Source organism: Sciurus vulgaris (assembly GCF_902686455.1).
Source record: "Sciurus vulgaris genome assembly, chromosome: 2".
In the NCBI taxonomy this organism is placed as follows: Eukaryota; Metazoa; Chordata; class Mammalia; order Rodentia; family Sciuridae; genus Sciurus; species Sciurus vulgaris.
In genome coordinates, this window is record NC_136462.1 from 190,978,067 (window position 1) to 191,118,941 (window position 140,875).

General features: G+C 53.5%; 4 protein-coding genes across 6 annotated transcripts; 1 reads left to right on the forward strand and 3 right to left on the reverse strand.

Moving 5' to 3' along the window:
- Positions 1 to 6,370: 6,370 nt before the first annotated feature.
- Positions 6,371 to 16,419, reverse strand: OCSTAMP (osteoclast stimulatory transmembrane protein). Its single transcript, XM_079127889.1, is given in 5 exon segments — positions 6,371 to 8,297; positions 8,299 to 8,370; positions 8,372 to 8,761; positions 12,570 to 13,572; positions 15,678 to 16,419. Coding segments are annotated over 5 exon segments (1,785 nt in total). The 5' UTR covers positions 15,878 to 16,419; the 3' UTR covers positions 6,371 to 8,177.
- A 4,012-nt stretch (positions 16,420 to 20,431) lies between these two features.
- On the reverse strand, positions 20,432 to 86,675 carry SLC13A3 (solute carrier family 13 member 3). Of its 3 annotated transcripts, none has more exons than XM_079127949.1 (13): positions 86,531 to 86,675; positions 62,031 to 62,296; positions 59,979 to 60,139; positions 51,482 to 51,548; positions 47,596 to 47,778; positions 44,065 to 44,190; positions 41,258 to 41,353; positions 40,327 to 40,431; positions 37,407 to 37,504; positions 33,218 to 33,330; positions 26,989 to 27,150; positions 24,436 to 24,573; positions 20,432 to 22,077 (listed from the first exon to the last, which is right to left on the reverse strand). In XM_079127949.1, the coding sequence occupies exons 1-13, from the start codon at positions 86,639 to 86,641 to the stop codon at positions 21,904 to 21,906; spliced, it is 1,800 nt and encodes a 599-aa protein (XP_078984075.1). In that variant the 5' UTR covers positions 86,642 to 86,675; the 3' UTR covers positions 20,432 to 21,903. The 3 variants fall into 3 exon arrangements, with proteins under 3 accessions (XP_078984075.1, XP_078984074.1, XP_078984076.1); XM_079127948.1 differs by having other exon boundaries at positions 47,596 to 47,781; XM_079127950.1 differs by lacking the exon at positions 51,482 to 51,548 and having other exon boundaries at positions 44,065 to 44,107; positions 47,596 to 47,781.
- Positions 86,676 to 105,416: 18,741 nt separating this feature from the next.
- On the reverse strand, positions 105,417 to 108,298 carry TP53RK (TP53 regulating kinase). Its single transcript, XM_079127958.1, has 2 exons — positions 107,467 to 108,298; positions 105,417 to 105,995 (listed from the first exon to the last, which is right to left on the reverse strand). The coding sequence occupies exons 1-2, from the start codon at positions 107,726 to 107,728 to the stop codon at positions 105,517 to 105,519; spliced, it is 741 nt and encodes a 246-aa protein (XP_078984084.1). The 5' UTR covers positions 107,729 to 108,298; the 3' UTR covers positions 105,417 to 105,516.
- A 10,290-nt stretch (positions 108,299 to 118,588) lies between these two features.
- Positions 118,589 to 134,431, forward strand: SLC2A10 (solute carrier family 2 member 10). Its single transcript, XM_079127947.1, is given in 8 exon segments — positions 118,589 to 118,978; positions 118,981 to 119,042; positions 119,045 to 119,126; positions 119,129 to 119,155; positions 126,680 to 127,963; positions 128,469 to 128,591; positions 130,061 to 130,196; positions 132,908 to 134,431. Coding segments are annotated over 8 exon segments (1,878 nt in total). The 5' UTR covers positions 118,589 to 118,893; the 3' UTR covers positions 132,987 to 134,431.
- Positions 134,432 to 140,875: the final 6,444 nt, after the last annotated feature.

Genomic DNA, 140,875 nt, shown 5'->3' on the forward strand with positions numbered 1-140,875 from the left:
TATTTGTTCCCATGGAGTAACTTAGTACTATGTGACAAGTCTGAGTGGTAGAAACTGTTGTTATTTCCATTCCTAAGACAAGAAGTGAGGCTCAGAGAAACAGAGTAACTTGTGTTCCTACTGATAATAAAAGTACTTAAAATAAATCCACAGTGATCATTACATGTGGTATGGACTGAGGGACAGAGAACTCCATCAATGGAATAGAACAGAGTCCAGAACGAAATCCTTATGTTTATGGCTAATTGACTTGAAACAAATCTGCAAAGGCAATTTAATGAGGTCCTTTCATAAAGCTGTGTTTGAGAATCAGGCAGTCACAGGCAAAAACAAGCAAACAAACAAACAAAACGTAGACTCATTCTACCATATGCAAGTTAACTCAAAATGAAGCATGAAATATGAGCTAAGATTAGAAGACTTACAGAAGATAATCTTCATGCCCTTGGCTTAGGCAAAGATTTCTTAGCTATGCACCAAAGGAGCAATCTAAAATAGGAAAAAAATAATAGACTGGACTTCTTTTACGTTAAAAAAAACTTCTGCTCTTTGAAAGACACCACTAAGAAATCAAAACAATAAGCCACAGACTAGGGGAAAATATTTGCAAATTATATATCTAATGAAGGACTTGTATCAAGAATATGTAGATAATACATGACTCAAAAATAAGACCAACAACCCATTAGAATTTGGGCAAATATTCAAGTATACATCTCACCAAAGAGCTACCAAGCACATGAAAAGATGCTCATATTATTTGTCACAAATGCAAATCAAAACATCCTGTAGAATGGCAGTAGTCCAAAAGACTGACCTCACCAAGCACTGTCAAAGCTGCAGAACAACTTTGGGTATTTTTGTTGTTGTTGTTGTTTTAAATCTTAATTGCAGTCTGCTGGTGCTCATGTAAAATGCAACAGCCCCTCGGGAAAACAGTTTGGCAGTATCTTAAAAAGTTAAACATATACCAGGTGCAGTGGTGCACACTTGTAATTCCAGCTGCTCAGGTGGCTGAGGCAGGAGGATCACAAGAGCGAGGCCAGCACCAGCAATTTAGTGAGGCCCAGAGCCACTGAGCAAGACCCTGTCTCAAAATATTAAATTTTATTTTTAAGGTTGAGATGTGGCTCAGTGCTTGAGCACTACTGGCTTCAGTCCCTGGTACAAAAAAAAAAAAAAAAAAAAGATTAAATGTACGTCTCTTATACCACTCCTGGTTTACCCAAAAGAAATGAAAACCCAAGTCACTCCAAGCCTTTTTCCGGATATTCACACAGCTTTATTCACAATACTCCCCAGGTGAACACAGTTTAAATGTCCCACAATCAGTGGCAGGCTGAACAAATTGTGGTGTGTCCGCCCAGTGGAACATGCTCAGCCCTGAAAGGCACCAGGCACTGCTCCAGGCCCTGAGGAGGAAATCTCAAAAATATGGTGCAAGACTGTAGACACAAAACTTCACCTATCGTATGATTCCACTGATAGGAAACGTCCAGAAAAGCCCATCTCTAGAGTGATTGCTTGGGCTGTGAGTGCGAGTGGAAACATGAGGCAGAAACCAAGGTGCTCCCCAGGGTGATGTGTGCGCTCTGGCCCGAGCGTTGGAACGTGGTCCTGGCTGCCCACCCTGCCCCTGACTAAAAAGAATGCAACTTTGCACTCGCGGTGGGCGGATTACACTGTACGTGAATTGTGTTTCAATAAAGCTTATAAACATACCTAGAAAATGTGCCAATAAATAAGAGCCGTTCTTTGCTATTCCATTCCAATGCTCAGTATCCCTATGTCCCCCCCGAACTGACTCTGAAGCCCCAGATCACACTGGGGAAAAGCAGAGGCCCAGAGCAGCTGAGGGACTTCCTGAGATTGTTGCTGCAGCAGCAAATGCTGGCATGGGGATGGGAACCCAGCCCAAGAGCCCATTTGCAGGTGGAGAGCCAGGTGGGGCTGCAGGGACCTGGTCCTCTCCTCACCTGATCCCCTTCCTTCTTGGTTCCTGTCCCTAGGAAGGTTCTGTGGCAGCCAGCAGAGGGCGACGGATGCGGCTGCATTTCCAACTCCTTGGTCACCCCAAGGTCTCCAGCTGGGGACCCCAGGGCTAGCGCTCCCACTCAGACAAGGGAAATGAGGACCCCTGACCCATCTTACTTCTTTGAAAGTCTGGGGGCCTTCCGTGGGTAGAAGAGAAGTTAACTTCACCACTATGACTCCGGGTAAGTCATATAATCCTCTCTGAACAATGGGCACAAGAACAACCTGAGCCTACCCCAGAGAGCTATTGAGAAAGCAGGGGGAAGCAGGTGGCCCCAAACAGGGGGTCCCGCCCCACATTCTCTGTCCCTAGACGGAGTGAGAAGATGCTGAAGCTAAGTGGGGGATCGTCAGCAGGGCTGGATCAGCCTTCAGCTTCCTCTGCCTGACACCCAGCAGGTAGGCTGTGCAGTGGCTCCTGAGAGGAGTCAAGGGCTTAGACAGCTGTCTACCTATGTCTGTCCTCTCTTCAGCCCTTTGGGAACATCAGTGTTGTCCCCAGCTTGGTGCCTTTGTGCTCTGAGTGTCTTCTGCCTGGAATGTTTTCTCTGCCTTGCTGTCCCCTGCTCATCTTTCAGGTCTCCATCCACATGACGTCACAACTCCTCAGAGAGCTCCTCGCCGGTCCTTCCCCACCTGAGGCTGCTCAGGGCCCCTTGGTGGCACCCCCCACATGCAGCCATCTCATTTATTTATTTATTTTTAAATATTTTTTAGTTGTAGATGGACACAGTACCTGTCCTTTATTGATTTACTTTTAGGTGGTGCTGAGGATCGAACCCAGGGCCTCACACATGCTGGGCAAGTGCTCTACCCCTGAGCCACAACCCCAGCCTCATCTCATTTATTTTCTGATGTGTTTGCTGCCCATCCTTTTCTATAAGGTGGCCCCCTGAGGAGTGTGTGTATCACAGATTCTAGCGCAGGGCTTGATGCATAGGTGGCGCTCAAGAAATGCCTGCTGAGTCAATGAGTCAGTGGTCACGGAAGCCGCGCGTGTGTGAGGGCTGGGGAGATGCTCTCCACACTGTCCCTCAGGTGGACAGGAGGGAAGCTCTGTTATGACCATGAGCATGGGGCTCTGGGAGACCATGATTTGTTCAATGTCATCTGACTAGAAAGTGGGGACCTGGACATAAGCACAGAACTTCCTATGCCCAACCTTACGATCTTTCTAGAGCACTGTGGGGAAGACGCTGGGGAGCCTCACCTGCCTCGACTTGGCACTTCTAGTCCCACACCGGCGGTGGGGACCCTGCTGTCAGCTCTTCTAGATGATCTGCACCCGAAGGCATTTTCTTTCTGTCCCCAGAAGTCCCTGGGAGGAAGATACATAGTGTAAGTGTGTGAAGTTATAGGATATGAATGTCTCTGCTCCCAAGTCCCGACTTAGAGCACTGAGACCCTTGTAGATCATGGTGCTGGGAGAATCTTTTGTTCCAGTGATGGGTCCTAGACCACGGTTCCTGACACAGCTCTCAAATCCTCTGGAATTTCCTGGGTGATGGTAGTGTCATCGGAAAGAGCAAGGCTGGTTAGGAGCTTGGAACGTTCAGCCCCACCATCCTCCAGCGAGGAGAGCGGGGCCGGAGACGGAGTTAGCAATCCATCGTGCCGACAGGATGAAGCCTCTGCAAAACTGCAGGGTTTAGAGGCTACAGGCTGCCGAACTGTGGGGTGCTGGGCAGGTGGTGCGACAGAGGACGTCCCTCTGTGGGTCTCACTGTGTGCATTCCCTCCACCTGGAATGTCACACAAGCCACGAGGAAAGCAAGAGGGAGCGTGATGGATGTTACGATTTTATTTAACCTAGTCACAGAAGTGACACCCCTTTTGCCATATTTGATTAGCCAGAACCAGGACCAGGTCTGCTCATGTTCAACAGAGCAGATCACACAGTTCTAGGCAGCGGGGACGACCAGGGCCACCTGAGACGTCTGTCTGCCACACCAGCTAACATACACCTGTGATCCGAAAGCTCAGAAGCCGCCCCTGTGTTGTGGTGCGTTTGAAGTACATCACAGTGTCCGTCTTGAAGCAGGACGTGAAACTGTATTCACCAGGGGGGTGGAGAGTCAAGGGACAGCCACCAGGTTGCCTTTGCACACCTTGACCTCTTGCAGAAGGTATGGTATCTCTTTTACAGCCCCAAACCGCAAACTACCAGTAAGTCAAAACCATAGGAAGTGGGTCAGAATGACTCAGTTCAGGGTACACGGCCCAAGAAACATGGGAACTAAAAGAGAACATCTTATAAATGTATTTCTTAATAGTACATTGTATAAGAATAGCAGAAACATTTTTAACCACCACGTGTTGCCAAACAGGGTGTGCTTAGCAGGAGGTGACAGAGGCGGAGTTTTCTCATGGGAGAAGCATTTAAAAATATATATTTTCAGTTGCAGATGGACATGGTATCATTATTTATTTTTTGTGTGGTGCTGAAAATAGAACCCAGTGCCTCTTACGTGCTAGGCCAGCGCTCTACCGCTGAGCCACAACCCCAGCCCCAGCATTTCTTATATGGAGTTTGTCTGGTCAAGGCACATACAGTTTGGCCCATAACCCCTGTAATTTGGAAGTTCTGCCTGCCTTCTAAGGAGAGCTTCTGATGTGATCCAGGAGGCACGGGCAAGATGTCTATCGCAGCATCGTGTACAAGAGTCAAACCTGGACCCCTCTCGCCACCTTCCAGCCAGGTAACTGCTAAATAACTAATGACATATCCATGCTCTTCAGTCACAAGACAGAATGTGAAGAAGGCTAAGAACTATTTTACAGTGAAAACCTAAGTTGTAGAACTGTACATGGAGGTAGCATGCCACTAAGGCTTAATGAACAATATCTGAAAGGTCCCCACGCTACAGGTAACAGTGGTTCCCTGGGGAGATGAAGGAGGCTAACAGGGGCATTGCCCTTATCGGAAAGGTTAGTCAACACCGTGGATTCTGGCAGACAGGCTGCCTGGGTTAAAGCCTGTCTCTGCAGCTTGTGGGCTGTGTGACATTGGGCAAAGTGCTCAGTCTCCTTGAACCTCAACTTCCTCACCTCTGAAAGGAGGATGATAATAATACCAAGCATCTTGGACACTTTTGGGCGCACAGGTTTTAGCAGAGCTTTGGCATGTTGGGCATCTTTTCCCCGCTCCAGGTCGGGAATGTCTGGTGGCGCCACAGCCCTGGTGGGCAGGGGCGGCAGGGGATCCAGCAGATGCTACAAACAAGGGCTCTTTCTTTCTTTCTTTCTTTCTTTCTTTCTTTCTTTCTTTCTTTCTTTCTTTCTTTCTTTCTTTCTTTTCTTTCTTTCTTTCTTTTTCTTTCTTTCCTTCCTTCCTTCCTTCCTTCCTTCCTTCCTTCCTTCCTTCCTTCCTTCCTTCCTTCCTCCCTCCCTCCCTCCTCCCTCCCTCCCTCCCTCCCTCCCTCCTCCCTCCCTCCCTCCCTCCCTCCTCCCTCCCTCCCTCCCTCCCTCCCTCCCTCCTTCCTTCCTTCCTTCCTTCCTCTCTCCCTCCCTCCCTTCTTTCCTTCCTTCTCTTTCCTTCCTTCCTTCCTTTCCCCTCTCTTTCTTTCCTTCTTCCTAGAATCCGTTTTTAAGTGCTTTCTAGTACACTCCCAGCACACCAATAAGCACCGCCACACACTCGCTCTTATTATCTGTAATGCTCTGGTTTTTATAAGGAGAAGGATTGATGTCTTTGTGCAGTTAACAACATGTGGCTGAGTCCCCACCTAAACAACAATGGGGCAGCCATGTGGAAGGCAGCCTTGGTGAGGGTGGGGAGGCGTGGGGGGCCCTATGACAGGAGCACAGCCTTTGGGAGTGGGAGGACAGTGGCCAGAGAGTGGCTCAGCTCCCGGCAGGTGGTGACTCACAGCCTAAAAATACCCCGAGGTTGGGGGGTGGGGTGCAAGGGGCTGAGAACCCTCCACCTAGATGTGCCTCTGGAGGTCAGCTTGGGTAAAGAGGCCAGGCTGGGAAGCTCCAGAAGAAGCCTGACCTGCATCCCTCTCCTGGGACCACAAGTGAGCCGTGTCAGCCGGGTTCATTTGGCAACAACACAACAGAAGGAAGTCCATTTTATTTTTACTGAAGTTTCTCAAGAAAATCCTAAGGTTTAAAAAATCCACAGTTCAAACTCCTCTCTCCCCATGTCTGTGTCACCGCACTGAACACCCCAGGCAGCTCGGCCACCAAGCCTCTTTCTCTGCTGTCTCTGCTGCTGTCCCTCATGTCCACGGACCCATCTCCAGGTCCAGTTTGATGCATGGTCCACCCTCCTTCTCAACAGAGCTTGCTATTTAGTGAGTCTTTACCCATAATTTTTAAAAGTAGACTAAGATAAGAACAGAAGAGAGTAATACATGATTAAATGGAATAGTTTAAAATAGGACAGGATTGAAAAGAGAGAAAATAGCAGACCGCATTGCACAACGAAGGAGAGATTGAACAAACTGTCAAGCGCATGTCTGAATACAGCACAATACATCCAACTATTATGTATAATTATAATACACCAATAAAAATTTAAGAATTAAGAAAAAAGAACAACTGTCTTTAATTAAACTTATTTCATGCGGGGTGGTTTGCAAAGGAAAAGATATTTTGAGGGGTGGTCAAAAATGTTTCAAAGTCATTATTTAAGTAGATCTTCCCAAATTATTGGGATTGGAAAATAAAAAGCATACTTCCCCAACTCCCTTACAGCTAGGGCTCCAGTGTCATTTAGGGTCCATCAATTAGATGTAACCATGTGATCTATGGAAGCTGGAAGGAAGCAGAGGCTTAATTTCTGCTGCTCCTATTTCTGCTGGGGAGTGGCATCCTGAGAGCCAGGCTACAGGGTGAGGCGTCCTGCACATCAGCTGGGGAGTGTCACTCATGTGGAGTGTGTGCGGAGGGCATGAGTCCTAGAGGTACGCAATGCAGCAGCCGGGCCAGAGCTGTGGGTGGGCTGTATGATCTGAGCTCGGTGCCTGGGCATGGGTTCTGCGGGAGTCCCAGGATTTTCGCATTTTGTAGGACAGACCTCCCATGTGCAGCGTGGTTCTTTGTCTCCCTCATGTGTGGTCTCAGCCAAGAGAGTGCACTTGGGCCAGCTTTCTGAGCTCTGGCTTCCTCATTTCATACCTTTCTGAGGATGGCAGAGGTGAGTGTCCTGGTAAGTCAGATCTGGGGTCCCCTCCTCCAGCCCCGTAAGGACCCAATTTCCTGTATTAAATCCTCCCTGCCTTAAGATAGCTACATGAATTTCTTTTACCTATAATTAACCTTCCAGTGGTCGGGCATTCAAATTGGCCCACATTCCTGTTCTTAAAATTTAGATCAACTCAGAGTTTCATAAATCTTCATTACCCATAACTCAGATTCTACACAAAGAAAGGCCAAGAAATTGATGTGGCAAGCAGGTGACGATGAAGAGATTGCAAATGCCTATTTTATTTTTTTTCATGTCCCTTTTGAGGGAAAAAGTCAACGCAGGTGTTTTATAACACTTATATAGGATTTATGGGCCAATCTGCTTCTTATTCTTTGTTCTTTCTTTTTCCAGTCCTTTTCTGTCTTTTAAACCTACCTCCTTTTTCCAATCCACAAAGCACTTATTCTGGAATGTGATGTTGCCTGATTCTAATATCTCAAATAAAAGCCAATCAAGAATACTATGTAATTGTACTATAATTTTGTGTGCTTGTGTGCACGTGTGTGTGTGTGTGTGTGGACAATGGGAAACTCAAGGTCACACAGTGCATCAGGGCCATACCCAGGGACCAGGGACATACCCAGGGATCATACTAAACAAATGTGTTGTTTGTGTGAAATTCAAATTGAATTGGACCTGGCATCCTGCTTGGGAAGCTCCTGAAGGAACTGGCAGTAGAGGAATAACATTTAATCTAGGATTTAATAAATACATTCATTTATAAAATCAAAATATTAGATTATTAAAAATAAGTTCAGAGGTGTCAGAGGCTTATAAATAAGTTGACCCTGGAGCATTCAGATAAATTTAAGGTGCAAAGTCCCCACTCGACAGGTAAGGCATTGGATGCAGAGGACACCCTTGGCCGGCCTCCACGGCCTGGAAGAACCTGAGCATCTCCTGCTTCCTCACTTCTCCTGTGCAGCCCTTGGCTAGTCATCTTTCATGCTCAATATTTCCCTGCACATTTCCACGTGGAAAGTAGGTCACCACAATTGTCATTATGCAGACGTAGAAGCCGAGGCTCAGGGAGGCTTGTCCAACCCAAGGTCACACAGGGAGGCAGCACGAGGGCCCAGGAACATATTCAGCTGTGTGCTACTCCAGGCCTCCTGCTCCTCTGACACACGCCCCTTGGTTCTTCAAAGGGTCCAGCGTTCCATCCATGAGGTCAGGAGAGGGAGGAGGCCCGGAGGGCGGCTGCTGGCCTTGGTGCCGGTGGTACCTACGCCGGAGCCGGGCATGCAGGTGGCGGATCCTCCTTGCCTCCTGTGCAGGGAAGAAGGAGGCGGCGATGGCATGTCGCAGGCGCCGGGCGTAGGTCTCCAGCAGCACCGTGGAGCAGGCCAGCAGCTGCAGGCTCCCGGCGGCCAGCGCAGTAGCGGCGTGGGGGCGCTGGGCTGGCAGCAGCGGGCAGCCGGGCGACGTGAAGCGTAGCTCCCAGTGGAAGTCCTGACGGGAAGAGAGGTAGGGGCTCTCGACAGGTGGCTGGTTGAAGAGGAAGGGAATAAAGTCCAGGACGGTGTATGTCGCCTGCAGAAGGGGAAAAGAGGCATAGTCAACCAAGGTCTCTCTGGGCACAGCCTGTCCCCGTTTCTGCAGAGGTTCGCAGGGACAGACGATCCAATGTTCCCTGCGCTCATCTGCAAAATGGGTGCAGAAGTAACCCCCACTTCCTGGCTTCCCGGGGCCCAAAGGTAACTGAGGCCGACAACAGGACTCTTTTGCCAGGTAAAAGCGTCTTCAGGAGCGGTTGCTATTGCTGTCTTTCAGCTGAATGCTTTAGCGAGAACCGTTCGCCCTTGGCGAAGCCCTGCCTGAACACTTCTGAGGCACCATCTCATCAAGTGTGTGTGATCCCACGAGGTGGAGGCCAACAGGAGCCTCATTTAGGAGATGGGGAACCCCAACCACTGATGGGTCAGTGCAGCCAACTCAGGGCCAGTCCCAGCCAAGGGGGCCCCAGTGTCCTGCTCATGAGCATGTCCACAGGTGTGTCAGAGGCGGGAGGAATGGTGGGGCGAGGCCAGCAGCCAAAGGTGAACCCCTGGAGCTTGGAGCAGACTGCTCCGAGTTGGCTGCTGGGTCTCTCAGAGAGAACCTCCCCAGGGGGCTTAGCAGGCAGGGTGTGGGGGCCTTGCACTGCAGTATTTTTAGGGACTCATGAAGATGTTTTCATTTTGCTTAAAGTTACAAGAAAAAAATGAACTTTTAAGTGAAACATTATTTTTCAATATATAATGTATTTGCCTTTATACCAATACACCCATTTATTTTTTTTAAATATTTTTTTCATGGTGAAAGAGGCCCTTGAGAGTAAGGAAGTTCCCACCTCTTTGAGCTGTGGTATCCTTCTCTGTAAATGTGGGTGATGATGATAATTCCTGTCTCACAGGATCATGGTGGCAATTAAAGAATTGCCAATTATTTCAACAGTTCTGAGATGCATGTTTTTTTTTTACTTTTTGTGTTGGGGTACCGAGGATTGAACTCAGTGGCACCCGGCCACCGAGCCACATCCCCAGCCCTATTTTGTATTTTATTTAGAGACAGGGCCTCACTGAGTTGCTTAGTACCTCACTAAGTTGCTGAGGCTGGCTTTGAACTCGCGAATCCCCTGCCTCAGCCGCCTGAACTGCCGGGATTACAGATGTGCGTCACTGCGCCTGGCAGTTTTCTAAAATTTCTTAAAGTCTTTGAAATCAGGTTGTGTCTTAAAATCAACCTGACTGGTGGTAATGGCTCTCAGCAGCCACAACAGGTCAAATTTTGCATACGGGTATCCACTTAGTCTGATTGCCCACGCCCTGGTTTCAGTAAGTGATGTGCATTGTTGGTCTGTGTAGAGTTTGATTGCCATTTCAAAATGTCTCCAAAAGAAATTCTGCTTCAGAAGTGAATGGTTGGGCATAACTTTCCTATGTTCATATGTGAATACACAGCCAGTGAAACTCCACCTCATGTACACACAAGGCCAGGGTCCTAATTAGAATAAGTTATACTCCATGTATGTATAATATGTCAAAATACACTCTACTATCATGTATGTCTGAAAAGAACAATAAATAAATAGATAAATAAATAAGTGAATATTTATGTCCACTGAAATGAAGGACCAGCAGCAAGCCACGAATGTGGTGAGGGATGAACTTTAACCCATATTTTCTTGCCAAGCAACAACCCACAGAAAGGAGGTCTGTGCAAGTCGATAGAGCTCAGTAAGAATGAGTCGCAAGCTGTGTGCAGATGACCTGAAACACCCCCAAAGCATTCAATGACAGTAGGAGAAACTCCAAAGGCCCTGGGAAGAGATGAGTGATGCAGAAGCCAGTGCTTCCCCAGAATATCAGAGCCCACCAGCGTCAACACTGGTGGAGCAGACAGCCCAGGCTTGGTAAACCATGCTGGAGACGATGGTGGGGCATGACCCAGGCTCCCGAAGACACAGAGATGTTGGGGAGAAGACTGGGATACTTGGTTACTTGGCCAGGGTCATGCAGAAGATTTGGACTTGGGTGGAAGGACATCTTAGGAAAACCAACAAAATTACTTTCCATTTTTATTTTATGTGTACGTGAAAAAGAGATGATCAAATAAATCTTTGTTATGTATAAGTGAACTATTCTGCATGAATATAATTGAGATTCTAAGTGAAAAGAAAGCATTGTGTCAAGGTTTAATTGACAGCATTTCCTCTCTTATTGATATGAACAACAAGAGTGTGACTTGGAATTGATAACATCTCAGATACGATGAATGAAATCTCAGTAATCACAGAACTCACTTAGACAGTTGGCTGTTTTCTTTCCTGTGACCGATGGTAGGAAATGCAGTTTACAGCATCTTCCAAGCACAGATTATACTATAATTGATTAAACGTTTCACAAAACAATACAAATCCTTATCACCTGCAATATACTCTGGTAATTTTCTAGTCTATTTTATTTTTAAAAAATACAATTTAGATCATGATTGCCTAAATTGATTTCTTGCAGTTTGAAAAATAATTTTATAGTGGCATATTATACAATTTAAAATTAGCGTAATTTTATAGTGTATAAATATTTGATAAATACAAGCTATTACCATTATTAGCTTAGGGTCTGACATTTGGGTATATGCAGTGGCTTTTGTGTGTGATCTCACTATTAAAAATAAAAAATACAAGCTGGGTGCAGTATAGCACATGCCTGTAATTCCAGTGGCTCAGCAGAAGGACTGCAAGTTCAAAATCAACCTCAGCAACTTAGTGAGGCCCTCAGCAACTCAGCAAGACCCTGTCTCAAAATAAAACATTAAAAAAGAACTGGGGATGTGGCTCAGTGGCAAAGCACCCCTGGGTTCAATCCCTAGTACAAAAAAAAAAAAAAAAAAAAAAAAAAAATATAAATATATATATATAAATATATAAATTAAAAAAATACAAAAAAAATATTGGAAACCACAAATCTTGATTCAATAGTAAGTATATCCAACAGTAAGGAAATAGAAAATATTTTATACATTGTTACTAAAATAGTAACTATTTTGGCTTTGCAGGCCCTGTGGTCTGTACTGCAGCTTTTCAATTATGCCTTTGCAGAGCAACCACGGATAACACCCAACAGATGGGAGGCTATGCTCCCCAATAAAACTTTATTGACAAAATCAGGAAGCCAGCAGGATTGACCCTGAGTCATGCTGGCTGCCTGATGGTCTGGACACTCCCATCCAGGTGTGAACTGAACTATTAGTAATAGTTACTATTTATTAAACATCTTTGTGTGGTGTGGAACTCACTACATACTGTTAGAGACATTCTAACATGTTAAGTCTCATGATAGTCTTGTAGGATAAGAGAATTGATCTAATTTTTACAAATGCAGGAAGTGAAAAGAGTGACTTTGGGTGGGGCAAGTTATTTTAAGATTTCTGGTCCTGGCATCTGCACCTACGCCTGTGGGTGAGAATAGAATCACTTCCCAGGTCTCACGGGGGGGATCCGATGAGCTCATCTGCCGATGCTCAGGCCCCACGGCTTAGCCAAGGTCTATGATTTGCAGGCAAGTAAATGTAATTGCATGTCAAGTGGTTTCTTCCTGTTTTTTTTTTTTTTTTCCAGTACTGGGGACTGAACCCTGGGACGCTCTACCACCGAGCCACATCCCCAGCCTTTTTATTTTGAGACAGGTCTTGCTAAGTTGTCCAGGCTGGCCTCGAGCTTGGGATCCTCCTGCCTCAGCCTCCCGAGTAGCTGGGATTACAGGCTTGGGCACCACCCAGCTCCGCAAGTCCAGGGATCAACAAGACTCCCCCTTCCTCTGGGAACTGACCTGCGTCCTCGTCCCCTCCCGGCACTTACATCGTACTTGACCATTAGCGTTACGGGCACAGCAGGCAATTTCTGCGCCCAGTCCACTGCCGCCTGGGCCAGGAGGAAGGCCATGTGGTCTGTGGCCACTATCACAGTTGTGGCCACCAGAAGCAGGGCGAGTAGCCCCAGTCTTAGAAGACAGCTCAGCAGCTCCTCCTGTGACAGCTTTGGTCGAGCTGTTCGGAGTAGCCAGGTGGGTGGAGGAGCCACTAGGTGTGTGGCTTGGGCCTGGGCCAGTTGCCGGGTCAGCTGCCGTGTCTCATAGATATTGTCAAACCGCAGGTCAGTCAGGTATCGATGGAGGTACCAGGCAGATTCCACCAGGAGGCCCAGCACAAACATCCCTGTGGCCACTCTCCGGGTCCCCAGTACTGCTGCCCGGGTCTGCCACTCCAGGGCAGAGAAGTCCTCCAGGACTCCCTGAGTGACCTTCAGCATGTGAAGCCGGAAGGCGGAGCCATTGCCCTGGGTCTCAAATGTCAGGCCCTGGTTGCCCCTGCGGCCTGTGGGGCCCAGTGCCCTGGATGCGGCATGCAGCTGGCGAGTCGTGTTGAGCAGACTCTCCAGGGAGCCCTCGGTGACACACCTCAGCACCTGGCCAGCTGCACCCATGTTGGCCAAGACATTTGGCACCACGGCAAAGGCCAGGGTGGCAGTACTGTAGGACAGGAGCAGCCGGCGTCCCTGCTCCGTGCCCAGGGTGGGCACGCTGAGTGTGAATAGGCAACGGAGTGGGGGTGCCAGGCCCAGGCCCAGGAAGACCAGGAGTCCACAGACAGTGGCTATGATGCCCGCGGGTCCCAAAGGATAAAGCCACGAAGAGACCAGCCAATGACAAACCAGTTCTGCAGCAGCAACAGCCAGGGAAGCACATAGGAGGAGCTGGGTCAGCAGCTGGCCACAGCTGGCTGGGACTGGCTGGGAGAAGACATCCCAGGCAGCCTGCAGAGGGTCAAGGGCCTTGCGGATCCCCAACTGCCAGAACCTCCACCTGCACACAAGGAAATAGGAGGACCCTCCATCAGGGGGCGGGCGGGTCTGTCACTGTCCCTGCCTCTCAATCCCAAGGCCGGCCAGCAGACTCCACCCTTTTTCTACAGAGGCGGGCACACTTTCCAGATGGACCAATCAGAGTTACCCACTCCTACCCTCGTGATAAGGATGAACCTATCACAGCCTTCCAGGCTTGTTCTCCCTGGAGTTGTCAGGAAACGCCCAGCTTCTGCGCAGCTCCTGAGGATGTGCGGGTGAATGTCTGGGCTGCCCGCGCCCACAATCACAGCCTTGGGAGGGCAACTGGCCAGAGAATGGGTCCGGGAGCAAGAAGCCCAGCCAAAGGGAGACTAATCAAGGAGCGGTGGGGGCCGACCAGAGACAGAGACAGAAGCCGTTTCGCTTGAGTTCATAGTCCTTGTGGCCCTTGGCGTCTCCTTTACAATTTAGGGGCAAGGAAGTTGGGTCAGTTAGCTGGAGGATAGGCAGAGGAAATGGGTAAATGATGGTAATAGACGGGCAAGGTGTGCGCACCTGTGAAAAATATCATCTGAAATACGGAGAGCGAGGATTGAGGGCACCATCTCTGGGCTGTTGGGATTCAAATCCCTGCCCCACCTCTCACCAGCTGTGTGGTATTGTTCCTTAACCTCTCTGTGCCTCAGTTTTCTCACCTGTAGAATAGTACCACAAAAGTATGTACCTCCTAGGTTCATTTTGGTCACATCATAAGCTCCACATGAGCTATTCTCTATCATTAGTGGGTCGATTCCTCCAGGGCTGGGACTTCATATCTTTCCTTCACTGATACATTCCAAGTGCCTAGAATCACATCAGATTTGTATGGGTGCTCAAAAATCTTCACGGAGTGTGGCATGATTGCTCCTGTTTGCTCAGGCTGGCAGGAGTCAAGGTCAGCAGTGCCGACAGGATGCTGGAGGAGGTGATGGACACTTGAAAGCAAAGAAGAGGTGAAATACAGTTGTCCATATTGTGAGCATCCAGGTGAATTAAGTCACTGGCCACACGCAGGGGGAGTTCACAGTCAAACTAGGGAGCTGTAAACACGACATTAGTGTGTAAGTCCACTGCAAAAGGACTCTGAGTAATGGCAAGCCTGGGTCTGCACTGGAGAAGGTGGAGGGTCATGTTTACCTGGGAGAGTCAGGAGGGCTTCCTGGAGGAGGTGCTATTTGAGCTGGGGCTGGAAGGACAAGTGTCATTTCTTAGGTGGGGAAAGGAGGTTGGGTGTCCCCAACAGCAGGAGCAGGGCATGCGGAGGTCCTGCACTCTGACTGCTCCCTTAGGAAATGGGGATGGGGGACTTGAACATGCTGTGACGCGTGAGGCCTGGGGGACTGGAGCAGAAGCCACATCCTAGGGTCCCAAGGGCTGAATCCAGTGTGCGAATTTGCTTCGTTTTGGTCCACGATGTGTGTGTGTGTGTGTGTGTGTGTGTGCACGCCTTCTTCTGGAAATAGGAAGTTTCACATTGAAATCGGGATTTCTCGCTTCTCTTGAGAAATGAGAGCATCTGAGTTAGGGTTCCTGCCTTTGCACCTGGCGGCCAGAGCTGAGGTCCCACTGCCACTTTGAGGGGGATGCACCCTTGCAGGCTGTGCCCACTCTTCAAGGTACAGGATGGCATGCAACACCCAGGGCCTTGCTCCCATTTGCTCCCATCCTGGCCTTTGAAGACATTTGGATTTGGGACTAAAAGCCCCTCCGACTGTCTCACTAGTATTTGGAACATGGTAGCTGTTGGAACACTACCTAATCATATAATCACACAAAAACCAGTCTAGGTCACATTGGGAACCAAGTCCATGCTGGGAATTATAAGTGACAAGGAAGCCAGCTGCCACCTACTAAGTGCTCTCTCGAGCCAAGCCCTATGCAGGCATTTCTCATTCAATTCTCACAACAGTTCCATAGACATTACTATCCTTCCCACTTTACAGATGGAAAAACTGAGGCTCAGAGAGGTGAGGAGATGCAAGGTCACACAGCCAGGGAATGGAAGAACTTGAGATTTGGGCTCATACTCCTCACACCAAATTGCGAGAGCCTGTGGCCCTCACTGTCCAAAGTCCCCAGACCTACCCAGTCGCGACGAGGTGCTCAGCAGCTCCACAGAGGCCCCTCATGTTCCCTGAATAGCAGTCTGTCTCTGGCGGCTGGGGCAGGTGGAGAGGCCACGGGGAAACCCTGTTGCTTCTGCTTTCCTCCCCTTTAAGCCCTCCTGGCTGCCTGTCCTGCCCTGCCCTGGACCCACCTCCCGGGGGTTGGGTGAGCTGTCTCATCCTCCCCCAGTAGACAGGGCCAGTGGAAAGTGTGGGAGGAAAGAAAGATGTTTTCCAAGAAATTGCTGTAATTCTGCTTGAAGAAAGGTAGACTTTGCTCCACTTTACAGAGGAGGAAACCGAGGTTCAGATAAACCATACAGCTCATTCACAGTAGTGCACGACAAAGAACTCTGCTCTGCTTCCCCTTTTCCCCTGTCCCTCGTTCCCCTTGTCTTTGCCCCAAGGTGGCCTGGTCCCTAACTCTTGAGGGGTGAGAACCCACAGGAGACAGTGGGAATCCCTGCTAAGACCAGAGCTCTGTGACGAGCCACTGTCCTACTGCCTTGGAGGGAACAATTCAGACCTGTGGTTACCTCGCTGTGTATCAGGCATTACAAACAGAAGGCACTCAATAAATGTAAATTCCCCGTAAGTCCCTTCTGCTTCAGTCACTTTCAGGCTGTTCCGAAAGCCAGTTCCCACCTGAGTAGAGACGTCTCCCCAGCATCTCTGTACCCTGCTGTCGACAGGATCTTCTCCCCAGGAGACCTCTCCTGAAGCCCAGTCCTCTACCCCGTGGGATGGACCCACTGGGGGCACAGCCAGGTGGTATTCCAGTTTCCCTTAAAAGGACATATTCCCTGGGCCACTTGCTTAGGTCTAAAGAGGAGCAACCTGCCTCTCAGATAAGGGAAGTGACATCTCACAGTCACTCAAGAGCTGACTGAGACGGCTGTGGCCAGACCCTAGAAGGCCTGAACCCTCCCGGGCCGTGAGCTCCTCCAGGAAGCCTGCAGCCTCCACATCTGCAAAAAACGGGCACATAGAGGTGCCAGGGACGGCAGGGCTGGTCAGGAAAGCTCATGCGCAAAGCAGGTCTCCCGGGAACAGGGCAAGCTGCGCGGCGTGGGCTCCTTTGGAAAAGGCAGCTGCTCCTCAGCGCCTCCTCGGCTCCAGCCCAGGGTCAAGGCCCCGCAGCACTAGCAGATTTTCCAGTTTTCCCAAAGATGCCAGTCATCGCCCTTTTATGTAAACATCTCCAAGTTTCAAAGACAGCAATTAAGAAGCATGTGAAACACTCCTGGACCGAGCCAGCCATCAGGCGCTTGGGCAAAGCCAGCAGGAGGCAGCAGTGAGGCCTGCTCACAGCTGTCCAGCGGCAGGGGTAGGGGTGTAGCTCTCCTGCTGAACCGCAGGTTTCCTGGGCTGCAGGCAGCAGACATGAACTCAAATGCCGGCTGTGCCAGTTACTGTGCTGTGTGACCTTGGGAAGTCCACGTTCCTTTCTGAACTTGCGCATCCTCTGCGACAGCAAGGAGACTGCATTACCTACTTCTTAGGCTTGTTATCCGTGAGGTGATGTGTGGAGTGTTCAGCAAGCAGTGGGTAAGTGCTCACGCCCTGCTCCCTCCCACCTGGCTGGGGGGTCTGCCTGATGAGCTCCAGGCTGCTTGGACTTGCTCATGCAGGTCTCCTCAGCTGCCCCCTCACCTGGATCCATCACCCAGGGGAAGTCAAGGCATTGCGCCGGTCAGAAGGGAATGGTCCCAGAAGACACCCGCCAATTTCCACAATGATGCCAGAGAACTGACTGGTTAAGAACCATTTAGTTGTTTCCAGAAGGACCATGGATTCGGGGACTGGGGACTTGGGAAAGCAAAGAGCAAATGTATTTTGAGCTTTTCTTGTCATATGTGGGCAGTCACCCCTGCCCACCTAAGGCTGGCCTGACCTCAGTCCCACCACACCCGGAATGGGCTTCTGAGTCATCAAAAGTAGAAGCAGCCTCGTGGAGGGGAATTCCTGGGTGAAGGACTCAGAGCCACGAGACCGAAGGGGAAGTGGCCGGCCTCCGGCTCTTGGGGGAGTTTGGTCCAGAATCACGAGCAGAGATCCCTAGACTATTAGTGTCCTGCAGTTTTTTAGCTTGTGGGTGTAGAATGTGGCCACCATCCAGATGCTGTGAGAATCGGAGAGAAGGTGAAGATCTTCCCGTGGACAGGGTTGCCTGACAGAAACCAGTGGGAGCCACCCATACGCGTCCTGTTATGTGACTCATAGCCACATAAAAATGCAGTTAATTTCAGTAGAACTATTTTATTCGACCTAATGTATCCAAAACATTATCCTTTCAATTGCTCAATATCCTTTCAAATATTATCCTCTCATATGTGAAGAATATAAAATATTATTAGTAGGACAGCTTGTGTTCCGTTTGTGTTCCTCATGCTAAGGCTTTGAAATCTGGTGGGCGTTTGACACAGCGACACATCTCAATTCAGACCTGCCACATTGTAAGTGTTTAATCGCCACACAGAGCAAGTGGCTTCTGGGTTGGACAGGGCAGATGCTGACCGCTGCCCTCATTATAGAAAGTCCCAGGGGCAGTGCTGCTCCAGGTCACGGCAACCAGTGACCACTGAGGCCAAGACGGACCTTCCAGATGGTCTACTTTAGGAGTCCGAGGTTCCAATGCCTTCCCAGGCCAGGAAGGTGGCAGAGCGGAAAGAGCCAGGGCGAGAGGACAGGCAGCTCCGGGGCCTGCGGTAGGTGAGAGTCCACCGTCCCCCATCCCCCAGCTGGGCTCCCACCACTGCCACCAGCTGGCAGTCAGGGCCCCACATTGCCAGATCTTGTCGTGTTTTCTTTCCCAAGAGCAGTGGAAATCCAGATTCCTAAGTGAAAGCTGAACTTTAAAGATGAGCAACCCAGCTGGGCACAGTGGCACACACCTGCAATCCCAGCGGCCCTAGAGGCTCAGGCAGGAGGATCACGAGTTCAAAGCCAGCCTCAGCAGCTTAGTGAGGCCCCAAGCAACTCAATGAGACCCTGCTCAAAATTTTAAAAATTAAAAAAAGAGAGACTGGGGGTGTGGCTCCATGGTTCAGTGGCCCTGGGTTCAAAAAAGTAAAACAAAACAACCCATTAATTGTTTAAAACTCACTGGGGAGGGCAAATAAGTGTGACTGAGGGCCGGTACAGAGCCTGGGACCGGCAGAGGGAGACCTCTGGTGAGATAAAGCCTTTCATGTTTTGTGATTCATTTCTCGGGACCTGCTCCTGGCTCCTCCCTTCCCTGGGTCCCGGAGGTGAACCCGGACAGGCTGCCCTGAAGACTCATGGCCTTCTGCCTTCCGTTGGTCCTCAGATATTTGGTCTGAGAATATTCTAGACACTTCCTTGAGGATGATTTTGATGCAATTTACAGCTAAAATAAATGGACTTTGAGTAAAGCAGATGGCCGTCCAGGGTGAGGGTGGGTCTTGCCCAATCAGTGGAAGGCCTGCATACAAGAAAACGTTGAGCCAGGAGTAGGGGCGGGGGGATTCTGCAGCAGATGGCCTTCCGAGGCCAGCTACAACTCCTTCTTGAGTCTCAGCCTCCCCTGCTAGATGTGGGACTCACTGAGACTCCACAAGTGTGAGCCAGTTGCTAGCATTCCCTCTACCTTCCTTCCAGGGAGAGACGGCAGCCCTTCCTGACCCACCGCTTCGCCTTGCTCTCCGGGTTTCCTCATCCACCGCAATTCACGGTCCAAAAATATTCAGTGGGAAGTCTCAGAAATAAACAGTTCACAAGCTTTAGATAATTTATATCTTAGTCATTATGTCAACCTCTTCCTGTGCCTGATTTGCAAACTCAGACTTGTCACAGACAGGTACAGAGGGGAGACGCGGTGGGGGGCTTGCCGTTCCCACTGTTGAAGGCGTCCGCTGGGGAGCTTGGAACCTACCCGTGCAGGTGGGTTACTCCCTAAGGGCTGCAGAGGGCTCCCCAACACACCCGCCCACCGCTTTCCCTCTGCCTCTGAGTGACTCCTTCCGGTCCCAGCCCCCGCTGCCTCCTCAGGGGAAGTCCCCCTGACCACCCGGCCTCTGCATCACCTCACCCCGCGGGGCGGTCTCATTTTCTTCTTAGCCCGAATCATGACTCAGAGTCATTTTTTCTATTTGTTTATCTTCCTGTTGTCTGTCCCTCCTGTTAGAATGCAAGTTCCACATAGGCGGGGACAGTGAACAGCACGTCACAGGTTCTAAATGAACACTTCTTGGATGAAAAAATGGGAGGCGTGAACCAGATCAAGACCCCACATGAGAGGCAAGATAACTTTCTCCTGGATCTGGTGTAGATCCACGGGTTGAATATTCACTGAACATGTGGTACGTGCCAGGGACTGGCCTGCATACCCGAGATGGAGCAGTGAGCCAAATAAAATCTGTATTTTCTGAAGTGTATATGCTAGAAGGACAGAAAGCAAATAAATGAGGAAGTAGGCGTTTTGGCATCCTGAGTGCTAAGAAGATGAACAGAGCAGAGTAAGAGGGCGGAGAGCAACAGGGTGACATCTGAACCAGGACTTGAATAAAGTGAGGGCAGGAGCCAGGCATCTATTTGGGTACAGAGTGTGCTGAGCAGAGGGAACAGTATGTGCAAAGGCCCTGAGGCAGGAGAGTGAGTGTGTGGAATAGAGAGGAGGGCAGAGGTAGCAAGCCAAGTCAGAGAGGTCCGTGAAGTCCAGGAGTTAGGGGTTTTGTGGCTCTCAGGTTCAGAAAGGCGAAGACTCTCCGGAGCCAGTGTTGATCAACATTCTTTATTTTGTAGCATTTTTGATCAGAAGTGTTTGGATCATGATGCCTCTGGTTACAAGTCCATGGGTCTCTCTGCTTGAGCCTCCCCGCCAACCCCAGCGGCTGATACTCAGTTAAATACTGACTGCTCCCCTGGGAAGGAAGCGGAACCCAGTTCCAGCTCAGGGGGGCCCCGCCCTGCTCTCAGGAGACACCTCTGACTCCCTCCAGCGTGTGGGAGCTTCTGTCCTGGGTGCTGGCAGCCCTCTCAGCCCTCAGGGAGCAGGAAGGGGAAGTGGGAGGTTCCGGCCCCCCACGGGTGCCTCTGTTGGTGCTGGCTATCACCACCCTCCTCCAGCACCTGCTGCTGTTCCCAGGCTGCCTCCACTGGACCCAGGAAGGCTGCCACCCTCCACCTCCCCAGCTCCGCCACCTGCGTAGGGAGGTCTCCGTTCCCCCCTGTGCCAGCCAGAGCCATTTTACCCTGGCCATCTACAAGGCCCTGGTTTATATTTTGACTTTTCTCTCCTGCCTGAAAAATGTGGTCTTTGCTGAATAAACATGCTTACCACCTGGGCGGGGGTGGGAAGATAACAGCCAGTTTCAGGGACAAGAAATGGGTGGTGACACCCAGCCAGAGGCCTGTGGGGGCCACATGCAGGAGGGTCTGGGCTGGCGGGGCAGTGGATCACCTGTGAGAGGGCAGTGCCCAGGCTTGGCCTGACCCCAGAATTATGGCCAAACTGAATCAGGTTAAAGAGGAGAGCGCGGGAGGCGGGGGGTAGAGATGCTGGGGCTTCACAAACTCCCTGGGGGAGTTCGGGAGCCTAGAGCAACATCAGGGGGCTCTGCACAGTCCCGATGGCCTCTGGAAGCCATCAGTTCCTCCCATCTCTAGGGATTGAAAACAACCTTTGCCTGTTGGGTTTTTCCAGGGGTGATAGCCAAACAGCTGCCCAGAATGGGCACCAGCCGAGCAGAACCCACCCAGTCGGGAACAGCGTCAGCATCTGGCCTGGGACTTGGCCGCCTCAAAGCCTCTCCAGCAGATGAGTCCTTAGAGATGAGATGGTCTCTCCAGAGACACCTACCGCAGTCCAGCGGGGACGCGGTTGGCTGTGCTCATGGGCTGGATGGCCTCTTGTCCCAGCGTATAAGACAAACCCCGTTCTAGAGTTGCTTAGTGGGGCTGAAGTCGGGCTCTCTTACGTCCCACCCGTGGAACAGCTCACAGATCCCGGAGCTTGTTCTCGGCAGCAGACCTGGGAGTTACCGGGCCTTGAACTGCATGAGGGAAGGGAAGGTATCATAGCCCACAGGACCTGTGGCCCAAGTGGACCCCGGGAGGTCACCCTTGCTCTGCTGCATCCTGGATTACAAAGAAGAATTGCTTGATCACCCTGTAGGGTCCTAGCAGCAAGTCATGGTGACAGTCCTCTGGGAGGGCTCAGCCCACAGGGGATCCCCCAGGAAGGCTCAGAGGGTCCGAAACGTGCTGTTGGTCAAGTTGAGTGGCAGTGAGATGTTGGCCGAGTGGGCGTTGGCCCAGTCCGGGAAGGTGCCCAGCTGGAAGATGCTCTGTGCCCAGGTGTTCATGGCCACGCTGAGCAGCAGGACGCCCATCACATTCATCAGGAGGCCTGTCCGTGCCTGAAATGGAGCCCAGACTGAGGGAGGGGTCAGCACAGACCCCCCATACAGATGAGAAAACCTAGACTCAGAGACAGGAAGTCATGCACCCAGGAGCCCAGAGAAGCTGGCTTCCCCAAGGTCACGCCACCGGAAAGCAATCTTGTTTGAGCTGAATCCCCCTCCCCACATTCAATTCTCACATGAAGACATATGCAACATGTGTACCTGCATGTGCATATACCTGCATGCGCACGCGCGCGCACACACACACACGCACACTCTGTAGGTCCAGGTAAGGCCGCACTTATCTACCGAGAAGACTTTTTCTCCTGGAGATTCTGCCTCTTGAAGGACTTGGACAGCACCTGCCTGTTTACTTCCTCCCCTGGAGTCGCCAGGACCACTGGGTCCCCTTGAGTTGTTTCCCTGATGGATTCTCTGCTTGCTTCACCTTAGTGTTACCCAGGCTTGGATCACGTGGGGACAAAGACATGCCCTTTTTAATGCTCTCGTGAGCCTCGGCTGGGTGCCTTCAGGCCCACCCCTAGCCACACCAGGGTCCTCTTCAGCAGAGGCCCAGAGCCTTCTGCAGGCCGCTGTTCTCAGGAACGGCACTACTTTGTTTTTATTTCTTTGCACCTATTTTTAGACCTACCTTCCACTGCATCTATACACATCCCATATATACATCTAGGTATATCCCATATAGACACGTGCTGGAAACGCCTTTTTAAATACTCTTATTTAAGTTTTAAAAAGACACATGAAGTCGACTTCATAAAATCGGTCAATGAAGGAGGCACGATGGTTCATGGGAGGGATGTGCCATCGTCCAGGGATGCCAGCTGAGGTCAGGGCAACGGTGGTGTGCTGTCCCTGTCCTGTCTCGTGCCAGAGGTCTGAGAGCCCTGGTAACTCTGGAGGACAGAGTGGCCGAAGCGTGGGTTCTGGGAGAAGGTTGGGTCTCCCAGGGTCCCAAATACCTGCTGGTCCCACACTGGTTCCCTCGATGAGCAACTGAACTGTTGTTCCCCAAGGCAAATCCCGTAGCTGGCAGCTGCAGACCAGTCTGCCTCGGCCTCTTGCTGGGGGTCTCTGTCCTTGCCCACCAGTCCCTGGGGTCTCTCCCTTCTCTTGCTGTCTCCTGGCGTGCCTGCCCCCTCGCCCTCTGCTCTATAAAGAGCCTCTGCCTCCACACTATCCCTGCCCGCCCTGACCATTCGCTCCACTCAGCAGCCAAGCCACCTCTGAAAGACAGAAGTCAATCAGTCACTGTCCTGCTTAAAACCCGCCAGAGCCTCCCGCAGTTCAAGCAGTGCAGGGTCCCAGGGCTGCGTCGCCCCCTCTGCCACCCCTCTCCCACCCGCTCCAGTCACGGCAGCCTCCTAGGTGCTTGGGGAGCACTTGGAGCTGCGCCCCACATCCAGGGCTTTGCACCTGGGGTGCCCTCTGCTTGGAAAACTGCTGCATCTCATGAGCAGGTGATCAGGTCTCAGCTAATGTCACCTGCTGGAGAGGCTCTCCCTCCCCGTTCTGTTTGAATTCCTCCTTCCATTCCCGATGTCCCGGGTTTTACTTCCTTAGTATTTAGCAATATTGACATTTACAGGATGTTTAAAATCTGCGGACCTCCTCTGCTGTCTGCCTCCGCCAACAGCGAGCGCCCTGCTTGGGGGCAGCTCCCGGCCCCCCCACACTGCTGCCCCCAGTGGTTGGAGCACAGAGTGCACCAGCCCCCCTCCTCTGTTTCTTCTTCCTGCTGCTCATTCTGGATCCCTCTCTCCATTTATCCCGCTGGGGTCTCATGCCTGGTTAAGCTGATCACCCTTCTCTGCTGTGTCAGCCCAGGATGCTGAACAAATGCTCCAGGCAGCCCCTGGGGAGGGAGGAGGCTACTGGAGGAGGGAGGGGGCGGGAGGGAGGGAGAGTGGGGAACTATGCTGGGGAGAGGGGACACGAAGCCCTGCTCAGAGCCGGGGGCCTCCCCAGCCCACCCACAGCCCTGCTCCCTTTGTCTCACTCCTGGGCACTGAAGCCCACCCCTAAGTCCCGGAGTTGTCTGCTGCCCCTCTCTCCTAAAGATTCTGGGCACGGAGCTGCTGGTCAAGCAACCAAGAAAAAAGAGCTGTGCCCAGAGAGAGGGGCAGGTCCCTTGTCCCTGAAGCACATTGTGGAAAACAGTCAGTAGGCAGTGCTCCCTGGAATGTCTGAGCATGAGCTTCACCCCCGAGTGTTTGCTGAAATCTGTTCCCAGCCCCATTCAGAGCAGCTGCTCAGAGACTGGGAGCGGGGTGGAGGACATGGGGTCCCTCTTTGCCCATTGCCTGGTGCCCGTCCCCTGCTCCCCAGGCTGCTGCTAGGAACGCCCAGACTCACCATGTCTTTGACCAGCAGGTGTCCAGAGGCGAAGGCGATTGAGTTGGGGGGCGTGGAGACCGGGAGCATGAAGGCGTAGGAGCAGCCGACGGTGGCCGGGATCATCAGGTACAGTGGGTGCACTCTCAGGCGGATGGCCTGGGCCAGGAGGGGCACCGAGGCACAGACAGACACAGAGCAACCACGCGAGGGACAGAGACAGGAAAGAGATTGGCAAAGTGACCGAGAGCCACAGGGACACACGAGAGACAGAGACGCAGTCAGAAGTATAGACAAACACACAGGCAGGAAGAGACAGGCGGACCAGAAGACAGGCGGACCAAGACAAGATGGAGAGAGATTCCCCAGGTCAGTGGCATCGCAGGGCCCCACGGCCATTTCATTAGGGAGTGGCTGGGGCAATTTAGCTAGGACCCTCCTTCTCAGGTAAGTGAGCGTCAGAACTGCCCAAAGGGCTCATGAAAACCCAGAGGGCTGCCTGCCTCACCCAGAGAAGCTGATCCAACAGGTCCGAGTGGAACCCACGACTGCATTTCTCACGATTTCCCCAATGCTGCTGCTGCGGTCACTGGTCCAGGGACCACACAGGGACTGAGAACCAGGCACTAACGTAACAGCTCCAAACCTGGTCCTACCCTCGGTCACACAATCCCAGCTGCTGCCTCTGGGCACAGCACAGTTGGGCTGGCTGTATTTCAGTAACAAGGAGAGCTCACTGGCAAGCTCGGCCACATTTCTAAGACTGGTGGAGGAAGTTGTCTGTGGGTGGCCTCCGGCAGCAGGCGCTGGCTTGTCACCTCTCCTACATGACATATTCACCTACAATTCGTGTTGATCATCTCTCTGCCATTTTATTTAAGATAGAACATTTGGGCTCCTCTAAGGAGTTTCTGCAACTGAAAGCACAGACATTTTCTCAAAAAGCTCTGACATCACCCTCTTTGGGTTTTGATGGGAAGCAACGCTGAAGAGAATGTATCCTTCGGGAGCCTTTTCCAGTAAGAGCAGGCTCCGCGCTCCCTCCCCTGCCCCTCCCACCCCAGAGCACCCGCCCTCCCTATTGCCAGGTCCCTCAGATCCTTGGAAAGGGTCTGACTGAATCCAGCTTCACTTACAAGGGTATGAGGGTCCCACCTCACACTGCTGGTAGGAGGGTAAACTGGGGAGTCGCTTTGAAGGGCAATTTGCTCAAATCCAACATTCTAAATGCACTTGCTCTTTGATCCAGGCAGCCCAGTTCCAGCCATTTCTCTAAAAATAATCAAGGATGCACGGGCCTGGCAAGATCAAGGCAGCCCTGTTGGATCATAGCCGTCTGGAGTCAGCCACGTGTCATGAGCACAGACTGCTCAAACAAATCAGCAACCATCCGTTTAGAGCACAATACTCGCCAGTGGTTGCAAGAGCATAGAGTGCATCTCTGGGCTGATACAGTGTGATCTCCTTTGCAAACTGATACATAAAATAAGCAAACTGAAACCCAACCCAGGGGCAGCGAGAGGGCTGGGGAGCCACCCTGCACACCAGGCAGTCACGCCATGTGTAATTGCAGGTTGATGCTGTCAGTTTGGGATCATATTAAAATAGTCATATGGCTTGGTCTTTCGTCTGTGTACATGTAAAGCAGCACGGGTAGTTTCCTAATGTGGATTCTTGTACAAATTCTTAATACCATCTATCTGATAGTGATTATTTATTTTCCGTGCATCTAATCCGGGATTCACTTCGCTTCGGTGTTTGCATTTTTGTTCACGTGTGAGATCGGACTCTCTCCCTCTCCTTGTGCTCTCTTTGGATTTGGAGTCAGGTTCTGCTCACCTCGTACATGGGCTGCATGGCCGTCTCTATCTTTCTGTGCTGGGGACCGGCTGGGTGAGGTGGGAACTCTCTGTTCCTTAGAGACTTGCCGGCTCTCATCCAGCAAAGGTGGGTTCTGGATAAATCACTCTCCAGCCCATCCCTGATGAAACCACCCAGGGCTGGTGATTTTAGAGCGAGGTTCTCAAACAGGTATGGTTCCCACCCCCCCACCCCCAGGGGATACTTGGCAACGTCCCGGGACATTTGGATTGTCACTATTTCGACTGGCCTCTGGTGGGTAGAAGCCAGGGATGACGCTCAACACCCCTACCCACACAGGACAGCCCTGCCCCCACCCCCAGAGAATTCTTGGCCCAAGTTTCCCACAGGCTGAAGCCCCTGCTTTGGGGGCTGGGGGTTGAGCTGTGCCTGCTCTTAGAACCTAGATTTTCCAGGAAATCCAAATTTGGAAATTTAGATCTTCCTGGAAAACTCTTCTGTCACCACGGGTTCCTTTTCCCCAATGAGGGTGTTCTTTGCACTTTGAAAATATTTACTCATCCTATGCACTTCTTAATGGAAAAACCCTCTTTTTAAAAATGACACCGTGGTTCTGACACTTCCAGTGTTTTGGAAGACAGAGGTGCCAACCACAGTCCCTGAGGAAGGTCCCGTGGCAGGGCAGAGACCTCCCAGCTTGCGCTGGGGAAGGGGCGCTCCTTCCCACCCGCCTCTTCCCACGAGGACCCTCACCAGCTCCGCCAGGACGGGCAGGAAGATGATGATGGTGGCCGTGTTGCTGGCGAACTCAGTGAAGAAGGCGACGACCACAGTGATGAGCAGCACAGCCAGCACCGGGGGCACACTCTCCAGGGGGTGCAGCCGCCCCCCGATCCACGCCGACAGCCCCGACTCCTGTGGACGGGCACAGCCTTCATGCCAGCGCCCCAGCCGCCCGGAGAGGGCCCCCTTCACAGACGGGAACGCCAGGGGCAGACAGGCAGGTGGCCTGGCTGGGGGCACCATCGGAGCCGGCCACGCTCCTCAACTTCACGCCACACTCTGCAAGCCAGGGGCCAGAACCCCTGGGTCCCCATAAAGTTCTGTCCCCCTTGGTTCTAGCACCGAGGGAGACAGGCCCCTCCTAACAACTCTTATTCCTCCAACAACGGCGATTAACTAACAAAATATCAACCATCGCTTATGCAAAACATTCATTAGTGTTATAACTATTATATAATAATATATTAAAATGTCATATATATGAAATGTGTAATATAAAACAGATAACTACATATATCTCAAAGGCAGCACAATCAATAGAATTATTAAGAATAAAGATATTTGTGATCAATAATAAGGATGCTTATTACAATGATAAAACAAATACTAACATTATTAACATTGTACTGCTATTTATTGTCAGAATTGTCATACCGAGGCTTTATGGGGCCAGGTACCTGCTACATCGTTACCTGTTGACTCCGCCCAACTGTCTTGAAAGGCAGATTTTATTGTCCCTGTCCTACAGGGAAGGGGGGGAATCTGAGCCTGGAAAAGTGTTTGTGGCTTGCTCGCGCTCTGCCCCCCAGTAGTGCCTGAGATTCACATCTGAATTCATAAGCTGACGTGCTTCTGCAAAGCTCCCCACGCCCCACCTTCCTCTGGACACACTAGTCTGTCACTTCACCTCTTAAATAAGAGCAATGCCCAGAGCTGACCACAGTCCTCCAGGCCCGGAAAGGAAAGGAAGAAAACCCCACAGTCCCCTTAACCGCCACACTACCAATGCTGAATTGTCGGGGTGCTTTCTGCTGACTTCTCTAGGAACCACCCCAGCCACCAGTATGCAATCTGCAGTGCCCCCCACTCTGCCCACCCACCTCAGCCACATCCTTGAATCGCCCTGCCCAGCCCTCTCCTGACCCAAAGCCAGGTCCAGCCTGCTCCACGCTGCCCCCTGGCGGTGCCCACCACACCACAACAAAGCTGCAAGCTCTCCCCTATAGCTTGTTTTCTTGTCAAGAATTAGAGGTGGAGGTTCAGGAACTGATCAAGGCAGAGTTGGATTAACTCTAGTTAATTAACTAGTTAATCTAGTTGGATTAACCCTAACCTTTAGAATCAGATGTATTTCTGCCGAAATCCTTTTACCAACTCAGTATCCTCAGGTACCAATTCACGTTTGCCAAAGAAACTTTGCCCATTTTCACTCATGTTTAATAGAAATCTCACTGCTGGTTCAGAACGTAAGACTTCATGATGGATTCTAGCACACAGCTTTGTGTTTATTTACATGAATAAAATAAGACACTTGGTTGTACAAGTGTACACTTGGTTGTGACTTTAAATTTACCTTCAATGCATGAATAATAAATGCTAAAAAAAGTGTATTCACGGTAGAGAGGTCCTTGTAAAATCAGGGTGCTTCTCGCCCCCCGCACCACAGGAACCCTGCAAGGAAAGAAGGGGCCGCGGGCTGTCCCACAGGTGCAGCTCCGGCAGACACCGCAGGCGGGTGCAGCTCAGAGGAGAGGGTGGAGAGGGGGCGCTAGGACCCTGGCTGAGGACGAAGCCTCCTGCCTCTTGGCCTCCGAGTGCCCGGCTTCCTGCCAGTGCCCCAGCAGCCACCCAGGTCCTGGGCTCAGCTCCTCGCAGGAGGGAGTTCTGGCAGCTTCCTGAGAGAGGAAAACCCCCAGCTCCCTGGGGTTCTGTTGGGGACACGTTAAAGGGACTTCACCTTCCCATTCCCATTCCTTTGGAATCGGAAGCTGTTTCCCAGGAAACGCACACACGAGTGTTCCCAGGGACGCCCGAAACCAGTGATAGCCAAGGTCAGAGGCAGCATGGCTGGGGGTGAGAGAAGGACAGGGTGCTTCTCAGTGGAATTCTTCCTGTGTCATCCTGGTCAAGTGGCTTGACCTCTCTGTGCCTGAGTCCCTTACCTGTAAACTGGGGACGACGGTGGCCGTCCTGGAGTTAATGCTGAGAGAAAGGAACCCGTGTATAAAGTGCCTGGAAAAGTGGCCAAGCACCTGGCGAGTGCCCAACGCAGAGGGAGTCGCCAGATGCCAGAAGTGGCGGGATTCAGAATCACCCAGTGCAGAGGTCAAACTGTGTTCCTTGGTGGCCCCAAGAAGACCTGGGCCCACCGTGCAGGGTGGGAGGAAGGGAGGCTGAGCTGGCATGATAAGGCCCCTCTTCCCCGCTCCCTACTTCAACCAGACCCGCTTCTCTATACAGCCCTGAACAGGACTCTCAGGCACAGAGACCAGTGGCTTAGATTAAGGGAAGGAAAGCAAAGAGTGCTGTATGCGCACGTGTGAACCCCAATTCATCGGCACATTTACCAGCTGGGTGATGTTGGGCGAGTTACTTAACATCTCTGTTCCTTGATTTCTTTAAGTGATTGTGGATTGAACGAGTACAGGTAAAACAGTCCCTGTACGTACCAAGACTGAGCTTGGTGTATGATCATCACTTATTGCACAATACAGTGCTTACTCAGTGCGGACACTCTTCTAAGTACCTTGCTAAGATCAACCCGAGCCTCGTCGCGACCCCCGACGTGGGTCATACACATCTCCACTTTATGGTTGAAGACACCGAAGCGCAAAGAGGGTACGTGATTTGCCAAATTAGCGAAGTGACTTGTCGGAGTGACTCTGATCGGAATCTGGATCTTAGCCATTCCGTGGGGCTCCTTCTCCCACACGGTGACCTGCAGTGGGACAGGGATGGGGGGACGCGTTCCTGCCCCCTTCGACTTGGCTTCAGGCTCCCGGAGCTGCGACCTGCTGGCCACAGTGATTCTACGTATCCGAAGGCCAAGAACAAGGCCAACCTTCCCCGAGAAGGCCAAACACGCACAGCAGTAGCAGCTGGTCTGTGCCTGGGCTCTGCTGGTTCTCTGTCAGGTACTTTCCCTGTCTTGTCATGAATTTTCAAAACCACCCGTCTTATAGATCCTAACAACCTGTTTGTTGAGCATCCCTTCTGGACGCCTGGACCAGGGGGGGTGGGACAGGCATGGTCCCTGTCCCCATGGAGCCTACATTCTCCTAAGACAGGTCACCAATAAGCAAACAAACACCCAGGATCGGTTAAAGGGTAGATGTGGTGCAACAGAAATATGCAGGGCGAAGAAATGAGAGAGAGGAATCAAGGTGGGGACCAATCTAGTCATGGTAGCCTGAGAGGTCATCTTGAGGGGTTGAGACATGGACATGGAAATCTCAGGAAGAATAATCAACAGAGAAAGGCTGGTGCAAAGGTCCTGGGGTGCGAGTGAGTCTGACATGGCTGAGGAACAGTAAGCCGTCAGAGGGAATGGAGAGGGGTGAAGAAGGGGGACAGGCGGGGGCCAGCAATCAGGGAGGCAGGCAGGCGCCCGGCCACCCGTGGCCTTGCGTGCAGGCCTGGGAAGTCTTCGGATTTGTGCGTACCTATGGGGGACGTACACCATTTTGCTGCAGACCCGAGCTCCGTGTGCACACTAGAATCTGCCTCCAGCTCGGGGACTCAGCCCTGGGGATGCCACAGGCCCAGCCTCACCTGGGCTCCATCCAAGAACCGCCAAGCCTCGGGTGGCCTGGCTGCGGCCCGGTAAGGCACTGGGCAGGGCCAGGACCCGGGGTGTGCCGTGCATTCCAGTCACTCCTGGGCTGGCCTTCAGCTGCCTGGGGACAGGATGGTACCAGCAGGGCTGGGGGAGGGGCAGCCACCACACAAAGGCCCTGTTGAACAGAAACCCCGGGTGGCTGCCCAGGCCCGGGCTGAGGGCCAGCCTGGCCTCCCTGGCAGCCTTGTCCCCATGGAGCAAGGACTCCACCACTGTCCCAGCCTGAGCCCAAAGCTCCAGGTGCAAGGTCACCCCTCCCTGTCCCCTGCCTCGGGCCAGGCTGGGCTCAGAACGCTGTGCTGAGTGACACCGTTTCCACTAACTGCTCCTGACTGCCAGCACAGCAGCGACGGTGTCTGGCTGTGCTCTAAGTGACCCCCACGGTGACTCATTTCGTGATCGCGATGGCTCTAACAGGTGGTGTCACCGTTATTCCCATTTTACAGGTGCAGAAACTGAGGCCCAAAGAGCTTTAGTAACTTGACAAAGAGCAAACGTTAAGAAGTGGAAGTTCTCAGCTTCCAGCCCAGATGATCTGGTTCCACTGCATTTCACACCAGACCTGAGAACAAGCAACTTCCTCCAGGAAGCCTTCCCTGATACGCCCCCAGTAGGAGGCAACAGCGAGAGAGGTCAGACAAATGCAAGTTCAAACCCAAGCCCTGCTCTCAGTGAGCCATGTTACCTGGGATCGGTCACTTAACCCTCTGGCTTCGTAATTCCTAAAATGAAGACCAAAAAAAGTACTTGTGCTCACGGTTATTTTGTTCTGTCTGGATTCTGCACCACTGTGCGTGTGCTTCTTTTTAAGGAATAAAACTTTGATTTCACGAAGGAGCTCGTGGTGGAGACCCCGCGTGGAGGCCTGGCTACTGCACCCCGGGTCCTGTCAGCTCATGTCCCAGATGATGGAGGCGGGGATACCAAGGCCTGGCCACGGCGGACCAATCAGGACGCCTCTGTGGGCGGGGCCTCCCCCAGCTCCACCTCTCTCCCTCCACACTGGTGACCCCGAGCGCACCAGCGAAGGACGTGCTCCTCGCCAATCAGTGTGGAATCCGCTTCGTTCTGACGCTGTGACCGAGGAGGGAGTGAGATGCTGGGATGTGGCCCTGCTTACTCTATGCCTGGGTTCATTATTCTCTTACTTTCCTTCCATTTCTTCTGTAGAAGAAGGAATTTGATCTATAATTTCTAGATGAGAAAACTGGAGCCCGCAGAGGTTAAGAAACCTGTCCAAAGCGCCCCAGTGAAGAGTGGGGCCCCCAAGCCTGGTCATCTGAACCACATATACTGTCAACAGGTGTCCTACGCGGGGACGCGACATGAAACTAAAGTTAAAATTGAACTGGACAGAGAAAGCACGATGAGAAGTATTCTCAGGTTTTCTCTGCCGTCGTTTCAGAAGAATCCCTAACTGCTTGTGGGTTTGAGCCGCCGGGGAGTAGGACGCGGCGAAGCCCAGCAGGGCAAGCTCTGGCGTCAAATCCGCGACCAGGTGAGCCTCCGGCCTCCCTTGTCTCTGCGGCACAGTGAGGAGGCAGGACCCAGGAATCAGAGGTGGACCCCGCTCCCACGCAGAACACTACTTTATGACCTTGGGGAGTTAGCTGCTTAATTGTCCCACATCTCAGTTTTCCGTCCTGTAAAATGGGGATGGAAGCATAACCTTCCTCTTGGGGTCAGCATGAGGATTAAATTAGATAATACAATAGAGAACCTAGAGGCTGCCCTGCCTCTGGACAGGGCCCACTGACCATGAAGCTGCATGGCACCTCCTGAACTGCGTGGTCTGTGCCCACTTGCCTGAGCCCCGTCCATCTCTGTGCTCACGGAACCCTCTGGAACAACACTGGTAAGAGCATTAATGAATTACTGTTAATATCTAACTGCACACCCCAGGGGCCAAGAGCATACACTTCTAGACTCCTTGGATTCCCATCCTGAGTCCCCAACTGTGTGACCTTAGGCAACTTGCTTGACCTCTCTGTGTCCTAGATTTCATGTCTACAGAATGGGATTCGTCCCTCTTCTGCCTCACAGCATCGTCGGGAGCTCCCATGAGTTAACCCTCGGTCGGCGTGTTGGAGGGCCTGCCGTCGCTCCTCTGCTCTCACAGTCCCTCTCGTCCGGACAGCCACCCAGGGCTCCTGGAAGCTCTGGATCTTACTTCATTCCTCTCTCTCTGCGGCACTGGGTACCGAGCGTGGACCCATGAGGTTGGGACCCAGATTGTCCCTGTTCCACAACAGGAAGCTGGCCATGCCTGCAGGGCCCATTCCATCCCCTGCCGTCTGGAGCTGCAGCGGGGACCTGCCCACACATCCAGGCCAGTGGCCCTGCGGCTCCCGTGGCTCTTACCTCACAGCCTTTGGCCATGGCGAAGCCCCCGCCCAGCAGAAGGATGATGTTCCAGGGCACCGTCTCCTGCGCCTTCTTCCAGGTCAGCAAGGGCTCCGTGTCCGTGTTGGGAGCTGGGCAGAGAGAGGGACCAGCACAGGCTCAGGTTGCTCGGCCTGAGGAGGGGGCCACCAGCCCTGCAGCCCCTTCTTTGTGGGGACACTTGGGGGCCCCCAGGAAGTCAAGGTCTTGCTCTGGAGAAGCCCCGTGAGCATCATCATGGGGGGTCAGAATGGAAGTAGCTCACAGGCTGCACAGCCTGAGAATGTTCTGGAACCAGCCAGTCCACAAGCCGGCCATCACTGAAATCTCCCAACTGCCCTTCGGGCTAGGTGCTGGTTTTACCCTCGTGTAAAGCGGGAAGGGCCTTCTTTGATTTGAACATGTACAGAAAGGGATGACAGAAGAAGGAACTTGGGAAAAATGAAGCCAGGAGTGGCTTTGGCCCATGGAATCATGACTTGGCTTTTATTTCCTCAAAAGTGCTGGCAAGTTGCAGTGGTTGGCGGCAAGCTCTCCTGACCATGGGTGGACAGCGGGCACCTCAGGCTTCCAGGCCATCCCTGTGCGGCAACTGCTCTGTCATTGTGGCCAGGCAAGACGCCGGGGACAGAAGGGGCGGGGACAACAGAGGCATATTCCAGCAATGCTGTTTACAGAAGCAGGTGGGGGCTGGACCTGGCGCGTGGGTCAATGTCCCATCCCCGCCGGCAGAGGCCTGGAGACAGGCGCTCCTGAGCCTTGGCTGACCCCCAGTCCCCGCAGACGCTGCCTGAGGCAGGGTGGAGCTGGAGACTAACAGGGGCATTTCCGTGAGGCTGACTGCTGCCTCCCCAGGGTCTAGAACAGAGTGACTGTGAATATTTGTCAAATAACCAGGCTGCACTGAGCCTGGCGCCTGGCGGGAGCAGACGCCCCTGGAGGGGAGGCGGCCAGCCGCCCGGGCCTGTCTGCTCAGGCAGCCGTCGATGTTTTCCTTCTCTCTCCAGATTTTCACAAACTACACAACCGTTTGCCTCAACAAGAGTTTACAGCCAGAAAATAAAAGCAATAAAAGCTGCTTAGTAAAATCCTCCACCAGGACAATCCTCCCTTGGGCGTCGCGGGCTGCCTGGAGATTCTTGGACCAAATGCAACACGCAGTTAATCCCAGAATTGGAAGAGGTGCCTGGAGGTGGCAGGAGGCCCAGCCCTCTACCCGGAGGTGAGAAAGTAGTATTAAGAAGCAAGCCCTGCCCGAGGTGGCAGGTGAGAGCAGGAGTTGGGAGGGGCGGGCCCGCCAGCGGCGCTTAGACCTCTGCCACCTGGTACGGCCACTGGCCTGAACTACTGCCCTTTTTATTATTTTCCCGTCCAGCCATGCCCGCCACTCTTCCCTATCAGCACAGGCTCCCGCCGCTGGCCCAGCTCCACCTGGCTGGTGTCTAGAGCTGCAAGTGCAGGTTCACCTGGGTGGGTGACTCCACCTCTCTGAGCCTCAGCCTCCTCCTCTGGAAGGTGGGGTGAGAGCACTTCCCGGAGACTCAGTGCTGAGGTGAAATGTGCCCAAGTGTGCAGAGGGCTGAGCCCCGGGGCAAGGCCCAGAGCGAGCCCTGGTCCTCCATTGGCAAATGTGCCCTGCGGGCCTGCGTGTGCCACCACTGCTCCGGACACTAGAGAGACAGAGGGCCGGCAAGGAGACAGCCCCTCTCCTGGAGAACTGCATTCCAGAAAATTCTGCAAGGGCTTCTCTGGGGAGCTGGCATTTGGGCAGAGCCCCAGCCGGCACGATGGAGCGAGCCAGGCGGCCGGCCCTCCGGAGGAAGAGCCGTTGGGAGCTTCCACCCTCTTGTCAGCCACAGCACAGGCACGTCAGCCGACCCGCACTGCGGGCGGACCAGAAAGCGGGAGAAGAAGAGCGGAAGAGCGGGAGATGGCGACTTGGGTACAAAAGGAAAACCAAAGTTGCCTGGCTCCACATCCTTTTTTAAGCTAATGGGTGACTTTGGTCAAGTCACTCTCTCCATGGACACTGACATTAGGCTGCTCTCAGGCACCACCCGAGTCCTGAGGGCTGAACACTGCGAAGTGTCACCTCAGCCAGTCTGCATGGGGCACCAGTGCCCAGGGGAGAGCAGCGCTCGGGGGCCCCCTCCCTGCCCACCAGGCAAGGCTGGCAACTCCAGCCCAGGGCCCTCGGTAAGGTGGCACGCTGGCACTCCACGGACCAGGCTCCACTCTGGGTGCCTCAGCACTACTGCCACTGGCCCACGTGGAGTTTGCTTTGTGATTTGAATTGGGAATCGACATTCCCGATCAGGGGGATTCCATAGACGAGCCCAGAATTTTTGCTTCTTTTGGAAATCTGACCAGATCATCCTGTTGTCTTGCATGCTGGCAGTTGGTGGAAACAGTAACATCTGCCTCTGTGAAGTGAGTCTGCACAGTCCTTACTTTGCCAGGATGCCAAGCTCCTGTCCCTTGTCAGCGTTCTCTGCTGCCATTTTCCTCAAGGGGCAGAAACTGTTCTCTGTATCCCAGATGTGACAGGAAAGGTGGCAGAGGAGAACCAGGTGCTTCCGGGGGCACATTTTCCTGCCCCGACTCTGCCGTGCAGGAGCGTCACCTCTGTGGGTCTTAGATCTGGCAGCCCTGATCTACAAAACCACTAAGAGGCAGAAGCAGATGGCTTCCAGGGGCTCCCTCCTTGGCAGAGAGGAATCAAGGGCAGGAGAGCACAGGAACTGAGCGGAGGACCCCCGGAAGACAGGACCGTGGGGACCAGCCATCTGCGTCATGACGCCTCCCGCGGCCCAGCCAGAGAGAGCACGGGGCACGGAGGAGTGTTCAGAGCCAGGACGGGCACCTGGCCGGGAGGTCATCCCAGTGTGGCCCGGAATCCAGGATGCCATCAGGTGGCCTCTGGGGGAAGATCCGCCCAATAACAGGGGGACCAACCAATTCTTACCCTCATTGTGAGAAGCAGAGCCCCCTGGGAGAGGAACCTGCTACTGCAGGCGGGGGAGCGAGGCGAGAGAGGTGCCCGCGGGCTGAGGTCCTGGAGGAAGCCGAAGCTGGGGAAGCAGATGTCCCAGGGGTGACCTGGCAGAAGCCAGGGGCACTGGTCCAGGGTGGGAGCAGGGCTAGGCAGGGCTGGGAGCTATAAACCAGCAGAACCCACAGCGGAGCAGAAGCCATACGCAAGCAAACACCAAGAAGCAGCAGAAACTCTGCCGAGGTCCAGCAGCCAAGGCCAGAAATGTTGCGTGAGCTAAGCAGGCCAGGGTCAGGCTGGCGTGGAGCCTCTCAGCTGGGCGTCCACAGGGTCCAGCCAGGCCACAGCTGCAGGGGGCCCTGAGGACGCCTTGCCTTCTGCTCAGTCTTCACACGAGCTGGGACTGGCCTGCATGACTGTCTTTCTTCCCCAACAACAGCAAACAGTTAGACCCTGACCCCTGACCCCTGGCCCAGAGCCCATTCTGCTGCCCGAAGCGGAGACCGGGCTTGTCATAGCCTCCATCCCAGGTGGCAGGTGTGGGTGCCGCCTTCTGGCAGACTTCTGCTGGACACCCAGTGGGGTCACGAGCCGGCATTTAGGCCAGCCTGTGGACTCCCAGTTAGGGGCACGTGGTGATTTTCCTAAAAATTGGATTTGAATGTTGTTTACTTTCTGGGCTGAGGGGTTGGACACGGTTTTCAGAAAGGGCCAGAAGGTAAATATGTTTGGCTCTGTGGGCCAGGAGGCAACATCAAGGCCGTGGTGTAGGTACTTACCTAACTAAAGGGAAAATAAATCTCCAAAGCCTCTCAACTCTCTTGAGGAAGTGCAAACCTTTCTTTACAGACACTGAAATTCGAATTTCTTGTTCACATGTCAAGAAATACTTTTCTTTTGATTTTTTTCAATCATTTGAAAACATGAACACCGTCCTTAGCTCACGGATTGTACAATAGCAGCCAGTTGCTGGGTCTGGCCCCAGGGCTACCGTTGCAAACGCCTGTCTTGGAATGCCACCTCGGGCAGTCCCAGGTCCCCAGACAGTGCTGTCACACTGCAAGGAGGACATGCAGGATCACTTGATCAGGACAGGGGCTGCTCCGGGTCACTGGTGCCATGTTCCATGCCACAGTCCTCGCAGAGCCCACAAGACCCCAGCCTTGCCCATCTTACCTTTGAGGTCAAACCACCACTTGAGAGAGGGCCTCTGGGACGGGAAGAAGAACAAGATGGTGACAATGGCCACACCGGTGACAGCATCAGAGACAAACCTGCAATGAAAAGCATGTGACCCTGGGCTTCTCAGCAGGCTTGGTTTGGCAGGCTTGCAAGTGAGGATTTGTGCAAGGGAATTAGCCCGCTGTGAAGGGGCATTGTTGGTGGCTGGGCCCTGGATGCCGCCTGCACTGCACCCAGCATGAGCCACCGCCATGGATGCAAAGGCCTTTATCCCCAGCTCCCTGGGGCATTGAGACTAGTTTGAGCCAAACGGATGCTTATCCTCCAGATTCAAGGACCCTAGGAGCAGGGACTTGGCCACAGAGGGAAGAATCTGAGAGTTGCAGAAAACTGGGGTCCGCGGAGCCCCACGACTGGCCCACCCTGGGCTCTGTGAGAACCCCCTACGTGTGTATCCAGCACAGGCTCGAGCTCCTCGGGAACGGGACGCTCCCCACCTTGCAGCCCAGAGTCACCCCCTCACCAACTGCCACCTTTCAAGCATCCATAGAGGGTCTGGGGGGGGGGATGGGCAGATGTGAGGCCCTCAGGACAGGCCTGGGCTTCAGAGGAGGAAGAGGGGCCGTCAGAGAGCAGACCAGCTTGCCCAAGGCCACACCCTGGCCCTGGAGGAGATGAGGCTGAGCTCAGTCACCAGCTCCAAATTCAGTGACCCCAGAGCCTGTTCCTAACGAGAGCTCTCTGGGCTCACATGTATAGAAAGAAGAGTATTCAGATGCTAGATTTTGGAAAGGGGGCCAGTGTCCCCACAGTCAGAGAAACACAAATAAAAAGCAATACAATCCCCTCCTGTGCTAAGAGACTGTCAAAGTGTAAAAGGGGAAATGAGGCCGGGGAGGGAGTTCGGGGTGGGAGGACACACACCCTAACCTTCTGGAAGGCCACGGGGAACATGCTACAAAGGTACCTGTGAGCACCCCTTTATGGAGTTGCTCTACTTCTAGGAGTTTACCCCCAGGATAATCAGACTCGTACACACAGAACATGAGCAGGATGATCATTACTGGTAAGACAACACAGAGTTTTGGCAGGGACGAATGTGCTTAAATAAAGTGTGTTTCATCCACATTACAAATAATCTGTGTCTGTTTAAAAGAAGATAAAGATAACATCGATTTTTATGGATCAACATGGAAATAGATACCGTGTAAATGACAAAAAAGTAGAAAGAAAGCAAAGTTTCATTTGTAGTACAGATATAGTTCAATAAGGAATTCATTAAATAAAATAAGATCCTCCCAGACTACAGTATATTTTGAGGTGCTTAAAAAGAATGAAGTGAATCAGAAATAGCAAGTTTTCAGGATCATATTATTGCATTTTCCAATCATTTGCACAAGTACGTACGTGTGTATGTTGACATGTGTGTATGTATCTGTAATGTCACCAACTTCACTGTGATTGTCCTGGGGAATGGGGCCGAGGGTAGTTGAAGGGCAACTAACTTTTACTTTTTCAATTTGGTCTTGTTTGAATTTTTGTGAGGATGCATAATTTTTCTAATGAAAAAAGAGAAAAACATGACAATATGTTTACTAGGATTATATTTGTTTAAAAAAATCTCATTTCATTGGAGTTCTTTTAGCTAACTGTCACGTTTTATTGTTTTATTAAAGTGTAATTAACATGTAATATCATGATAATGATAATGGATAATGGATCCATGATAATGTAATATATAATACAACGTATTCAAAGTCTTGGGTGCAATTCTAAGACTTTTGACAAATGTATCCAGTCCTGCAACCAGCCACCTGACCAAAGTGTAGAACAGATTCTGAGCAGGTTTTTTTAAAAATCAGAAAAGATGTCTCTCAGAACCGGAGCCTGAGATTCTAAGTGATTTTCACTTTCTCCGTGTTGTTGAAATGCTTATAACATCCATTCTTCATCTGAAAAAAAACTAACAAAATACCTACATTCCGGAAAAATAAAAGAATGACAGAAACCACCTCTTAACTCCATGAAGTTACATGTTTCTGCCTTAAAACAACCTTCAGTAGATCAGTTTTATGACCCAAGTCACAGTGAGGACTTCGAGGCTCAGAGCCGGAGGTGTCTAGAGCCCCCTGGTCCAAGGTGGCAGCGGCCAGCCTGGTGTGGCTGTTGAGTCCTCCAGATGCAGCAAGACCACATCAAGACGTGCTTTAAGTATAGAAAACACACACTAGAGCTTGAGGATTTAGTTGCCAAAAAAAAAAAAAAAAAAGAATCTCATGTAATAATACAGTTATGTATCACTTAAGGGCAGGGAGACCCTCTGAAATGTCATCAAACAATTTCATCACTGCAAACTTCGCAGAGTGTATGTTTACACAAACTAAACTGCTATGACATCATTGGGCCATATAACCATATGGGAACCCCCTCGTATGCTGGTCCTTCAACTGAAATGTCATTATTTGGCACATGACTACATATACAGATTGCATAATTTATAAAGAATATTATTAATATTATTTATCTGTTACTTTATTTTTTTGGTACCAGGGGTTGAACCCAGGGGTGCTTAGCCACTGAGCCACACCGCGCCCAGACTCTTAAGGCCTTGCTAAGTATCTGAGGCTAGCCTTGGATTTGTGATCCTCCTGCCTCAGCCTCCTGAGTTGCTGGGATTACACGTGTGCACCACCATGCCCAGTTAGGTGGGTATTGAAAAAGCAAAAAACAAAAAAACATTTAAATACATTTTTATCATCCAAATCTAAACTCTTTGGGGAGGGAAAGAGAGAGCATTAATAATGACACGATTACATCAGACACCGGGGTCCTGCCTCTGCAGCCTCTGCGGCTCCACATGCCCCCCCCACCATCCCCCTGCTGGCCTGCATCCCGTGGGTCCCCAGAATCTCACCCGGGAGTGAAGAGGCTGGCCCAGCCAGGGATGAACTTCGGGTCCCTGAAGAAGAGGAGGATGGCGAAGGCACAGAACAGGACGAAAACGGCCTGCTCGGCAAACCTGTGGCACAACGGGCAGGTGCGAAGTCACCCTGGGTTCCGTGACAGCAGCAGGGGCGGGGGACCCAGGCGGGTGTCCTGCCTCTGAGGAAGCTGAAAAGCCTCATCCACCCCCAGGGGGCCTGGGAGCGGGACGGAGGCTGCGGCTGCGGCTGGTCCTGTCCCAGGTGCGGCTCGCCCGGGATCCTGCCTCAGCTGCACGCACCTCCTCCCCAGTGGCTTCCGTCTGCATCACAGAGACCCACAGGGAAAAGGAAGGGAGGAGGAAACAGACAGACACTGCAAAGCAGAGAGAAAAGGGGAAGAAACGTGGGAGGAAAGAGGGGAACCGTCATGGAGACGGGCAGACACAGGAGAGGGGCACATGCGAAGGGACAGAGGTAAGAGAGATAGTCTCCAAATGCTACCTCATAGGCCCACTTCACAGACTGGGGAGCAGGGCCCAGAGAGGGTTAGTACCATGCCCAAAGTCACACAGAAAGTGGTGGCAGAGCCAGTCCTTGGACACAGGCCTGATGAAGCCTAGATCTTTTCACCCATGGGTGATATGCATTAAAGAAGATCCCGGAAGCCACTGGAGAAGGTGTCAGAAAGGGCGCCGCAGGTAGGAAGGGGGCAGATCCCCGCCCCAAGTCCACCTCAAGGTGCTTTGTGGGTCAAGAGAGCTACCCAGCACCAGGAAGAGGCTGGCAGCGGGAGCCAACCCCAACACTAGGCTCCCGGGTCACTGGCCCTGATGTCCTCCTGGGACTCAGCCAGGGCCAGGCCAGGAGGCCGCTCTCCTGATGGTCTAACACCCGCTCTCTCCCACCCCGTTACCCACACACTTGATGGGACCCAGGTTCTGGAATTCCTCCCGGATCACTGCTCGAGCCTTATCTTCTGCATCGGCTCTTAGTTCCGACTTCTTCTTTCTCCAGCCCCTGAAACAGAGAGGCGGTAACAGCAGCCGCTCAGGTGTGTCTAACCTCCACCACCCTGGCCCCGGCCTGGCCAAGCCACCTCGTCTCTGTTCTCGCTATCGTGAGAGCCTAATGCCTGGGCTCCCGCCTCTGTCTTCCCTTCCTACAGTTGTGTCCCCCATAACCTGGCTGATATTTCCTGAAAATATGGAATGGAATTGATCATAGGACTCCCGGGCTTAAAATTCTCTTGTGGATTAAACAGGCACATGAACACAGACAAATCAATGGGTCACAATAGAAAGTCGGTCACAAGCGGGAGCTGAGTCTGTGATAAAGCTGGCATCTCAGATCAGTGTGGGCAAGCGGGCTACTCAGAGCTTGGTGCTGGACACACAGACTGAAGGAAGAGAACCGAGGGTCCAGAAAGCTGGCCAAGCTCTACGGCCAACACATTTTGACAAAAGTGCCAAGACCTTTCTTTCAGTGGGGATGCAGCAATCTGTCACATAGCTATTCATCCACGTGCAAAAGAGTGAATTTGGACCTCCACCTCACACTACATACACAGTTTAACTCAAAATGAAATGAACTAAATAAAAGAGCCAAAACCATAAAGCTCTTAGAAGAAAACCTAGGGGGGTACATTTTCATGGCCTTGGATCAAGCAGAAGTTCCTTAGGACACCAAAAGTACAAACAACCAAAGACAGATATATTAGACTTCGTCGAGCCTTCTTTTACTTGCAGAGCATCCCTTGCTACCTCGGGCCCCAGGACCTTTGTACTTGCCATCCTAGTTCCCTGGAATTGCCTTCTTCATTGTGGGTCCCCCGCCTGGAGTGCAAGCTCACCTAGGGCAGGCTCTGTCTCCGCCTTGCCCATGGCTGCAACCTCAGAAACTCTCACAGTGTCAGACACCTCACAGGGACTCAGGGAATTTTTGCTAAGCAGAGATGGAGTCAGAGGACTGGCCTGAACCACTCTTATCACGCACCCGGAAAGTTCCCTCTCTGGGCTCCCTCTACCTGCATTTCCTCCCTCAGCCTCTTCTGAGGCCAAGCACAACAGGTGCTGTAGAAACAGGTGTGTGATACAAAGGGACCCTGGTTCAGCCGACACCCTTCCCTCCTTTAGTGGCTACCTGAGCCGTAGCTGGTTTTTATCCTTAATCTACAAGTGAAGAAATTAGAAGTTCAGGGAGGCCACAGAGTCGGCTAGGATGGCACAGGACCAAGACTTGAACTTGGGCTCGTCTGAGTTCCCAGTCTGGGCCTGCTTCCCTGGCCGGGACTGGGCTTGGCACCCTGGGCTCCGCTCTCAGGACTCCTGGAAATCGTGAGTCAACCAACACCAGGACTGTGCTGGTTTCAGAGCACTTTACATCTCCGCTCCGGAGTTGCTCCTGCTGGTCCCATTTCACAGATGAGCCTACGAAGGCCTGGAGATGAGGGGCGGGGACTGTGTCAGGGACGCCTGCCACCCCAGCTCAGAGCCGCGTTTCCTCTTTCCCAAACTCCAGACATTCTTCCTTCCTCCACTGATGTGCCATATCTGCACGCCACCTGGCTCGTACTTAACGAATATTTTCCTCCTAATAGGCTCACCATTTAATTAAAGAAATGTATTTAAGTAGAAAAATTTATCACACCCATAAAGGGGAAGTAAGAATTGCCTGTCATAAATAAAGGAACCATAAAAACCAATGTGGTAAAGTAAATCACCATTATTACCTTTTGGCTAGAAGCCACGACTGGCTTAAGTCTCTGGGCCTGAAACTCCCTCTTTCTTTGTTCCAAAAAATGTTAGAGAAATTTTAAGTCTTCTCTAGCACCCAGCTGAGACTTTCTTCTCAATATAAGCAGGGTGGATAAGGGAATATTTTCCCCATTATATGATTCAGTATTAATATCGTCCTCAAGCCTCCCAGATTGTGTTCTATAGCAGGGCTACCATAGAGACCCTGTACCCTCCTCTCCTCTGCTCATGAGTATTTACATTATTTAGAGAACAATACTATGAATGATTATTAATGATGGGTGGCATTAACTGAGGGCCTGGGCACAGCAGGCAGGCCGCCCCACTCCATAGCCTCACACCTTGGAGGTCAAGACACGAGTGTTATGGTTTGGATCTGGGGTGCCTCCCTAAAGCGCATGTGCCAGGCAACGCAGTGATGTTCATCGGGAATGATGAGATGCTAAGGGCTGTCATCCAATCAGCGGATTAATCCATTCGGTGGATTAGTAATTGGAATGGACCACTGAGTGGTAATTGTAGGCAGGTAGGATGCGGATGAAGGAAGGAGGTCACTGGGACATGGCCTTGGTCTCTACCATGTCCCTGGCTCTTCCCTGTGTCTCTCTGCTTCCTGGGGGCCATAGTCAGGGGTCTTCCTCTGCACACCTTCCACCATGATGTTCTGCCTCACCTCAGGCCCAGCTCAGTGGAGAAGACAGACTGGACTAGCACCTCTGAAACTGTGAGCCAAAATAAACTTTTCCTCCACTAAGTTGTTCTCATCAGGTATTTGGTCCCAGCGATGCGAAGCTGACGGATACCATGCGCAGACGACACGACATGATGCCAGCCGACAGCAGCTCTCTTGGCTTCTCAAGGGGAGATGCTAAGAAGCCCGCCCCAGGGGGCCCGAGGCTGGGTCCAGCAGTGCACGCTGGCCCCACGCTCGGATCTTCCTCCCCAGCCTGAGGCCGGGAGGATAAGGAGAGGTACCTCAGACTCAGTCCCCCGTACAGGAAGGAGATCCAGAGCCAGCCCACCAACAGGAACAGCAGCATGAGCGGTAAGGCGAAAATGAACCAGGAACCAAAATTCACCACGTCGCACTGTGGAAAGAAGCTGGAGGAGAGCAGGAGGTGAGGGGGGCGTGGCGTGCCGAGGTGTGCACGGGGTCCCAGCAGCACTGCGTCCTTCCCTTCTGACCCCAGGCACCCTCTTCTGTGGGGATGCTGGATTCTGACCTAGTGGACTGCAGGGCACCTGCAGTCACACAGGGGTCTAGGTGAACCAGTGACCAGGGACAGGCAGGACCACAGTGCACCAAGGCAGGGCCCGGCTGCCACGTGTTCCCCACGGTGTCCAAGGGAGAGGGCGGCCCAGCAGGCCCAGGCTGGCACTCTCCTGAAGAGCCGTGATGTTTAAAGCAAAGTTCACTGAAATGGCTTCACGGGAGGCCGCGCAGCATACCCGTGGGCTGCCTCCTGTGCCCCGCAAGGTGCCCTCCCAGACCCCAGCCGCGCTGCTGAGCTCCCCTGTTCTTCCTCTGCTGCACTGGCTTCAACCTCGGTTTTGTGAGCATGCCATCAAGCCTGAACGTGTCCGGGGCAACATCACGGATGCTGGGAGGACACGGGGCACAGGCAGACGCCTGTGCTTGTGCACTGGAACAATCTTTCCCAGAGAAGAATCTGGTAAGGTGCACTAAGCACACCCCCTTGTCCAGAAATTCTGTTGCTAAAAACATGACTTAAAAAACAGTGAACAAATGCAGCCAGGAATCTGTGCCAGGATGGTTGGAAAGGAAAAAATAAGTTGTAAAATGACAATACAAAGACACTCATTGGCCTTTTAAAATAAATAATAAATAAATATCCAAGATATAAATATAATAAGCACACAAATGAACAAAAATATTAATAAAGTATATAGTGGGACTCTCAGAGCTTTTTATTTCCTGCTTTTTCTTTATCTGTATTTTCTATCATGAATAAGTATACCTCTGAGAATAGACAAAAAGAAAAATATTATTCTAAAAATATTAACCTATTAGCAGATATGTGGCCAGTCACATAATTCATAATGACAAAATAATAGTAAAATGAAAACAATCTAAATGCTCATGATCAATAAAGTATGACACTCAGCCAAAACAGGACAATTTATAGCTACGAAAAATTTATGTTTTCTATAAAATTTTAATGTTAAAATCAGCTTCTAAAATAGTACAGGGCTGATGGCATAGCTCAGTGGTAGAGAGCTTGCCTAGCAGATATGAGGCCCTGGGTTCAACCCCCGGGACTGCCAGAAACAAAAATAGAAATAAAACGTATCAACAGTCTGATAACAATAATGTTAAATATACGCACATAATTAATATCTAGACATGACAGAGACTAGAGGGAAGTCTTGTAACAGTGAAATTGAAGGCATTCTGTACTTTTAATTTTTTCTAAGTTTTCTAAATGTTTTATAATGTGCTTGTATCATTTTATAATCAAAATAAACTAGTAAGATGTGTTTTAGAAGCAGGACCAAGGATCAGGCAGGGCAGTAACTTTCCTTTTAATGGAAGAGGCTTCCATTTACAGTCTCTCCCTCTACACCAGAAGGTCCAAGTTTGTGCATACAATTTGCATAGATGCGTGTGTATTTGCATACAATTTGCATGTGATTTACTCAAAATCCTGTGTATTTGGCATTTTCACTTAACAGCCCCAGTGCTTCCTCTCTGATTTCTTTTCAAGTTGAAACAAAACTCTGCTCACATCAGGGCAGGCAGGAGAGCTGGAAATTGACTGATCACGACTTCCCTTTCCCAGTTCCCCTACTCCCAACTCAGATCCTGGTCCTGCACCCAGATCCCAGGACTTCCTGTCCAGTCCTAGAGATGGACTTCAGCAAACCCAGTGCCAAACACCAGCCTCCCAGCAGTGGAGGGCTGGGGAGAAAACAGAAGGGCCAAGTCTAGATTCTCCCCAACCCTGGAGCAGGACCATCTTGCTGACCCAAACCAAGAACCAGTCCTTGCTGGAAGACTAGAGACCAAAAGACACCTGGGGTTTGCAGCAAAACTCAGTGGCTTTAAACCAACTGATAAAATGTGGTGCTCAGGCTCCGAACCACACCTCTTAAATCAGCATCTCTGTGGGTGAGGCCCAGACTTCTTTCCCACCTCCCTCAGTGATTCTGAGGCATGTGCAGCTAAGAATCATTGATTTCTATCATCAGATCTTAAAATGAAAGGATTTTGGGACCTGAGAATATAGCAACCATCCATCTTACCAGGAGTTCAATAAGGCCAGCCGGGTGAGGTACTGAAAACTTCTCATGCACGTAACCTGGCGGGGGCGTACCCGGGCAGAGCGCTTGCCTAGCATGCCCTGTTCTATACCCAGCACCTCAAAAATGAGCAAAAAGCATCACATCACAGGTTTTGATGGGCCGAGCACCAAGTAGAGGCTGGCCAGCATTTGCAGCCACACTGAATGTCAACTGCTGTTAGCTGCTGTTTGCCAGAAGCTTACGTCTGCATTTATGCAAATCAATAATCATATGATTCATCTCCGCTGCAAAAGAACCTCTCAGAATCCTGGAATCTGAAAATCACAGACGCGGCATCTTGGAATACTGAGCTTTTAAACTTCGAGACACTAAAGGCTTGGGATAACCACATGAGGTCATGCAGTGGAAGAGCCCTTCCTGTCTGTCCTCACGTCCTGGCCGCCAGCTGCCCTGTCACTGTGGGAACACGTTCAGTGGGGGGAGCAGAGCCTGCTCCACTGGGGGCCCGGCGCGTGGTGGAAGGGGTCTCTCAGCTCATCCCAGCCACGGACCGCAGCCTCTAGCAGGGGTCTGCTTCTAAAGCATCGTGTCGATCCTCTGTCACTCTCAGCGCCTCCCCATCTCCCGTGGAGGAAGCGCTGGTCCACTTGGGATGCTGCTTGGAACCTTATCTCCTCACACCTCCCCTTCACCCGCCATCTTTTTCTGGGGGTCTTGCTAGGTTGATCAGGCCGGCCTTGAAGTCTGTTTGAAGCGATCCTCCCGCCTCAGCCTCCCGAGTAGCCAGGACCAGGTGCTCCCACTGCCCTGGCTCTCCCTGGTCTTGGCTGTTCCCTGAGGCTCTCCGGGAACAGTCTCACCCCAGAGCCCCTGCGCAGGCCGATCCCGAGGTCTGAAATGCTCTTCTGACCTGCGTCCACACAGCTTCTGCCGTCACTTCCAGGCCTCTGCTCAAATGTCGCCTCGGCAGAGGGGACAGATGTTTCTGAGGACACCACTCTCGCCCCTTCTACCCTCTCACCTGCTTTATTTTATTTCCGGCCACACATATAACATGGATCCCTTTGCTCTTCCATCTCCCTGCCAAATGGGAGCCCCTGTGGGCGGGGCCGCTAGACTTTGAGGCTCCCTGTGTCCCTAGAGCCTGGCCGAAGGAGGCCCTTGGTACACATTCCCTGGATGCAGAACGAGTGAGGGGACGCGGAGGAGGAGACCAAAGCCCAGGGTGAGGGACGTGGTTACCTCTTGAGCTGGCCCAGCAGGATGAGGTTGGGGGCTGTGCCTGTGAGGGTGGCTGTGCCCCCGATGCTGGCTGAGTAGGGGATGGAGATGAGGAAGCCCTTCCAGATGTTCCTGCGATACTCCTCCTCCTTCTTGGAGTCAGCTGGCAGATCCAGGGGTGCCTCCACCTCTTCAGGATGGCCTCTGCTTCGAACAACCCAAAGAGAGGCCACTCAGAGCACAGCCAGAGAGACAGCTGGCGGGGATTCGATCCTAGTGGTCTTTCTAGAAGCAAATTCAGCCCAGGCATTGGAAACCCGCACTGTAAGAATTTACCCTAAAGAAATGAGACAGGTGCCTCAGGTGTGGGCGCAGGGAGTTCGCAGTGGCGTTAAATGTCATTTAAATCAAAAGCAAGCTAAAAATCCATCAGAAGGGCTCGGCTAAGCAAAGATGCTTCTCTTTCTGGATGGAACATCTGCACAGGTATTGAGGTAGATGATTTAATGGGTGTTTATTAAGATAAGAGCTCTCTATCACACAGACTCAGCAAAAGACAGTTGACAGCACTATTTAGGTTTTTTTTTTAATATTCATGTTTTGTGAATAGATGAGTGTTTGGTTACCTTTCTGGGAAGTGGAATTATGGATTTTTTTCTCTTTGAGTCTTTATTTGAATTTGCTGGGGTGTCTGTTCTGCTTGTAGAGTTGAAGAGTTTCAAGAAGGAATGAAATTAAGAATTAATTAAGCAATCATGATATTGACATGATTTATTAAAGTAAACAGGTGTCCATGACACCCCAAGAGGGGAAATGGTGGGTCACATCACCGTGTGAATGGCTAATCAATTTCTAATTTTCAAAGCTGCATTTACATGCAAGAAGTAAAATTAAGAGGCAATCAATGAAAAGGTATCAAATTAAAAAGCTTCTTCACAACAAAGGAAACAATCAAGAACATGAAGAGAAAGACTACAAAATGGGATAAAATCTTTGCCACCTGTACCTCAGATAGAGCATTAATCTCCAGGATACACAAAGAACTCAAAAAACTTAACACCAAAAAACAAATAACCCAATCAACGAATGGACAAAGGAACGGAATAGACACTTCACAGAAGAAATATGATCAGTCAACAAATGTATGGAAAAATGTTCAACATCTCTCGCACTTAGAGAAATTAAAATTAGAACTACACTGAGATTCCATCTCACTCTTCAGAATGGCAACATCAAGAACACAAGTAACAATAAGTGTTGGTGAGGATGTGGGGAAAAGGCACACTCATACATTGCTGAAAATTGGTGCAACCACTTTGGAGAGCAGTATGGAGACTCCTCAGAAAACTTGGAATGGAACTACCATTTGACCCAGCTATCCCACTCTTTGGTTTATACCCAAAGGACTTAAGATCATCATACTACAGCGACACAGCCACATCAATGTTCATAGCAGCTCAATTCACAATAGTCAAGCTTTGGAACAAACCTAGGTGCCCTTCAACAGATGAATGGATAAAGAAAATGTGGTACATATACATAATGGAATATTACTCAGCCTTAAATAAGAATAAAATTATGACATTTGCTGGTAAATGGATTAACTGAAGACTATCATGCTAAGTGAAATAAGCCAATCCCCCCAAAACAAAGACCAAATGTTCTCTCTGATATGTGAATGCTAGCAGACAATAAGTTGGAGGAGGGAAGAATAGAAGTTCATTAGATTAGACAAAGGGGAATGAGGGAAGGGAGGGGGGATGGGAATAGGAAAGACACTAGAACGAATCAGACATAACTTTCCTATGTTCATATATAGGACCAAAATAACTGCCATCATGTACAACTACAAAAATGGCAAGTTATACTCTATGTATGTATATGTCAAAATACATCCTACTGTCATGTGTAACTAAAAGTAACGTATTTTAAAATTTTGTTAAAAAAAAAAAAAGAGCCTGCATTTACATATAGAGAGCGATACCAAGAAATCACGCATGATGGTGTTCACTTAACTCTCTTCATCTGTCTCTGGGAGTGAGATGCTGAACACATTTATCTTTTTGTTTAAGAGTGATTTTGACTTGTGCTCTCATAAAAGTGTTTCTAAGTAGATGAAACTAAGAATCCCTGTTTTGTCTATGAGGTGACGGGCATGGCGATTAGCTTGACTGTGGAAATGACTTCACAATGTACGTCTATCTCCAAACATCATATTGTACACATTAAAGCCATACAATTTCATGTGTGAATTATACCTCCACAAATCTGAAAACGAAAAGTTAACGAAGCAATTTTTAAAACCTTATTTTTTAAGATTAAAATGTATTTTCTTAAAGACTAACTAAAAGACAATTCAAATACCTTCCCCTGAGGGCAATGGGGACCTGACCTGGGGTCTGAGTCCTGGGTTTCCAGTCGGACTGGAAGGCCAAGACCAGAAGCAGCTGGAAACGGATGAGGCCACTCACCTCTCAGGGGTGAGAGGCCTGGTCAGGCGCTAAGGCTGCCTGCGACCGGGGCCCAACCAGACCCAACCAGAAGAGAGATGAGCGGGCAGAGAGGCCCTGGAGTGCAGCCAGTGTGACCCTGTTTTATTCAGGTGGGGCAGCTGAGGTCCCGAGCGTGGGAGGGGCTTGCAGCCCGTGGGCGCGGCCTTCCGATGGTGGCCCCAGGGCTTTTCCAGCATACCACACGGGCTCTGCAGGGGCAGACGTTAACATATGTTCCCCAGTCACACGGTCACGAGTGCTGGATCAGTCACAGAGCTGGGCTCCAAGCCCCTGACCGTGCTGCTGGGCGGGAGACCCGCCTCCTGGCTGCTCCCATCTGACAGCGGCCTAGGAGGTCCCCATGCACTTCCACCTGCACCTTCTCATCACCCAGCCACCTCTGCACCCACCCCCGCCTGCTCACGCAGGTTCCGCCACGCTGGCCTCCTGGTCGCTCTCTGAACCCTTCTGCTGAGAGCGCTCTTCCCACAGATGCCACGCCCCTCGCCTCTGCAGGGCTCGCTTGGCAGGACCCGCTGGTGGGGCCTCCCCACCACCCATCTGAACTGCGCCCACCTGCCTGGCCTTCTGCTCTGCTCTCCCGGGCTCTTGCCAGCCCTGGGACACACCGCGGTTCCAGTCTTTCGCCTGCGTCCCTCCGACCTGCGCACCCTGGGCCTCGGCAAGCACGTGGGATGAAGGAAGCAGGCCTGAGGGGCGCCCGGCTCTGCTGGGGCACGTCACTGTGCTGCCTGCTCTTGCATCAGTGTCAAACGAGGAAGATGACACTTCAGTAACAGTGCCCCGTGTGTACGTAAGGCCTGGGCAACCTGCTTTACAGACATCATCTCATTTAACCTCAGAACAGCTGTCTGGCTGGGCCCGACATCACGTCCAGTTGGCAGGTGAACAAGGAGGCTCAGAGAGGTCAAGCGACTCGTTCAAGTCACCCAGTCAGTAAACAGCAGGGCCAGAATTCCACGGTAGGTCTGTGTAACTCCAACCCTATGGCCTTAGCCGTGCTGCCGTAATACAAAGGACTCTGCAGACCAGATGTGACAATGATGTGAAGATGTCACATAAGGGTGAAGGTCTGCCATTCAGGACATGTTTGTCTTTAGAGCCTCTTGGCCCAGCCATCCTCCTTGAGCACCACATGGCTATGCTCTTCTGGGACCTTCCTGTAAGAGGAAAGGACCGAAGGCCCAGGCCCCAGCCCCTCAGGGATTCACGTGCCTTCCCATGGTAGCCTCGTTTAAAGGAGGCCATCGAGACCCATGCCGCAGCCACGGGGAACAATGGTGGAGGCTTGGGCACTGGTTGTTTGGAGAAACTTCAGGGCTGGCCAGGGGACGGCTGCCCATCACCACCTTGAACCAAGCACTGGCTCCCCTAGAATTTCCCCAGGAACTTACTCCTCCGTGCTGGCCAGGAAGCGCATCTCCGTGGGCACAGTGTGCAGGCCGTTCCTCCGCAGCGCAGCTAGGAGGGAAGAGCAGGGCGTCTTTAGTGCACCCCGGCAAGGGGAGGGGCGCTGGGTTCTCATGCAGCCAGTCAAGGGGCCACTTCATTGCCAAGGACCCCAAGTCATTCACTGCAAAAAAAATGGAGGAAGAGAGGAGGGAAAGGAGGGAGGCGGGAAAGCAAAGGGACACTCATTCCATCCTCCTGGTCCGCCATCCATATTTGGAGATGGTCTCGGGTCTGTGGGCAGGAACTTAGCTGCAAGGCTACCTGGCCACCCATAACTCACCCGAGCAGCCATTGCCAAAGGGTTACTTGAGAACCATCAGCTATGAGCCGTAATGGATTTGGTGCCCAAGAGGGATGATGGGAATTTAGCAAACATCTCTGGGCCTGACCAGGCAGCATGAGCTGCAGGGACCACAATGGGAGCTGGGAACCCGGTTCAGACTGTGGCAGTCACCAAGTAAGATGGCGGCGAGCGGAGCAGGCTGGTGGAGGCAGAGACGCTGAGAGTGGATGTGAAACCAGAATTATAGGTAATCGGGTGGAATGGAGGAATGGAGGCCAGCTGAGTCTGGGAAGTTGGAGACCCCCCTGGGAGATCAGAATATCAGGGTCTCCAGAGCCCTTTGACCACCAAGATTACCTGCCTAAGTATCCCACTCAAAGGCGTACCCAAAAGGAATTGCTAATTAATGACCCTCGGGCCCCAACCTGCCTGGATCACTCCATTTAGCCCCTCCCCCTGCCCATCTGCTTCTCACTTTTTTGCCCTCTCACCAGCATCTCCTGGGGCTAGTCTTGTAGGCAGGAAGGAGAGAGATAAGGGGGGGGGGGGGCAGGAGATAATCTATAAAAAGGGCAGGGCACACTCACTTCTTGGGATTCCAGAAGACCAGCCATGGCCCCCTTCTCCCTCCTGGGAGAAGTCTGTGTTACCATCTTTAAATAAAACCTGCTTCATATGCTTGCCTTGGCGTGCTTCTCTGGTGTTATACTTCAACATCCAAGGAAGCAGAACCAGCCACCGATAAACGGCGGCATCCGCTGCGCTGTGGATGTTTCTGCTCTTCTGAGGCTGACTCAGTGCCACTCAGAGTTCAGGGCCAGAACTCAGTCACACAAACCCTGGCCAATCGATCCATGGATCAGTCTTTATGGAGTAAGTATCTCCGTGTGCCTGGCACTAAGTTCCAAGGCCTGGAGATTCGTGCCCTGTGGTTCTTATCCTCCGGCGGGGGGAGGCAGACCATAGACACACAAATATAATATGTGGAATGTCAGGCACGGGGGTGTCATGGAGAGTAAGGCAGGGAAGGGGACCAGAGTTTTGGGGTGAGACACTTTTTTCAAGAATATGACCAAGAAGAAATTCTTAGAGGAGTTCTGACTAAGAAAGAAAATCTGTCATGAGATCTGAAGGAGGTGAGCGGGTGAGCCACGATGAAGGTGAGGTGCAAAGGCCCTGAGGTAGGAGAGAGCCATGTATGTCAGGCAGCAGCAGACCAGAGAGCTGGAGGAGGTGAGTGCGAGAAGTGGTAGGGGCAGGGTGGCAGGAAAAGCGGGGGCTCACTCAGGGGTCTCAGGGTTCACAGCAAGGAGTTTGGCTACTCCTCTGAGGCGGATGGGAGTCAGGGTAGGGCTTGAGCAGAGGAGGATCAGCAGAGGACCTAACTTCATTTCTGAAGTCCTCATCTGCTTACAGACCCGACTCCCCAGCAGCCTTTGACAGTGTTTTGGAGACAAGAAATACAGATTTAAAGTTGCTGCAGTTGGAACCACCCAGGACCCTGGGAGCTGGATGTGGGCCTGGTACTTGAACCGGAGCCTAGGTTCCTTCACTGACTGTGACCTCAGGCCAGTGGTTCCCAGCCGGAGCCAGTTCTGCCCCCGCAGCACACTGAACTCTGACTAGGGACATGTTTGGTAAACAGGGCATGGCCTGGGTGCTGCCGCCGTGGTGTGTATTAGGGACCATGAATGCTGACCAACACCCTCGGACAGCAAGCCTTCCCCCCACGAAGAGCTCTCTGGCCCCAAATACAACAGCGCTGAGGTCGCGAAGTCCTGGTTCGGATAAATCCTTAATTTCCTGTTACCTCAGTTCTTAAATGATAAGCGGAAGTTGCGATTTCCTTAGGATCATCAAGGAGAGGAAAGAGTCAACCCCACTAATTCAGGGACGGGCCTGGGGGGCAGCTCAGTGGTGGACACGCACTTCGCACCTTCTGGCCCTGGGTTCCACCCCCAGCGCTTTAAAACAAAATAGAGAAAGCAGGACCAGCAAACCCTAAAAAGCCAGAGAGTCAATATTTTAGGCTTCCGTGGACACGTGATCTCGGCCGTACACAGCTCGGCTGGGAGAGCGTGGAAGTTACAATTTATGAGCAGTTCGGCCACTGGGACTTGAACGTCACATCATCTCGACGTTACATTTTTCTTCTTTTATTTATGTTCATATTTATTTATTTATATTTCAACCCCTTAAAAATGTAAGGACTATTCTTGGTTCACAGGCTGCACAAAAAACAGAGGGTGGTCTGGATTTGGCCAGGGTTGCCACCGGGATCCTCTCATTGAGGCTGCTAAAGGACAGAGGCAGGACTGCTGGTGGCTGGCGGTGCCGAGCAGAACACAGACCCCAGTCACTCCAGGGCTAGCAGAGCCACACGAAGCAAGGCCACTCCCCGGCCTTGTCTAAGGGCAAGGTCCCTGTGCCACCCCAGGATCCCCAGCACCCGCCTCTCTCCTTCCTGACCCAGGTGTAGATACGGCCCTGGTTCCTGGCCTCACCCATTGGGAACGGCCTGGCTTCCCAGACCCTCCCCTAATGAGGCGATGGAAGGCCAGTCCCTGGCAGGTTCTGGCGAACCCCTCTGATGGAGATACTCGCAGACTGGGGTGCAGGCGCTCACCCCTGCTGCAGGGGATGATGAACTCATTTAAGCAGAGGTGCCCGGGGAACTCTGGTGAGGGACTCCAATACCCTTCAAGGAATGCCAGCAAAAAGGTTAGATGTTTTTCTTCTTATGTGGAGATTCCTTCGGGAAGTCGGTCACGTACTTCCCACGTGGATGAGCGGGGTCTGGACTCCAGCCTCCGCTCTTTCCCTGGCTCACCCTTGGCTTGGGGGAGTCCCTTCCCCACCCCCTGCTGTGCTTTTCCTGGGTTTTGCTGGGGTCATTTTCGCTGTGCCTGGGGCTGGCTCTGCGTCAGACCAGCAGAGGTCCGAGGCTGAAGTCCGGTCTGCTCAGCCTGGGTGGTGTGGACCGGGCCTCAGGGCTCAGGTGACAGTAACACGTGTTCACACCTGATGCTGGAGGCCTGAGCCCAGGGCACCAGGCAGGAAGTGAAGGGCTGTTAATAGCACATGGGAGGCGGGGTGGCTCCCCAGGGATGGCTAGACAGGAAGGACTCTGACTCAGTGCCGGGCCTCCCATCTCCAGCTCTCTCTGCACCCTTCCCCGTGGCTGGGCCACTGCTTAACTCCTCGGCCCTGGCTGGCCCTGAGCATTCCCTGGGGTCCCCAGGGACAGCTCTGGAGTGGGGACCTGGCCTCAGTACTTTCTTTGGTGGGGGGAGTACCAGGGACTGAACTCAGGGCCACTCAACTACTGAGCCACATCGCGGCCCTTTTTATTTAGAGACAGGGTCTCACGGAGTTGCTTAGCGCATCGCCATTGGTGAGGCCGGCTTGGACCTCACCATCCTCCTGCCTCAGCCTCCCGAGCCGCTGGGATTATAGGCGTGGCCACCGCTCCCAAGCAGACCTCAGTATTTTAAAGAAGTTCTGCGGGGCCATGGTTTGGGGCGGCCAGGGTGGACAGCAACTTGTCTGGGGTTCCGGGTGGGAAACTGAGGCCTCCCACGGCCGCCCAGGCCCTGGTGGGGGGCTCCGCATGCTCTGGGTTTCCGCCCTGGGTGGAGCCTGGCCGCTGGCTGCAGGCAGCGGCGCCTGCGCACTGTGGACGGTGACCCCCTCAGTCCCGCCACGGGCGCCCCGTGCCCTGCTTCCTACACATCGGTCACGGGAAACACTTAGGCCAGGCCTGCGTTTCAAAGGAAGGTGGTGATAAGGCCAGTGGAGCCGGGACTCAGGAAGCAGGGCCACCAGGGCCCGTGCTTTACCGGTTCACCCAGAGGCCTCCCGCCCCGTGACTGCAGGCCCAGGGGCCACATGAGAGCAGCGGCGGGGCAAAGTCTCCAGGGGGACGCCTCCGGGTCCAGCAGTGCGGTGGTCAGGAGCTTATGTAAGGCTTGAGCCAAGTAACGCTGATCCTTGGGCGGGTGTCAGGTGAGGTCGCAGAGAACGGCCCTAGCCGCGGGACAGGCCCCAGCAGCCTGGGGCGCAGGCAGGGCTCCTTCCCCTTCCCCCGACGCCTGGGGAAACTGAGGCCCGGCCCGGTGGTCAGATCAAGAGGATGCAGTGGGCTGGTGGCAGAGCCCAGGACCACTGACCCGGTCACTCCCGCCCCACCTGCAAGGCACCTGCCTGTCCCGGGCGCGACCTGAAGCTGACAGCTTAGCCCAGCCTCCCCAGTGTGGCTGACAGGTCCTGAGCTGGCGCACGGAGGGCCCTCAGGAAGGAATTCCTGTGTCAAATCAGGCGCCGGGCACCGGGGAAGTTCAGAAGCCCCCAGGGGAGGCAGGCTGACGCCCCATTGCTTGGCACTCCCGACCACCCAGGAGGCCAGCAGGGTCAGCCCGGCGCCGAGGCTCAGAACTCGTTAATAACACATTTACGGAACACCTGCCACGGCCAGGCCAGTCGTCACTCTGGGTGAGCAAGACGCAGGACGACGGCTGTCACAGCCAAGGGACAGCACAGGCCCTCAGGGAGCATGGAGCCCGTGGACACTCACAGTGAGCCAGCAAATGACTCCCTCTCCCCCACCAGGGGGGAGTCTTCCCGCTGCCCCGCCCACTCCTGGAAATCTTTTTTATTCACCACATCCTATGTGCCTGGCTGTCATTTCTCACGTGTCACTCAACGTACACAAAAGGGGATGTATCGTCTTTCTAGACAAGAAGAGGCCCAGGCGGTGGGTTAGCCTAATGAGGGAAGAGAAGGGCAATAAATAACCCCATCTGAAAGATGGCTCCGTGACAGATGGTGGCATCTTGGACATTGCTGAAGGAAAGTCATGGGTGGCATGTCTGGGTGGCCTTCTTTGGGCAGAGAAAGGGAGGAAAAGGGCTTAGATATGAAAGCCAGGTGGATCTGGGTACACTGGGGCATGCCTGTAATCCCAGTTACTTGGGAGGCAGAAGCAGGAGGATCACAAGTTTGAGGCCAGCCTCAGCAACTTAGCAAGACCCTGTCTCAAAATTTTAAAAAAAGAAAATTTAAGACCTGGGAGTATAACTCAGTGGTAGAGCACTTGCCTAGCATGCACAAGGCCCTGGGGTCCATTCCCAGCAATACGAGGGGGAAAAGCCCTGCAGGCCCCTTACTGGCTGAGGGACATTGAGCAAAGCACTGGCTGGAGCTTCACTTGCTCCTCTGAAGATGGGGATGAAAACGGTGCCCCCTGAGTACAGGAACTGGAGAGAGCAGGCAGGGCTACCCTTTTGCCAGTGAGCCCCATCCAACCCTGGCTTCTGCTCCTCTGTGCCAGGTCCTACAGCTTGGTGCTCATAAACACAGATTTCAACAGAGCTCAGCAATTCATCTGCTGTGTTACTTTGGTGAATCATTTTGCTTCTCTGAACCTCAGTCTCTTCATCTGTAAATGAAGATCATCTACCTCACAGCACAGTTAAGACTGAACGAACTGCTGGGTATGAAACTCTGAGCATGGAGTCTGGCATAGAGTGCTTCAGAGACCAGTGACTGACACCAGCGTGGCTGTTCTGCTGCGGGTGGCCCTTGTGAACTTACGACCTGGAGGACATGCCCTGCCCCTCTCCTGGTCCATCAGCATAGACTCCACTTCCTCCTGCTCTGGCCTCACCACCAGCCACCTGGTCAAGGCACAGAAACTGGGTGAAAGGGACTTCTCTCTTTGAGCTGGAATTAGCCTTGTCCTTGCCCCGGAGACTGATCATTAACCAGTCCCTGCTCTCTGATCCTGCGGCCGGTGAAGGCTGGTGTCTGCCCCAGCCTCCCAGGGACTCCGCCTCCTGACATCCTGCACTGCCAGGGAAGAGACCCTGGCTCTCACTGCACAGTCACCACCGTGTGTGACCCTGGGCAAATCCCCTGCCCATCCTGGGTCTCAGACTCTTCTCCTTTGTAATGAGGGTCCTGGTGTTCAAACACTCCTGTGTCCATTTTGGAAAAAGAGACTCCTGTGGGAGGCAGAGAAGTGGAGAGGACGTCGGAGGCCCAATTCCGGCAGTTCGGAAACTCTGACCTGGGGCTACTTCAGGCTCTTTTTATTTCTTCTTCAGCTCCCAGCACAGTCAGCGCTGGCTTCCTCTCCTTCAGACCCCAGCCTTAGAAGGGACCTTGCATTAAGTAAGTGCTCAGTAAACACAGTTATTGTTACGAGGAAGGGCAGCCGAAGATAAAGAGGCTCAGCTGGGATTGAAAAGGGGGAAGGTACAGAGCCCCAGAGACTTGGGGGGAGCAGTTTGAAAACCACCAAGTCCAACGATGTAGAGCAGGGGTCAGCCACCCACGGTGTGCAGGGAGAATCTGGCCACGACCTGTTTCCGTACCACCTGCCCGTGGAGACTGCTTTTTACGTTTTTAAGTGGTTGAAAAGATCAGTTGAAGAATGAGTTCAGGCTGTGAAGACGACATGAAACTTTGACTTTGCCACCCATCAGTAAAGTTTTGCTGGCACACAGTCCTATCCCCCGGCACCCTGCCACTCTCTTCAAAGGCAGAATGGAGGAATTTCGACAGAATGGCCCACGAGGCCCAAAATATTTACTATCTGGTTATTTACAGAAAAAGTCTGCCAACCCCTACTCCACAGCTTCTCTTCCCTTCCCGGGGAAGACTTTGCCCCGGAGGAGATGCTGGGTGGGCTCCTCTACCAAGGATGAGACCTGAATGAATCTCCGGCCTCTCCAAAGCCCGCCTGTAAAGAGCTTATCACTATCCTTAGCTTGCAGGGCCATCGTGGGAATAAAGAAACAGGGCCATGAGCACACAATGACAGCAGCCAGTGACGTTCACTTAGCTGCTACGTGGGCCAGCATTTAACTTTTAACAGAGTCCTATTTATTTCAACCCATATTTGAAAAGAACAGAACTGGCCCATAAAATCCACAGAGTCGTGGGTCATGCTGGTTGCGTGGGTTAGTTAGGTAAATGGGACCCATCTGCCACCTCTCAGGATGTGGCTTCTACCTCTATGTCCCAAGTGGCGCCTGTGTCTCCTGCCATCATATTCACATCCGCCCAGCAGGAAGCAGAGAGCGGGAAGGGCAGAAGTTGCATATATTATTTCCACTTATGTCCTCGGGGTCAGTCTTAGTCACCTGACCACATCCAGCCGCAGGGGACACTGGGAAATTCAGTCTTTTCTCTGCACAGCCAAGAGCCCATGAGGGGTTCCATGACTAAGAGAACAAAGAGGAACTGGCACTGGGGACAAATGGCGACTTACACCCACGTGTATCAGTTTAAAGATTCCTTTAAGAAACGGGACACTCTGAAGCGGATGTGATGGGAGAGCCGCCGTCAGCCGTGGAGAAAGGCCTGGGGACTCGGGTCACCAAAGAAGAGCCAGCACGACTCTGGGTCCTGAACTGACCCTGGAACTGCCTTTCTCTGGTCTCTCGATATCTGAAGAAAATAAACCTCTATTTTTAAGTCACTTGAAGGCAGGCATTCTTTCAGGCGTAGCCAAAAGCTGGTTTTTCTTCCTTCCTTCCTTCCTCCCTCCCTCCTTCCTTCCTCCTTCCTTCCTCCTTCCTTCCTCCCTCCCTCCTTCCTCCCTCCCTCCCCCCTCCCTCCCTCCCTCCTTCCTTCCTTCCTTCCTTCCTTCCTTCCTTCCTTCCTTCCTTCCTTCCTTCCTTCCAAGGCCGCCCAGACCACACTCTTTCTACAACGCACCAGGGTTCCCATGGCCACATTCCTGCCACTCCTGGTCACCACCCAGCTTTCTTATTTTTTTCAAGTCTTATTGTTTTAAATCTCACTGCTTCAATTGGTGCTTCTCTGAGAATTAGTGAGGTTGAACATCTGTTCAAATGTGTTCCAAATTTATTACAGGATCTCGTTCAAAGGTTTATTTCGGGAGTTAAAGGAACCAATATATATAAAGTATTTCACTCAATTTTCAGTACATAGTAAGTGCTCAATAAATGCAGAAATTAGAAAACCAAAATACCACGGTTTGATTTATCTAATGCCCGATTATTACTCTTAAACATCTGGCACATAGAAGGTGTTCAGTAAGTGTGCGACCCCTTGGCTTCTCCCAATATCCTTTGGTTGTCCCTGATCCCAGCTTGTGGAGCTGGCCCCAGTGCCCTTGCACAGCTCACCTGTGTTCTCATCACCTTCCCAACTGAGCTCCTTCTGAGCCTCCTGGTCGAAGAGACTCTTCAGGATGGCATTGGCAATGGGCAGCATCATGGCGGTAGAGGCGGTGTTGCTCAGCCACATGGACAGGAACGAGGTGGTCACCATCATCCCCAGAATGAGCCTGGGCAACAAAGGGAGAGAGAGTCGGATCCAGAACCAGGGTCCAGGAGGGGTCCCAGGTTCCCCTCCCTGGGGAATCTAGTTTTACCAGTGGAACATGGAGGCCAGAGAAGGCAAGTCAGTGGCCACGTGGGACCAATAATCTGATCTAAGGAGACCTTGGACCAGTGTGTAAAGTGAACTGACCACAGGTACCGAGGAAAGGTAGTTCCGGAGACATTTCAAGCTGGTGTTTTCTCTCCCTTGGCCCCAGATCCTCAGTGTCACCATTTCAGAACAAAGCTGCCCGGACACCAACGCTCCCGCCACCTTGCTTACTGACCTCACAGCCTCCTTCCCGCTGCCCCGACTCCCCCCAGCACCCACCCAGCTGAGCTTCTTGCCGGCACCCAACCTGCCTGCCTCCTCCACTCCTGGTCCTTGCTTGGTCTGTTTCCACAACAGAATCCAAGTCCTGGGGTTCTTTCCCTCCATGTCAGTTTCTTAATCCACCTGGAGTTTGTTCAGTGCATCGTATGCAGTAAGGAGGAAGTAGATTGGTTTTTCATAGATTAAATCAATGATCCAGCTCCCACCATCCTCCTTCCTTCCCTGCTAATTTCAATTCTTCTGGATTATTCCTTCCATGTTTCTAAGACCGCTTCTCAGCCAGGGCCTTGCTGTCTTCAAGGCCTTGCTGCAGCGTCACCTGCTTTTGACAGCCCCTCCCATTCCTCAAAGCTGAGCTCGGATGGTGCCTCCTCCAGGAAGCCCCCCACGCTGCACCCCTGGAATATCCGATCCCACGGTATCACTGGGTTCAGTTCCAGATGGAATCTGTCCAGGGTGGACCGCCTCTCCCATGGGAGACACATCTGCACGGTCAGGCAGACAGCTTGACACAGAGCGGATGCTGGAAATCTAGTGGTCATCCAGAAGCTTCTGCTCCTCCCCGTGCCCTGTGGACCTTGTCACTCAAAGACCTCTCAGATCTATCCATTCTGTCCTCCACTGCCACTCCTCTAGTCCCAGCTGCCACTGTCCCTTGTCAGGAGGCCCAGCACAGCCTCCAACCAGGCCTGTTCCCAGCTTCTCACCCCCGCCCCACCCACAGTGGGGTCAAGGGGAGACTTAAAAATGCAAATTTGCCAGGTCCCTTCCCGCTCAGGACCCTCTAAAGCAGGGGTTCGTGGATACCACTCAAGACTGCATTGGGGGAAATAAACCAGGCACCTGCCTTTTGCTAACTTCTAATCAGAAGCGAGCCTTTCCTCAGGGCCTGAGATTTCGTCACCAAAAAGTTCACGGGTATTTTTATATCACATCACAACAGTGGCAGGACGCTGATGTACCCATGACGCTCGAAACCACCTCCAAGCCGTGGTCCGTCGCCAGGTCCCGCCATTCGCTGCGCATAGGCTGCGATGGCAGAAATGTGTGCTTTAAAAAAACCGAGTAACTGCGTTTTGCCGTAGGTGGGGCTGTTGCTGTTTTGAATCCTAAGCACGGAATCGCTGCGCACCACTTAAAACGCCATTCTGGGAAGAGCCTAAGACTCCCTCGCCACATCGCCAAAAGGGTCGTGGAACAAAAAATAGAAATGTCCAGACACACTCCTACTTTAAAGGCCACCCAATCCTCAGGGAATACAAGTCCAAATCCTCCCAGAGGGCGGGAGGCCCTTAGGGTCCGAGCCTGCCTCCATCTCTCAGGCCATCTTCCCGCCCGCTTTGTGTCCCCACCCGCCATCAACTGGGCTGGTAAACAGCAAAGGATCCTGAGAGCTGGTGGCCAGTCCTGCCGCTCAGGGCTCAGTGACAGACCCGCACGGTTCCCCTGGTCCTCACGGTGACTCTGTGAGGCCAGGGCCATCGCCACTGTCAGGCAGCCAGCGGTGACGTCGTGTCCCTTACCTGGTGGGCTCGACTCCCACGAGCGTCAGGACCTGGAGGGCGATTCTGCGGTGCAGGTTCCACTCCTCGATGGCACTGGCCATGATCAGACCGCTGAGGAAGAGGAAGTTGGTGTCCAGGAAGTACTGGGCGCACACGGTGCTGGAGGGCAGGATGCCCAGGAAGGGGAAGAGGACGATGGGGAGAAGGGCTGTCACCGACAGGGGCAGGGCCTCGGTGCACCAGTACACGGCCATGAGCAGGATCACCAGCAGGCAGCGGCCCTCCTGCGGGGAGATCAGACCTGGAGGCGGCCCGCTGTGTGAGGGCGCCAGGGGCCCGCAGGCCCACATGCCCCCGGCGGTGCCCACAGCTCTGACCTTGAGCTGTCGCATCACCTTTCTGAGCCTCATTTTTCTCAATATAAAATAGAGAAGCGATTTCTGTCCACTTTGCAAAACTGACTGAGAACTTGAGGCGACGCCTCCATCGTCTCAGAGGCAGATCCCCAGGTGAGGACGGGAATGGAGAGCCTTGATTCAGCAGGGGACCCCAGAAAGTTCTGGAAGGGCAGTGGGCAGGTGAAACAGAGGAGGGAACCAATGCAGAGCGAGTTTAGGAGAAGGTTGCCGCAGGGAGCCACTGGCGCAGCAGTCCCCGTGGGGAAACCGGGATGCAGTGCAGAACGCGCCTGGGAGCGTTCCCTTCCTGGGGCCAAGGCCCCGGGGAGCGTGCCCACTCCTGGCCATCGCTGGCTGAGGACGGCTCCCGGGAGCGGGACTGCCCGCGTGCAGGCTGAGATGTGCCTCCTGCAGAGACGCTCCCTCAGATGTAAGAAGAAGCCATCAGCGTGTGAGGGCAAGGTGAACCACCCCGGGACGGAGGGGACACCAGTAACGAGGGCCACATCTGTGCAGGGAGCAGCGCCCCACACGGCACACTGTACATGACGGTGACGTGCCCTGCTCATCCTGTTCTGTGCACCACCTGACCTACCAACAGGTGGCCCAGTTTGGAAACTAGGCGTCCTGAGCCAGGATTGTGACCTCGAAGGCCCACGGGAGCCTGGACGTGCAACCATGGCGCTCTGGGGCTCCCTCACACAATCTCGCATCTCTCACTTAGAAAAAGGCGTGAGAGGAAGACGTGTTGCTCTTCTTTTAGGTCCATCACGAGACGCTCGCTAGACTGCTGGACTACAGGGCACTCCTGCACCTGACATGGGCAGTTTGGGGCCTGGCCATCCGCAGCTCCTCAGCTTCTGCTGCTCAAGGAGACAGGCATGCAAGCCAACCACTCACCCGAGAGAGGGAAGGTCCAAAGCAGCTTCGTACCATGAGCAGGAAGTAGAGAAGAAAGGCATGAGTCAGCCATGGGGTGTGAGAGGGCAGCGGCCTTGGGACCAACTTGCTATGCTCTGAGTGCCCCCAGGCCCCAATTCACATTGAAACCTAACCCCACTGTGGCTGAGCCCTCATGAATGCAATCGGAAAAGAGACCTGAGGGCCTTCTGCCATGACAGGACACAGCCACACGGCACCATCTTTGAAGCAGAGAGCAAGCCCTCACAGGACACTCAGTCTGCCTCCATCTTGGAGACTCGCTGGGCTATTAAAACTGTGAGCTTCCAGAATGGTGAGCAGTAGATTTCTGTTGCTTATAAATGATCCAGTATGTGGCACTTTTGTTACAGCAGCTCAGCTGGAGTAAGACACCCCTCCATCTCCCCTCGTCCCTCACAACAGTGACTCTGTCAGCTTCCTCTGGCCTAAGATGCAAGCTTGGTCAAGATTTCCAGGGAAGTAAGACTCCCAGGAAGAGCTCCCAACCAGGAAGTTGGGTTGCTCTTCAGGTGGGATAGCTGAGGCACATTGATGCCATCTCTCTGGGGTCCTGGTAAGATGGAGGCACTGTTGTCCCGGAAGTAACTTTTCCATTCATCCACCTGCATTACTTTCAGGATCTTCATATTTCACTTTCCCACTTCCGAAAACATTGCTTGGAACAAATCCTTGTTTCGGGATCCTTCTGGAGAACAATCAAAGACAAGCCTTCTTGGAGATAGTGATATCTTTCTGAGCTAGGACTTGAGAGATCTTTGGTGGAGGGGAGGAGAGGGGCTGCTTTCTTGCCTGGGCTGGAAGTTTCTTTTGTATTTGAGTCAAAAAGAAGGGCCTTATCAGAACCAAGTCCAGCTAATGGGGTGTACTTTGTTTATGGAACAACCACTTGTTATGTCAAATGAATTCAAATGGAAATGTGTATTTCCTGAAGAGACGTGTTAAGTGTGGTTCAGAAGCTGTCATTCTATACCCAGAAAAGAACATGGATGCCGTCCACGTGAAGGGGACCCCTGGAAGGTGTGAGCTGCTAGGAGCCAAGCAGGAGGCCTGAGGTAATGTCCAGCCAGTCATGCCGGTACATCACCTAAGGCTGCCGGTGACATTCCCAAGAAAGGGCTGTGAAGCCAGTAAGTTCCCAGCAGCCCGTCTCCCTACCGCTCCCCTAAAACTCACGATGCCTTGAAAGTGCTACCAAGTCTTATAAATGCATCTACTTGTCCTTGTGAACCCCAAGTTTCTGAAATTCATTCGTCCACAGATTAAAATATCCCTCAAAATCCTACAGAACTGTGTTCCTTGGAGAAGAGTCGGGAATGCTGGCAGAGTGCGAGCTGCAGAGGATCTGGTGTTCGGTGTCACTGGCTCACTCGTCTCCCTGGCTAGAATGCAGGTGCCATGAGAACGGGGTCCCATGCTTTGTCTCACTCTCTTCTGTGTCCCCAGCACCTGGCACAGCGCCCAACACGCTGTAGGGGCTCGTGTCAGCCAGTGGAGAACGAGCGAAGGGAGGCAGGGGACCTCGCGCTCTGCCGCCCGTGCTAGAGCACAGGACGCAGAGAGGAGGACGGAAGAGAACGCTGCCCTCCGGGGGCTCACGGACGCGGGTGACCTGGCACCAAGTGCACGCCTGTGATCCCCGTGGCTCAGGAGCCTGAGGCAGGAGGATCTCGAGCTCAAAGGCAGCCTCAGCAACTCAGCAAGACCCTGTCTCTCAATAAAAAATTTAAAAATGGGCTGGGGATGTGGTTCCATGGTGAAGCGCCCCTGGGTTCAATATCCAGTACCAAAATCAATCAATAAAAATTAAATCCCTTAGGGGCAGGTGGCTGAAGACCCCTAAGGGCAGCATTGAGCCACATGACAAAAGCAGGTGTGGCTCTAAGTCCACTAGGGACAAGTAGCAGGAGTAAGTAACGTAGCTGAGGGTCCGAAGGGGCTCCAGGGGAGGCTTCTCTCGGGAGAAGCTGCCTGAACTAAACGTTGGCAATGAGAGCTTCGGTGGGGTCCTGAGCTCGGACCCTCCACTGTCCCCCCAGAGTTTGGGCATTTACTTGTGTATTGTACTCTTCAGTCTGAGGGCAAATTTGTAGAGCAATAGAAGAACTTGACAGGAATTGATGGGAGAGAGAGAGAGAGGAGGTTCAGTCCAGCATCCAAGTTAAACACTGCAGGCCACAGATGCTTCCCGCTGGCAACACTCTGAGGTCAGAACTTAACAGGTGACAGGACTGAAGAAGGGCCCAACCACAGACCCTACAGCATCAACAGAATCATAAAGGGTAGTCTAAACAACTTCATCCCACGAACTTCCACAACCTAAAGGAAACCAGCCTCTTAAGAAGTGTTACTTACTCATCTATCAGAACAATAGACTAGTTGAACACTCCGGTTTCTTTCAAAGAAATTCCATCATTGTCAACTTCCTCACAAAACAACTTCAAGCCCCGTCGGCTTCAGAGGTCACTCTACCAAAAGGAATGGAGGAGACATCGTGCACAAACTCAGAGGACAGAGAGAGAGGGGACCCTTCCCATTTCGTTTTAGGGGCTCAGGATAACCCTGGGTTCCTGATAAGGGCATCAGAAGAAAAGAAGACAGACAGGAGTTGTTGGAGCAGCAGTGTGCAGTCACCCGGGAATTTTTAACTCTGAGACCTCGGCTGAGAGTTTCCTTTTCTGTCTTGACTCACATCACGGTGTGCAGGAGTAATTGCAGCAATAATGACAGCCACCAACATTTTTGGGGATAGTACTGGAGACAGAAGCCAGGGCCTCATGTATGCTCTGCAAGCACTGTACCACTGAGTCATGTGCCCAGCCCTCTGCTAATTTTTCGAGTATTTTCTAACTGCCAGATATTCACCAAGTTCAGGCCTCTCAGATGTATCGACTCACATAAAGCCCACAACTACCCTTACTGGGCGGCACTATTACTTTCTTCCTCTTTTCAGGGGGAATTATAAGAAGACATCAATCTGGGTCATGCACATAAAACTGTGACCAGATAATCCAGATCCTGGTGTCTCGCTGTAGTTCACAGACTACATAGCTTGCAATTCCTCTCTCTTAAAGATTTAAGGGACCACAAGCACAATGACTGCCAGCAATCCACAGTGCTACATCAGGCACTTTTACAAACCTATGAACTCATTCTGCTCTCACACCTGTGGGGCAGGTGTTGCCATGTCCATTTCCCTGATAGGACAACTGAGGCAGAGAAGTTGCTCTCACAGTGGGTGCAGAGGGAAGAGGGAAACCCAAGGTCGTGGGAGACCAGGATCTCTCTCCTCCCTCTCCCAGCTTCCCGCCCAGAGAGGGGAAGAGAAGACTTCTCTTCCTTCGCTTGGTTCCGCCGGCTCCTGGACCTGGACCGGAGCATCCTGGGACCACACGGCTACTCCCGCGTGTGGCTGTCTGCTCACTACAGCCTCTGGGAGATCCGCCGCAGAGTTGCGTTTCTCAGCCCAATTTCTCTTTCCTGTTGGGCGATTTCCAGCCCATGAATCCGTGGCAACTTACCCGGACAGGCTCTGCCGATGGACATTGGGTTATTTCCTATTGGGGGACATTATGAATACAACTGGTACGGAGAGGTGAACACAGCTGCTTCAGGTGACAGGGGCGAGTCCGCTCGTGCCATGTACCCACTCTGTACAGTGCCAACGCGGGGCGCCGGGTCCCGGCCTGCCTGTCCGCTCCCCTCCCCTCCTGTCTCCTCCTTCTCACTTCCTCCCTCCCCCTCCTCTCTCTCTCCCTCTGTCTCCTCTCTCTGGATGCTTCTGCCAGGATGCCCACATCAGCCCTTGGTGGCAGAAAGAGTCCAGGTACAGCACATGTCACCTGGGGGGGTAACCTGAGGAAAATGGCAGGGCCCGGGGAGTCCATCTGTGGCCACCGGGCTTTGGCAGGAGATGAGTATATGGTGACCTCACTGGTTAGGGACTGGACAGGTGCCAGGGTGAGCCCCAATAGCTCCCTGAGCTTCCTGTGGGCAAGTGTATTCAGAAGTGCATGCTGGATGCTGCTCGCTGGTGGGGATTTGATAACCCACTGCCCCTCATCCACCTCTCTACCCTGCCAGGCCTGGAGGACAGAAATGACTTCCAGAGAGACGTGGAGGCAGGGCCTCCAGGGCTGAGGCTGCTGAATGGGAAGAGGTGGGCTCTGGGCGATCAGACAGGCCAACCCTCCACTGCCAGGGCCCTGCACCTGCCGCCCCCTCCGCCTGGCTCTGGACACTCCCTCCCGGCTCCTGGCTCAGCCTACCTTCCAGGTCCTCCTCTGGGAGCCAGTCTCTGGTCACGTGATCGATGTGGTCTGCTCCACATTTTTTTGACTTCAGGCTGCTTGAAGCTTCCTGGTGTTCATCCGTCATAACCTCTCCTCCCCGGACCCCAGAACCGCACAAGGGGGCGCCCGCCTGTCCTGTTCCCCTCCACCGGCAGTCCTCACAGATGCTAAGAGGATGGATAAACGAGATGAGCCAGGCATTTCCAACTCCAGCGCGGGGCCCTGTTGGTGGAAGGGAGCTGGCGGGAGAAGCACCAGCTGGGCAAGCCCACTTTGCGCTTTAGACAGTGCGGGAGGTGCAGAAAACCACCAGGGGCGGGGTAAATGCCCAAATGTGACAATACTTTACAGTGGACACTGGGCTTCAGGGTCCTGGGTGTGATGGGAAGGGTGGGGGCTGAGGTGAAGGTGCCCCTGAGGACAGCGGGGCAGCTCAACCCCTCTGCTCGCTGCCACGTGGCCCAGGAGGCCACATCTCCTGGTTCCTCAAGAGAAGCTTCAAACTGCTTTTCTGTGAAACCTCATGGTTTTAAAAGGTTCGTGCATTAAAAGGAAAGTTAGGGGTTGTCATTATTAGCAAGTGCTGTCTAACCCACAGTCACCACCGTGGCCTGTCATTAACATGGTGTCAATTGGTGGAGTCACGGGTGCCTTGGATCATTAATGAAAACCTCAGGAAAGCACTCAGACATGTACAGTGTGAATATGATGTCAGAGTGTTGACAGGTCACTGGGGATTGCGGGACTCTGCATTAAAAATCCCTGCTTCCTGCTAAAATCCCCATTTTACAGGTATAAAAACCGAGGCCTAGAGAGGCAGAGCCATTTCTTCAGGACCATGGAGAGCATAGGGTGAGGTCTCGCAGCTCCCTGTCCTGGTAAATGCTGAAGTAGTGGCACCATGGAAGGGGGCCAGGTGGACTCTCCCCACAGGAGGCAGGTTCCACCCCTGTGTCTGGGCCCCTTGCTCTGTGAACTCGGACCAGCCACATGACACGCCAGGTGTCATCCGTGTGTTTGCGAAGGGGAGGCTTCTCCTGATCCCTCAAGGGCAGATGGAGGTAGGAGCGTGGAGTCATGTGATTGATCACAGGCACTGTTCCTTTGAATTTTAACTTCTGGAGTTCAGAGGTTGGGGAGGTGTCTGATCTTGCAGACTCACTTTCTGGGTCACATTGGGGCAAGCAGCTTGCCTTCGTGCCACTTTGTTCTGTCCAGAGGCTTTGCTGCTGAGGGGCCCCTGGCAGGTGGAATCAGCTCCAGGTGAATTTCCTCTCCACTCAGTAAAGCTTCTAGGTGTGGAGGAGCCGAGGAGGAGGCCCAGGGAGGTGGCGGCTGGAGAATCCCAGAGTCGAAAGCAAGAGGAAGCTTGAGACGGGAGAGGTCTGGGGGTGGCCACAGCGGAAAGCAATCAGCAGCGTAGAAGGAACAGGACGCCAAGGAAACCTCTTGAGTTGGGCTATCCGAATACAGTAGCCCCGGTCCCTTGTGGCTATTTATATTACTTAAAATTAAATGGAGTATGAAATTCTGGTTTCTCAGTGACTTGGCCACATTTCAAGTGCTCAACAGCCCCCTGTGACTGGGTCTGCCACTGGAGACAGAGCAGGTGTAGTTATTTCCTTCATCACACAGACCTCTTTGAACAGAACCGTCCAGAGGGCTCGGAAGCCTGGGCCCAGCGGACTGGCTCCTGAATTCCCGGAACAAGCCACACAACACCCCAGGCTGAGTCTGTTCCTCGGCAAATTCTGAATAATCGTATTTGAACGTCTACCCATCAGGGTTAAGGGATGTGAAGGCAATTGGAATTGTCGGGCAGTTATTTTAGGGGCGAGGTGACGAGTGCATGTTCATTTCTTCATTGATGTTTCTCCAAATTTCAGCAACCAATACACATATTTTTAAAAAGAAGACATTCTCTGAACATAAAACTAAATATGTTGGTACATTCTTGAGCTATTATTTCCTCCCCAGAGAATTAGTAGGTGCTTAATTCTTGTGTGGCAGAAGTTTGAGGCCAGGTCAATCGCTTGCCCCTACGGCTCACTGAATTTCACCCGGATGTCCATACGATGTTTCGTTCAAACTTCAAGTTCATTCATGTGGCCGTGATCTCTCTCAGTGTTGACGAATCTCTGAACGTGTTTTCTGGAAGACGATCACCTTTGCGATCCGCGTGCATTTTAGTTTTAACAGAAGTTTTCTTCTTTGAAGGTCCCGGTCTCCTTTTCAGCTGTCAGTCTTCTGCAGGAACCCGGAGCCGCCGGAGCCAGCTCTCCTCCGCCTCGCTCACCCCACCTTCTCTTCCGTCCTTCGCTCTGTCCCGCCCTGGTCAGGCTTTTAGCCTGTGCCTGCTTTACCGCTTCTCGTGCGGGAGAGGCGCCTTTGTCCTCTCCTCGTTCCTGGGCGCTGCTTTTTGGTCTTCCTCTACTTCTTTGACCCTTTCATTCTCACTTTGAGATTTGTTTCAGGAAGGCCTTGTTTCTCTGATGCTTTCGTCTCTCATAGAGAAAGACCTGTTCGTGGCTTCTCCTACCCCATGACACACCCTCCCAGCATTGACTCTTCGTGGGCTTCTACTGGTCTGTTCCTCTGTCTTCTCATTTCTGGCGCCATCTTGGTGTCGACCCAGGCTGGCCCCTGGTTACAGAACGGTGACCACTCTTCCCAGACCACTTCCCTGCTCCAGGGAGGTGTGGGGCGGGGCAGGGGCTACAAGTGTCCAAGCATGAGCGCTGTGGCCACCCCCGGACCTGTCCCACCAGCCACCCTGGAACAGGCTCTGCGGGAGCCTTACTTAGCAAGAACACCCGAGGAGGAGGTCACAGTTCGTTGGTGGCTTTTGGCATTCACGTTTCTTTGGTTTCTTGGAACTGCTGCCCTGCATGGCAGGTGGCTTTCCGACAGCCCACTTCTTGCCAAAGGTCTTTGCGCCTCCTGGATCAGCTGGCCCAGGCTCGGTGCTGTCACATGCCTTGGGGACTCTCCCTTCCCCCACAGCAGGCTCGGGCCTTCCAGTAAGAGGGAGGGCTCCAGACTGGAACTGCTGCTGGGGAAATCCAGTCCTGCCCGGATCTGCTGACCAGTGCTGCTCTGGGATCCTTCTGCCATTGGGTCCAGAACCCATGGCCATGGTCGGTTCCTACCTGGGGTGGACTCTGGGCCTTTCTCCTGGGGAGAAGGCGTTTGTCTGGCACCTGTGGTGCCTTTGGTGGCTGTTCTCAGACTGCTCCAGAAAGACAATGGGCAGAGAACAGGCTTTGTTCTACCAGCTCGAACCCTAGGGCCTCCCACCTCCGAATTCCATCATCAGAAAGTGCTGCTTGCTCCTGCGGATCTGTATTTACCAATCCTTCTGCAGTAAACATGCTCGGTAGGAGCGGGTGGGCTTTGGATAAGATCAGCCTGAATTTCCCAGTTATGGATCCGGGGCCTGGTTGGTGAACTCCCTCCCCTCCCTCCCCTGTAGACACATAGTATTCATACCCACCTTGGAGATGGAGCTAGTTAATGTAAGATAAACACACGCCCAGTGATTGGTACGTGGGTAGCCCTCCATAAATATGAGCTAGAGTTAGGCTGCATTATTTATTTATAATCACACAGTATTTATTAATAATCACACATTAATATTGTTTTATTATAATAATGCAAGTTTAATTCCTTAAAGCTGGACTTTAAAAATGCTGTAAACCAATGGTTCTTGACGGGGAGGTCGTCGATTGTCATGACGGGGTGGGGGTGCTGCTGACGTTCCTACAGTGCCCAGGATGCCCTCCCTCCACAGTAAAGAATTACCTAACCCCCCAAACTATATAGGAAATGATTGTCCAGAGAAGGAAAGTGGCTTGCCTGAGGTCACACAGCGAGTCAGAGGCAGCTTGCGTTTACTCTACCTTTCTCATTAAGAGGTAAGTGTCCCCGGAGCTTTTCAGGCAGTAGGGGTTGGGAGGCGAGCTAGCACCAGGGCAAGACCTGACAGCGAGCCCCTCCTTAAACCTGGCTCTGAAGGGGCCTCACTGGGCTCACCCCGGTCCTGCCCTGGTTGGGAGGACGGGGTAGGAGGTGGGGCGGGGCGGTGGTCACAGTCCCTGACCAGCCCTGTTCATGTCCACCCCATCCAGACACAGGGCCCAGGGCGTGGATTCCTTACAGGAAGCCTTACAATCCCCCACCAATAAACCCGGCTTAGCCAACACAGTACCACAGGGATTAAAGTCTGTAGGCAAAGCACGCAGCAGTGGGGGTGGGGAGGAAATGCCGGGCCAGGCGGTTAAGTTTTGAGCCGAGGAATGGTTTCCAGCAGGCTCTCGAGGCTGCTCTCTCCCCACCGCCCCAAGCTCGCGTCCACCAGGAGCGGGGAGAGAGAGCGCGGGTCCTCTCCCGGGCTGAGGGCAGACTCTCAGGACCCTGCGTCTGCTGTCCTTCCCCAGCCCTGCTCCCTGGGCACTGGCCTGTGACCAGGCTCCTGGCAGGTACCGGTGACCCCATGCAGGGACCGGCCAGCTGCCAGGCCAAACCTGCAGGGAGCAGGTCTCCTGCGGCCTCGTGAGGCCCGCTCCCCAGGAGCACGCAGGGCCACCTGGAGGCCCTGAGCTCTGACCAACAGCAGGAAAGAAGCCACAGCTTTGACCTCACGGTCCCCTCGCCCTCCTGGCCAGGACTGGGCCTCCGAAGCCAGCAGGCCTTGGAGCACCCTGGCTGCCACTCACTGCTGCTGTGTGCTCTTGGCCAAGTCGCTTCTCCACTCTGAGCCTCAGCTGGCTCCTGGATAGCACGGGAGGGGAGGCATCACCCAGTCCAACGTGGCCCAGTGACTGGAAGATGGCCTCCCCCTAAGAAGGGGGAGCTGTGGGGCACTGGGAGCCGGGGCTCCAAATCTGGACCCGATGCCCAGAAGCAGAGGCCCCGAGTCCTGAGCCCCACCACTGGCCAGAGCGAGCGGTCAGCTGTTCCTTGGTTCCCAGCCTGCAGATGGGGGTGACCCGGGTAGTCGCAGGAGCGCACGCGCATGCGCACCTGTCTGCCCACCACCGGCGGGCTCCTGAGAGCGGGTCTCTTGCCCGCTTCACCTTAGAAGCCCCATCCCACTGATCCACAGGCATTTCCTGTCGGCCACATGGGGCGAAGCCCAGAGAAGGGACAAGAGAGGAGCCGGCAGCAGCCCCGTCCGCAGGGCGAGAAGCACTTCTCCAGGCCTCCACCAGGAAGCAGGGAGCTAATGGAGGCTGGCCGAGGCCCGGGGACAACCAGGGGAGCCACGCAGTCCTGGGTGCAAACGCAGCTCCCCACTTACGAGCTGCGAGCCTCAGACCGACCAGGCCGCCCTCCCGAGTCTCCCTGTCTCATCCGCACGTGGGAACGTGTAGTAGGCCATGGCAGAGAAGGCCAGGGGAGGTGACCGGGCCCCGCTCTGACAGCCGTGACTCCAGAAGTGTTTCCCCCGGCCTCTCGAGCAGGGGTCCCTTGTCACCTTGGTGCCATGCCACTGCGATGCAAGACCGTCACACACCACAGCACTAATTAGGCACCAGGCATTGCTCTGTGGGTTCCCCGGGAGGCGGCTGCAGCCACCCTGTGGGACCTGCTGAAGGCCATCCTGCCTCAGGGTGAGGCTCGACGGGACAAGGCCAGCCTCTGTGCAGTGCTTACTCCACCTGGCAGGCGTTGGACCTGCGCACACTCACCAGCTCATCTCAGGTACCCTCCCTGGAAATGAGCGGCCTGGGCCCCGGGAGACCTCTGGCCTCTCCGTCCACGTGTGCACTCCCAATGAGGGATGAAGCCGGGATCCCGCCAGGCAGCTGTGCCCAGAGCCCTGGTCTGGCCTTGGGGCCCGAGCTGGTCAGCGATGAGGATCCCAGCATGGCCGCCGCCCGCCGCGCTGGCTTACTGAGCACTTACTATGTGCCCTGCTGGTTTAAGCCCTTTTCGGTTGTGTCTCTCGCTCCTCCCACTCTGGCAGGATCTCCTAGATGAAGTAAAATCAAAGCCAGATCCTCAGTAGAAAGTTCCTTGCCACACTCGCGTGTTGCCCCCAGGTCCTTCCAGCCTTGAGGGTGGGCAGAGCTGGGTTTCACACTCCCACTTGCCTGAGGGAGACGCGAAGGCAGGGAGGGTTAAGGAAGGGGTCGAGGCAGCCCAGAAGCTCTCCCATTTCCTGCCCTCCCCCATGTTGAAAAGGCTTTAGGAAAACAACTGGGGCCTCTGTGTCCACCAGGGCCTGAGACCCAGCAGGGCGAGTAGGAGGAGGGGACTTGCTGGAGACCTCTGCGCCAGCCGGCCTCACCCTCCACCCCTCCTCTGCGGGACGTTAGACCCCTGGACTCATTAGCAGATGTTGTGACAAGTTCAAGTTCTCGGAGCCACTCATTAAAAGTGTTCCTGGGGCGGTGTGCAGTCTGGGGCTGCCCCGCTCACTAATCATTACCAGCCAGCAGGTGGTGGGAGGGGGCGGGAGCAGCTGGCCCGGGAGCCCCAGCTGTGGGCTCAGCCCAGGAGGACAGAACATCTTTTGGGAAGAGAAGCTGGCTCACGGCATGACCTTGGGCAGCAACCTCTGCTCCCTGCGCCGCGGCCTCCCCATGCCCAGTGCTTCCTTCGGCTCCCGACGTGGCGCGAGGGCGCACCCAGAGCTCCTCACTCTCCACCCCTCTGCAGGCCTGGCCGAAAGGGGGCCTCTCTCTGATCGGAGCGAAACCCTGTCCAAAGGCATCGGATGGGAAGCCCTGGGAGCCCATTTCTCTGTGGTGGGGACCAGGGTCAGGCCTGGAGGGACTGCGGTGAGGACTGAGGAGGGGCCCCACTGTTCCTGAACATTCTCCACGAGCCCACTGCAGGCCCTTTGTACTTGCTGCTCCCGCTGCCTGGAAGGCCCTTCTGCTCTGACGCTCAGGGCTCCTCTGCCTCCTTCAGGCCTTTGCCCGAAGGTCCTTTCCCAGTGGATCCTTCCCGACTACACAACTGCGCGGCCTCTATCCCTGGCGTCCTGCACAGCTCTCTGCCGTTCCCTCTCCACTCAGCATCATGCGACCTGCTGCAGATCAGACTCATTTTCCCGTTTGTTTTTGCTTTATGTCTCCCTCCAGAATGTCAGCTGCACTGGGCAATGACCCGCGACTGCAGTTCACGGCACGTGCCCGGCAAGAGCAGCTGGTGCCAGTAGGTGCTCGGTTAGTGGTTCTGACTGATGCCTCGGTCACTTGTGAACAGTGCACTGTAGAAAGGTCCTTTCTTATTCCACATCCCTTTGGGACATGCTTATTAAGCACCTACTGTGTGCTGAGTACAGGACTCCGACGGACGTGAGCATGGCAGACTTCACTATTCAGAGCTCTTCTCTGTTGGCTAGGTTCCTGGACTGCTCGCCACGCCCTGTGAGGCATGTAGGCCCATGTGGCAGATGAGGAAGCTGAGGCTGGCGATGGCGGCCCTTGCTTCTCCACAAAGAGCCACACCTGAGCTCCCCCTGGGCTGCTGGGACCGCATCCTGTGCCCTCTGGGATGGCTCTGCCTGCCCTGAGATCATGATTCACTACCATTTGCCACCATCCCACCCAGCCCAGCTGGTCCCTGCTGCTGAGGCCCGGCCTGGGGGTCTCCAGCCCCACTTGACAATGAGCCTCGCAGTCCCTCGTTTCTCCCCGGGGCTCAGGGATTTGGGCCAAGAATAAGAAGGATGGGGACTTTCCCCGAGGCTTCCTCTGGATAAACACTGTGCCACCCCGCCTTTCCCGCACCTCTCACGGGGGAGGAGCGGAGTCTGAGAGCCCAAGACCCACGGAGCCAGGCGAGGAAGCTGGAGGCTCTGGAACAAGCTCACCCGACCCCCGAGGAGCAGGCCCAGGACACCAGATGCCAGGCTCATGTGCACAGCAAGTGACAATGCCAGTAATGCAGCCACCAGCTGCAGCCCTGGGCACTTCAGGCGCATGGACGAACCTTTTCAATGTCTCTGGAGCAGCCACCAATGTTCCCATTTTACAGAAAAGGAAACCAAGACACAGAGAGGCTAAGTAACTTGCCCAAGGTCATGCAGCCAGGGAGCCTAGAATCCGCCTGATGGGCACTCGCATGATGCTGCTCCCGCCCCAGGAAGCCAGCCTGGGGGACACGGCCCCCTGGAAAGCAGGCCCCTTCTCCAGAGAAGGAAAGCCTGGATCTGGAGGAAGCCCAGGCCACAGCAAGGAGAGCAGCAGCAGCAGGAAAAGGCGGGTCTCCCAGGCCGACAGCACCTCAGGACAGGCCTCGGGCTCCGCTGATCCCCAGCAGAGGTGGCCACAGGCAGGGCCCCAGGTCAGCCTCTGCCAGAGCAGAGAAGGCCCTCCGGGCTTCCTCCTCAGTAAGCACAGCACCCCTGCCGGGATCGACGTGGCACCCACGCCAGCCAGCTCTTCGGGCTGGTCCAGCCTTTCCAGAGAAACCAACAGGGCGAGAAGTGGCTGAAGGAGTGGCAGGACTCTCCTGCACTCTGTCCCCGCTCAGGCCCCAGGGCTCCAGCTCCCAGTGCCTGTCCGGAGAGAAAGGTACCAGGGGACGCCCAGGCTGTGGGTGGTGGGAACAGGCCTGCCTTTGTGATTTCCCCACCAAGGGGAAGGCGCTGTCCAGAGGGCAGGGGCAGAGGGCAGGCAGAGCCCGCAGCTGGGCTCCGAGCAAGCCTGGAGGGCTCCCCCTTCCCAGGCCTTCCCTTCCGCCCTCCGCTGCCAGCTGTGCGCCCCAGGCAGGCACCCTCTCTGCAAAGCGGGTCCACTGTGCTGCCCCCAGGCAGCTGGTGAGGTCGGAGGCAGCAGCGCCTCCTCCCTGGGTCCTGGCATCCTCTGCAGTTGGGGGTCAGCAGCACCCCAGCCTCCACCCACCGGATCCCGGGAGCACCCACCCCGGTTGTAACAATCACAATGGTCTCGGATGTTGCCAGATGTTTCCTGGAACCACCGTGCTTGAGAACACTGACCGGGGCATCGTCCGTAAGGCCTGGGGCCCAGCAGACACTGGTCCCTGGGCGGCGGGCGGCAGGAGCTCTCTGCGAGCACCCCGGTTACTACGCTACGTCCTTCAGCGGTGAGGAAGCGGAGGCTGAGGGAGGAGAAGGCCCAGGGTCCCGCGGCTGGTGAAAGGCCAGGACTTGAGCCCAGACTCCTCCTGCAGCGCCTGAGCCCTCGCTCCCGTGCTCCTGCTCCAGGCCCGGTGGCGGCCTCCTCTGGAAGCCTCTTGACCACCCGCCCAGGCCAGCCCAGGAGCAGCCTAGCCTTCAATGAGGCCCGATGCCAGGCCCAGCCCTCCTGCGGCGGCTATGGTCTCACCTCTCTGAGCCTCGGCCTCTTCGTCTGTCAAAGGGGTCCATCGCCCCTGGACCTGCAGCGTGATGCGTGGGGCTGAGAAGACGGATGTTTGCATTCCAGCTCGGCCACCTTCCAGCCGTGGGGGCCTGGGCGAGCGAGCGGACCCCTCTGTGCCTCGGTTTCTCCACCTGCAATCCTCAGGTGTGGATAATAACACCCTGCCCCACTGAGCCAGGACAAGGTTAAGCCAACTGACAAGGGGGCTTAGAGCCACACCCGGCCCCAGGAAGGTCCAGCGAGGTGTTAGCGGCCATGCGCACGGAGTCTCTCTGGGACCGGAGGAGAGGCAGGGACAGGGTCCATGGCCAGGGCATCGGCTAGTTGGGTTGCCCTGCAATGTCTCTACCCAGACGGGGTCTCTCCCCTCACGTGGAAACTCAGGGACAAGTGGACAGAGTGAAGCGCCTGGTGACACACAGACAGTAGCAGAGCTGTGGCCCCTCACCGGGCACCACTCTGGGCAGGGCACTGCCCAGCTGCCCCAGCAGACGTGTTTCATTATGCACACTTCACAGCAGAGGGGACACCGAGGCTCAGGGGCAGCCTGGCCCCGCGGCTCCAAGACCCTGACTTGTCTCCGCCCGCGAGAGCGCGTGCCTGGACTCAGTCAGCCGGGCCGGGCCCGCCTGAGCTGGTGCTGACTTTGTGTCTTCAGGCCTGGGGGCGTCGAACGCCCTGCTCCTCAGTCCAGAGGGCACTGTCCCGTGGAGGCGGGTCAGGAAACACGATCTTGCACCCCGCCGCTTCGCAGGAACCACGAGGGCCTGTTTACACACCTGCAGGAGCAGGAGAGCGGAGAGCTGGCCGGGCCTTCGCAGCACAGGCTCGGTGTGCCCGCTCCGGAGGGGCCACCGGCCAAAGCTGCAGGGAGAACTCAGAGGGGGCCCAGCTGGCAGCTCTGGGACCACTGGCCCCACTGGGAGAGGGCCAAGAAGGTCCCTCCAGGCCCCCTCTCCCAGCTGAAGAGAAAAGAAGCTGAGAACACGGACTTCAGCCCCAATGATCCACTACTGGGGCTGCCGTCTGGGTTTTGGCGAGCACGTGCATTCTGAAACCAGAACCTGGGTTCAAATTCAGATTCTTCCAGGCAACGCGTGTTCACTGAGCACCTACTGCATTTAGACACTGCTCTAGGTCCTGGGGATGCTGTGGTGGGCCCTGCCCTTAGGCTGCCCACAGCCTCATGGGAGGGAGAGGCAGAAAAGTGAACAGAGAATTGCTTATTTCAGACTGGGAATAAATGCCCTGAAGGCAATAAAACAGGAAGATGCTTTAGCGAGAGCTTTGTGAAGGGAGGAGGGCAAGTGTGCTGGTGAAGGAGGCTGGGAGGAGCTGAGACCCAAATGAGCAGAGGGCACCAGCCACAGAAGGTAGAAGGCAAGGATATTCCAGGGAAGAGCACATGCAAAGGCCCTGAGGCAGCAGAGGTCTTGGCCCATCTGAAGAACCAAAAGGCGGAAGCATAGTAAGAAAAGAGCGTAGGAGACTGAGCTAATCGTGTTTCTAGTTCTGTATCTGATGCTCGGACACCCTGGAGGCCCCACGCCCCCCAGGGCTGGCCGGTTCCCAGGGACTATAACCCACTGCCGTTGCTGTCAAAGGCAAACCCACAAGCCAGGGCCCCAAGTCCTGCATTCCAGGACTTTTTCCACCTGCCCTCGTCACCCCAGGACCAGGTAGCAGTCAGTCATGGAAGCCCTGTGGACAGCCCTGTGGACAGTGCTCACAGGGCCCGCCCTGAGCCTGCTTGCCCAGCCTCCAGCCTCTGCTCCCTGCCACGGACACCACACTGGGCTCTCGGCCACCCTGCTTGGTGGGTGCATTGCCACCTGTCTGCAGGGATCTGAGTATGGCCAACACCTCCCTCGGGACGGTCACAGCCACATCGTGTGCTCCCTACCTGTGAACACCTCCCAGTAACTCCGAGGCAGAGACCAGGTGGGCTTGGTGGGCAGCCGCCAGAGTGTGTGGGGCCCTGGGGGCCACCAGCCTGCCTTCCATTCTAAAGCTCACCACCGGCGGGGACCTGGAGTCCCTTCCGCTGCCCTGACCCTGGATTGCTCCCAGGGGCTACCTCGTCGAATGCAGTAAGGATCAGCTACATCGCACACAAGGAACCAGCGCTCTGTGCGCTTAGTAGGCACTGAACGGTGGTAGCCTTGGCCAGCCTCTGCCCTCCGGGTCAGCGTCCTAGAAGTGCGCCTCTGCGCTGGGGGACGCCTTCCTCCCTCCTTTTGCCCCCGCAGTTCCAGAAGCTCTTTATCCAATCCCCAAGCGCAGCCAGTCGGAGGTGGGGAGGCGCTGTGGTTGCCAGCAGACCCAGAGCACCATCGTGAGCCCACAGCTGTCCCTGTCCCTGGCTCGGCCCCTCTCCCAGCTCGTGAGTTAGCTTCCGGTTGTTCTCAGAGTGCGCGGGTTCAGCATCTCTGTGCAGGAGGCAAGGGACTGTGGAGTCAGCTGGGAGACCAGCCCACAGCTGCCCTCTGCCCTCTACCCTCTGCCCTCTGCCCTTGGATTCCTCACAGGGCAAATGCAGAAACAAAACAAAGCAAAACAAGCCCGGCATGGTGGTGCACACCTGTAATCTCAGTGACTCAGGAGGCTGAGGCAGGAGGATCCCAAGTTCAAGGCCAGTCTCAGCAACATAGTGAGGCCTTAAATAATTTGATGAGACCTTGTCTCTAAATAAAATATAAAAAGGGCCAGGAATGTGCCCTGCGGTTAAGTGCCCCTGGGGTCAATCCCCAGAAATAAAACCCAGGGCTGGGGATGTGGCTCAGGGGTCAAGCAGCCCTGGGGTCAATCCCAGGACCAACAACGACAACAACACAAACAAAAATCAAAACAAAGCGAATGCGGACGAGCACGGCAGCTTCTTCCTGGGGAAGGAAATGCGTGCCGAGAACGCCGTCCACCACCCAGCTCCCCTCACTATGTAACACACATTTATTGAGCACCAGCTGTGTGCCTGGCACTGTGATGATGCTGACAAAAGACAAAAGAATCCCTGCCCTCGCCGAGCTGGCACCCCAGGGAGACATGAACAGCTGACGGATGCACGGCCAGGCGCTGAAAAAGGCCCGGAGAAAAACAGGGCAGAGAATGGAAAGCCTTTGCCATTTCCCCTTTTTGATGGGTCTACAGAGAGGGCAGGGAAGGCCATTGAGGGGGTGAGTTTTCAGCTGAGATGAACCAAGTGAGGGAGCAAGACTTCCAGACATCGGGGGACGCGGTTCAGACAAGGAAAAGGCAAGTGCAAAGGCCCTGGGGTGACAGCAAGCTCGGGATGTTTAAGGAACTGTAGGAAGGTCACACTGGCAGGAGTGGGGGAGTGATGGGAGATGGGATCGGGCTCCTCATAAGCGATCAGTAAATACTCACTTCTCGGCCCTTGATGAGCACCCAACCAGCTGCAGAGAAACGAGGGAACCCAGGCCAGGCGTGGGGTGCCTGCCTGTGATCCCAGCAACCCCAGAGGCCAAGGCAGGAAAATCAGAATTTCAAAGCCAGCTGGGTCAACCTAGCAAGGCCCTATCTCAGAAAAACATCCAAGGGCTGGGTGTGGCTCAGCAGTACCCACGTGCCCAGCGCGTCCAGGCCCTGGATTCTGTCCCCAGCTCGAAAGAAATGAGAGAACTAGATCTCAAGCCCTCCCGCCTGGTCAAGAAGTTCCACACTGGAGACTAAGTGAACCGTCACCAGACTCGGGCACAGTGACCAGGTGCCGTGGGGGGTGTTCCCTGGGCGGGGACAGGAGGCCCCACCTGTGCCCTGGGCCATGCTCCAGGAAGGCGCCTCCTTCCAGCCTGGGCTTCCTCTTCATGGTGGTTAAACTCGGATGACCCCCACGTTCTAAGGCAACCGTGGCAGGTGCCGTCCACCGCAGGCGAGTGCTGATGTCAGGTGCCAGGACGTCACCAAGCGCCTCCAGCACAAACCGGCCTTGTCCCCACACCACAGCTGGACCCCGGCTCGGCCCAGTCCCCAAGGAGGAAACGAGGCTCGGAACTGACCACTGGACGCAGCTCTTCCCTCGGAACGCTCCAGTATCCCTTGTCCCCCAAACCAGTTTCAACACCTCCTCCCAGCAGAAAAAAATGTGTCACGTCGTATGGCCCAAGAAGCGACCCGTGTGTCTCTGAGATAGGTGTGTTTCAAATACGTACTTCTTTATTTATGCATCACAACATCCTGGAGGAAAGACTGTGGATATGTCCATTTTTTCAGATGGGGAAATGGATTCAGAGAGGTACAGACATTCTTCCCGAATCACACAGCTCGCCAGGGCCGGGGCCAGAGACCAACTCATCCAAAGCCATCCAAAACCTGGGCCTGTTTCCAGGAGGCAGGCTCTCTCCTGAACACGAGTTTGCATCCCAGGAACAAGGGCCCACGTGACGGGGCACGTCTGTGACCAAGTAGTGGCCAGGAATTCAGGGCCAGGAGTGGGGCTCGCCTTCCCGAGCCCTGCCTGTTCACTTCCTGCGCCTCTTCCCGTTGCGTTCTGCCAAGGCAAGATTCGAAACGGCAAGGGTTAGCCAGCAGCTTGGGTCGGAAGCTGGAAATCAGCCTCACCAGGCTGTCCAGCGCCAGCCGGGAGGCGCTCCCAGAAGCTCCAGCAGAGGGTCCGTCCTGCCGACGGTCAGCCATCTGCGCCGTCAGCGGGTCCCTCCTGGCGCTGACTCCTGCTGCCCACTTCCGTGAGGACCCTGGCGATTGCATCAGGTCCTCCCAGACCGTGCACAACAGTCTCCCCCACAGGGTCACATCCACGAGGTCCTTCTTTCCACGCGAGGTGACGGGCCAGGTGGGACCTGGCCACCCTGGGAGCTGGGCAGGCACCCGACCTCCGGCGTCCCCAGCCGAGTCCAACACTGGGGTGTAAGAGACCAGCCCCAGAGGCCGCAGGTGCCTGGGGAAGAGCGGTGGGGACGTGGAGGCCACCTCCGCCACCCTCCCTCCCCTCCCCTCCAAGACGAAGCCCGGTGCTCTCCACCACTCCTGCCCTTCGCCCACAAGGGGGCTCGGGCGGCACGACACTGGGTGTTTGCTCCTTTGTCATCCACATCCTGGCTTTTGAACAAGATGCCAACGGAAAATCTCCTTTTTAATTTGGTGTATTCACATGATTTTAAAGGAGGGAGGACAGCGAGGGGTTCGTGTTTTTTAAAAAAAGGTAAAAAACAATAATGTCACTGAGTACTTGAGTGGTACGGGGCTCTAGCAAAAGTGGCGTGGGGGGTACACGGAAGATGGAGACCAGCCGGACTCGGCTCCGCGAGGCCAGTGTCCTGCCTGAGCTCGCTGCGGTTTGATGAGATGATACGCGTTCAGAGCCCCAGGTGGTATCTGGTCAGAGAGGTCCCTTGCTCCACGCGGCAGGACTTCCAGTTTTTTCTGGGAAACTGGCATGAGGGCCTCTCAGAACCCCAGCTGTCCTGTCCTCCAAACTCCAGGACGAAGAGGAGGAGGGGTGGCTGACTGAAGGAAAACTGAGCAGCTGTGTGACCTCAGGAACATGGCTTAACTTCTCTGTGCCTCACTTTCCTCACCTGTGAAAACGATGAGGCGATCATCGTTGCTACTTCTTAAGGTCGTGAAGAGAAAATGAGCTGAAGTGTGAAGCCCAGTAACACCCAGTGATGTGGGGCAGAGTGTGTGGTGATCGTCATCTCCCCTTGCACGGCGGGCACGGCTTTGTACGATACCGTCTCTGAATTCTTATAACAGCCCTTTGAGCAGCTGAGAATCTGCCCACTTCACAGGCGAGGAAACTGAGGCTCAGAAACTCAGTCTCCAGCTCAGGAGACGCCCCCTTTCATCATTTCAGAGCCAAGATGAACCTGCGTCCACCCCAGGCCCAGGCCCCAGCGCTCTCCCCGCTGTGACTCCTCAGAGACCCCATTTCCTCATCTGTGGGATGGGAGCTCACTTCTGATTTCAAAGCCGCTGAACTAGGGACAAAATGACGCTTTTCCTGGTCACACCTGCTGAGAATTAGGCAGATGTGAGAAAGTGAGCCCCGACCTCCTAGGAACACTACCAGCCTCCGCAAAGAGCACCAGCCCAGAACGAGCCTGCTGAGAGTCTCACCGACACCTTTGTGCAAATTGAAAGAGGCCCTTCCTCAGGTGGATCCAGCCAGCACCAAGCACAGCGTGGCACGTGGTACAGGTCGTCAGCCTCGCTGGCCTTGGCAAGGCCCCTTGATCAGTGTACAACCTGCACAACATCCTGGAGCGGCCCTGCCTAGCACATCTCGACTCCTCCTACTCGGAGCATCCTTAGAGTCACCTGGGAGCACCTGCTGTTAAGGACTCATCTTGGCCAAATGGTCAGCAAGGTTTCATTCACTCTCTGGATACAAGGCAGGAAAAGGAACTAGACTTTGCAAACTCATGGGCTAGGGCTTATTTGCAAGCCTGTTTTAAGTCCCTCCTTGCCCACTCCCCAAGACCCATGTTGTCCAGGGCCACCCCCAAACCTCCCACTCCCAAGATGGTCATACTTGAAACACTTGGAGTCAGCAGCATCCTGACGTCCTGAGCCCCTCGCACTCTTTACGGTAAGAGCCGGGATCCCCAGGGGGCTGGGAATTCCAGCTGCTGCATCCAGGGCCACGGCTCACTCCTTAACTCCCTGCTGGCCACGTCCAGGCCAGAGGACATAATGCAAGAACACCTCCCTCGCCCGTGCTGGGCCTGACCTAGCTCCCTGCAGACCAGCCCCTCTGCACCACACCTGCTCTGAGAAGTCACAGAGCTGGGAGAGCAGGCCTCCGTGAAGGACAGTCCCTCCTCAATACCGCCCAGCAAACAGCAAGTGCGGGCCTCTCAAACTTCCTTCCCGATCTGATATCTGGTATTTATCAAATGTCTGTAGAAGCCAGGTGCGGTGGCACAGGCCTGTAATCCCAGCAGCTCAGGAGGCTGAGGCAGGAGGATCATGAGTTCAAAGCCAGCCTCAGCAACTTAGAGAGACCCTGTCTTTGAAAAAAATATAAAAAGGGCTGGGGATGCGGATCTGTGGTAGAGAACACCCCTGGGTTCAATCCCCAGGACCATAAAAGCAAAACAAAACAAAAAAAGCCTTTGTAGGAACCCAGATGTACAATACAGCCTGCGCTGGTGGGTCCAGATGTCCAAGCAGCTGCTTAGAGACTTACAAGTGGCAACCTGACGTGGGGGTGAAGCCCGGCGGCCCACGTTTGCAGAGCCAGAATATTCTTAAGTTAGGTCACCAGCCTTTGGTGAGGCTATCACGGGGCGGGTCCAGTTAAGACGACAAGAACTGTCTGGTGGCTGCCTGTGCATAGGGAACCTGGGCTTGCGATAAAAACAGCAATGTTCTCTAAGGACACGCTTACTCACATGGTGCGCTAGAGTGAGAAAACGCCAGTTCTTAATATCCACGAATGTATGCGGGGAGGGGGCTTCAGTATGTCACCAGACATTCTGAAGGACGCTAAGCCTCGCCACGCCAAGCAGACAGACCTTCCTCCTGGGAGAAGGTTCTGGTTTATCAGTCACTTAAAGAGGCATCCAGGGTCAGACAGAGGGTCCCCTCCAGGGAACTGCAGGGAACAGCAGTGGTTCCTATTTAATTTTAACTAAGGAGAGTGTATGAAACAGAGTGGTTGAAAGTACAGACTCTGCATTCTGGCTTTGGACCAGCTGTGTGACTTTGGGCAAGTTACCCAACCTTGCTGAGCTTCCATTTCCTCACATGTCAAACAGGGACTCACAAAGCAGCTGCCTCCTTGGTTTCTGTGGACATCACATGGGACAGTGCGTGAGGAGCTTTGTCTGGCATGGGGCCAGAAGAGTAAGAGCTCAGCATTCGAGAAGCGTCCCTTCTCGCACGGGGTGGCTGTACTGCGCTCACTGTCACCTTCCCCGCCACCCACTCGTGTGTCCATCAGCCTTGGGGCAGGGGTTCCCTGCAAAGCTAATGAGCTTTAAACTTCAGGGCTCCCCCAGCCCCATGCTGAATTCTCTTTGTAAATGTGCATTATTTTTCTTCAAGAGACCCCCAGAGTTGGTATAAGCCTCGGACCCCCTGACACGTGGGCCTCCTGCTGGGTCACCGTCTTGCCTGAGGGCAAAGCAGGGACAGGTGAGAAGCCCTGTGGGGGTTTCGTCTCCTCTTCCCCAGTCTGCCAGGGGCCTCGGGGACGGCAGTACAGGCTCAGCCTGCTGCCCTCCCAGGCAGGTCCCAGCAGCCTCAGCCAGTGCTCCCAGAAGACAGGGAGGCGATCACCGCACTTTGAAGATCAGGAAAGTGAGACCCGAGGAAGAAAGGAGCTGGGCTCAAGAGCCACAGGTCAGAAAGTCGCCAGGACAGGCTGGCTCTGGCCAAGGTGACCTCGTTCTTGCTCTATCATTTATTTTCTCTCTTCCACGTCAGGAAAGTCCAGGAGCTAAGGCAATCCACACTACGGAACTTGCTTGTGCACTGCCCTGGGTCCCCGGGGCACCGCCAGGCGCCACCACCTTACTCCTATGCCCAGGGAGGGCCGCTTCCTCCCAGCAGCTCCCCTGGTCTCCCGGCTCAGTGCTGGGCAATGCACCGCGACAACACCTTCTCTGTGCTTTAAGTGTTGTGGACACTTAACATCTCACTTGATGTCCCACTGAGGGGTGGTGAAGCCACTTCTTGGAGTTGGAACTTTGTCTTCCACAATGCCCCCCATGGGTTGGGCACTGGCATGGGACCCAGTAGGGGCCCAGAGTACCATCTCCTTCCAGCCCCCAGCCTGTTGATTTCCTCTTGATGCTCTGACCTCGGCTGCAGCCTTTGATCTTCTAGAGGTTGCTTTCCTTGGAAGTCTGGGGACAAGCCAGGGGTCAGATCCCTATGCAGTCACTGGCTGTGTGACTCTGAGCAGGTCGCTTCTCTCTGGGCCTTAGTTTCCACCTCTGGAAAGTGGGGCAAATAATCCTCCACCTCTGGGGGCCACTGAAAGGATTTTAAGATGACACAAAAAAGGCACTCATCAAATCCAAGCTGTCCCTGTCACCAACGGACCTGGCGCAACGAAAGACCAGCAAACTTGTATTAGGCACTTACTGTGCACCAGGAGAAAGACCAGCAAGCTTGTATTAGGCACTTACTGTGCACCAGGCTTAGTTGGAAGGGATCTGCGCATATCGCCTCATTTAAATTCACCACTAAGCTACAGGCTGACACTACCACACCCCTGTTTTTACAGACGTTAACTCGAGAGGGTTTAAGTCCCTTACCCGGGGCCACCCAACTTGGCGCTCCTTAAGCGCTCATCATGACTGCGGAGGGAAACGTGCACCCCAGCACTGCCAAGCCCGTTAGAGTTCAAGGAGAGAAAGCGTCCCCGTGGCACTGGAAAGATCCTGAAGGTCGAGTGGGCACACTGGGCGAGGAATACACTGGGAAGGGGAGCGGGCGTCCCCAGAGGTCCGAGGCGCCGCGGGGAGCGGATCGCCAGCGCCACGACAACCTGTCGGGACGGGACGGAGCGCGGCGGGAGGAGAGGGCCGCGCGGGCGGGCCGGGCGCAGGCGGAGGCGTTACCTTGGGCGGCAGGGCGAAGACCACCGGCAGCAGCGCCAGCGGCGTGAGCAGCAGCACCAGCAGCCGCCGCGCGCTCCACACCTTCTTGGCCAGGGCCGCCAGCGCCGCCATCCGCGCGATCCCCGGCGCACTGGCCGGCCCCGACTGCCCCGCGGGGCCCGGGCGCCGGCTTAAAGCCCGGGGGAGGGTCCGGGGAGGGGACTGCGCCGCCCGCGTCCCGCCCTCCCTCTCCTCCGCCCCGCGGCCGGCCGGTGGAAGAGCCCGGCAAGTCGGGGAAAGTTTGGCCCCGGAGCCGGGGACAGGGACCTGGCGTGCGGGCGCCTGGCCTCGGGCTTCGCAGCGGTGTCCCGGGACGGCTGGTTAACCTCTCCCCGCCCGGGGTGCTCGCTGGGGAAACGGGCCACAAGCTCGGCGCGAGGACCACCCGGGTTCAAATCCTGGCTCTGCCACCGCTCCCGGGGGCCCGGGCCACGGCCTCGGAGCCTCAGTTCACCCGCCCTGCAAGCGGAGCGACGAGAAGGTCTCTGCCAGGTGCCAGGCGCGTGGGACGTTCCAGGGAGACCGCGAGGGCGAGGCGCTCAGGCAGCGCCTGGCGGAGCGGGCGCGCGGTGCGGGTGCTCATTGCCCCGCGTCTTTTTTTCCATTTTCTCCCAAAGTTGGGCGAGTGACCTGCAGGTTGGAACCCAGAAGGCTTTTCCTTCCTCTTGGATAAATGCGCAAGGAGAGCAATGGCTGGGTCGCCCGGTAGTTGCATGCTTCGTTTTATAACGGGCAAAACTGTCTCCCAAAGCGGCTGTTCGGTGAGACTGTCCCTCAGCAGTTCCTAAATAATCCCGTTTCTTCATATCCCGCCGCATTGGGCGTCTGCTAGGGATGTGCTGTATCCCACTGTGGTTTTAATCTCTATCTCCCTAATGGTTACGGACGTTTAGCATCTTTCCAAGTGCGAATTTACCAACCGGATGTCTTCCTCGGTGAGCTCTCTTCTGTCCTTGGCCAATTTTCTCGGTTTCTTTGACTTTTTGCTGTTGAGTTTTTTGAGAGTTCTTTGCGTATTCTAGGTACCAGTCCTTTGTCAGACTCCTCTCAGTCCTCTGTCGATCTCTTAACAGGCTTCCGCAAACACCTTAAAGTTTGATGTGTTCACATTTAAACTTCCCTTTGGGGATCATGCTGTTGCTGTCAAATGCTTTGCCAAGTCCTAGATCAGGGAGGCCCCCCCCCACCCCGTTTTTTCCTGGAAGATTTGTATCTCTGCAACTTGTTCTCATTCATTCATAACTTCCCTGTCCCCCATCCTCCAGCCTCTGGCACCCGCCCCCCAACTTTGTCTCTATGAATTTGGTCTAGATATCAGACATAAGCGGCATCATAGCACATTTGTCCTTCTGTAATGGGTCTATTTCGCTTAACGTGTGCTCAAGTTTCACCCATGTTGTATCTTGTCAGAATTTTTTTTTTTTTTTTTGGCTGAATAAAATTCCATTGCATGCATGCACCATGTTTTGTCGTTGGTCCATTCGTTGGTTGACAGACAATGCTTCCACCTTTTGGCAATTACAAATAATGCTGCTAGGGACATGGGTGTGCAAGTATCTAGCTGAGTCTCTACTTTCCCAGACTGGAATTGCCGATTGCATTAGAATTCTTTGCTCATTTCTGGAGGAAAGGCCATCTTGTTTTCCATAGCAGCGGCACCGCTTTCTATTCCTGCCAACAGTGCACCCGAGTTCAATGTCACTGCATCTTCACCAGGGTCTCTTTTCCAGGGTTTCCCCCCTACAGTGGCCATACTGATGGGTGTGAGTGGTATCTCGTGACTGTGTGCATTTCCCTGATGCACACAGATGTCACTGATACTGAGCATCTTCTCAAGTGCTTATTGACCATCTCTACAGCTTCTCTGGAGGAGCGTCCTCTGCACGTGGGTGGTTGTTTTTTTCTGTTTGTTTTTTGTTGTCTGCATGTCCTTTTCGCTGCCAGGCGAGGTGTTACATATACATAAGTTAGCATAGCCTACTGGTGTCATTTGCCAGGTTCAGGGAAACGTAGAAACCTTATCTTTACATTTCTTTGCCTTGTCCTATTTACAATATTGTTTTTAATATTTATATACATTCAGAACCACATCAGTGTTATACTTTTTGCTTCAATTGTCAAATATAATTTAGAAAACTCAAGATGCTACTATATTAATATAGCTGCATTAGCTTTCTTATGCTTAATGTTTACATATCTTTTGTAGCTTTTTTTTTACTGTCAACCTATGTATGCTCTTAGATTTATAATGTTTCTTGTATGTAGTATACAGATGGACTTTGCTTTTAGATCCCATCTGACATTCCTGTGCTGCCCCCACCCTTTTTATTTATTTATTTATTTTTTTAGTACTGGGGATGGTATCCAGGGACACTCTATCACTGAGCTACAGTCCTAGCCATTTTTATTTTCCATTTAGGTTCTTTCTAAGTTGCTGAGGCTGGCCTTGAACTTGTATTCCTCCTGTCTTGACAGATGTGCACCACTGCACCAAGCTTGCAATTTTTAATTGGAGCGTTTAGTCCGTTTACATTTAATGTAATTATTTTTCTGGTTGGATTTAAGTGCCTTCTTTTGCTATTTGTTTTTTATTTATTCTCTGTGTTATTTGTTCTTCCGTTTCTTCTCTCTTGTCTTCTTTTGTACCAACTGAATATACTTTTTGGTATTCCATTTATTTCCTATATTGTTATTATTTTGCCTTTCTTCTGTATTATCATTTTAGTGATTATTCTAGAGATTACAACATGCCTCTTTACCACAGTCTACCTTCCAATGATAATGTTTTGTTTTAGGAAGAGCATGAGAACCTGGCAACCGGACCGTTCCACTTCCCACTTCCCTCTCACTCCTTGGATTCTCCTCATCTTCTTAAAGTTATATATTGTATAAGCCCAGTGGTGTGCTGAAGTTAGCCATGAGTGATGATTGCTAAATTTGAAAAAAAAAATTACAAGCCAGCTGTAGAACTGATGATAACTTGAAATCACCCATTATGGGAATACTTACATTACAATAATAATAAAGGGCTGTAAATAAGGACATTTTTTTTCCTTCAGAGAGCTACTTGTTAAACATTTACCAGAACCCCACTGTATAAATTGCACAATATGTTGGGTTTCGTTTTTGTTTTTTGGTGCTGGGGACTGAACCCAGGGGTGCTTAACTACTGAGCCACATCCACAGTCCCCTCCACAGCTTTTTTTTAAGTCTTGAGACAGGGTCTTGATAAGCTGCCTAGGGCCTTGCCACATTGCTGAGGATGACCTTGAACTTGTGATCCCCTGCCTCCATTGTTATATTTTTTAACAGTCTATAATCTTTTAAAGATATGTATAAATTAAAATGAAGGTACTTTTAAAATGGCCTTTTGTATTTCCCAGGATGTTCACCCTATCTCTTCATTCCTTCCTGAAGATCCAGGATCGTTTCTCTTAGAAGCTGGCGTTCCTTTCCTCTGACCACTTTTTATAGTGCTGATCTGTGAAGATGAATTCCCTCTGCCTTTGTTTTTCTGAAAGTATCTTTATTTCTGTATTTGTGTTTGAAGTTGTTTTCATTGGATATAAAGTGAAGTAACTTCCACTGTGAGGGTGGACCAGTTTGGGGATTTTTCTTTCAGCACTTTCAGGATGTTTTTTAGTTTACATTGTTTCTGGTAAGAAATCACCTACCATTTGTATCACAGTTCCCCTTTAGGATCTTTACTCTGGCTGTTTGTAAGATCTCTGTATTTTTGGCTTTGCAGAATTTTGGTAGTAATGGGCTGGGGTGTACTTTCCTTCGTACTTATTTCCTCGGAGTTTGCTAAGTTTTTTGGATCTGTGTGTTGGTGTCTTTCATCAGTTTTGAAATATGCCCAGTGATTATGTCTTCAAATACTTCTTTTGCCCATTCTCTCTCCTCTCCTTCTAGAACTTCAATTATACTTATGTTAGATGATTTAGTATACTATCTCAAAAATTTCAGGTTAGGTATTCTATATTTTTTCACTGTGCTTCAGTCTGAGCATTTTCATTAATTCTTCTTATAATTTCCATGTTTCTGGTGAAATTTTCCACTTATTAATGCATGCTGTTCTTTAGATAATTATTCTGTAATAGTTTTTTTTTTAATGTCTTTGAGAATTTAAAAATCTGAACAATTCTTGGTCTACTTCTATTGATTCTTTTCTCTCCTGACTATCACATTTTATTGCTTTCTCTGTGTTTGTTGATCTTTGGGTGTATAGGGGACATTTTATGGAAAGGAACGATAGAGAATGAAGTAGATAATATTTACCTCCAGAAAGGGATACTCCCCTTTTCTGGGAAAAGACAGCATGGACTTCATCTGATCTGTCCTTGAGCTGGTTTCAGCTTTTGGTGTCATTTTAGTTCAGCTCTAAGTGAGGGAGGAAGCAGAATGCCTCCTTCAGTAGAACTTGGTAGACTTGAGATCTGAGTACTGGAGAGATTTCTAGACTGTCTTGGCTCAGCAATAGAGTTGCCTGGTTTTGGAATGGTGGGTTCTTTCCATTCCACTAAGGCAAACTGGCTATGTTTTTAGTTTGTTTTGTTTGGGTGATTAGGAAGTTATCTCTTCTTACAAATCCTGTCCCCCATTTCCTTCACCTAGGAAGATTTTTCTAGCCCGGCTGTCATTCATCTGGCCTTTGGAGTGTTGTGACCCACATACTGTGAAGGCCTGGCATGCCTCATATGTCTTTCTCTTAGTGACACCACCCTCCCTCGGTGTGTGGTGGCTAAAACACAGAGTGCCCAGGAGGGGAGGGCGGCACTGGATTCTTCTCTCTCACTCCCAATACTTTGTATGTATCATGTCGGCTCTCCTGTCCTGCTTCCCACCCCACTTTTGGCACCTTGCATACAAGGGAGGCCCCCCGGACCTGTCCCGTAGGTGTGGCATCCCTGGACCTGGTGGCTGTGATTAAGACCGTTCTGCAAATGCCTTTCCATGCTCATCTACAGGGCCTCTCCCAAGTAGCCCTGGACACTGGGCCACATCAACAGCATGAGCAGCTGCTCAGACTCTTCCCTCCTGTGAGGATCTTGGCCTTTCCTCTTAAAATTTAGTTCCTTCAGGTTTCTTTGTTCACAATTCTCTATTTGTTTTTTAAAACTATGGTTTTATAGCTTATAAAACCTTTTTTGGGGGAGGTGGGGGGGGCAAAAGTTTAGAGTAGGAGAAACATTATCTTTTAACTTCCTGTATCAGAACCTGAAGTGGAACTCTGTCACAGAAGAGCGATGACAAAAGCTTGTTTCTAATAAGGCCATCAGACACTAAGCGTATCAAAGTACCAGGACCATCAGGTTGGCTCCTGCCAAGAAGAACCTGAAAGAACATTTCATTCAGGAAAAACTCAAGTGTTTCAATGTTAAATCCACATAGAATATAGAGACTTAGAGCTTCTGATGTAACCAAGGCAACCTATGTAAGAAGGAGCTGAGCATGCTGCTCAAACTTGAGCCACCAGGAATGACAAGCAGGCCGAGACTCAGCCTGCAGACTGCGTGTTTGAGTGAGTGCCCCTTTACTTTGGAGTCTGGATAAGAGGACCACATGCCCAGGAGGATATCTATGTAGCATTGCATCCAGGAAGGGGTAAAAATTAGAACCTCGGAATGTTCTAAAAAGTATGAACACGGAATAGAGTAAATGCTACAAGTTCAGAACTTTGGCAACTGCTCTCTTGATACCTGAGGCTGGAGACTGGGAGTCAGCCTCCAGGTGAGACACACAAACCGCTGACAATGCTAACAGCGTGAGGGCTGGGGACCCTGCTGCTTCGCTTTGTTGAATGCTCAGAATTAAAGTCATAACTCCCATATCTAATAAATGCATATAGCCATTCCTTGGTATCTATGGGGATGGGCCCCAGGACACCCCAACAGTATCAAAATCCTTGGTAGTCACAAGTTTTATCACCAGTAACAATGCTTGAACTGTTCCAAAGAATCAGCTTTACAAAAATTTGTCATCTGTTTGTATTGTTGAAGGGAATTTAATCAAGTTTGCCATCCACGTGGAATGCCCCGGGAATGTCGGCTTTCCCTCTTGTTAGTCATGAATCACAACAGCAGCACCGGAGCACTTATTCTGTGCCAGGCACTGTCTGAAGAACACCATGCAATTTAGCCCACTGAACTCGTAAAGGACCCTAGAAATAGGTCCTCACAGATCCCATTCTGCAGAGGAGGAAACTGAAATACAGAGAGCTCAAAGATCTGATCCAAGTACACAGAGCTATCAAGTGGAGAGTCAGATCTCCACAGTGCAGCCCAGAGTCCACGTGCTTGACCACCGCACAGCAGTGACTCCGTACGGTCGGCCCGTTTCCACGGGCTCCCCATCTGCTCACTCAACCAACCACAGGGAGAAAAGACCTGAAAAATTGCTGCCTCTTTACTGAGCCTGTAGATTTTTTCTTGTTATTATTACCTAAACAATATAGTGTAATGACTATTGACATAGAATTTACATTATATTAGGCTCATATGCAATGTAGAAATGATTTAAAGTGTGAAGTTATGTCGTTCTGCCTGAGGGACTGGAGCCTCTGTGGACTTGTACTTTGTGAGGACCTGCCAGACTCTTCCACCAATAGCGTGCCAGGGTTCCAGTTTCTCCACGTCCTCGCCAGAACTTGTGATGACTTGTCTTTTTCATTGTGGCCATCATGTTGGGATTGGGAAGTCCCTCTGGCTGAGGCGATGTTGGCTGGGCACAGGGCAGCAGTGGCGAAGTGATGCGCTCCTGGGTGTGTTTCTGGTAGAGCCACGGGCCCTGCTGAAGGCCTGCAAGATGAGCGAGAGGCCCTGCTAGTCCATCAAGTGAGGTGAAGTGTTTCTCAGGGGGTGGGAGGCAGCCTGGTGAGGACGCGCGAGTGAGTTTATGTTGTTCAGTACGACTGTGTTGGTCAGCTTCTTATCACTGTGACAAAAATACCAACATGAACAACTTAAAAGAGGAAGTTTATTTGGGTTCATGGTTTCTGAGGTCTCAATCCATGGTTAGCCAACTCCACTGCTCTGGGCCTGAGGCCATCAGAACATCACGGCAGAAGGGCGAGGAGGAGGAAAGCTGGTGTGCAGAGAGAGAAAGAGGTGCGCAGGTGCCAGGGACAAAAAACAAACCCCAAAGGCATACCACCCCCCCGCAGGGACCTGCTTCCTCCAGCCACACACCCCCCACCTACAGTTACCACCCAGGAACCCACTCAAATCATTAACCCATGGATGAGGTTAGCGTTCTCATAATCTAATTATTTCACCTCTGAACGCTGCTAGGGTGGATTCCGTGTTTCCAAAACATGAGCTTGGTGGGGGACACATTCTATCCAGACCACAACAACATTATATAATAACATCAAATCACAGAAATGAACTGGGTCTCCTTAACTGGTTTTCCTTAACTCTCCGGCACTCTGTGGAGAGGGTCTCAGCTGGGTGTAAGCTCCTCTGCAAATCTTCCCTCATAACCCAGAGAGAGTTTTATGGTCAGACGCTTTGGCATGTGCTGGAACTGGACAACCTGTGTCATTCTTATTTTATTTATTCTTATAATCTTTGACAGAGCAAGTGATTTGGGATTTTTTATTAAAGCCTATGATTTGTTTTAAACATCCTCCTTTTAAGTTCACCATGTGAAGCAAGTCAAAGGAAAATGCTCAGTAACTCATGGCAGAATTCTGACCTCAGGACGCACAGATCTGAAATTTGGGAAGCGGGGAGGTGGTGCCAGAAGGGCCCGGTCGCAGGCTAGGCGCTGGCTCCTGTGAACCCCAAGGGCAGGTTGTTCCAGCCTGTGACGAAACCCTCCCTGACCTTTCAGGTTGGAACACGACCCTGGACCATCCCCACGAGCGGCCTCATCAAAGGCGCTGGACAGCTCCGGGTGAGCCGAGGTCCTCCTTGGAGCTCTTTGGACCTGGCAGGCCGGGCGCGGAGGGTGGGTACTCCAGACTGGAACCGCTGCCCATAGGGATTTGTACAACTCCCAGCCTAGACATTGGTCCCTTCCCTAAAGTCCAGTGGAGGCAGCTGGGACAGAGGTGCATCTCACCAGGGCCCTGGCTTCCCTGTACCAGGACTAAGGGGTTAAGAGTCCATGTTTGGCCTCAGAACAGAGGTGTCGACTGGGGGCTCAAAGGTGACGGTACTACTGGTAACCGGGGCAAGCCCAGGGGTCACAGCTGCCCAGAGCCACGCGTCCGTAGCACCTGCCTGTGTCGGCTCACCTCGCCCTGTGCAGACCCACTGGTGTCACCCTTGAGTCTGCCACCCTGCCTGGAGAAAGCCACGCTGACACTCCTGGGCCACTCTGCTCGTCTCCAGGCAAGGGCCGGCCTGAGTTTCCTTCTGCGAGGAGAAGCACACGGTGCGGCTCACAGGGACGGCACGAGTACCAGCATCTGCACTTGCCCCACTGAGAGCCGGGGGTCTATGTCGCACCTCTCAAATGGGGGAGGGGCCTGTGACATTCCGATCAATAGCGAGTGCACGGTAAAGGCAGAGCTATGGGATTCTAGAGCTGAGTCACAAGGGCACAGTGCCTGCCTGGTTCACTCAGTCTTGGGACCCTTGCCCTCGAAATCCAGCCACCATATCTGAAGTTCACATTAAACCAGGCCGAAAAGCCACACAGAGAGGGCCATGGGGAGGGACCAAGCTCCACCCACAGCCAACATCAGCCATGGGCGTCGAGTGGAGGGGCCCTCGGATGACTGCAGTTCAGCCTCTGGTCTTCCAGCTGAAGCCAGATGTGCTGGAGCGGAGACAAGCCCTTGCCGCGCTGCCCTGTCCAAGTGTCTGGCCACACAACCTGTGAATCAAGAAATGGTCACCTCATGCCACTGAGTTCATGGGGCACTTTGTTGCCCAGCAATAGGTGACCATATTGTCACTATTACTTCTCTTACCAGAACTGCAGCTTCTTACATGAAGAAGAGTCTGCAAGTCACAAGGTCCCCAGTGGGGTGCTTGGCCCTTAGAAGGCTACTTGCATAAAAAGTGGCTTCAAGGCTGGACCCACTGACTTCCTTCATTTATTTCTCGCCCTTGGCAGTGAAAAGGAAGTAGATGTGGCAGGGAATTCTTAAAGAGCGGCCACGGTAGATGACGGTTCGATGGATGTTTATTTTCATCTGCTAGTAGGTTTGTCCATTGGACAGAGAGGAAACTGAGACTCAGAGAGATTAGGACATGTGTCCAAGGTCACACAGCCAGTGCATGATAGGACTGAAGTTCCCATGACACACACTGCCGCCCTCCCACCCCCACCTGAACCCCGAGCAGCGGGAAGAAGGCGCTTTTGTAGAGCTAAGGAATCTAACGCGTGCCTGACCTCCGAGGCGCGCTCTCTCCCTCTTCACCTTCCCTTCAAAGATGGTCAGGGGGACAGGGCGAGCCCTTTCATCAAGGTCTCCCAGGCCCTGAGTGCCGCTGATGGAGCCCTTCTCTGCCCGGGCCTGCTCCGTCCGTCCTGCTTCTCCCGTTCCGCCTTCAGGGCCACCCTTCCACACGGGTGCCTCATCCTCCGTGCAGAGGAGGCCCGAAGCTCAGAGATGCTTCGGACTCCAAAGCCTCACTGCTACCCAGCCGGACAACAGGCCCAGGTGGTGGAGTGTTGGCAAGAGGCCACTGAGCGGGGCTGGCCTGAGCCCTGGCGCAGATCGCTGCGCTGATGAGTGTGGACGGTAACTACCCTTTCCTGGGGGACACTGCCTACCATGTACAAAACTGGGTTCCAAGTACTGGACTAAGAACTTCACATGGAAATGCACCTAACACCTTGTGCTGACCAAGGTATAAACGACGGGAAAAGGCTGTTCTAGACTTACTCAAAAGGGAGAAGGGCAAGGAGGAAATACAGCGACGGAGCGAGGACAGAGGAGCCATGGAGAACAGCAGGTGCAGCCAGGGTGCAGGGCAGGGGGTGGGCATCGGGAGCCCCCGAGAGGGGGAGCCTCCTGCTTCCCTCAAGACGTGTGGGGCTAGGCTGTTTGGGTTTTGGCTCCTGCGATGAACTTGCCATGTTGGGGTCACTGTTCTGTCCTGTCCCTGCTTATTCATTATGGGGGCAGCGACCTATCAACCCCTCATTAAGTGGTGTCAGTGATTCTTAACTGAAAAATAGCAAGCTAGGTGAGGTGAGCGGACGCACTGACGGGTCATGGGCCCGGGACGGAGGGCACCGCACGGGACGCTCCAGTGAGTGACGGGTCCTGCCCAGGTGGCCACCTGGGCCTCTTCCTCAACCACTGTGCACCGCACTCTTCACGACCTGCTTCCTGCCCCTGGACCACGCAATCCTCACTTCACTGCCTCTGCCTGGGTCTCTCTGGCCCCTCCCCCAACCCTGCCACCATCACAGTAACTGGTTCCTTCCCCTCAGCAACCGCCTCCTCAGAAGGGCCCCAAGACCACCAGCCTAACCGAACGCAGCTTTCTTCCACTCTACCACCCACCCTGTGTACAAGCCCCTCCCTCTCGTTTCCTGCATAACATGATTCTACTTGAAATGACCCCCTCCCTCCGAATAAACTCCAGGGGAACGAAGACTCCCATTTGTTCCTGGCCAAATTCCCAGCACCAAGAACAGTGCCTGGGACAGAAAGGATCAATATATATCGAATTATTGAACCTGCTTTATGTCATATTTGTTTGCTATGAACAGCAATCAAAATCTTGGGTAGCATTCACCAACCAGGACTAACTGAGCAGCTACTATGTCCCAGGCATCAAGCTGGGTGCTGGGGTACAGCGGCGATCAAGCCAGACAAAAGTTTCACGGTTTTCATTTAAGCAGCTCTAAGATGACATAAATGTGTAAAATGAGCAGCATTTCACATGATGTTTAACACGAGGAGGAAGAGTAAGGCAGGGAAAGGGAGAGAGTTGGGGTGCTGCCTCCCTAGAGAAACCCTGAGGCCCCCTGCCCTCCAGCCCCTCCTCTCCCCAGGGCCACTGTCAGCATCTTTCAGTGTGACATTTCATTCGAGGTCTCTGCAGCTCCAAGAGCAATATTGGTTTTGAAGCAGGTCCCAGCAGAGAGGCCTCAGGCTGGGCTTGGGATTAGTCACCCCCTTCATGTCCCCAGGAGGGGGCGGTCAGGCAGCTTGGCCTCAGCCTGGAGCCCTGACAACTCTGGTTCCCAACCATCCCCTACCCTCCTCTGTCCCGGGCAGAGGGTGAAGGTTTACAAACATGAAGAGCCCTTTGATCGGCTCCAGACCCCCAGAGCTCTGTCTGTTTTTTGTTCCAAACCCCTGGCCAGGAGCACACTCTGCTTTGCCTCCAGCAGAGAAGACCTTGGATAGGTGGAGTGTGTGTGTGAGAGACAGACAGACAGACAGACAGTGGGAGCAAAGCTCAAGCGGATCCTTGATCCTCTCCAGGGAGCAGGCTGGGTATGGAAGGGGAATTCAGCTCGATTCAAGAAATGCTTTCGGAGCACCTACTACATTCCAGGCACCATTTCAGGAACGGGGAGAGAGGAGTGGGCCAAGGAAAGCCCCCTGCCAGGTGCCGAGGGGCCCACGTGGTAAGCACCAGAGCAAGTGAGTCAAGGGAGGGTGGCCCCAACGGAGGGGATGAAGCTGGAGACGCAGGTCAGGCTGGGAGTGCTTTCCTCATACACAGGGTGTTTGCGAGGGCTTTGCAGATGGAGTGGCATCTGGCATTGGCCTGAAGGAAATGAGAGAGGCCGCCACATGAAGATCAGTGGGAACGGTGTTCCAAGGCAGAGGGAAGAGCAAACACAGGGCCTTGAGACAGGAGACAGCTGGCATGTTGGGAGAAGGCAGGATCCAGCGTGGCTCCCCCAGAGGGAGCAGGGAGAGGGGAGGCAGAGTAGAGGAGCAGGAGAGGGGTCACAAAGGTCTGTGCGGGGGTGGCCCTGAGTGAGGAGGGGACCATGACTGCCTGCACAGAGGAATGACAGGATCCAAGTCTGGCTTTAGCAGGATGCCCTGGCTGTGGGAGGGCCACGGTGGTAGGCCATATGTCGCTTCTAAATAGAAATGTCACATAAATGCAGAACAGGATGCAGGAATGGGTGTGTAGTTTAAGTTTCACCAATCAAATCCACCCATTAATCAGCATGCCCTCAGGACACAGAACTTGCCACACTCCCAGAAGCCTCCAGGAGCCCCTCGCCTACCACCTGCCTCTAGGGTAGCCAGGCTCCTGCCTCTGATTCCATCTGCAGGCGAAGCTGAGCCGACCTGCTGCGGGGCTGGTCAGGGGTGGGAGACGGGAGTGAAAGGAGCAGCCAGGTTCAGCCCAGGTGCTGGGTTTCCAGCTCTTTGTTGCTGAGACGGGCAGGCTGTGGGGGGAGCAGAGAGCACGGGCTGGAGCCACCATTTGTCTTGGACTTGCTGAGTCTAGAGACACCTAGGAGGCCCCTGGAGAAGGTGTGGACCCCCTCACTGAGGGTCACAAACTGGAACACTTGCAGGGAGAGGCAGCGTGAAGGTGACGATGTCTGAGAGCGAGAAGCACCCCTCCCCTCAAGTCCACAGTGGGGGGACAGCAGGACACACATGAGGGTGGATGGGAACTGGCAGGAGGCCTGAGTGGAAGACAGTCTGGAAGAGTGGGGACTGGGGTGAGGGGAGAGAGCACGGCGCCTCTACAAGAGGATCTGTCGGAATGGGCCCAGGGCAGCTGGACCTCCTGGTGATCTTTCTGGACAAGCCGGACACCTGGATTGATGTAGGACACTGTCCTGAAGGATTAACACCGGCAACTGGGAAATGAGCATCATGTGGACCCCATGAAAAGGTCTGCAGGTGGCTCAGCCAGCCGACTCAGAGCAAAGCCCTCACCTGGGCGTCTGCCCCAGTCCAGAGGGAGAGCTGGAGGCAGAGGTGGGCCAGGCCTGGAGTGGCCGCATCCGTCCGGCATCCCTGCCACCATCCTTGCGGAGTAGATCTGAGTCCCTCTGTCTCTGCCCCCACTTTGACCTAAGCAGAGGCCCGTGGTCCCCAATGCCCCACCTGCCCAGGACAGGCAACGGGAGCTGTGAATGAGCAGTGCTGTGCGGACTGGGGTCTGCACCTGCTAGGAATGCTTAGGCTTCAAGTGACAGAAAACTTGGCTTCCGCTTTGAAGATGTCTGCTGCTCCCTCAGCGCAGCCTCCTGCCCGCCTGGCTCTCTACCCGTCATCCACGCTTCGCCTTCCAGGTGGCCTATGGTGTCAATTGCTGAACCTCAGACACCTCAGTTAAAGTGGGAATCGCTGATGGGGTCTGTTGGGTCGGGCAGTGGCTGAACGTGCACCGCTCAGGATCTTCCCTGAGATGTAGAATCATCCACAGAAGCAAACTTAACAGATTTGCCCTTGTGTCTGTTCTTAGTGACCAGAAAGGGGTCACATGCCCACCTCTCCATTAGGGACAAGTCTGAGCTTCACCTAGCAAACACCTGTGCAGATTGGGGCTCTTTCCAAAGAGGTTAAGAGGGACCACCTGGCTCTTTCAGGCAACAGATGAGGTCTGGCACAATTGCTACCGTTTGCAGGCTGATGACTCTGAGAACACTGCATAGCATCTCTGAGTGTCAGCTCTCTAACCTATACAATGGGCACAGGAAATGACAGTTGCTTCCTGCTCTCCCAGCATCCTCTTCCCATTTTTCTCGATAAACCTTGATCTTTAGGGCAGTGGTTCTCAGAACAGCAGCCTTAGCACCACCTGGGAACTTTCTAGAAATGCAAATTCTCAGCCCAGTCTGCCTTTTGATTCAGAAACACTGCGGCTGGGGACCAGCAATGTGGGAGAGTGCACCTGCCTGCCCTTGACCTGCAGCAGGGCAAATGACACCGTATCCTGATTGTGCGTTCGCTGATGTCAAAATATACAATGTGATACGCATGACATCATAACCACGATCACTCGCTGTTAGTGTGTGGCAGTTAGTACTCCACGTGTCATGGCGTTGGTGTTCACAGCAGACACTGATGAGCGGCCCAGATCCCCTTCAAGGATCTGGTCAAGATTGGGGTGTTATGAAAGGAGTTGGTGAAAGAATGTTAGCCTGGAGAAGACGGGACATGACAGGGGCTGGAGACCTCTGAGACCTTGGGGACTAAGCGGATACTGGGATTGCCAAAGGGAGGAGACAGGGTCTTGCAGGTAAATCTTTATATTTAGTTGTAGATGGATGCAATACATTTATTTATTTTTATGTGGTGCTGAGGATCGAACCCAGTGCCTCATATGTGCTAGGCAAGTGCTCCCCCAGACCCAGCCCATCAAGGGAAACCTCAGAAGGAGTGTGATGGGTGGCCACAGTGGGCTTGGGGGTCTCGCACCACGGGTGACACCACGGGGAGAAGCGCTGACAGGGATGTTCCAGAAAGGACCAATGGAACGACAGGCAAGTCACTGCCACCAGCGTGGCAGGGATTCTCAGCCAGTGCTGGGATTCGTCAGAGGAACAGTGTCTGCAGAGAGGGGTACCAAGGCAGGGATTCCAGGAACCCAGAGGAGTCGGAGGGGGTCACTCACCCATAGGTTGGTGGTGGATGAGAAGTCCGGTAATATGAGGGGTCCCCACTGGATCTGCAGAGGGAGGGAGGGAGAGTGAGAGAGGGAAAGAGAGAGACCAGGCAAAGGTCAAGGGAAGGCCCAAGGGGCCGCCCGTGGTGGGAAGTTCTAACGCCAGTCCTGGGTTTCAGCACCAAAATGTAAGAACTGAATGAAGGAAATAGAGGAGAGGTGGCTCAACAGCAACACAGGTTTATTTGGGACAAACCTGCGGAGGGGCCCAGTGAGACTGCAGCCCCGCTTCCGCTTACAGCCTGGGGAAGTTAAAGGACAGAGCAGGGTGAGGGAGCTGCTGTGGTTTGGCCATTGCTGGGACACTGTCCAGGAAGGGTTCTGTGGTCGTCACTGTCTTTCTGCTCCATGTTGAACAAAGTTTCTCAAGATCCAGTCCCAGGTAACAACTCTCATACAGGGCGTCACCTGGGGCTCGGGTCACTGAGGCACACCTTGATGACCCTCCTACACGCACGTCAGTCTGCTTCCTGACCCCATGTCCTCACAGCAGCTCCACAGCGGGCACTGCTGGTCGCCCATTTCATGGATGAGGACGCTGTGGCCGAGGGGCCGCCAAGTCCTACAGTTGGTAAGCAAGGAAACACGGATGGAAAGTCGTCGGGCTTCTGGATGGAGGGGTGGCATTGTCTGGTTTAAAAAGGGTTCCTCTCCCTGCTGAGTGAGGAACACCAGGGTCAGGGCAAAACCAGGAGGCCAGCCAGGGAGCCACTGGGCACAAGAGTATAGCTGGAGTCAGGTGTGGAGAGCAGCGACTGAGCCTGGGGGTCTCTGATGACCTCATGGCTGTGGAGCGCCTGCTGCCCGGGAATGTCACCGCTCTCCAGGCAGGATCTCCAGAGAGCCACTCGACCTTCCTGGCCACTGCAGCTTTTCCAGGAACCAGCAGAGCCAACCCAGCCGAAGGCTCCCTGAACACCTTACCAACGAACATGGGAGGAAATGAGGAAATGGAGGAAAAGTCGACAGGAAGGAACAGACACGACCACTCTGTCCTGCTCAGGACACTGAGTGCTCAGCATGGTGCCTGCCACATACAATGCTCAACTAAGGTGTTGAAAAAAGGAGCAAGTTCAAGGGAGGAAAGACCGGGCACAACGGGGCACAAAGGGAAGCGGGGAAGAGGGAAGTAGAGGGGAAAGAGGAGGAAGGAGGAAGGGAAAGGCAAGGGGAGAGGGGAAGAAAGCAGAGGGAAGCGTCCGCTTTACCTCTTTACCTGAGCAGTGGATGACAGTAACCTGTGACCTCTGGTGGCAAGAGCGCCAGTCCTTGGGACTTGTGCCCCAAATTACAGACTCAAGAGGAGACTCCTGGTTTCCCAAAAGTGGGGTGGGGGCACCTTGTATGAACAGAGATTCCTCCAGCAGGGGACCAGCAGTTGGTGACAGCTGAGCTCCAGTGGGAGAGGCAAGGGAGACACTTGCCTAGGGCACAAATTGAGGGGCACCAAGAAACTCAGTGATCAAAATATTTAATGGGAATAGTTTTAAAAATCAAATTGGCAAATTATGGCTTACTGGCCAGCTGCCTGTTTTTGCATAGTTTTACTGAAACCAGAATCGGGATTAATAAGTTTTATTTCTTGGTGACACTTGATTGCAGCCTATGCGGCTGTTAGTGCAGGCCTTCCCAGACAGTGTGGGCACAGTCAGCCTGGCTACCCCGAGAACTGTCCCCCTCTGCAGAAGAGGTGAACCAACCAGAAGTTGCTCCTACGCCTACCGAACGAGCTCTCCCTACGCCAGGCTTTGAGGAACTGCCTCTTGTGGCCCTCTGGACTGGCCAAGGGAGCACTTTATGTACAACGCATCACTGGTTACTGTCACACTAGTCATTGTCATACACTAACCATGTCCCTGGTTCTGCCACTCTGAGTGACTCAGGGTCACTGCCTCTGTGCCTCACTTGCCTGCTCTGAAAGATGGGTCACTACACGCAAAGAACTTAGTAACTACCAGATAAAGCTAGATATGGTTAAAAACTTGGGTTTGAATCTCAGCTGTCACTCTTGTGGCCCTGGACATGACAGTTCACAGTACTGTTCCCACACGTATAAAATGGGGGGTAAGTAAGCCTTTGTCTGCTTGGTTCCAGGGGGCTTCAGAAGAAGCTGCTAGTGTTGGCTCATCACTGCAACGCACCTACTCTCCACGTGGAGTCTGAGGGATCTGGAACTGCAAAGGGTTCCTCTCCTGAGGCCCTGAACCAGGGAAGGAATCCACTGCTCACCTAATACACTTAACTTTACTTCCCATCACAGGCCCAGGCTGAGCCCACAGCTGGATGGCACTCCTCCTGGGAGCACTGACGAAGCCCGTCCAGCAGCTCCCTCTCAACAGCTGGAAGATGGTCACTGCTTCCTGGCTGCTGCTGTCACTCCTGCTGCTGACCATGCTCTCTGCCCACTGGTGCCAGATCCTGTGTCACAGTGAGGCACGCTCACCCTGCTTCAGCCCCTGGCCATCATCCTCAGTGCATCGACTGGCAGCAGTGGTCTTTTCCCTTCCAGGTTTGTGTCCACTCTTGCCCTGTGGTTATTTTGTGCCACCAACTGATGCACCGCCCCTTTTGAAAAACTATTCAGATGTGACCACTATTCAGATGGAGCACCATTAAGAAAATCCAAACTCGTCACAGGACCCTCATGACCTGGGTCTCATCCCCTCTGACCTCATCTTCTGCTCTTCCTCCTTGCTTGCCACCTGCCAGCCAGAGGCCTTGTCCCTCAGGGCCGTTCCTCCTCCACCATCTTTGCACACAGCTCGCCCAATTTCCTGCCTTCCTGGTTTTACCCCCTATTCACTCAGGACTCTATGAAACCGTCTTACCTGTAAAGCAGCCTTCATGTCCCCCTTTGTGTCTCCAGCACCTGGCACACAGTGAGCACTAGGGACCTGCTGATGTAATGCATGTACCGAAGTCAACCAGTCACTTGCCCCATGAGGTAGTTCTTAACCCAGCTGCACATATGGGGGAAACTGAGGAAAGGCCATCTCGATATTTTGAGAATACTAACTGAAAAAATCACTGCCACTCCTCTGGCCCTTGGAGTTGAAAATGCTGCACAGTGCCCGTCATACCGGTCTTTTCTAACAATCAGCGGGAAGAATGTGGGCTCTGGAGCCAGGTGAAAGTACCTCGTTCCCTAGCATACCTCGGACAAGTTCCCTCCTTTTTAAGACAGCTCCCCGTCTATAAACTGGGGATACCTCAGAGCTGTTTTAGATCTAATACAAAAACTCCTGGCACAGCGCCTGACATGCAGTAAGCAGGCTCACAGCTACCCAGCAAGGGAAGCTTCCACTCCCTCCCGGCTGTCAGCCCATGCAGCACACTCAGTGGGCACTGGCACAGGTCCTGGTCCCAGGAGATGCTCACTCCCTGAGAGCGGGGGCTATCTGTCCTGCTCAGTTGTATCCAGTATACAAATGGCTGCAGACACATAAAAGGCATCCAGAACACATTTGTTTGGAACCTACAGGAAGAAAGGTGCTTTATCACACCCACACCTGCTGCTGGGGCAAGACATCGTGGTTGGGAAGGTCAAAAGGCAGTCACTGGCACTCTGTCTTAACTCAGTTTTCCTGCTGCCTAAACCAGACTCCTCCAAACTTCATCACAAGCCACTTCACCGTCTGTACTCTACCTTCCACCTGTGATAGAAAAACTCACTTTTTACCTTTATAAAGTCAAAGGAACTTAAGTCCATTGTGTTAATTGGATGGTAACCATAAAAAATAGAGCAATGAAAACAATGTTACCTAAATTTTCAAAGCTATTCTAAGCCTGCTTTTTTAAATGAAAACTTGGGGTTAAGCAGTAATTTTCACTATGACCCTCAAAAAGAAATATATATCAAACCCAGCAGCTAACTACATCTAAATGTATACTTGGAAGCAGTTTCATAAAATAATTCATTAATATTTTCTAATCTGTGACTCATTTTTTTAAAATGTTGGCTATATTCCATTAAGTGTTTTGAGTCAAATATATCATGTACCCAATAGCCATCACCATGCTGGGTCAGAAGGCTGACACACACTATCCCCAACTGCGACTATCCTTATCTCACCAGAAGGATGGGAGAGAGTAATGTTCTCATTATGTGGCTCCACCCTTTACCCACACGTACATGAGGGTTCAAGGCAGTTTGTGGGAAAGTCTGTCCCAGATTGATTTTTTATACACCCAATTCTGCCTAGAGCTTATCTTATGTAAGCTCTTCAGAACAGAACTACAGATGATAATGGTGACCCTTGACAAGCATGATCACAGATCACTTTAAAAATATCCCAACACCTTTATTTAGGTCTACTCTCGCTCGCAGCATTTCTTCAAATTTGCTTTGAAAAACAGCTTAACTGCGTGGAGTCACACGCTCTACCCAACCATGGACCTCTTTCTTCCTCTCAGGCGCACTTCATCTAATTTTTTGAGCACTGGTTTGGACTTTTTGGAGGAGGTGGAGTAGCTCTTCAGAAAGGCTTCAAACACAGCCTCAGTGTTGGGGTGGGTACTAAGGAAGGCCTTCTCTAGGACGTAGAGGTCTACTCCCTTGTCTTCCGGAAGTCCTGAAACAAAACTCAGCCCAAAGTCTACGAGTACCATGTCCAGCTGTTCCACAGGGGGTTTCAGAAGCATGTTGGAGGTGGTAAGATCACCATGAATGAGGTCTTCATCGTGCATTCTAGCCAAAGTTTCCCCGACTGTCTTGGCTAAGTCGAAGAGGCTCTGGGGAGAGTTTTCGGTCTCCATGGTAGATTGGATATAATCACGAACAGTCACTGAGCCTTCAATTTCTTCCATGTACAAGCAGTTGGAAGCATAGTCCACAAAAAAGACAACCGGGGCTGATATCCCTGAAATCAATATACAAGTTGTTATTGGACCAAATTCTTTTTAATGGTAACCTTAATTTTCAAAGACTGAGTCAGTTTTCAGCTTGTATCTACTTATTTCAGAAAAAGAATAAGAAATGGCACAGAAAAACGGTACAACTTATCTTGAAGTTCCCCTTGCTCAGGCACTGCAGGAATATGCCTAAGACCACCCACGGTTAAACTGAGAGATGTCAGAACCTCCTTTCCTAAGTCACATTCTAAGACTGGATTTCATTTGTCACACTTAACTCCCTAAAAAGCAAAACAAGAAGCCAAAAGGGGAATCATGACCCAGCCAGAACAGTTTCTACCTGACAAGGACACAAACAGGAGGCCAAGCAGTATGCTGGCGTAGATTCATTTTTGTGCTCAGAAAGGACAGGGTTCGGATCCCAGCTCCCATCCTTATTACTTGTGTACCTTTAAGCTACATTAACTTCTCTTAAGCCTCAGTTTCTGCTACAATAGCATAAAACAACACCTCTAATAAACTCAGTCAATGAACTTTTTTTTGAAGGTCAACCATGCTCAGAGCACATCTAGAAACTAGAGATATGTTAATGGGGATACAAGAACAAACAAGGAAACCATGATCTCTGTTTAATGGAACTTATACAAAGGGTCAGAGAAAACAGGAACTAATAACTTCATTAAAAGGGTAGCAATTTACCTGCATTTTCACTACTGAACTTTCCCAGATCTCCCAATACTTAACAATGTCCAGTGGGTGCCTAAGAAGTACTAATGAAAAAAAAGCAAGAAGTGCTTCTAAGTCAGAGGAATGGGCCACTTGCTAGCTGTGTAAACCCTGGGCTTCCCTTTTCTGAGCCTCAGTTTCTCATCTGAGCACAAGGTTTGTGGTGGTGCACAACGGTGCTCTACTGGGGAAAAAAAAAAAAAAAACCGTTTAACGAAGTCTGACATTTATTGAGAGCTATGTGTCAGGCACACATTCAAACGTAGCAGATGGCGTACACCTAGTCTAGTGCTCACAACATCTGGGACGTTGCAACTATCACAACTTCCACTTCCCGGGAGAGGGAACGGGCGGAGAGGTCAACCTGCTGAAAATCTCCGGAAGCAGTTCGTTTCTGAACCCAGAGAGCTCGGTTCCAGGGCGAGAATTTGCGATCACATCTGATTCTCAAAACTAATGAATGAAGGGGTAACGAGGCACAATCCGGAGGGCACAAGGGGAGGTTGAACAACACGCTCAAGCTTGAGCAGCGGCGCAGCCGCGATGTGAACCAGGCCCAGGGCCCCACGACAAGCGCTTGGGACTTCTCATGGATTAACGAAGAGAGGAACGAAGAGAACATCCCCAAAGGCCGAGGCAGACGGTGAAAGTTAAAAACTGCGGCAACCTGAGGCCGAGGCCGGGCTCTACCCCGCCTTCACCAGGCCCCGGAGCCTCGGATCCCCACAAGCCCGCGAGCCCGGCTCGCCTCACCTGCACGGCGGCAGCGGAGCAGCGCCCGGGCCTCCTGCACCGTCCGCCGCCGACTGAGCCGCGTCTCCAGCACCGGGTGCCGGTAGCCCTTGGGGAAGCGGTGCTTCACCACGGCCGCGCGACCCAGGAAGTGGCCGCGATACACACGCGCCTCGGCGCCCTGCTTCAGCAGCTCCAAGCCGCTCAAGAAGCGGCTGCTCCGCTCCCGGGCCGCGGTCAGCGGCTCCGTCTCCGGCGACGGCTCTTCGCCCGCCTCAGCCATGACCGCTCCTCTGCGCAGACGCGCCAAGCGCTTCCGCTCTCTCCGGAAACTACCGGCAGTGCTTCCGCTCGCTCCGGAAATCCTCGGGCCTCTTCCGCCATTCAACACCTCCCCTCCGACACTTCCGCCCCGTGGGAGTGGTTCCGCCTCCCGACCTGTAGGCGCTTTTCAGAGCCTTCGGCGCCTCTCGGAATCGGCTCCTGTGGCCGCCGCCCAGCTCTTCGTGTATCTCCGTACATTCTCGGCGACTCTCCGCAGTTCTTCCCGACTCCTCGGTTCTCTCCGGAAGTTCTCGGTGATGGTCGCGGTGGGCTTTGGGGCCTGTCTTGCTGTGTTTTAGCTCTTCCGGAAAACTTCCGCGCCCCGGAGGAAGGCGCTTTGGGGCGCTCTGCGCCTCTATTTTTCTGACCCCCCCCGGAAACCTGAATTCTGCCCCCGGGGGCTGCCACCGGTCAGGTCCCTGTGGGGCGGACACTGAACCATTTTCAACCACTTTTCCTTCTTAAGTGCTCGGATGATTACCACTCAAGTGCCTTGAAGAGAAATAGGATAAATGATGACAACTCTTTTTTTTTTTTTATACCGGGGTTGAACCAGGGGCGCTTTACCACTGAGCCACATCCCCAGCCCTTTTTAAAGTTACTTAGGGCCTCGCTAAATTTTTGAGGCTGGCCTTGTCTTTGCGATCCTCCTGCCTCAGCCTCCCGAGTCGCTGGGATTACAGGCTTGGTCCACCGCGCCCGGCCAAAACCTTTATTACAGATTAAAAAAAAAAAAAAAAAAATTGAGACTCAGAGGGTGGTGGATGGTGAGATTGTGGGGTAAGGGAAAAGAAATCTGGGAAAGCTTTTCAGAGACAAAACCTAAACTGATTTGGACTAATTAACAAATTGCGTTGTTTCATTACAAGCTAATTCGGGCTGTAACAAATTCTCACAGTACAGAATTTTGCACGGTCACAAATCAAAGACCGCATGTTCTTCTCGCCAATCTATGACCCTGATGACCATTATACAGTTTCTAGATTTTTAAAAATACATTGAGCATACTCACGTATAGCTGTAGTTTTTTTTTTACCCCTAACATAAATGAGGTCATAGTGCGCATTCTTCTGCAGTTCGTTTTCCCCCCATTTCTCTTGAACAATTTTCCGTATCAGTACATAGGGAGCTACGGCATCCTCTGTGGTCACACAGTACCTTGTTCACGGTTTTGGTGTTTTCTTGAACAAACATGCTGCAGCTGGCTCACCCAGGCGTCTTTGTACACATGTGTGAGGGTTTCTGGGAACGTCTTTCTACAACTGATGTTGATCAGTCAGAGCAGACAAGCACTTTTAAGATTTGATCCATCAGCCAAATTGCCCTCCCAAAGTTTTGAGCCTTCGTATATTTCCATCCAAAGTGCACCTCGTCCCCCTGTACCTTTGTCCTCATAGTTTCCTGGATTCCAGATGACTCAGGCAGATCCTAGTTTGGATAATATGTGACGAGGTCACCTTGAGAGTAGTAGAGTGGAGATAGGAAGGCATGGTACAGCTTCAAATGAAGTCGTTCAGAAGGTTCAACACAAAGATGACCTTTGAGCTCTATGAAGCAGCTTCCTGGTGTGAAAGAGCAGAGAACCCCTTATAAAAAGAAAAAGGTAGATAGAGACCCTCTGATATAAAACAAATATATCTAGTTAAGATCCACCAAACCTGAATGGGTGTGAATAAAATCTTTTGAGTTGTGCTGACTGTGGTAAATTTACAAGGACAGTACCCGAGATAAAATAATGTGGCCGAGTTAAGCACATTGTGACCATTTCTGTGAAGCAACCCATCCCTCCGGAGGCCCCAGAAGCTGCCGGTTTCAGATATGGATAGTCTAGCTCCCCCGCCTAGCCTGCCCTGCCAACCCACCAGGTGCAGCCTGAAATACCTAACCTGAAGCTTGCTGTTTGCATTTCTTGGGAAAAAAAAAAGAGAGAGAGAGCGAGAGAGAGAAGAAGAAGAAGAAGAAGACCCCTATTGTAAGGTTGCCACAATTTTTTTTGTGGTTTTCACTTTAAAAACTAGCTTGCCGAAGTCACTCGCCACTACTGCTCCCCTTACTTGGCGTGGTGGTCCTGAGTCAGTCTGATTTTTCTTTTTCCCCCCAAATAACCTTTTTTCCTACTTTAGTACACGTCCGTAACCGGACCCCATAACCCTGGGAGAAGGTCGTTGCAGGCAGGGAGAGTAGCAGGTGCTGAAGGCCCACAGAAATGCCTGCCTGTGGGAGGACGATGGGGTTCCAGCCCCTACGTGCCTGCCTTTCCTCATCTGTGAGGTAAGCGGCCGTTTATCTTCAGGGCTTCGGTGAAGATTTAATGGTAGCCAGAGGTGAGACACCCTGGAACCGTGCCAGGCGTGGGATGCCGAGCTGTTATTATCTATGGGATGCTTTGCTACAATAGCGACTGTGTTTAGAGTCCCCTGTGCAGCCTGGTTCCCTGTGGGGAGGAGGCCTTCCCCCTGTGTGGAGCCCTGAGGGAACAGGGAGTCCACCTCCCTCTGTGGAAGCCCCCCCATCATCACCTATGGTGTGATTTGCAACAACAGTGGTGGCTTTTAGCACCACTGGATGGCTGTGGGCTCTGGTTGCTGTGTGTCAGGGGACAGCATAAGCTGCTGTAAAAGAGCGACTTAAATACGTGAGATGTGTACCTCCCTGTGTGCAGTAGTCCGGGTCTGTTGCTTCCTTCCCTGAGTCTGTTCCACTTGTCACCCCCTCCATTCAGCAGGAAGAGGCATGAGGGCCAGGATGGAAAGCAAGCCGGCCAGGGGCTGGCCCAAAACGCCCGCAGCACCTCCACACCCACCCTGGTGGCCAGAAGCCGGGCACCAGCCCGTGAGGCTGCAGAGGAAGCTGGGAAACATGCCCTTCGTCAGGGAGCCTGAGGCTCAGCCAGAACTTGGGGGATTGTTACCAAAAGGAAGTAGGGGAGGAATGACATTAGGGCACAACCAGTAACTGCCGTAGTTTTGATATTTTAAGCTGCAGATTACAAATCACTCACTAACTCACTAGCATCAACAATAAGTCCACTTATCATCTCACAACAGTGCAAGAGATAGACTGTCATTCAGTCGCTTTATGAGACGAAGGACCCAGAATCTTGCCATCTTTCTGTCCCACCAGCCTCAGCATGTGGTTTCTTTCCTTACACTTGTCACCTTATGATCACAAGGTGGCCACTGAATTCCTCAAATCTCAGAAAACACAAGAACATGCTAACGAGAGGCACCGCTTCCTGCACAGCCCTCTCGGCTGAGAAGAGAACCTGCTGCTGGGCTCCCTCCTCCTCCCACTGGACTCCTGCAAGGCCTAGGCCGCCCTCGCAGCGGAGGGTGCTGGACAGGCGAGAGCTGGAGCCGGCCACGGCCCCAGCAGCAGTGTGTGCGTCCCACACGCCGAGGCTCGGCCAGGAGCACCCTTCCTCTGCAGCTTCAGAACTGGGACGTTGGTTCCGCCTGACCCGTGCTGGCTGGAATGCGCTAAGTTGTTGGTGAGCTTGGCGGGGGCGGGGGCGGGGGGGGGGGGCAGACGCCCTTCAGGGACACGTTTTCCTCCCTGCCCTTCCCAACAGTCATGGGAGCCCAGTTTGAAATACCGAAGAAAGGCCCTTTGGTCCAGGGTTGCTATGACGCCCGCGTCCCCGGTGTCATTCACACACACAGCAGGTCCCTTTCACACACTAGACCCCTTATGTTGGCACAGTGTGCCTCATTTCACCCGCCCAGACTTCTCGGAGCTCACCCAGAGCCAGTTCTGTTTGTAGCACTGGTTTCTCGTTTGTGGTCTCATGATGGTGACTGTTCGTGTCCACGTAGCCATCGCTGTGGTCACCAAGTCCACCTGCAAGCCTGTTTAGAAATCTACTGTGAAACTATTCGTGAGAGCCGGGTTAGTTCTGGCCAGACTGGCTCTGACTTCTTTAAACTCACCCTTCTGTAAACCACTCTTTCAGTGGCTTAATCCTTAATTCGCACCCACCATGCTTAACCCGTAACTCACGAGGCGCCGCAGGGAGCGCCCGCACCCTCCTGCAGACCTGCTCCCGCCAGGCCCTCTCTTGCTCTCCGCTCTCAGGCCCCGTGCTTCCCTCGCGCTCTGGCCACCCTCCCTCTTGCCGTGGCCTGTGCACCTGCTCTCTCCTCTGCTGACAGTGCTCTCCTGCCCTGTGTGGCCCCTGGATCCACTCTTGGCACCTCCCCAGGGAGGCCCTTCCTGACGGCTCAAGGAGAGGAAATCCAGCCGCCATCATGGAGGGTTCTTCACAAGGCTGCGTTATGGTTTAGGTCTGGAGTGTCCCCCAAAGCCTGCGTGCTGAAGTCTCGGTCCCAGTGCAGCACCGTTGCAGGGTGGGCTTTAGGGAAGTGATGGTGTCGTGCGGGCTCTGGCCTCTGTAGCAGGTGAATCCACTGTGGGACTCATCAGAATGGACACCTGAGAGCTGGTGGAAACTGCAGGACCTAGTTGAAGGCAGCAGGTCCTTGTGGGTGTGCCCTTGGGGACGGTATCCTATCCCTGGCTCCTGCTTCCAGCTGCCTTTGCTGAGTGGCTTTGCTCCTCCACACCCCCCTTGCCATGATGTTCTGCCTCACCACAGTCCATGGTGAAGGGACCAAGCAACCATGAACTGAAACCTCTGAAACTGTGAGCCACAATAAATCTCTCCTGGTTTGAAGGGTTTTTTTAACAGGCATTTGGTCACAGGGACAGAAAGTTAACAGTTAACAAGAAATGTTACTTCTTCTGTGCTCCTGGCCCATACAGGTCAGCAGAGTGGGGCCAGAGAGAGCCCCAGATGCGGCACTGGCTGACAGCCATTGTGCACTGAAATGGCCAGAGCAAGGAGGGGCCAGCCTGGCACTGACAGTTCTGCTCGGTGGGGACGCAGTGTGCATTATTCATGACTCTTGGTGGCAAGCGACAAAAACAAGCTTAAACACAAACAGGAATCTGTTTTAGACATAGCAAAACCCAGGGGCTCATCCGATGGCTTACGCGTTTGTATCTGCCCCCCTTACAATGCCGCTCCCCTCCTGGTGAGCTCCCCATCTGCCGGCTCGGCAGCCTCAGCAGATGACAGACCCTTTTCCTGTAGTTGCTGTAACAAGTCACCACATACTCAGTGGCTTAAACATTTGTTTTCTTATAGTCCTGGAGATCAGAAGTCTGCAGTGGGCCTCCCCAGGGTAGGGGAGGGGTCAGCCGGGATGTGTTCCTTTCTGAGTTCTGGGGACAATCCACTTTCTTGGCTTTTCTAGTCTCTAGCCCTAGAGGAGTCCCGGCCTGCAGTAGCAACTCTGTAGATCCGTGCGGGTTAAGGAGTGCGCCTGATCGGGCGAGCAAATGGATGAACACCTCCCTCCACGTGGGCAGGGTCTGGCTGCTCAAACTCCCCCAGCTGCCAGAGGGGCCCTGGGTCACGGATGCTGGGGATCCCAGGCCCAGCCAGGGAGGCTCGGTTCTGAGACTCTGGGGAGCTCTCTCTGAAAGAGAGACTTTTTATATTTAAGATAGAATTTGAGTGTGAGGCTTCCCAGTAAACTTGTCTGAGTGGGAGCCCTGCATCCAGGAAACTGAATTCTAGCGTTCTGATATCACTGGGGCCTGGATACCTCCGTGCCTGAAGCAGCTGCCTTCACAGGTGGGAAGCGGCGCATTTCTTTTTTGCTTAAGTCACTTGGCGTTAAGGCTCTGGCCCTTGCAACTCCGAGCATCCTGACTGCCAGGGCGAGAGACGTGTTAGACAAGAGACTCCAGATGCACCAGCCGACGACTCGCAGATCTCGGGAAATAAGGAAGTGCCCTTATACCCCGATTGTCGTTGTTTATTTGTTATGTGGCAATTTTGTAACCAGAGCTAAATGTTTACAGCCAGGGCCAAGTGGAAGCTCTCTGGCATGCCATCATCCCCTTCCCTGGCCAGGCAGGTTTCCAGGCTCTGCTACTTCTGGGCAATGCTGGGGACACACAGCTGCGGTTGCCTAAGTCCCATGCCCCTAGTTTGATATGGACACCAGTGACTTCTGGGTTGCATCCAGTTTGTAAGATGATTTCACCAACACCCTTGTTTTAAAAAAATAATATTTACGTGTCTTCATTTAAAAATAAAAATCAGGAAAGCTGACATTCCCACGAGGAAAGATCTGTTAGCCCTGGGCCCACATCCCTGTCTGGCCGCACCCTGCTGGGCTGCGCCCCACCTGCCCTGTGAGTCTAAACAGTGATTGCCAAACATTTTCTGCAGAGGTCTAGATAGCAACTATCTCAGGCTTTGCTGATCATATCATCCTCTCTGTTACAGCTGCTCAACCCACTGCCCACGGTCCTAGGCAGAAGCAGCCCTGGACAATATGTAAATGAATGGGCATGGTTGTCTTCCAATAAAACTTTATAGACAAACAGGCAGCTGCTTGTAGTGTGCTGACTCCCGCCATGTACACATATCCTCCCGTGTGCCACAGTCCTCACCACCCGGCGTTGCCTTGTACCAGCTCATTTCATGTACTACACCTGGCTGAGCCCTACAGGCACTGGAATCCACAGCCGCCAATCTATGTTCTTTTTGAGGGTGGACTTGGGGAACAAACACCAGGAAGTCTTGCAAGCTGGCTGCTGGGTGAACAAAAAGGAGGATACAAATCCTTCGACAGTTATCATAGAGCAATGCTGCGTGCCCAGCACCGTCCTAGACGTCTATCCTGAACCAGACCACTGGGATACCAAGAAAAGTAAAAGGGACTTTTAAAAAGTTTCCACTCGTGGAGATTCATTTTAGTGTGGAAGACACATCAAACAAATAAGAAAGATGTAGTGTGATAGGGATAATAGTGAAGTGCTTTATCTTGATGTGATAATGGTTTCACAAGTGTATACGTAGGTGAAAATTTGTCAACTCTATACTTCAAGTATGTGCAGCTTATTGTCGGTCAATTATACTTCAATAAAGTCTTTTTAAAGAAAAAAATCAAAGTTTATCTGAAAAGATATCAAAATGTGACTAGGTTTTTGTTTCTTTGAGTCTTGTTAGGCAAGCGTACTATTTTAACATCTGGTGTTCTTTAGGGATATGCAGTAGTAGTAATCCCAATGATCAGAGAGGCTGGGGCAGGAGGATTGCAAGTTCAAGGCCAGCCTGGACAACTTAGTGATAGCAGGTCTCAATAAAATAAAATAAAATTTAAAAAGGATGGGAATGTAGCTGAGCGGTGGAATGTACCTGGGTTAAATTCCCAGTACCAAAATTAATTGATTAATTTTTCAAAGCAGGTAATGTATCAGATGATGACAAGAGCAATCAATAAAAACAAGGCAGTGAAGGGATTTTAGGAAGGCTGGGAGGGAGCTATAGATAGTACAAGAAGAAGAAAGAGGAGGAAGAGGAGGAGGAGGAGGAGGGGGAGGAGGAGGAGGAAAAAGAAAAAGAAGATCAGTAATCAAAATCTCAAAGTATAATCCAGTTACAAAAGCAGCTCTTAAGGGGCAGGTTCTGTCCTTTTCTCTGGCCCTAGCCACCCCTACAGCATGCCCCGCTCCTCTCACCCCACTAAAATCCAGAGCTACTACCACTGGGTTTAAGCCCACCCCCTGCCACAGGATCCCCAGCCTCAACCCTCCTCCTGGGTCTTTGCTTCCATTGCCTCTTCCGGTCCATCTTCCCCAGAGCTGCCACGATGTCATTTAGGAAGGCTGCCAGATTTAGCACAGATAATAACAAATCGTATGCCCAGCCAAATGTCGGTCTCAGAGAAACATCAAATAATTTCATAGCAAAAGTGTTTCCAGCGTTGCTTCTCAGATATTCACACTGAACTAGGCACCCCTTGTTCGTCTGGCAACCCTGAATTCTGACCACGTCACTCCGTGGGAAACTAACTTGGGTTCTCAAGTTGTCTACATAAGACAGTTTAATAAAGTGGCTTTGTAAAGAGAATCTGGATCAGAGAGACTTTCTCCGCAGTAGACCCCAAGTGAATGAATGGGCTCCTTTTATAGTACAAGGTTTGCAACTCAGAAACACCAGTCAGAAGAGTTTTTAAGCAAAGTCTGCCAAGAGCACGTGAAGTAAAAGTCAGCCATGACCCTGGCTGGTATCTCAGCTCCTGATAGTTAACTGCTCAGAGGTCCAAGGAGAGATTCTGGCCACCCCCAAGTATTAAGAAGGGCAGATAAGCCCTCACCGTTGTCTCTGTGGACATAATTCAGTCACTGTCTCCTCTGAGGTGATCCATCTCCTTTTTTAAATACCAGCCATGGAATCTGTATTAGCTCTATGTCACTGTGTAACAGATGCACCAAAACTTAACCACTAAAGCAACGACCATTTATAATCTTATGATTTCCCTATCAGGAACTGAGCAGGGCCTCGTCTGAGCAAGAGCTGAGCCTCTTGCCAGGTTGAGATCAAGGTGTCAGCCAGGACAACCTGACAGGCAGGCTCAGGATGGGCTCCCTTCCAGGCACAGCGTGAGCTTGTTGGCAGGTTTAGTTTCTCACGGGCTGTTGATCCAGGGCCGTGGGTCCTCGCAGGCTATTGCAGGAGGCATTAGTCATGTGACGCAATAGTCCTGCTCTGTGGTCTCTCCACAGGGCAGCGCACAGCGTGGTCAGCAGCTCGATCAAGCAATTGGGTGAGTGCTCAGGAGACGGAGCTGGACCCAAATCACTTCTTCTGTAACCTGATCCTCAAATGGCATCCACTGCATTGGCTGTAATGTTTGTCAAATATGTCACTAGGCCCCTCCCACTCAATCAGGAGGCAGGGGTCACTGGCACCCTCTTGGAAGATGCCGCTGACACCACCCAGTTAGAACTGTCCCTTTCTCCTTGAGAGCACCAAATGAAGAGTTCTTCATTCCCCAAAGAGCCGGAACTCAGTGTCAGGAATGCAAACATCCCTTCTGTTGTTTAACCCAAATCATCTCAGAGAATGGAACAGCCCAGGCCCCACTGAGCCAGGCCTCCTGGTGACAATTCCAGATATTCACAGATGGAGAAAGAATTGCCGCATGGCAGTGGCCAAGCGTTCTCCTTGGGCTCTTCTCCACGCAGAAGGTGGCGAGGTAAGACATTTAAGAGCGTGACACGGGTGCGCCTTTTCCCCATAACGGGGCCTGACTCCCAGCTCCACTGTATACCAGGGTGAGCCTTTGAGCAAGGGACTTCACCTTCCTCAGCCTCAGTTTCCTCATCCATAAAAGGGGGATAGAGTGTCATAGTTCCTAGCTCATTAGTCTGCCATGGAGTTAGCTGTGAGCTAATGCAGGCAAAATTCTAAATCAAAGTCCACACACGGCACTCAGTTGTTTCAGCTCTTGGTCCAGTTATTATTGGTGCACAATTTATTCCAAAACTTTGCAACTTAAAACACCCATTTAACTATACTCATGGAATTTGTGAGTCAGGAGTCCAGACAGGGAATAGCAGGGATGGAGGGGGACAGGAGAGAGAGAGAAAGAGAAAAAGGGGGAGGGGAGGGGAGGGAAGGAGAGGAGTCTGGTCTCCCAGTCTTGTGGTGGAATGGGGAGAAATTTATAGGGGAGGTGAACGAGGCAGGGGCTACACAATTTCACAATCTGTTCCCTTGCACTTGCGCACTATCCTCGGATGCTCTAATCCTGACACTTCCTACCTCACGTGTCTCCTTAGCTTTTTAAATCTCCTACTACTACAAGCGGCTCAGTACCCAAGTCTCTCATGCACATGCAGGACATGGGCCCAAGGATGTGGGTACTCCCAGATGTTTGCTCTGTATTCCAGTGGTTTACAGACATTTCTCTCTGGAGGCTCAGTGATATCTTTGTATCTCTAAATTCCTGCCTCAGGACCACCCCTGGGACCATCTGCAGTCACCTCCTTAGCCTGGGCTTCCTCACAGCATGGCGAGAAGTTAAGACTTTTTACATGGAGGTTGAGGATGCCAGTGTCCCAGTGTCCCAGCCTCAGTAGTCACACGGTGCTGCTCTGCAAGCTACTGCTCAAAGCCCACCCAGATTTCAAGGGAGGGAACAAAGAATTTTGGGACCCTGTTGTCATTGTGCTCAGCTGATATTGTCAGAACCCCTGGTGCAGAGGGTCTTTTCCATGCTGTTTCTTTACCAAAATACCTGTGTCCATGGCACAAGGTCCCTGCTGGGAGAGTGCACTGTACCACCTGTAAGTTGGGGTTAGTGTGAGTTTGGCCACATGTACTGAGTCTGGAGAAGTCTGTGGCCACATGAGGGCTAAGCCTGTGTGTATGTTTTGACTGAGTGACAATTAGTGGCATTGTCCCCAGCCTGCCTCCTTTCCAGAACTCCAGGCTCATATCCAACTGCTCACCTATTTCCACATGGTTGCCCAACGCCACACAGCCTCAATCGGGCGATGCCTCAAGGCCACCCAGCTGCCGCCAAGCTCCGGGTCTCGGTTCCCAGCCTCCCTCTGCTCCACTTCAGTGCGGGGGTCCTCACGGAGTCTCTCTGATCTGCCAGCTTTCCTCTACCTGCTCTACCTGAGCCAAGCCAAGCTCACCTCACCTGGCAGCAGCCTCCTCGGGCTTCCTGACCCTGCCCGTGCTCCCCTGCTAGAGCTCCCCAGTTATCCTCCTGTCGCTCGGGATAAAATCCACATTCCCCACCCTCCCAAAGCCTAGACAGGTCAGGCCTTGCCAGTCCTCCGGAGGCTGGCCCTCCCTCCTCTCTGCCGGTCGGCATATGCCTGGTCTCACTTCAACATTTCTGCCTTTAGGGCGCCCCACCAGGACCCTCGGGTCTCAGCTCCGTCCCCTCCTCAGACAGACCCCGGCGCCGGCAGGCCCATCGCCCTGAGCAGCCTCAGTCAGTGGCTAGCATTTTCTGGTGGTCCAGTTCTTTCCTTGGCCTCCCTCACTGGAGCGCACGGCTCCTTCCGATCAGAAGATGGCCCGCCCCAGCCTGGCCAGCAGGGCACCGTGGCGGCGGGTGCTCAGATCTCAGTGCGGAATGGCTGGGTGGGTCTCCTGGCAGGAGTGTAGGAGCAGCTCAGTGGCGTGTGAGGGTCGCGGTCAGTGCAGGTGCCCGAGTGTGCAGGCTGGAAGGCCGTCCAGGGTGGACTGCAGTGCCTGGGGACTCTCCGGTTTGCAGGGAGGGCCTTCCCCGGGGACAACTTCCGATGGGGACGTGGGGAGGCCAGCGGGGGCGGTCCCCGGTCTGGCCCCGGCCGCGGGGCGGTCCCGGGCTCCCCTCCGTCCCGCCTCCAGCTGGGGGGCCTGGGCTGGGCGACGTGGCGGTGGCGCCGGGGGCGGGGAGGGCGGGCCGCGGGCCCAAAGCGAGCCGGAAAGTTTGTTGCGCGGCGGCGCCGGGGACTTGGGTCCCGGGGTCACGCGCCCGGCCCCCCGCGTCCCCAGCACGGCCGCGGAGTCCGATCGCCATGGGTAAGTCGCGATCTGGCTGCAGCGGGGAGCCGGGTCACCTCCCGGACTGTGCGCCTTGTCCCCGCACCTCCCCCACCCCGCGCGCCCCTCCGCCCTCCCGGCGGCCCCGACCCACCCGGTGTCGCCCCCGCGGTGGCCGGAGGCTGGGGACTGCACAGGGGCCTCGGCGCGCTGCCTTCCATCCTCCGGCCCGGGAATAAGTGGCCGGAGCTGCTTCTGCCTTGACACCGAGCGCCCACGGGCGGCCCTCCCCGACCACCTTGGTCCCAGCAGGCAACAACCCCCAGGCAGGAGAACCGTCCCTGTTCCGAAAATGGAGACATGGAGGTCCCGGAAGGAGACAGTCATTCATCAGTTTCCTGAGCACCACTGTGCCAGGCACTGCTCCGGGCCTGAGATCCTTCCCTCCCTGCCCTGGACATGACTCAGTGGAGAGAACCAAGAGCCCAGAACACACCTGGGGCAAGTAGGGAATTTCTTTGTCGCTAAGGGGGACTGATTCTGTCGCCCTCTCTGTATTCAGAAGGTTGGAGGTCCGTCGTTGTTCACTCTTTAGTGAGCATGTACTTTGTGCCAGGCGTAGGGCTGGGGATTCACAGGGAACGAAACAGACAAAGCGCTCTCTCTGGAGTGACCTTTGAGGAGCTGGATACATAAGGACATGAATAAGATGCGGTGGGACACAGAAAATGAGGCCTCCTCGGGGCCTTGGAGCCAAGATCCCGGAAGCAGGGCTGAGATTTGGAGAAGAGCTTCCAGGTGGCAGGAGCATCACAGGCCCTGAGGCAGGAAAGAGCCGGCGTGGCTCAGGCCACGTGTCAGGCGTGGACAAGGAGGGAGGGGTCGAAAGGATGTCAGAGGGGCAAGCGGGGGCCAGGTGGTGCAGGGCTTTGTGGGCCATGGAGAGGTCGGGATTTTATGGCAGATGGCATAGGAAGCTGGAGAAGGGTTTTAAGCTGAGGTGGGGAGGGGGTCGTGCATGAATTCTCTCTTAAAATCTCACTCCAGGTTTTTCAGTAGAGAATTACTGCAGCTAACACTGGCTCTGAGGTAGGCAGGCACTTGAGATAGGTATTGTATCATATGTAGATAGAGGAGGCTCAGAGAGGTTAAGTAAGTTGCCCAAGGTCACACAGCTATGGAGAAGAGAAGCTGGGATGGAACCCCAGCACCCTGGCTCCAGTTTGCATTCCTAACCACTGTACCCCAAGCCTCTCATGCACAGAGCAAAGGCGCAGCTGGCGACCAGCCACAGCTCTGACTTCAGAGTCCATCTCTTAACATCCGCTGCACGATGTTCCGAGTCCAAGGCCCAGAGATGTCAGGGCCCTCCTAGGACACTCGCCTTGGCTCTGGCCCCTTGCTCCTGCCCTCTTGTCCCTCATGCTAATTCAGCAGCTGTTTGTTGAGTGCCTACTATGGGCAGAGCCAGGCCTGGGTGAGCAGGTGTTCAAACTAATCACCAGCCGTCTCCACCCTCCCAGATTCCTAGCGTGCTCTGCTCTCTTCCGGGCAGGGTCGGGCGCTAGGCTCTGTCCACAGACTGGATCAGGACTGGGTTCCAGCCCCAGTGCCCTCAATTTGTCATGACCTGGGACAGTTTGTCACCTTCCCTGACCGACACATGGTCCCTTATAAGATGCTATTATTGGGGGGCGGCCATGAGAATGGTGTGAGGAAACCAAGTGCCCAGCTTTGCACGCGGTGCGTTAACCGAGCTCCTGTTCGTCTCTCTCAGCAGTGGGACGCTGGAGTCGCACTGCCCAAGTTCAGATCCCTGCTGTCACTTACGGGCTGTGTCCTCCTGGCCAATGATCTCACCTCTGTGCCTTGGTTGCTCCGTCTGTGGGATGGGAGTGACATTTTCGCCTGTGTCCTCGGGCTGGCGTGGGGAAGGGCAGCTCCCCTGCAGAGGGCGGGTACTGATGCACAATGAAGACGCTGGCGCCCGGGGGCTGTGGGCAGGTGGCAGGTGAGCAGGAGGTCCGCAGGCAGAGGCAGAGCAGCATGATGATGACAGGTGGTGACAGACGGTCCGGGTGTGTGGGAGAGGCTGGGGATGCTGGCTGGGACAAGGGGCAGGGGCCGGGCTGAGCAGTCAGGCCGGCCTGGGAAGGGCCGGTGTCACGCGGGAGTGTGGACTGACTGGCCACGTAGGCAGAGGGAGCGGGAAGCGTGAGGACCGAGGGGCCTTCCTGGCCCTCCCGATGGCCCCGACCCCAGGGACTCCTTCATGGCTCCTCAGGACTTTGCCCTTGGGTCCTCCTGAGAGCGGTCTCTGCTGTCCACCGTGTGCCCCTCGCCCCTGCTGTCTCTCCCACCCCCATCTCTGGGTGGCCCTTGTTCCCGGGTGATCTCGCAGCCCAGCTCGGCTTGGGAGCCCTGTGGTCCTGACCCGCCGCGTCCCAGAGGGAACGCATGCGCAGCTCTGTAGAGCCGGTGTGCGCCACCGCCCCCCAGGCCGTCTTGAGGCTGCACCTGGCGGGGGCGCTCTGGAGTGGCACCTGTCGGCATTGCTGGCTCATGTCGATTATTTTTGTGGTCCTCTTGCCACCATGACCCCGGTCTGACCCAAGGAGCGTGCGGCATTCGGCCTGGCCTTGGCCTTGGCCGGGCTCCCTTTGCCCTCAAACAGAGGCCAGGAAACGGCGGTCGATCCTGCCTCCGCCTCCCTTGCCTCCCCCTGGGGGAGTGAAGCCCGGGAACCAGGGAGGTGGGGCGAGGGGAGGTGAGGACATCGGGACCAGGCCTTGGATCCTCCAGGTCTTTTCCCTGGAGAACAGAAGGGCAGCACCACCTGGGATGGGGGCAGGGTGCAGGGGAGAAGGTGAGCAGAAGCCGGGGAGTCCTCCCCGTGAAGCTCCTCCCGCTGCACAAAAATTGCCCAACAGCGGAGGAGAGGCAGGAGCAGAGGCTGCTCAGGACAAGGCTGGGGCTCTGGCTCTCGGTGCAGGCCCGCTGTGTGACTTCTGACCTCAGGCAAGGCACTTGCGCCCTGGGGTGCCCAGTCAATCCACTCCTAGGGAATTCAGAGGCACCCCCAGAAGGTTGGGGAGAACTAAAGGAGGTCTTAAGCCTAGCAGTCAGGACAGCACCTGGTGCAGAGAACATGCTCAGTCACCCCGGCTGCAGGATTACTCCAGGTGCTTCCAGAAGAATATAAGTGCAAACATGTGCTTTAAAAATCACAGTACCCTGTGTGACAGTACTGTCCATATGGTAACCCCAGCCACGTGGCTTGTTTTTATAAGTAAATTAATTAAAATAAAACGTTAATTCCTCCATTATATTAGCCACCTTCCCTGTACTCAGGGTCCACATGTGGCTAGTCACCACCCTGTCCCGTAGATAGGCACAGAAGTTTCTCTCGCTGGAGAAAATTCTAGTAGACAGTACTGCTCTAAGAAGAAAGAAATAGGGCTGGGCTTGGTGGCACACACCTATAATCCCAGCATCCCAGCCACTCAGGAGGCTGAGGCAGGAGGGTTGCAAGTTCAAGGTCAGCTTCAGCAACTTGGCGAGACCCTGTCTCAAAAGTAAAAATAAAAAGGACTGGGGATGTGGCTCAGTGGTAATGTGACGGCAAAACCGGACCTGGCAGTGACATGAAATGACAGAACGTCATGGTAGAGACCCGGCCTGGGGAAGGGTCATTCCGCTGCCCTCTCGGCCTTTCTCCAGGAAGCCTCATTAGCCACGGGCCCTGCCTTCTGCGTGGTCAGTAACTGCCCGAGGAGTCTGACTGCTCCCTCCTGAACCGCAACAGGTGTCTGTGGAAAGAGCCGTTTCTCCTCTGTCTGTGAGCAGCTCTGTGTTAGAGACCCTGCACAGCCTCCAGCCGCAATGGTAGGACAGGTCTAAGATGACATCAAATAACCTATGAATACTGTGAGAAACCGTTTGGAGTTCCATTTTCCTCTGGGCCCGCAGGCGTGAAGTGAAGTTTGGTTTCTCCTCCTCTCCGGGTGCTGCTTGCGGGCAGGTGTTTCTCGACCAGTCTGTTTCCCGCAGCACAAAAGTGCCCCAGGTTCCAACCCTGCCACAAAAGTGGCAGGAGCAGGTGCAAGCGAATCCGTAACTGTAGTAAGTGTGCATTCACTCACCTTTCGAAGCAGAGACTCTCTTACTGAACTTGAACTTGAAAATTCAGCTTTATGCTGTTTCCACAAGAGACAGGTAACGGACCGGTTTGGATCTAACCTGTTGGGCGTTGGTGGTCGGAGACCACAGGGACCCCTGAGGCAGGGAGCTCCCTGTGTCCAGGCGGGTGCCTGGGCGAGCTGGCAAGGACAGATCTGTCCACTGCCTCAGCCCGGCGACAGGGCCCAGCCCCCGGCCCCTGCCTGCCACTCCTGTGCCCTGCCTGCCGGAGTTTCTCAGCCACACTCCCCAAAGCATCAGCTGTTCTTAGTTGTGTCCAAACCAACTCAAAGTTTAATGATCAACTATCCTGATTTTATTTCCCGTCTCATTCCCTCTGTTTTTATGTTCATTAATTCCTCTCGTCTGGGGGTTCCTTTCGCTCTAACTTTCCTAACTTCTTCATTCCAAGGCTGAATTCATTTATTTTCAGTTATTTTGGAGGTTCTGACAAAAAGTTCTAGTTTCCATAATTACCTCTTTTATCACCTCCCACCGTTTCTGTTATGTGGTCTTTTAATTCTCATTCAATTCCAAATAGGCAGTTATTTCCACTTGATTTCTTCGTCATGCTCAGTCGTTTAGATGTGTATTTTAAATTTCTACAGGTGTAATTAGAATTGGTGGTGTTTCAGTTTTTTTTTTTTTTTTTTTTTTCTTTCTTTTTGCCTCTGAATGAGAAATGCATGATTAACAAAAAGCTTGTCTGCTGAGCACAGTGGCTCACACCGGTAATCCCAGCAGCCAGGGAGGCTGAGGCAGGAAGATCCGAGTTTGAAGGCAGCCTCAGCAATTTAGTGAAGCCCTAAGCCTTAACCCACCCTGTCTCTAAATAAAAATTTTTAAAAATGGGCTGGAGGTGTGGCTTAGTGGTAAAGTGCCTCTGGGTTCAATCATCCCTGCTACCAAAAAAAAAACAAAAAACAAAACAAAACAAAACTTGTCTGTGGAGCCAGGAACCAGTCACCGCCTTGCTCTTTGGCAGCACAGGGTGAGAGAAGATCAGCATCCCCCTCCTGAGTCCCCAGCACCACCCTCTTTTGAAGGGGAGCAGGGGCGTTTTCTTACCCTCCTCTGGAAATGGGCGGAAGGAGCAGGTAGAAGTAGTGAGCCTGGTAATGCTCCCTGCGCTCGCTTCCTGGGTGCCAATAGCTTCTCTCCCCCCAGTTCTTCCAAGAGCCGCCAAGAAAGCGTTTATTATCCCCGGAACAGAGGACGCGCTGGAGGTCAGGGGAGACCACCTGCCCAGGGTCGCACGGAGCAAGCGGCCCAGGTCAGCGGTCACTGGGACGTTCCCGGAACTTTCCACCCTGTGTAACGCCGGCTGCCCTCGGGCTCTGGAAGCAGGCTGTGCCCTGTTCCCATTTTACACACTGGCAAACTGAGACCGAGGCCAGAAGGAACGGGGCTCCCGGCAGCTGCGCAGGGCAGACGACGTGGGCCCACGGCGGGAGGCTTGGACCGTCCTCAACAGCGCGCCTGATGCTGGAGTCGTGGGGCCGCCAGGAGGAGGCAGATGACCAGAGACGAACCCACAAGACAGGAGCCTCCGCGGCTCCCACTCCTTCGGGGCTGGTTCGACCACGCAGCCGGGAGAGGACGCCGCGCCTCGGGGTTGTGCAGGAGAGCTCGTCCGTCCTGTTCACTTTTCATCTTAGTCCATTTGGACATAATTTCACTTAGGACCACACCCCCACAATTTAAAATGAAGACTCAGACTCGTCCTGCAGTTCAGGGCTCCCTGATGAGGGCTGGCTGGCGCCCGCCCTCCTGATTGGCACTGGGTGTCTTAGTCTTTGTTTTGTTTTGCGGTGCTGGGGGTTGAACCCGGGCGCTCACCACAGAGCCACGCCCCCAGCCCTATTTTGTTTCCTTTTTTTTAAATTTTAAAACCGGGCCTCCCTAAGTTGCCCAGTCTAACCTTGAACCTGCGTTCTCCTGCCTCGGCCTCCGTAATGGCTGGGATTACAGACGTGCATCGCCCCCGCCCCCGCCCCGCTGTTTTTCATATTCACTTACCACACACTAAGAATCCTCTATTGGAGCTGGTGCTGTGGCACAACCTGTAGTTCCAGCTACTCAGGAGGCTGAGGCCGGAGGATGGCAAGTTGGAGGTCAGCCGGGGCAACTTAGCAAGACTCTGCCAAAATTTTTTTTTAAATCTTTATTTTACCTTAAAGGAGAAAAAAAGTTTGAATTATTTAGTGTACTACTGTTTTTTTAAAATGGACATCAAAGCAGATCTTTTATCAGTGTGTCATGAACTCTGGAATCTTTCCCTGATATCTCATGCAGTGTCCCTTCCTCATTACTATGTCTATTAAAATGACTTGGGAGCCCGACAAATAAAAAAATTTTGGTTTTTTATTGACAAATAAAGAAAGAAGAGGTGAATGGACATTGAGTGAGCTACACCCACCATCTGCCCAGGACAGCAAGAGTAATCTCTTTCAAAAATTAGAACTAGGTCGTCTCACTCCCAGCTCAAGACATCAGAGGCTTCCATCCACCGAGAAGGAAACTGTTACTGTCCTGGTGACCCACAAAGCCCAAGGGGTCTGGCCCCTGCCTCCTCCCCGCCTCCCCTCCTCTGCCATCTCTCACTCGCTGGCCTCATCCACTCTCCTCCTCACTGATTAGTACAGTGACCAAAGCATTCTCTAACCATGACAGCTTTGCCTCTTACTTGCTGTGTGACTGTAAGAAAGTTGCTTGACCTCTCTGCACCCTGGAGGATGATGCTAATGATACACTGAGAATAACATGCACACAGCTCTTGAAACAGGGTTTGGCATTTAGTAAATGTTGTGTGTAAGTATGAGCTACACATACCTCAAGGCCTCCCCCCGGCACCGTGTTCCCTCTGTCCCGTCTGCTCTTTGCCACATTTTCCCCATGGCCTCCACTCCCCCTTTACTTGGATCTCTGCTCAAATGACCCCTCCTCTGAGAGGACTTAGCTGACTACTTAAATCGATGCTCCTCAGCACCCCCAAGTGTGTGTCCCTGCACTGTCATTCCATGGCACTGTCCACACCTGAAGGCATATTACGTGCTATCGTCTGCCTATTTCTGCCAGCACGTCAGGTCCTTGGAGACACCACTGACGGCCAGCCTCAGGGACACAGCCTGGCATGTAGCTGTGGATGGAGAGAGAGATGCGTGGGTGGATGGCACAGAGGAAATGGATAGGAAGATGGGTGGAGGGACAGGTGGATTTGTGGGTGGGTGGGTCAGTCAGTCCACAGGTGCTCGGGTGGATTAAGGGGTCGATAAATGGACAGACGGACGATGGGATAAATGGCTGGAGGGCAGATGGGTGGAGGGGCGTAGGACACGGGCGCTTGGCCAGGAAACATCCTGAGCTCCTTCACTTGTCTTCCAGGCCGGCCCCCTCCCGCGCTGCCCCTGTGCGCCTGTGTGTCCTTGCTGGGCGGCCTGACCTTTGGCTACGAACTGGCTGTCATATCAGGTGCACTGCTGCCCCTGCAGAGTGACTTTGGGCTCAGCTGCTCAGAGCAGGAACTTCTGGTGGGCAGCCTGCTCCTGGGGGCTCTGCTGGCCTCCCTGGCGGGGGGCATCCTCATTGACCGCTGCGGCAGGAAACGCGCCATCCTGGGGAGCAACCTGGTGCTGCTGGCGGGCAGCCTGAGCCTGGGCCTGGCAGGCTCCCTGCCCTGGCTGGTGCTGGGCCGCGCAGCCGTCGGCTCTGCCATCTCCCTGTCCTCCATGGCCTGCTGCATCTACGTGTCCGAGCTAGTGGGGCCTCGGCGGAGGGGAGTGCTGGTGTCCCTCTATGAGGTGGGCATCACCGTGGGCATCCTGCTGTCCTATGCCGTCAACTATGCTCTGGCCAGTGCCCCTGGGGGATGGCGGCACATGTTCGGCTGGGCCGTGGCGCCCGCCCTTCTGCAGAACCTGGCCCTCCTCTTCCTCCCTGCTGCTGCGGATGAGACGGCCAGCCACAAGGACCTCATCCCGCTCCAGGGGGGTGCGGCCTCCAAGCCAGGCCTGGAGAGGCCACGCTACACCTTTCTGGACCTCTTCAGGGCCCGGGACAACATGCGAGGCCGCAGCGCGGTGGGGCTGGGGCTGGTCCTCTTCCAGCAGCTGACGGGGCAGCCCAACGTGCTGTGCTACGCCTCCACCATCTTCCACTCGGTTGGCTTCCGCGGGGGAGCCTCCGCTGTTCTGGCCTCCGTGGGGCTCGGGGCAGTGAAGGTGGCGGCGACCTTGACTGCCATGGGGCTGGTGGACCGCGTGGGCCGCAGGGCCCTGCTGCTGGCTGGCTGTGCCCTCATGGCGCTGTCGGTCAGTGGCATAGGCCTCGTCAGCTTTGCGGTGCCCATGGACTCTGGTCCCAGCTGCCTGGCCATGCCCAACGCCACTGGGCAGGCTGGCCTCCCTGGAGGCTCTGTTCTGCTAAAGGACTCATCTCCAACTCCAATGCCGAGAACCTGGGGGGACCAATGGGAGCCCGTCTTGTCAACGCCTAAGAAAACCAAGTCCCATCCAGGACGCAAACATGCCACTGCCCCTCCCCCGTCAGCCCTGAGCACCTCCCCCACAGTGACCCCCAGTCAGGCTCCAGAGCCTGCCCTGCTGCGCTGGGCTGCCCTGATCTGCCTGATGGCCTTTGTGAGCGCCTTCTCCTTCGGGTTTGGCCCAGGTAAGTGCTGTTTTCTTGCAGGTCAACCTGGAGCCACGCAGCAGGCAGTGAGGCCCTGTCTGCCTAAGGGGCTCTGGAGGCATGTGGCCTGAAGGGTCGGGGCCCCTCCTCCCAGGGCCAGGGCCTAACTTTATGTTAATATGTATTTTTAAGGTTTTCATATTAAGCTTCAGGCCTTGTAAAACTTGGCTCTGTCCCTGGATGGCTCAAGCCGCAGGGTTTACTTGAAAAGAATTTAATGAGTAGGATAGAAACGGATCATCCCGGTTCACCCCGCGGTTGTCGCCTTGGTACTGAAGGTCTGTGTCCCAAGAAGCCCCTGGGTCCTGGGCACACAGGCACTGTGGCCACCCTAAAGCCATTCTGGCACTGGCGTGGGGTGCAGATGGGGAGGGCTTGGCGCCAGGAGCCTGGCGTTCTGCTTGACTCTGGCCGGGGGGCGCCTACTTGGCCTGCTGGTGCTGCCCCAGCCTCAGCCCAGGGGCCCTCCTGCTCTCCCGTCTAGTGACCTGGCTAGTCCTCAGCGAGATCTACCCTGTGGAGGTCCGAGGGAGAGCCTTCGCCTTCTGCAACAGCTTCAACTGGGCCACCAACCTCTTCATCAGCCTCTCCTTCCTCGATCTCATCGGTAAGTCCTCCGGCCTGATCCCTCAGCCCAGTTCCTAGATGCAGGGCAGTTCCCACCAGACTGGGCCAAAGCACCCCTATCCGTTGGGTTGTAAGGGACAGAAAACCATCCAGTGTGGCCCAGCTTATTAGCTAAAGGGCGACATTTGTCTTAAGTCACTGAAAACAAGGAGGAGAGCTGATCCCAAGGCACCAACACAATGCCCGCTGTCCTTCCCTCCCTGTCCGCTCTGCCTGCCACCCGTGGGCTTCCTTCCCAGGCAGGCCCCTGCTCGTGGTGCAACGACGGCCGCCAGCAGGCTTTTAGCTTGGCAGTCCCAGGAAGAGAGACCTTTCCCATTGGTTCCTGCCCCAGTTCTGGACCGACCCTCATTGGCTCAGCAAGATCACGTGCCCATCCCCGAGCCAATCGCCGAGGCCGTTTGAATGCCAGGGCTCCTCCCCTCCGGCCCCCAAGACACAGTCCTGAAAGCTCGCTCTCCGCTACCTGGGGCCAGGTGTTTCCTCCCCAGAGGCACAGCCAGCTCCGGAGCTGCGGGACGCACCGCTGGCAGGAGCCACTCACCGTGACGTCTCCCAGACCAATCGAGGGCCTCCAGGCTCCTCCTGCCTCTTCTCCGGGCAGCTGCCTGTGCGGAGTGACTGAGGCGGAGGAGGAGGGAGCGCTTTTTTTTTTTTTTTTTTTTTTTTTGAGAATGTGGCCTGCCATTATCATCCCCATTTAACAGAAGGGGACAGGTGCTTCCGAGCCCATCTGGGTCCTCAGAAGACTGGAGCCCAGCCAATGCGCTCCCTCTGGAGGGCAGGTCCAGCGCTCAGGGCGCCGCCTAGCAGGAGGACAGGGCGTCCAGGGTCCCGTCCTTCATGGCCTCCTCTTTCTGACCGGGGCCACCTGGCTTTCAGGGACTCCAGGTCATCCTGGTCATTGACCTGGGGACCCCGCCCCCACCCGAGGCTCCAGGAAGGGAGGGGCTCGCGTGCTGAGTCCCCTCCCCGGGGCAGAGCGGTGGCCTCTGCCTTCTCTCCCCAGTCGTCAGACAGGCCAAATGAGCTGCAGCTCACTTTCCCGATCGCTTCTCCGTGCTCTTCATGGGGTTTCCGAGCACGAGTTCTGGACCGGGTTTGGCCAGGCCGTTTCCTGCAGAGCTGGAGGTCACTCCTCCAGTGTAGGGGGTCCAGTTCTGAGCGTGGGCAGGTGGCACCGGAGTGAGTGGTCCCTCCCCTACATGCCCATGGAGCCCAGCTGTGCTGTGGACAGGTGCCAGGCTGCCTCTGAGACAACCAGTCAGATTCTTGCTTTCAGGTATTAACCTGACGGCCTGCTGGCCATTCTGCGAAACCCCCACCCAGAGGCTTTGCTTTGGGTGAACTGACTTTCAGTGCTGGCCCTGGAACACTTGGGTAGCCTAGGCTGTGGGGCCAGAGTGCTTGGCTCCCGGCCCAGACTTCCACCCACCCTCCTGTCCCCAGGTGCCATCGGCCTGTCCTGGACCTTCCTGCTCTATGGACTGACAGCTGTCCTCGGCCTGGGCTTCATCTATTTAGTTGTTCCGGAAACCAAAGGCCAGTCATTGGCAGAGATAGACCAGCAGTTCCAGAACAGTCGGTACGTGGTGGACAGGGCAGGTCTGGGGAAAGGGCTGCCTCCAGCCAGGGCTCAGTGCCCAGGACAGAAGTCAGAACAGTGGAATCTTAAAACCAAAGAATCTTAGAGTCTCGGAGTCATTGAGAAACCAAACAAGGTAACTGTGACCTTTAAAAATTGCTAGTGGGCTCTGTCCATTCATCCAGCAGATATCATGAAGTCGTGCCAGGCAGTGTTGGGAGTTGTGGCTGAGATTAGGAACGATAAGATCCTTGGCCTCCTGGAGCTTGCGCTGGAGTGGGGGAAGGGGGCGGAAAGGGATCGAGCCAACAAATGCATCAACAGGCGTGTTCTAGCTGGCCATGTGTAACTGGAAGAAACTGGAACAGGACATGTTTTGCCACGGGGCCAGGTTGGATGAGAGGAGGACAGAGGGGGCAGAGGCAATGGCCAAATTTGCGTGGTAGGTCAGAGGGAAGACCTCTCTGAGGAGGTACAATTTCAGTTAGAAGGAGGCTTTCAAGTAAGGTGAGGGGAGGAGCTTTCCAGGAGGAGGGAATGGCAAGTGCAAAGGCCCTGGAGTGGGAGCATACCTGGCCCATGTAAGGAGCTAGGAAGCCAGTATGGCTAGAGCAGAGGGAGGGAGGGAGGATGGGGAGAAGATCAGACCAGCCAGATGGGAGGAGCCAGGTCGAGGAAGATCCGTAGATCATAAAGGAGAGTTCAGAACCTTAGCACCATGGAACCCTAGGCTGTTCAACAGAAGAGTAGAAATGGAGCACTGGAAGGTGTGCCACTGTCCCACGTGAGCTTGGCAGCATCCCTGGTTCCCTGTGTGGTACAGGGCTGGAGTCACCAGCTGCTGGCTGCTCACTGTGTTTCTGGGAGGCCATGGAAGATTGTTGGAAATCATTCCGAATTAGAACCAGCTTCTCTGGAACTGCCTGCCAAGCCCCACCCCAGCTGGCTTCTGAAACCATGGACACAGGACGACTGATAACCTGGTCCCCCAGCCCAGAGTGCTGTCCGCTAGCTGCACACCCCAGGTTGTTGGATGACACACGCTTCCTGACGCTGTGTTAGTCAGGAAGTATCTTCAGCTGCTTAGAACAGTCCCAGTGGTGTGTGCGTGTGTGTGTTGTCCAGGACAGAGGTGACAGCTGTGCTCCGTGAGGCCACCCAGGGTCCCAGGCTCCTCTCGTTGCTCTGCCATCTCTCCAGCGTCACCTTCCTGGTCCAAGGTGGCGCAGCACCACATTCCTGCGGGCAGAGAGCACACTCCTCAAGGTCATGGCCGTCCACATCCCCTTGGAAAGAACGGGACAACGCCTGAGCAGCCATATGTCCAACTAAAAACCAAGTGTCCCATGACTAGACAGCTGCACACAATTTCTGACAAACTGGTTTTCTCGGGAGGAAATTCCAGACCACCTTCTGGAACAAAGAGGGGAGGAGGCAGAGAAGTGGGTTGGAAGCCAGCTCCAGGTTAGCGCAGGATGTGGCTGCAGCTGGGCGCAGGGTCAGGCTGGGGCTGGGGGCTCAGGGACACATGGAGCCAGCCCTTAAGGACAGGCAGGGGCTGCCACAGCTCTGGAAGACAGAGTTGGGGATGTTGGTGGAGCTCAGAGGCGAGTCTGTGCTTCACCACCCTGGTCTCTAGTTCAGAGGACCCTGATATCAGAGCCACAGAGAGGGAGACACTCCACCACCGGGGGCACGGGGCCAGGGCAGCTCCAGGAGCAAACCCAAAGATTGGCACCGACTATTTTTAGCTTCTGTTGCCCTTGGAATATTCCCATTCCCAGGAGAAAGTCTGATTGGCCAAACCTGACTTATGTGCCCGCCCCCTAACCTCCCAACTCAGTCAGGATAGGGCAGGGCTCCTTGATTGGCAGTCCTCCGAGACCACCTGCAGCCGAGGCCACCGTTACCCCAGGAATGGGAGTGGATGCGGAGGAGCCAACACCCGCTTCTAGAGGGGCTGCGGGCCAGGATCTCAGCCTCAGACACGCTTGCTGGAAGTGGTGACCTTCCATGGATTCGGAAGAGGCCTTCTTTATGCCCCGGAGAGCTAATCTCAAAGGAAGTGCCCCGCGTCCTGCTTTATCCCGGGCACCCAGGAGTCCTTCAGCCTGAGTGCCAGTTAGGGAGCCAGGCTCTGGAGCAGACGCAGGGACAGACCCGGGACCAGGACAAGACCCTGTGTCTGTACCTAGAGGGCACTCACATTTTATTGTAGAGGGGAGAAAGTGGCTCTGAACCCGAGAAGCGCACGGAGATCATTTCAGAGTAGCATTTATGCCGTGGCCTGAGCAACCCGCTTAGCCCACCAGAAAGGACCACCGATGCCGGAGGGGTGCTGCTCCGCTGGCGAGGGCGCAAGTGTCCAGGGGCGTGTCCGCGGTGCCAGTGCCTCGTGAGTTCTCCATGACATTTTGGGGTATCTGTTGACTTCACTGCTCTTCTCAGGGCCTTGAGCAGCCCCGGGACATCACGGGCCATCAATAAACACCTCTTGGATGTCAGGAGGGTCTCCTAGGCAGGGCAGTGACAGGATCTGGCTCTTGTGTTTAGAGAGGTCTCCCTGGCTGTGAGGAGCAAGGGTGGACCCAGGCAAGCTAGAGGGAGCCGTGGCTGCCAGGTGAGAGAAGAGGGAATTGCCCGCACAGCCGAGGGTGGATGGGAGACCCCAGGCCTGCTACCCTTTCACCTTCTCCTTCTCTTTCTGACAGGTTCGCCCTGTGCTTTGGCCACCGGCAGAACTCGGCTGGCATCCAGTACAGCCGCATAGGTGTCCCTGTGGCCTCCTGAGGAGTCCCTCTGCCTGGAACATGCTGGAGCATTGACTTCGGCTGGGCCCCAGAGCTCAAGTTGCAGGTGGTCCTTGGAGAGTCACCCCAGCCCCAGAGGAGGTCGTTTTTGTTGAAGTGACAGACGAAAGTCTGAGAACCCAGACTCGTCATTCTGAGCGTAGGACCCCGAGGGCCCGGAGGACCTGCCTCTGCTTCCTCATCCACACTTTGCAATGAGAACGTTTTGGGGAGTCTTGGTTGCGCTCTGGGCCGTTTCAGATGATCTCCGGGGTGCCAGTCCTGGCAGGAAGTGTTTTCTGGAATCGCCCCTACATCCAGCTGAGGAGTCCATCATCTCCGTTCTCTTTCCACCTGCCTGGGACTTGGGCAAGGGGAACGCCACCTGTGGGCGCCCACGTCTCAGTGTCCTTGACCCCTCTGACCCTCTAGCCCTGGATGTTCATCCTTCACCGACAACCCTGCCTATTTTACAGGAGGCCTGTCCCGCTCGGTGGTTTCAGAGATGTGCCCATGACCGTGGTCTCTGTGTCCCCACACATGCAGTGGGACGCCTGGACCAAATTGATCTTGCAACCTCTTCTGACACCAGTGGGCTGGATTCTAACAGCTGGTCGCACATCAGATTCCGGCCCGGGCTCTGCCCCCATGGAGCTGGCTCTCGCTCTGGGGGATGCACGTTTTAGTCAGCAGAAAGGTAGACGGGATTCCACAGCTGTGCACACAGAAATCCAAGAGTCAGCCCAGGGCCATTTCTAGGGTGGCACAGGAGGCTCTCCAGGAAGGACAGGGTTTGGGGCCCACGGACCGGATGTCGGTGGGTGTGGCCTCCGCTCAGGCAGCTATTGACCTTGAGTATAACAATTCAGCTCTCTTAAGCCTCAATTTCCTCATCTGTAAAATGGGGGCAGTGTGCCCTAGGGGTTTATTCAACCTCTGTCTCCCTCGGGAGGGTCTCTGGTGGGCCCCGTTCAGCCAGCCACAGCCTGTGGAACTTCTGCTACCCAGGGCCCCTCCTTGGGTGCGTTGTCAAGGGCTGGGTTTCAGGGATAGGTCAGATGAGATGAGCAGGTAGCCAAGGCCAGAGGTCACTTAGGGAGGGACCGACTGGGCAGTTCCCAGATGCTGGGGAGCACAGGGACCTGAAGCAGACCTGAGGTGCTGGTGTCCTTCATCCATACTGGGCGTGGGTGCCCACGTGGCCCCAGGACCCTGGCCCACGAGTTCTCCTCTCTTCTCTGTTTCCCTTATATCCAGTGCTGTGCCACAGCTGGCTGGTTAATCTAACAATATTTTGTTAAATTGTCAAGAGTTTTGCAAACTGGTCTTTTGTAAAAATAAAACAAAATAGAAAACATTGTGTGATCAAAAATCATTGTTGAAAATAAATTATTTGAACTTATAAGCAAATCATATTAAAAAGCAGAGGTCAATAGTATTCAAAACCCATCACCTCCTGATTACCTTGGGACATTTTATTGCATGTGAGTCTGATAGGGATGGAGGGGAGAGGGGATGTGGGGGAGGGGAGGGGGGAGTCCTGACGTTCCTTCACGAGTCTGCACCCTCTGCCGTCTCACTCGGTGCTTATACTGGCCCTGGGAGTGGATTTGCATCACAGAGACCAGGGCTCAGGTTTGGGTGATTTTGTAGAGCAAAGTGCTGCTGGGCACCTTCACATGGGGTGCTCTCTGTGGAGGATGCACCTCCTCGGATGCCATGGCTCACTCTGGTCCTTCAGGCACATCCTGGCTCAGATGCCACCTCTTCAAGGAGGCTGTCCCAAAGGTCTGCCTCTGGCCCCGCCCCCTCCTGTGGCCCCTCCTCTTGCCAGGCATCACTAGCTGACCTATCTATCATCTGCCTACTTCCCTCCCTCCCCCTCTACGTCCTCTCTTCCCTCCATCCCTCCCTCTGTCTGTCTGCCCTTCCTTCAATTCCTTGTTCCCTCTCCCTCCTTTCTTCTTGTTGATGTCACCAGAACAGCTCCCTGAGGAAGGGGACCTCGTCTTGCTCACTGCTTTGCCCCCAGGTCTAGAACAGTGCCTGGATGTAATGGACAAGAAATACACCTCGGAGAGGGAAATAAATGGAGATATTGGCTTTTCAAACACATTAAGTGGAAAAGTACACCTGAAGAAAAGCGACCCATTTGTAGCCTACGTCACACAACTGGCAAATGACCAGGAGGTCCTGCGGGCTGTGCCCACATTGTGGCAGTAAGACTGGGGTTTGGAAGCGACCCTGGGGCTGCAGGAGGAGGAGGACTTCCCTGCCCGCACCCTGCAGGTGGGTGCGCAGACCCTGCTCCCTTCTGGTTGGTCCTGAGACTGAAGAGTGGCTGGTCTGGTCCCCGGGGCCTGAGCTTGGTGGACTGGAGGAAGGTCGGGCGACGGGAGTGGGGTGGAGAGACAGAAGGGAGGGAGAGGCCAGCAGGGCCTGACCACGACCACGAGGTGTCCCCCACCGCAGGGCGTGCAGATTTCATTCGAAACGCGCTCGAGGCAACCCGAGGCTTAGCGCTCCGGTGGCTTCAGTCGCCTGATCATTGCGGTCAAGCCAACGCCGACAAGAACATCTTGGAGGAGACAACGCTCAGCTGGGGCTCGCAGTTTCAGACGCCGTGGCTCGGGCCCAAGCGAGCAGGGCACTGGAGGGACCTGCCGGCCAGGCAGCAGAGAGACCGAGAAGCAAGGACCACAGGCAGGATGCAGCCTTCCAGGGCGGGTCCCCGTGACCCGTCCCCTCCAGCCGTCTAGTTAGTCCACCCGAACTGGACGTTCCTGCATTAACACAGGAGCTTCCAGGGACCCCTCAGGTCCAGACCCTAACGCTGGTGAACACGGACAGCAGTTATCAGTTCAGAAACAGAACACCATTAGGCTGACAGCACTCTGTCGTACAATTCCCACTGAGCCCGGAACATTCTATGGAACGTTCTGGGCCCACAGCCCACGTGTCAGGAAGGAAGCCAGGCAAGTGGATTCAAACACGGGAGCCCCCGCCTAAGGCCTTCTCTTTCAATAAGGAGCCGGCCCAGTGGTGCACGCCTGGAAGCCCAGCGGCTCGGGAGGCTGAGGCAGGAGGATTGCGGGTTCAAAGCCAGCCTCAGCAACTTAGTGAGGCGCTAAGCAACTCAGTGAGACCCTGCCTAAATAAAATACAAACTAGGGCTGGGGATGTGGCTCACATCCCCGAGGAGAGTCACTAAGGAGGTCACAGCACCAAGGAAGACAGGCCTTTTCTTACTGGCACGTTTGAGTTCCGTAGAGAGGAGCGTTGACCACGGAGCCCCAGCAGCCGATGTCATGGGAGGAAGAAGTGGATGGCGGCATCAGGAGGGGTGGCTTCCTCTGGGACGCAGTGTAGCTACAGTTCCCCTCTCCTGCCACTTCTGAAGGGCTGACCATCAGAGGGAGAGGGGAGGGACCAGAGAAGGGACAGGAGGCGCAACCAAACCGTTGGCACCCGAGGTCGGCAGCCCTGGGTGGGGTGTGCATCCCTGCGGTGCCCACGAGGGAGCAGAGGTGGGGGAGGTGGATGACCCAGGCTCTCCTCCCCTGCCCCTGCCCTCTCCCAGGCTGGCCCTCGGGGCCCTGAAATGTGGACCCAGAGGCCTATGCCCTGCTTCCCCTCCTCCACCCTGCTCCCGATCAGCCACGAGCAAGTCTCTCTTTCAAGGTTCATCACAAACACCCGCTTCCTGGGCAGCAGGTCCTACACGCTCTGCTGCTGCCCAGGGCCGCATTCCCTGGCCTCAGACACCTTTGACCTCTAAGCACCAGCGCCTGGTCAGCACCTTTGCCAGCGTCCCGGACCCTCTTCCTGCCTTTTCTCTCCTTCCTGTCCGCCTTTCCGTCCTCCCTCGCCAGCCCTCTGTCCCCTCGCAGCATGGATCCTGGGTTAGTTTACACCCTGTCTTCTCCTTGTTTGCACGTGGGCTGTGAACGGTGCGGAGAAAAGTCATTCGACTTGCAAACAGGTTTCACTTCAAATCCGGGGGCTCAGGCCGACCCCGTCGGTCATCAGTGACGAGTTCGGCTTCCTCGAATGTTGGAGTTTGAACACCAGAGCAGGTGGAGGCATAGAGAGCGGGTTTTATTAAAGTAGTAACGGACATGGAGAATTAGAAATTCCCCAAATGCCGAGGCCTGAGAAAAGGAAAAGGGACTGAAATAAAGGCCCTGCCTCGGCGGCGCTCATCTCCGAGACGCCTGTCTTGCAGACGCTGGCCACAGGCACAGGAGGTTTTATCATCCTCGAATGACACAGTCTCCAGGCGGCGCTGCCTCCTCCAGAGCCAGTCCTCTCGGAAGCTGCCCACAGACCTTGACCGAGAGGGCCACATTCCTGAGCGTCCAAGCAAACTGACGTCTGCTCACGAGACCACCCTCAAAATAACCTGCGCAAAGCCAGCCGTCTGTGTGCAGTGGCTCATCTTCGCCGGGAGAGTGGGTCCACGGGCACCTCTTCATCCTCCAAGGCGACGCGTGAGGCGTGCGTCCTGCCCGGTCTTTTTGTGCCAACAGGTAGTAACAGACTTCTCCCCGGGGGAGAAGGAGCCATGGCTGGTGTTCTGGTACCCCAAGAAGTGAGAGCGCCCCGCCCCTTTTATAGACTAAAGTGTCCTGTGTTCTGCCTCATCTGGCTCATTTCCCCCATCCTGCACAGCAACTGGGAGACGTCCGAGCAATGGCCAGGGCTGAGCAGCCAAGGCGGAGTGCTAGGCGGGAGGGAGCGGCAGCCAGGGGGGGTCAGCTCACCAGTGGCTTCGTTAACAGCCTTATTGGGAGGGTGGCATCCAAGGGCTCTGGAGACATGGACATTCCAGACTCCCAGGGGTGGTTTCCAACTTCCCAGACTCAAATCGGCCTCCATTTTCTCCCTCGGACCCGTCGCCTATTCTATACTAACTGCCTGTCTTTAATTCTGGCGTCAAAACCTCAGACTCACCCACAGCCCTCCTGTGACCCATGGCCTGCTCCCTGACTCAGCAATTTCATATCTGGTTAGAAATCTCTCCCTTGCTTTTATCTCCCTCACTCTCCACTGCTGACCTTGCCTCTGAACTCACTGGATGAACAGAAGTTCTAAGAACAGGGACCGAGGCTGCCCCTATAACGTCTGTTCTCTCTTTTATGCACAGTAGTCGAATCCCCCATGTTGATCTGGGAACATGGCTGCCCAGACTACTACATTTCCCAGGCTCCTTTGCAGTCACGTGTGGCCATGTGACCAAGTCCAAGCCATTGTGAATGAGCGGAAGTATGTGATGGACATCTAGCGGAGCCCTGTGGCATAGAAGACTAGTTGTCCCCCCAAATCTGTTTTCCCTTGTTTCCATTTATTAATAGGAATTCCTGCGATTTTGCTGGGTGTGGCCGTCCAGCTAAAGATGACATTTCCCAGCTTCCCTTGCAGTAGAGGGGCCATGTGACTAGGTTCTGGCCATTGGGATGTGAGCAGGAGCACTGTGTTCTTCTTCCGGGTCATTTCTGTAAAAGGAAGCTGTGAGCACTCAGTGATCATGCTTGTGACCCCTCCTGCAGGCCGGGCTAACTTAGGGTAGTCAGCTTCCACCACATGGACGAGGAGAGGGGGAAGCCACAGATAGAGGGAGGTGTCTGGGTCCGAGGACAGCTTTGTGGATCACTTTGTCTAGTTGGCCCTGTTTCCACGCCCGCTGCAGCACTGTTACAGGAGAGCCCTTCTACCTTATTCCATGTTTTAGGTCTCAAGTGACCTGTGGCTTGACCCAGTACCCCGGGAGGGATGGTCACACCCTCCCCGCAACCTTGGTTCTGGCTGACTGAAATGGAGGTGAGGCAGGGAGACAAGGACAACTTCCTGGGGACAAAGGAACACCAGGCTCAGGCCACTCCAATGCTGGATTCCTGCCAACTTCAGGAGCAGAGCTGCCGGCCTGGACTGTTACCTGAACCAGAAGGACCTTCTATCTGGAAGCCGCTGCTATTTCACATCTGCCGCTTGCATCTGAAGTTAGCCAGGCTAATACAGAGGGCCACCGCCAAATTACAGCCCTACCATTGTCCCTACCCAGTCCTCCCTCCTCCTGGCACACCATCTCTACTTGGATTGTGGGGCATTTAGGCAATTTTAAGAGGGACTCACACCGCTCTCTCGAGGCGGGGTTAATGCCTGGGAGAGTGCCAGCTTCCACTGAACTGGACCCGTTCACCACGAGAGTGGATGGTCACAAAGCAAGGCCAGTGCCCGAGTGCGTCTGCCTTCTGCACACACCTGCTTGCCGTTCCACTCTTCCACCATGTGATGACCCTTCAGAGATGAGGCTGCCTCATCTGGGACTTCCAGTCTGCAGATATAGAAGCTAAATAAACTTCTTTCCTTCATAAACAATCCAGTCTGTGGTATTTTGTGATAGACACAGAAAATGGACTAAGAGAGTCCCCTTAGCAGAAGAGGGACTAGATACTGAACATCACTGGGCACAGTTCCTACTACAACATTCCAGCCACGTGTGTGTCCTGCTCTGCTTGCCCGCACTCGCGGATGGGGTTCAGGCAGGACCCTCACTCTGCTGCATACTCTGCAGGGGGTTGCCTGTCCTGATGTCCACACAGGATGTTCTGCCAGCTTGCTCATGATTTGGTGAGGAATCACAGGGGTACCTGGCACACAGCTGAGAGAGGGCAGGGTACAGATGGGGTATACAGAGAGGAGTGACCTGGCCAAGGGGAAGGGCCTGGGACATGCACAACATGCAGTCAGGAGTCCCAGTTTGCATTCCGCCTTAGCCATTTTGCTAGTTTTGTGAACTTAGGCAAATGAAGTCACCTCTCTGAGCCTCAGTTTCCTCATTTATAAAATGGGGGCAGCAAAAGCTGCCATTTCTAAGGGCTTCTGGGAAGGTGCATTGAGAGCTGGGTGAGAAGCCACTTGGAAAGCTGTACAGGGCACTGCACCCCTGTAAAGTGAGGATCCCCTAAACTTTGCCCTAGAAGTGGGCCTCCCGGGCTGTCCCCAGCTCCGGCTGGACCCAGGGCCAGACTCAGCTTCATTTCATTTTCCAGCCCAAATATTTTTTTCATCTGTGGTGTAGGAGGAGGCAGAATTTTGATGTGAGACACAAAATGCTCACAGGGCCACCCTCTGAAAGCATTTCCAGGCGCTCACATGCTGAGTGCCATCCAAGAGAGGAGTAATTTATTGTGGCTGGCTTGGCACATGGTTTTGGAGTTTTTCCTCCTCATGAAATTTTGAAGTGGAAAAGCTGACATTCTGCTTTTAATTGATCTTCACAAGATGAAACAAATTCCCAAGTAGGTTGTTATGTTGAAGGTATAAGTGAAATTAAAGTCTAAAATGAAATTAAATAACTTAAATTCAGCTTTTAAGAATCATTAATAGTGGTGCACCAAACTATAAAAATTTCAAGACTATGGTATGCTTAATTTGTTTAGTTTTGCTTTGTATTAAAATTGAAGTTAAAACGTTTGTTGGCAAATTTAGGTCTTCTGAAGTTATCTAATTAGCACACCCTTAATAGTCATCTGGAATCTTTTTTGTTGTTGTTGTTAAAGTGTGTGTCTTTACAATTGTTTTTGCACATTAAATCAATATCCTTCACAAACTGTGTGTGTGTGTGTGTACGTGTACATGTGTGTGTGTGCACATGCACTGAATTTGGCACTATGAAAATTCTTCTAGTTTGGTGTCCAGTGTCATTTGATTCTCCTGGTTTGACAGGCTGGGTAGGTGGTTACTGAGATAGGATCCCTAAAAGTCTCTCTGTAGTGTGTTATTCTTGTAATAATAAATATTGTTATATTTACATTTAAGCTGATCAATAGAATTTCAACATATAAAGCAAGTTAGAGAGATTTTTTTTTCTCCAAACCTCCAGGTTAC

Excerpts from the sequence above, each read along its gene's own strand:
- TP53RK (XM_079127958.1), bottom strand. The coding sequence starts at position 107,728 with ATGGCTGAGGCGGGCGAAGAGCCGTCGCCGGAGACGGAGCCGCTGACC. Across the intron at positions 105,996-107,466 it reads GCTCCGCTGCCGCCGTGCAG|GGATATCAGCCCCGGTTGTC; the intron begins GTGAGGCGAGCC and ends TATTGATTTCAG.
- SLC13A3 (XM_079127948.1), bottom strand. The coding sequence starts at position 86,641 with ATGGCGGCGCTGGCGGCCCTGGCCAAGAAGGTGTGGAGCGCGCGGCGG. Across the intron at positions 62,297-86,530 it reads TCTTCGCCCTGCCGCCCAAG|GAGGGCCGCTGCCTGCTGGT; the intron begins GTAACGCCTCCG and ends ATCTCCCCGCAG. Across the intron at positions 33,331-37,406 it reads GTGGTGGTTTGACCTCAAAG|CTCCCAACACGGACACGGAG; the intron begins GTAAGATGGGCA and ends CTCTCTGCCCAG.